This window comes from Cibotium barometz, chromosome 9 (assembly GCF_041138505.1).
Source record: "Cibotium barometz isolate CiBa-2024 chromosome 9, ASM4113850v1, whole genome shotgun sequence".
Classification (NCBI taxonomy): Eukaryota; Viridiplantae; Streptophyta; class Polypodiopsida; order Cyatheales; family Cibotiaceae; genus Cibotium; species Cibotium barometz.
In genome coordinates, this window is record NC_141054.1 from 22,032,524 (window position 1) to 22,157,274 (window position 124,751).

Here is a 124,751-nt window from a genome sequence, read left to right on the forward strand (position 1 = left end):
ATCATTGGCATGCAAAGGCTTTCTCTAAAATGATAATCATGATCATGGTCTGTATCCATAAATGGAATCCATATATAATCTATATCCAAGGATAGGTCAATCTCTCTAATCACTGGATCTAGGAAAATATCTCAATCAATGTCATAGGATATGCTAAAAATATGATTGATATGCATACTCCTACGATGTCTCACCTCCACAAACTTATCACTACTCATGCACTATCCCTGACTGCTCAATCACAACAACTCGATCCACACGAATGCTGCCAGGAATGCTATGAAAACTAGGAGTAGTGATCGTATTCGAAATCTCTCCACATGTGACAACTCTAGAGGAGTAATCCAACACATCTAATACTAGAACCTCACGTATATGCTCCTCATAGTCTATGATGTGCTCATCAACATGTGAAGTATCACCATCCTAAATCTCACACACTACAATGGATATAGTCTAATGCATCACTATGATCCACTACTAGAAGGTAGGTAGACATAGGCGTATCAACAATCACAATGCTCGGAATGCTTGCTGCCATCCCTCCCATCATCAAGATCATTCCCACATGATTTGACTCACACACATCACTCTCACTATCACTATCACATATATCATCATCATGTGCATATGTGTCAATGGCATCATATGCACGTGTATCACTATCATCATGTATATGTGTGTGCGATACATCAATATCATCATGTGTGTGTGCATGATACATCATCATAGGTATGTTGGTGTGATACATCAATGTCATCACATGTATGTGTATGACCATCACCATGTGTACATGTTTTAACATCAATATGATCATCAACATGATGATCATCATCACTATCCACATCATCATCCACTGAATGCATGTCATAATAATACCCATCCTCAGGTATATAGTCATCTCTGCTCACAAATGTAAGGCATCAATCAAGTCCCCACATACATCATCCCATGCAAGCAATGCCAAACCATCCATGTAAAGGTAACCACATAGATCCTCAACAAAATCACTAGCCACCACAGATGAAACACTTACTGAGATGCCATCTTACACTACGATTCCCACTAAAATGCCTCTGCTCTGTTGATGATGGCTTGATGAAGCACTTTAGATCATTGGTAGAGATGGCTGGGATGTTGGCTACACTGTAGAATGCGCTTTTGCTTGCTTGGATTGAACGCCGACTGGCTGTGTAAGATGTGAGCTCAGCCTCAAATGGTGATGAAGCTTCTTTTCGAGCCTTAAACTACACAGAGCCTCAATGCATGTTCAAAGGCTGTGGACTGGAGCAAGCTGTAGATAGTTGTTGGCCTCCATCAAGAGCTCACACATCGTGAGGATGTCCTGAACCACTTCTGTGTGCCTCTCAGAATGTTGTGATCTTGGCTGGGATGCGTCAAGGCGGTGTGGGTTGTTGCAATCTTTGCACTGTAAAGGCTCGTAACCCTACAAGACCTTGAGTAGGATGACTACAAGGACAGCCTTGGCTAGTGCAGCCATTCCAGCTTCCGTAAATCATGTAGCTTCTAAAGAAGGCAATTTGGAGATGGTATATTGCGCCACCTCAAACACAGCAGAGGATATTGTCTTTAGATCTCAGGATGACCTCACAGCTGTTTCAAACTGAGACAAGCTTGATACGTCTCCTGCTCGCTCGACTTCTTCAATGTGCTACAATCCCCTAGCAGTAAGTAAGTTTTCAGGGTACGTTGATTTGATCTCTTGTTTTTGATTGATGGTTGCCACCCTTGTTTATGAAAGATTTGTATGCATTAGCCTTCACATTTATGACTTGCATGTGATTGGTCCTCTCTTGTCTTGCTTGCTGAGTCCCCTCAAGGCTATGATGCTTTGCCCTTTTGCATTCCAATAGTGTTGCAAGCCTCTGTTTGAGATTTGTTGTAGCTTAATGAAAAAGGTTGTATGAACTTGAAACTTGAAATTTGAAATTATGGAAGAATGTTGCAATGAATGGCAACAATTGTTGCTCTTTAAGACAGCAAGCGAGCAAAGTAAGAGCAAACCTCCCATTGCTTCTTAGTTGTAAAGAGTTTAAGTAGGTTGAAATTTTTTTTGTATAATCATAATACTTCAACATATCTTGCTAATACTGGTTTTTGGAGTAATCTATGCACTCTTTCTTAAAGGTTTTCGCACTCAAGAAGCCTTGTATGTAAGTTAAGAAAACCCTATGGTGTATGGGGCACATTGGCTCACACTAATGGACTAGGTTCAATTCCTAGCAAGACTATACTTGCATAATCTTTGTTATCTTGATTAGTATGTCTTGTTTAGTATTAATCTTTGAAAGATTAACACCAAACTCTATCTTGATTAATACTTACGCTAAGATTTGACTAAGAAAATTGAAAGATGCGTAGTCTTGTATCAACTTTTTTCTTCGTTAAATAAGTGTTTGTTGTACTTCAACATTGTAAACTATGTAAATTGCATTGTAAATTGTGTTGTGAAGTGCAATGAATTGTAATAAATCCACTCTTATACAGCACTCTATACACTGTTTTGAATAATACACATTTTTGAAACTATGCACAACAATCTTTTATATTGTACAACAAACTTCTCTACATAAACTCTGTAATCTAAATACTATGCTCAGTAATATGAAAATTTTCAATATTGATCTACACAGTTTACACCAATCTTTAAAAACTACAATGAAATTTTTAAAAAATTCTTTTCAAAACCAAACTTCTTATAAATCAGTTCCAAGAACTCCAAGATTTGAAAAAATAAGACAAAGATAGAGGCTTAATGAATTAATAATTGAAAATATAAGCTCTCTATTTAAGATAATGCAAGAAAGTCACTAAAAACTAGTTGTTAAAATCTTTATAAATCTTAATCCAAAAATCAAGAAAGTTTTAAAATTCAAGAAAATCAAGAAGTTAAAGAGCTTCAAGAAAATCAAGAAAATCAATGGATAATGTGAACTAAGGATTTTGATAATGAAAATTAATATTGTTTTAAAAATTATTATCACTAACTTGAGTGTTAATCTTCTCATTTTAAGAAAATAGTAACTCTAAAAATTGTGTAAAATTCAATTTCAAAAATTATTAAGAGTTTAATTACTCCAAAACAAAGGATCCATCTAAAATATCTAAGAATATTTTTTCTATCAATTTAATTATTAACTCTAAGTTTTTAAGTGGAATTATGGTGATTTTTTTTCTTTATCACCAAAATTTAATTTAAGCTTTTCTCTAATTAAAATTTTATAAAAATATTTTATTTAATTAAATACAAATATCTATTTTTTGAATATGTTTAAAATTTTTCTTTTTGCATTTAAATGATTGAATTTCAAATGTCATGGAAATTTCTCTTTTATCATAAAATAAATTTATCTAATTTTTTTAATTAAATAAAAAATTCATTATTTCAAATATATCAAAAAATTTGTATTTGAATGATTGAATTCTAAATGTCATGGGAATTCTTCTTTTATCATTTAAATTTTTTTACTGCATAAAATAAATTTATCAAATTTTTTTAAATTAAATATTTATACATAAATACTAAAATTTTATTTTCCATGAATATGATGTAAGTCATTCTTTTTAGATAGGATGTTCAATCTTAGAATATGGTAGGAAGTCCTCTTTTAGCTTTATGTATAAAAATAAGATATGTGTTATTTTTTAAAATTTTATCATAGCTTTGGTGCTATTACTGATAATTTTTATTTTTGCTTAAAATAATCAAACATTGTAATAAAAATATGATAGAAGATCTATTTTTAAGCTTAAATCTAAACTATAGATTTAAATCATAATCATAAACTTAATTATGATTATCTTACTAGATTAAGTTAATTGATAAGATAATCTATTTCATTATTTCTCTTTTCTCAAAATTGATAAGATAATCTATTTCTCATTTAGAATCAATCAAAGTAGTTTTTAACTACTTATAAATAATCTAAAAGAATTAACCATTATTTTGTTAACATAAAATTATAAAAATATCATTCTCTAGCTTAACAAGCCTAAAGTTTGGTTTTAGAATAAGAAATTATCAAAGAGAAGCATTCTTTTGCTAAAAAATTAGTCATAGAAATGACTATTCTTTTTTAGAGAGAGATGTACATAAGAAAGCATTCTCAATAAGCATAAAGATTAACTTTTTCTTGATTACACATTAAGATTCTTAGGGAAAGCTTGATTTGAATTTAAAACAACTAATTAGAAAACTTCTCAATCTTGAGAGGGGTTGAGAAGAGAATTCATTAGAGAAAATTAACCAAAAAAAACATAAAATTCATTCTTATCTCAGGATTAGCTTGCCTCTTTTTCTAGAAGTGAAGCCCCCAACCAATCAATTGGTTTAGCAAGTGGAGAAGCAGGCTCTAAGAGTTGTTGAAGAGAGAGAGAAGCTCCAAGCTCCCCAAAAGTAGAGAAAAAATTAATGGATAATAAAAAATATGATTATTTTAATATAATACTGGTATGGTATAGCTCACATATGAGAATACAAAAGAATGAGGGTCTATTTATAGGTGAGAAGAGGCCACTAACTGAGTCCAACTGGGTTCTAGAATTTTTCAGTTTCAGTTTGACTCAATTTGGATAAGATTTAAGTTTGGGTTCCCTTTTGATCCAGGAGAGAGGAGAGATAAAAATATCACAATGTTTTTGAGTTCCACACATGTGAAGGAGGCGCCTACCTCAAAGGTCCCCCTCTCCTTACTAAGGTGTCAAAAGTTCATCATTTTTTTAAGTAATATCTCTTAATTTTTAACTAATAAACCTTGTACTCAATCAACTCTTCATCTTATGTGAGCATTTACTCATTTTGGGATATTTTCTTTTATTCTTTGGATTTATCTCATCCCAACACTTGGATTAATCCTAATGGCCCAATAGGAACCTTAATTGAACTTTTGTTTTAGGAAAATATATTTTAGATATTGGGAAAATTTTTATATCTAAAAATATCTCAATATTAAATTATCTCTCTCTAGAAAATATATTTTAGATATTGGGAAAATTTTTATATCTAAAAATATCTCAATATTAAATTATCTCTCTCTAGAATTTTTCTTCTCTCTAGGCAAAAACAAAGAAAAATAATATTTTCTTGCATTCTAAAATAGGGAATGCTTACAGGGGGATTGAGGTAAAAGCTTTTTCATTATTCAGGTTAAGGAGAAATCTTACAGATATCAATTGGAATGGAGTGATCATAAAGCTCAGATTAGAGATAAATCATTATGGATTAATACAAGATTAAGAATAATCTCATACAATGGCCATGATGCCTAAGTGAGTTAACCTCCCACCACACCAAGAGGATGGAAAAAGCCTTCCATAGGCCTAGGTTGAAAGCCATGAGGCTCCAAGAGTCATGAGATGACTAATGTCAAAAGGTATGATGACTAATGTCAAAAGGTATCAAAAGATGTAAAAAAAGGTATAAAGGGTACAATGATAGTCCAAGAGCCCCCTTTTATCCAAGAGCCCATAACCAAGGTCCTAGGCCTATACTAAAGGTGTTGCTTCATTACACCATCGGATTTTGTATTTTCTAGTATGCAATCCTGTAATGCTCCTTGCATCAATAACTTGAGGACTTGTAAGACTAGAACTTTGATTCTCCGCCCACCATATTCTAAATGGGCCCTAAACACGTGGTTATATAGGCCTAGGTGATCATAATCTTCCAACTTCAGTCCCTTGACCTTTCAATGCTAGGCATGGCCCTTTCACTATCCAATTCTTCCTTAACTCCCCCTAGAAGGGGGTGCCTACTTCTGTGGCCTTTGAACTTTCCTTATGCACCATATACATCTGTTTTACATTGACCTTAATGCCTATTAACCATTACTTAGCTATTTCTAATTTGAAATCTCCTGAAGCTTCTTTATATGCAAACCTTTTACATATAAATAATCTTTTCTAGTCTTACCTTATAATGTTTCATGTCACTCTCATAACAGATCCCAACTTGGATTCGTAGACCAATACAAGGTCTCCTTGCTTGAAAATTCTATGCTTGAGATTCTTGTCAATCTAATCTTTTCTTCTCCGTTGCACTATCTCCGCCTAAGTTGTCTTTCTTCTTCTCAGGCTAGGAGCTCATGTATTATGTGCTCCCGGGATTCTCCATTGGTAGCTTTTCTTGGATTGCCACTCTTAAACTAGGCACCACAACCATGGGCACTACTGCATCTAGCCCATAGACTAGTTTGAATGGTGTTTTCCCAGTTGAGACTTTGTAAGATGTGTAGAATGCCCATAGGGTTGCATCTAGCTTCTAGTCCCAATCATCCTTGTTGGCATTTATAATATTCTTTAGGATTTTGGTTATAGATTCCACCTGGCCATTGCACTGTGTGGGTAATAGGTTGAGGACTTCCCGTGATTGATTAGGTACTTTTCCATCAACCCTTTTATCACCTTGTTCACGAAATGGATGCCCTAGTCACTGACTATTTCCACCAGCAATCCATGCCTAGTAATAATGTCCTTGAAGAGGAACTTCGCAATCACAACTTTAGCTTTCGGCCATTTGGTAAAATAATCAGTTGCCCACAATGATGTATTCACACTTGCTGCCTTTTGTGGGTGGCTTGATTAGTCCAACAAGATCCAATCCCCCACTTCATGAATGGAAACAATGGCCGTATGGGTGAGATGGGAAATCTATCAAAATCACCGGGTTGACCCATCCGCCTGAGACATCACGATGCTTTGCTTCGCTGTTGGCATCCCTCATGACCGTTGGCCACCATAAGCCTGCTTGCAAAATTTTTCGGGCTGTGATTTCTCCGCCCATGTGTCCTCTAGTAATGCCACAGTTTGCTTCTCTTAATACTGCTTCTGCTCATAGTCTGGGACACACTTGCATAGGATCTGGTTTATGTCTCTTTTGTAGAGGGAAGTTCCTACTCCTTAAGGCAATCCTTTTCTTTCTGTCAGCACCTTCACAACATGAGTATTTTGAGAATTGTATTTAAAATATAGCCCAAGGAGCTAATAGTAGTTGTGAGTTCAAAATAGGGCTTGCTTTTCCACTTTTATAAAAATAACTCAAGCACTAAAGCTTGTTCACACACTAAACCAAAACTCCTCTAACGCTCGTACTAGTAAAATAGCAATGTCACGCACAAGCGCACATAAATAATATGTACAATCATTCGGCACATGGCCAACAAAATAACTCATATGAAATAATAATCTAAGATGATATAGACAAGATCCTCTATGTGTGACATGCACTGCTCGTCACCTATCTCATAAACGTAAACACATTAATTGTTCCAATTAATTGCTATCACAACAATAAAACCCGATATAAAACGTTGATAGTAGGCAGAAAGACAACATACACTCACCACTTGTTACACTTCGATGAGAGTATCATTATACACATCATCAAGTATGGTGTGTCTTACCACTTCTTACACTTTGATGAGCGTATACACATTATCTAGCATGGCATGTCATTTGCATAAACCACTTGTTACACTTCGATCATGTGCAGTTGTCTAGCGTAGTCCACTTGTTTCACTTTAACAACACACAGTCAAACATGGCACTACTTGTTACACTTCGACAACATACACTTGTCAACAAGCATGGTCTCAAGCTATACCAATAACACTAGGTACCTGGTATTTATTGAGGAGTCACCCATGATACCAATTCACTAGCATGGCACACTAGCGTCACGGGCATCCCCATTTAGGCAAAGGGTGGAAATAATGTAACATCCCTCCTTCCTGGGTAAACAACTGACCTCAGTTGCATGTTTTCTTATGCGAGCAAAGAAGATCAAGGTCTTAGAAAATACAAATTCTAGTATCTTCTCTAATTATGACAAATAAACATTATGTCAAGGAATTCTATGTGTAATAAATTCTAGTGTCCCATATCACCACAAATTATCCCACATAAATCTAGAGATAAGTATGCATCTAGATCCTTCACACAGGATTAATCTTTGTGTCCCATACCATAAGACTAATACGTAGTGAAAATTCATAAAGCAGAGTTCAAGATGGAAGGGCCAGTTCCTCCAAGAAGTTCTACTTGATTCATAAAAATTCTCCTTGAAATTTAGAAAAACTCTTGAATAAAATTTATTGTTAAAATTATCAAATGAAATGTGTATATTACGTTAGGAGTCAAAATATTAATTGTAGTAGGAGTATTCTTCTTTGTTATCATTGATCATATTTCTCGCAAGTGAAATATTCTTTGACTTCTATGGACAACTTGATGCAATATGTCCAATCTCGTTGCACCTAAAATACTTCTTTGAATCATCTTTATTAGTTATTGAGAATAATCAATCTTGCTATCAATACATGTGGTATTTCCATCAAGGGGTTTATCAAATGATTTTTGAAACATTTAGACTTCAAGAACTTTGATGTCGAGGTTTGAGGTGTCATTACTCCCTTTGGAATGCCATTTTTCTTTTCAAGGCTAAGGAGATAGTCGAGCTAAGAGAGTGTGGTCCAAACATTTTCACTTCTGATCAAATTGTGGGTTTCAAACCTGCTATAAACTTCCTTCTTTGATCCTTACTATGAACCTTTTCAATTACATGTATTTGTAACAATTTTTACCAAAATCTATCCACATAAGCAAATATATTCTCTTTCTCAAGTTGTCTAAATATGGATCATTGTTGTCTAATTCTAGCTTTGTACTAAGAGGGTCAGAAATCTTTCTTGATGAGCTTCTGAAATTTCTTCCAAGATTTAGGTTTATGCTTGCTATTCCACCATAATGCTATGCTATCCACCAAATGATTAGTAGCATGCTTGATTTTATCCTTCTCAGAGAATTTCTCACTGAAAAGTAATCAAAGAGTTGACTAAGCCAAGCAAGTATTGTACGAGCATCTTTCTTGCTATCAAAATTTTGAAAGGTAAAAGCTTTGCGGCTAATTTTCTTCTTCTTGCTAGACTCCTAAGCTCCAAGAGTAGCTTGCATGGTTCTTTGAATTTGGTCACCATCGGAGTTTGAAGATTCACTATTACTTGCATGTCTATGCCTCTTCTTGCGGGATAACCTATCCTCTAGATCCATTCTCAACTTCTTCTCAACTAGAATCTAGTTTTGGAATGAGTGAATTTTATCTTGAATGGATAGAGGATTCATGATGAAAGAGAGATGTAGATACATAAAAGTTACAGATTTTAAATATAGAAATGAAAATTGCTGAAATAATAATAATACTTAGCTTTCACCCGCAATTTGTGAGAAGTGGAAAGCTCATTTAACTCGTGCTATGCGAAAAAATATCCACAAGTGCCAAGAGACCGTCGAAGTAATATCAAAGCGGGCATGAACTTACCATAAGAGCTCAAATTTAATTTTTATGTAAAGCTTGAATTTGGTGCTGAGAAATCACTCCCAAATTTCGCCGATTGCTTGATTTGATATTTTGCCAAAAATCTAAGCTGAATTTAGGTAAGGAATTCTCCCTTGAATGTTGAAGAATGAATTGCATGACCCTTTTTAAAGCTTAAAACTTAGTAACATAAGCTTTAGAAGCTTTAAATCATAAGCTTTGAAGGGTTTAAGACTTTAAAGATTTAAAGTTTTTTTTCTTTACACTTTAAAAAATAAAACTTCTTCTCTTGAAATCGACGCATCGCAACAAAGTAATGGAGGATGAACTTTTGATGGCCTTGTTGATTAGGAGGTGGAGATGAAATTGAACTTGAGACACTGATGAAAGTGGTTTGCTAATCTCCAAGTTTAGAGCATTAAATTTGTGGTTTCTAATTTTCATGAGAAAGAGAGAAGAAGAAAGTGGTTTTGGCTTTTTGGGTGGTTTCTGGAAAACTAGAAATGATTTTGTGAAGGAGGAAAATGTGGTTTTCTTGCAAGGGTGGTGTGAAAAAGCATTATCCAATGGTAAAAATTGTCTTTGCTTGTCCCCAAAGGTCTTCCACAATATGTCCTTGTCTCTCTTGATTCTTGTGCTTCTTCTCTCCAAATTTGGACTCCATGATAGTGAGAATCATTGTTAAAGCCTTAAGAAAACCCTTCAAAAATTAAATTTTCAAGCTTCCTTTTGCTCCAAAAACTTCAACCAAAAATCAAAGTTTTTATTTGCGCCTTTTCTTTTCTTCAAGTACAAGTACCCATAGCTCTTATACCACTGTCACACAAAACACATTAGTACTTGTTACACTTCGAGTATCATTATACACATCATTTAGCATGGCATGTCTTACCACTTGCTACACTTTGATGAGCATATCACTATACAAATCATCTAGCATGTCATGTCATTTTGCATAAACCACTTGTTACACTTCGACCGTATGCAATTATCTAGCGTAGTCCCCTTGTGTTTCACTTTGATAGCACATATTCATCAAGCATGGCACTTCTTATTACACTTTAACATACACCCGTCAAGCATGGTCTCAAGCTATACCAATAACACTAGGTAAATAGTACTTAATGAGAGAGAGAGAGAGAGAGGATGTTAAAAAAGGAAAATGACACTTAAATGCATGCAATTTTTTCATTATCATGAGGGCTCTCTACAAGCAGTACCCTCCACACACTTACAAAGTTTGGAGATGGTCTCTCCCCATTTGAATATAGATTATACATTCTACTCTTCGATCTCTCACATTAGGAAATCAACTGTATCATCCGCCTTGACTCAAATCAGCTTTACATAGATTTGACAATATTGTCCCCGAGTATGCTCTCCAATTTTACACACAGGATTTTTTAAGGAGTCACTCAGGATGGCTTCGTTGTGAGAGAGCTGGTGGATATCTTTATCAACATATGTATGTTCCCATTGGTTAATCAAGGTAGCCTATCATCACCTTTCGATTATGTAGAGAGGGTAGACTATATTCCACCAAAGCAACATATTTGTTAATTATGTACATTTGGTGAGAGAGAGACACATGAACATTACCTACTCACATGTCCAATCTACTATACCAGCAAGGAGGTTTCCTTGGAAGCGTCACTAAGGCTTACACCCTTTTAGTTATAATTAAATATATTTGATTAAAGTGTATTCTCACACTCCCCCTCTTGTGAAAGAAAAGGATTTCATATGCCTTCTTTGGATATTTTAGTCGCCTTTCATGCCCTTAGTATGCATCTTTTGCAATCTCTTTTATCCAAATTTTGCACGCCTCTAGGAAAATACATTGGTCAACGTCAACCAAACAAGTGTTCAATCTAGGCACTAAGACCCTCCAAGTTTCCTTCTCTGTCTCGCCACAATACCTTCTACATGTCATTGCTATATACAAATCACCTAAAGTAAGAGCAACAACACTCATCGAGCTCTTAGATGACATAATATCCATAATAGATCTAAGAACCCATATTGTCGTCGTTGGTGACCTCAACATACACATTGATGAACTTAGAAAGCATTCTCTAGGGCAAAGGCTACAAACAATTGCTTAAAGGACCAACTAGAATATACAATTCAGCCCTAGACCACAAAACATGATGCATGGAACCAACTTTTGCTACTAGTCAGATCACTCCTCAACTCACATTCTCATTCTAAAGCAAGCAACATAATGATATTGTGACCTTCTCTTTCATTCCCACAGCAATCCGCCTTTGCTCCACCCACCAGCCACAATATCAAATACCTCGTTGGCTGAGGAGTTATTTCTGAACCTTCATCATGACTTAGGACTCTCTCCTTTTCCAAATTCTAGAGAATCTCTCTCTCTCTCTCTCTCTCTCTCTCTCTCTTCAAACTCCAAAGAATCACTCCCTCCCCCCTCTCTTTCCATGTGAGAATTTTTGTGGTATAGGCTTTATTTTTAAAAGTCTCATTTTATAAGGGCATTCTCGCTTTCTTTCATTTTATTTCTATAGGTTTTGTGTGGTATAGGCTTTTGTGTGGTAAAGACTTCAATTTTAAAGTTTTTAGTTTTTGGCACTCCCCACAGGGCAATGGTGCCAGTGCTATGTATATATATAAAGATATATATTCTATTACATATTAACCATGGACAACCAAGGTACAAGGAGAGGAGAGAAAAGAGAAATCTTGGGTTTCTAAAAAATAAGAGAAAAAAATCCCTTCCATTGACCCTTTGTATTCCAGCTTCCATTCCAGCTTTTAGCTCTTGGCCCATCCACATGAATTTATTAACACCAGACTCATCTATCAGCCCGAGAGAGCAGAGCTGAAATATCCTCCTGTAGCTAATTACACGGATACTGACGATTCAATTAGGTTTGGTCGAAGTGCAGTTGACGTTTCCGGCATTTCATTCGCACAATATATGCACCAATTTTCGTAGGGCATTGAGGGGAGATATTCTGCAAGGCGTGACTTCTCCTCCTGGTAGCTCTTCCATCACCACATCAGCGGGTAATTCTGTGGTTCATGATCCAACACCTTCCTCTCGCACAAAACATGGTATCACTTCATCAGAGGAGGATGATCATATTGCAAGCGTGCTTAGAGGATCCACCTTGCCTCCAAGGTCATCCACCTACACTCGATGAGTGATCCTGGTGTGCGGCAACCTGCTCCTTTTATGTATAAGACACCTTCTCCCCTTAGAGTACATGTCTTCTCCAAAGAGAATTCTTATGGCATCTAATTAGAGAGAGTTTGCATCTCATATGGGTGAGATAAGTAGTTCGAGATGAGCGCGCAAACACACTGATGGGTGCCCATGGGATAAGAGAGAGAGAGAGAAGAAGAAGAAGAAATAAAGAGAGGAGAAATTAGAGATGCCCATTGCCATGGAGATAATTAGATTAGTATAAAGCTTTTGATCATACATAAACTATGTTGCTAATAAATATATACGTATATACATACATATGTATATACTTATATACATATCTTAATATCTTTTACGTACCGCAACAACGCATGCGAGTTGAGTACTAGTATAGTATTTATTATATATAATCTAGTGCCCCATGTTGCTTATTTCCCCTTTATATATATGCCCTTTATAACACCACTCTTTTTCTTCTTCTTAGAGGCGAATTCTTTGTATCTACAAGCAAACATTCACTCCGCCCCTTGTGAATGTTATTTTGAAAGAAAGAAACAAACAATAAATATTTTCTCTAATTCTCTTAAACCTCTCGTGTGTGTGTGTGTGTGTGTGATGGGCGCAGGAAGGGCTGCGCCGGGGGTTGCTGCAGGCTCATCGCAGCAGCTCTCCACCTTCAATTTCTCCAAACAACCCTACATTGAAGATGTCGGACCCCGGAAAATGTCTGCTGTTTCTTGCTTTCTTCTTCCTCGTTTCTATTACTGAGTTTTCTTCTTCTTATTGTCTTTTCATTCAATCTAACCGTTTTTCGTGGCGATGCTGATGAACAGTAAAAGCATCCGTTTCAGCACCATGGCCGCCCATGAGATCGTCAAGGCTGCCGAGCTTCAGATCTTCGAGCGCTCTCTATATCAGCTGCCAGAACGTAACCCTGTCCCTTACGGTGTTCTGGACACTCGCATGGTAATCCATGGCTAAAAAACAATTAGTTTTTAATTATCTAAAAATCACAAATGGCAATGATACTTTCACTCTAATTTTAGGAAAGTGAAATTTAAATTATGTTTCTTAACAAGGATTCTTCTTACTTAGTCTGTTTTTCTATAGAAGAAAGCTTTGTTCTTACTAACCAGTAAAAAAACTCTCAAATGTCAGTGTTGTTTTTTCTCAAAACACACAGGAAAATGAAGGGAAAAATTACATTTTCTATAAGATATTCTTCTTAAGGAGACAAGAGTAATTGCATATCAAAATGTAGAAAGAGTGGATTTATCAATGCTAATGTTTTTTTTTTTGGATAACAAAACTTCTATTTAATATAAAAGATGGTGTTTGGCAGGGTACGACCAGAAAGAAACGGGATGCGCAGTGCTCTACGTGTTTCGGTACATTGACCACATGCCCTGGCCATTTTGGCTATGTGAAGCTCGAGCTGCCTGTATTCCACATAGGCTATTTCAAGAATATCTTAAAAATTCTTCAATGCATATGCAAGGTATGTACACAACTCATGCCAACTTATTAGTAGATACTAAACATGCATGAAACCTCCTGTGCCATACTTGAAACATTGACATGTAAGGGCAGATCTTATCTTTCCTGTGATATGCCTCACCTCTACAAATAGGAATTGGCTTGTTCACATTATCACACCCATGGCACAAGGCAGGGAGGCGGCAGTGTGAGCGATTGTCCTTGCAGCTGTGGTGCTACCCTCATCGTTGTCATTGCAGCGATGGCACGACCAGCACACCCAAGCAATTTTCTGCAGCACCAAGCCATCTCTCTAGGAATTGGATGTTAATTTTTAAGTTTTCTACATACAGCCAAGAGATGAGAGTTTGTTTGTTCTACCACTAGATTTTTTCATTTTTTTCCCAACTAGCCTCAGGCCCAAGATCCTCCCATAGTTATCGTTTTTCACCACCCTTAGGCAATGGCCGTAGCCCGGAGGCACTTTTTAATCCGTCCATTGGCAATGCCGTGAGGAAGCACCTTGTGGGGTTCTGAACCCAAGACCTCTTGGTCCTAGACAAACACCTTTACCACTTGAACTATCATCACATTGGCTACTGCTAGATTTTTCTTGCCCATCACTTACTCCATCATTCCACCCAACTATTGGAAAGTTTATCTCCATTTCTAATGTTGACTTGGGACCTACTTTGAGCTTTGATGATTTGTCTTTACTGCAAACTTAGCATTGTATCAAAAATGCTTTCATCCATTTCCTCAATGCATCTTTGTTTCCTCTCATATGCAGCTAGATGCCCATCTTACATGTTTGTTGGCATCGCAGATAATTCAAGGTTGGTGTCATGGCCAAAGTAACTGGTAATGCAGTGGCTTCTTTTAGCTTCTAGAAAGCCTCCCATTTTGTTTCCATAATCCCCTGAATCTTCTTCCTTCTAGTCTTCACACCCCAAAAAGGTTTGAGTGGGATTGCAAATGTGTCCTTGCATCATGAGCAAGCCTGATGAATTGTAGGATAGAAGAGCCTCCAACATGAAACAGGGACAAGAGCGAGGAGGGATACATACATGTAGTGGAGTGTCGTACAATGATTTCTCAACCAGCGATAACCTTGGATATTTTAAACACACATTAGATCTATGAACCTTGTTGAAAAGTTGCCTTAGTTAATTATTTAGGGGGGAGTGTTAGAAGTAGCAAATAATCATTCATCAACATTTGAGTGTGCAAAGGTTCAAACGTTAAATCACTAGTTACATTTACCCTGACTAGTGTTGAAAAGGTGAGGTGAAGAGGCTTGCACAGTCTTCTTATGTATGTCCCTTATACGTTCTTTCTAGTAAAATTCAAATAGGGTTATCTTTTTCCCTCAATTCAAGGAGAGAATTTGGGGGTGATTGGTGATTGTAGGCACTTTTAGGAACCATTTTGGTGCTCACTTCGATGTAATTTTGGTGCCTATATAAGGCTCATCAATGAATGAAGATAAATGCTCTTGCTTTATGCTAGTCACTTGTGTTCATCTCTTTTGCTCATTCTCTTATGTTAATCTCCTTCATTAGGATAATCTCTATGCTTAAACACCATGCTTAACCATCACTTCTTTCCACCCTAATCTCTCCAAGCCCTAATTTCAACAAAGAGCCCACACTCGAGGTGTATGGCTTGATCTTAGCTAAGGTGTGATCCAGTTTATGATTTTGCAAGAATCCATCCATGGCAAATCAATATCAGTGAGTCTACATCTATAGTCTAGACTGTAGGTGTGTCTTTCACACTTAGCCATAAACAAGTAAATCTTCAAACAAGTTTAGCTCTATCTAGGGCCACCCTTAGGACAACCATATTTTGATATTGATGTTAGGCAAGTCTTAAAGAAACAATTCAATTAACACAATTGAATTGAAGTTTGGATCACATAGTCTATGGAAAACTACATTATCATCAATGATTGACGGAGTCTTGGGTCCCAATGGCTAGGACTTGTTGTATCCTTTATTATTAATTGGCGATTAGGCTTAATTGTATGATTAAGTCCAAGGACATTATTAAGTGGTACATACAAAAAGTAGTTACTATTATGTAATACACTTATGAACTTCAATTGGGGAAATAGAAGATTTAGATTTAGATATTTTGTTGGAGGTGCAGATCTCGCATGGGTAGTGAGGATTGCAAGATGGGAAAAGGGAGGCCAAGTAATCTCACATGCAAAGGCAATGTGGAAGATGAAAGGGTATGTAAGTCCAAAGGGACCCCACCTATCTTCAACTCCCCCAATCTTGTCTTTTGTGGAAGACTGGAGGGGTGGTTAGGTAGGGTGGGGACTTGCCTTAGCATGCTAGAGCCTCTGCAAGCTCATGCGGATATGTGTGCCTCCAGGGGTGCTTGTCATGTGCATGAATATGCCATGGACATTCTCAAAGATTATCCCAGAAGAGGCAGCTAGAAAAAGACAGTGAGAACCAGAATTTAGGAGCATCAGGTGCATATGAAAGCAGTAGGTTGGACTTGGAGGACTTGAAGGGGGTACTGTCGGCTGCAAGAGAGTCTGTCGGCTGTACCAGAACAGTGTCGGCTGCAAGCGCATCATTAAAGAGCAAGATATCCAGAACGCGCAGCCCGACCAGGGATTTATTGGAATCCATGCCCAGTCGGCTGGTCCAACAGCAGTCGGCCAGCTCATCTATGGTTCAAGAAGACTATATAAGGCCTTGAGTGCTCATTGGTAGAATCATTCATTCCTCGAGGAAATGGGTCCAGCATTAGGATAGTTTTTGGGTGTTTCCCACCTTTTCTGAAGGCAGCCTAGGGCTGTAGATTAGGAGTACCTTTTTGTACTATGTGAATATAGTGAATTTCCAGCATCTCTCTCTCTCTCTTTTCTCTCTTCATGTCTGCGTTTTGCATCAGATTGTTTCCAGTGGTGTTTAGGGCTGAAAGAAGACCCCCAGAGCTTCCGCGTGTTACATTGGTATCAGAGCATTAGGCTCAGCAAAGCTAAACACTGATTCAATCCCATATGATGGTGTACAGGTCCAAGGTACAGGAAAGTACACGGATACGAAGCCCAAGGCAAAGAACACAGAATCGGGAAGAGCTCCCAGAGGTTTGTTGGTGGTGTTCCACAAAGCCCAGAGGGGATGGCAGTCCTGTGAGCCAGATAGGTTCTCGGGCAACTGTCTCAAGGGAGGATTATCCTCCAAGGGGTGATGTGAGAGTGCCAGACTCAATTATCAGGAATGAAGACCAAGACAGTGTTCAGAGTCAGGGCAAGAATGGATTGGGGACTAGATGGAACAGATGCATAGATCTTATTCAGAGGCAGAGTGGTTTTGGAGGTCGGGCCGGGTTTTCAGTGAAAAGGGTTGCGAGAGATGGATGGATGACAGAGGGACTCCGGAAATAGAGTGGGATGATGATAGTCATCCAAGAACAGGTTTGAATCCCGTCTTCAAGTTTAGTAGAGGGGGATCTCATGTGCATGAATATGCCATGGACATTCTCAGAGATTATCCAGAAGAGGTAGCCAGAAAAAGACAGTTAGAACCAGAATTTAGGAGCATCAGGTGCAGATGAAAGCAGTAGGTTGGACTTGGAGGACTTGGAGGACTTGAAGGGGGTACTGTCGGTTGCAAGAGAGTCTGTCGGCTGTACCAGAACAGTGTCGGCTGCAAGCGCATCATTACAGAGCAAGATATCCAAAAGGCGCAGCCTGACCAGGGATTTTTGGAATCCATGCCTATTTGGCTCGTCTGACAGCAGTCGGCCAGCTCATCTATGGTTCAAGAAGACTATTTAAGGCCTTGAGTGCTCATTGGTAGAATCATTCATTCCTCTAGGGAATGGGCCAGCATTAGGACAGTTTTTGGGTGTTTCCCACCTTTTCTGAAGGCAGCCTAGGGCTGTAGATTAGGAGTACCTTTTTGTACTATATGGATATACTGAATTTCCAGCATATCTCTCTCTCTCTACTCTCTCTTCATGTCTGCGTTTTGCATCAGATTGTTTCCAGTGGGGTTTAGGGCTGAAAGAAGACCCCCAGAGCTTCCGCGTGTTACATTGGTATCAGAGCATCAGGCTCAACAGAGCTAAACACTGATTCAATCCCATATGATGGTGTACAGGTCCAAGGTACAGGAAAGTACACAGATATGAAGCCCAAGGCAAAGAACACAGAATCGGGAAGAGCTCCGAGGAGGTTTGCTGGTGGTGTTCCACAAGCCCAGAGGGGATGGCAGTCCTGTGAGCCAAATAGGTTCTCAGGCAATTGTCTCAAGGGAGGATTATCCTCCAAGGGGTGATGTGAGAGTGCCAGACTCAATTCTCAGACTGAAGACCAAGACAGTGTTCAAAGTCAGGGCAAGAATGGATTGGGGACTAGATGGAACAGATGCATAGATCTTATTCAGAGGCAGAGTGGTTTTGGAGGCCGGGCTGGGTTTTCAGTGAAAAGGGTTGCGAGAGATGGATGGATGACAGAGGGACTCTGGGAATAGAGTGGGATGATGACAATCATCCAAGAATAGGTTGGAATCCCGTCATCAAGTTTAGCAGAGGGGGATGTCATGTGCATGAATATGCCATGGACATTCTCAGAGATTATCCAGAAGAGGCAGCCAGAAAAAGACAGTTAGAACCAGAATTTAGGAGCATCAGGTGCAGATGAAAGCAGTAGGTTGGACTTGGAGGACTTGGAGGACTTGAAGGGGGTACTGTCGGTTGCAAGAGAGTCTGTCGGCTGTACCAGAACAGTGTCGGCTGCAAGCGCATCATTACAGAGCAAGATATCGAGAAGGCGCAGCCTGACCAGGGATTTATTGGAATCCATGCCCAGTTGGCTGGTTTGACAGCAGTCGGCCAGCTCATCTATGGTTCAAGAAGACTATTTAAGGCCTTGAGTGCTCATTGGTAGAATCATTCATTCCTCTAGGAAATGGGCCAGCATTAGGACAGTTTTTGGGTGTTTCCCACCTTTTCTGAAGGCAGCCTAGGGCTGTAGATTAGGAGTACCTTTTTGTACTATATGAATATACTGAATTTCCAGCATATCTCTCTCTCTCTACTCTCTCTTCATGTCTGCGTTTTGCATCAGATTGTTTCCAGTGGTGTTTAGGGCTGAAAGAAGACCCCCAGAGCTTCCGCGTGTTACAGTGCCAGTGGCTCTAGAAAGCACACTGGGCAGCTCAAATGTTGGCCAACCACTGTAACCAAACTTGGTGTGTGAACCATGACACATCATGGGTGGTGTGGCAACTCTTGGTCTCCAAGATATTTGTCTTTTTGCTTCAACTCATGTAGTTCTTATGGATGGTTAAAGCAATATTTGTTGTTTTGAGTCCTTGTTTTTTAATTCAGTTGAACCAAATCCTTGTTTTGAGTCCTTGTTTTTTAATTCAGTTGAACCAAATCCTATGGGTGTGGTAATTGAACTCGTGACGAGCACGAAAGCTTTTGAATAAAGTACTTAGTGAGTTTTGCAATTGCAATGTATCTATAGATGATTTGCCTCATGGTTTGCAACCCACTTGGACAATAGATCATGTGATTGATTTAGAGCTAGGTGCAAAATTGATATTTTTTAGCCTTTTAAGTTTGTTTGAAAAGGAGAAAATTGCAAGATGTCATGTGCAAGATGTGCACATGCATACTTCAAAGCTAGTCTTGGTGGTGTTGCTGTCGGCCAGCATAAGAAAGACCCAAGGAACCTGTTAGTTTAGGTAATTTACTACCTTTTCAAGGTAGCCTATGGCTGTGGGATTTTACCTCCTTTTTGTACTATATGATATATTGAATTCTCAGCTATCTCTCTCTCTCTCTCTCTCTCTCTCTCTTCTCTCTCTTTTGCTTGCGTTTTTGCATTAGCATGTTCCAAGATGTGTTTAGGGCTGAAAGAAGACTCCCAAAGCTTCCGCATGTTACATTGGTATCAGAGCATCAGGCTCAGTAAGGCTAAACACTGATTCAGTCCCAGATGAAGGTGTAGAGGTCCAAGGTACAGGAAAGTGCACAAGTACCGAGGCCCAAGGCAAGGAACACAAGACAGGGAAGAACTCCCAGGAGGTTTGTTGGTGGGGTTCGACAAAGCCCAAGGGGATGGTAGTCCTGTGAGTCGGGTGCCACTTGGGGCATCCCTGAAAGACTTTCAGGCAACGGTTCTAAGGGAGGTTGATCCTCCAAGGGGTGGAGTGAGAGTGCCAGACTCATTTCTCAGGAATGAAGACCAAAGACAGTGTTCACGGATAGGGCAAGAACGGAATGGGGACCGGATGGAACAGATGCATAAATCTTTATCAGAGTTAGAGTGGATTTGGAGACCAGGCGGGGTGTTCAGTGAAAAGGTTGCCAAAGAAGGAAGGGTGACAGAGGGGACTCAGGGAATAGAATGGGATGATGACAATCATCCAAGAAACAGATTGGAATCCCGTCATCAAGTTTAGCAGAGGGGGATGCCATATCCAAGACATGCACATGCATACTTCAAAGCTAGTCCTGAAGAGGCAATAGGATAAAGACTGACTAGATGGAATCTGTTCTGGAGTCTTACGACCTCGCCGATTTCGTCGTTGTTGGTGTTCCACGGCCGGAAGTAGAGGAAGGGGAGTTACCGTCAACCCGAAAGGACCGGGAGGCCCAGACACAGATGTGGGATCGTGTCAACGCCAGGGTCCGTTCGTTTATTTTCCTCAACTGCACATCGCAGACAGGTAATCAATCATGTAAAGCATATGACACTGGCCAGAGGTATATGGCAGCATTTGGCTTCTCTTTACAACAGGGTATCGCCCATGAAGAGGATTTCCTTGGAAGTACAGATGCGGGTTATGAGCCCTGCAAAGTCGTCGACGATGCGGGAGCATATTAACAAGCTGCAGGCTCTTCAGCAGGAAGTTCTTCAGGCTGGGAAGGAGATATCGTCAGAGGACATGGCCATAACGTTGCTGTCACATTTGCCCTCTTCGTACTCAGCATTTTACTCCTCTTTGATTACCAGTGGCAGGCTCAGCACCATCACGTGGGAGGAGCTTGTGCCCATGGTCCTGGACCAAGAGGAACGATTCACGAACCCTCCTCAGGGTGGAGGTTCGGAGGCCTTTACTGGCCAACGGTCGAAATGCCGTAACTCGGGCAAAGGGAAGGCTTCATCGGAGAAGTCTTCTGAGAAGAAGCCCGACGCTGACCTCGAGAAACTGAAGGCAGAGAGGACCTGTAATTGTGGCGAGAAAGGCCATGCCACACGTCTTGATTGGACGTCTGGATGTTGTGGCTGCTTGCGGCTGTGCTTGGCTTGCCCTCCTTGCGTCCTCTTTGGGCGGCAGTGTCCCAAGCGGAAGACCGAGAAGGGTGAAGACTCCTCAGCAGCAATCATAAAGACTCTGGCTTTTGTGCACCTGGAGGTGATGGACACCGATGCTTCATTTTCTTCAGGCAGGGAGGAGATTGGAGGACTCTCCGCAACGGATACTCGGGAGTGGATTCTCGATAGTGGTGCTTCCAGGCACATGACTCCTTCCCGTTCCGGTTTACAGGATCTCTGCAGGCTTTCTGGTCATATTCTTACTGGGGATACGTCCACTATCCCAGTTCACAGTGAGGGCAGGATGGAGATAGTTCCCGATGGTGGCAGAGGGGGGAAGCATTTCTCCTAGGTGTTGTATGTTCCGGCACTTGGTTTTCACTATTGTCAGTGCATCACGTTTGCAAGACTGGCGTACGGGTGGAGTTTGATGAGCATTTTGTTGCTCTCCGGGACAAAGCAACAGGCCAAGTGGTTTGGGAAGACGGAGTGGAGAATGGAGTTTACAGGCTTTCAGCACTCTCTCTCCCAGGTCCTCAGGTTTGTGATGAGTGGCAGTCTGGTAATGGCCACTTAAGTGTGGATATGCTGCAGGTACGGGCTTTCCGGGACCAGATGGTGGATAGCTTACCAGTAGATGGCAGCAGTTGGCAGGAACTGTCCAGTACTGATGTTGGAAGTTCTTGTGTTCGTCAGTCAGAGGAAGCTGAACAGGTCACTTATGCTCTCGTAGTGTTCAGGACATAGAACCTCCAGTAGATGAGGATGTTCTTTCCACGGGGACCTTTCGGAAAGCCAGGCAGGTGGCAGGTGCTTACCTGCAGAAGGAGGTGGTTTCTCCAGGCTTTGTGGTCCCGGATTCAGAGGGGGTGGTTGACAGGTTTCATCAAGTTTCTAGGACTTGTTTGTGCACCGTAACAGGTGTTGATCCTTGTGAGCAGTGTGATGCCTTTTTGACTCAGAAGCTGTATGGTTCATGGATCTGGTTGATGGACACCAAATTGGACGGGAGCTTCCTGATGAGGCAGTTGAGCTCATGGATGCAGATGTCTCTTTGGGAGGCAGGATTGCGTTTCCTGTGGTTTCTGCTGTGAGAATACGCAGCGGAGATGATGACCAGATCTGGGAACACGAGCAAAAAAACGCAAGCAGAAAAACAGCACAAGAGAGAGAGAGAGAGATGTAGGCGTGTAACTCTGCTCTGATATACACAAGAAGATCTTGAATATGATACAAATATGGTATGGGGGTTGGGGGTCTATATATATGCCCCTGGGAGAGCAGTCGGCCAGCATAGGAAGTGCCCACGACTGCTGAAAAATGTCCACGACTGCATAAATGCAATCGGCCAGCAGAAAAGTGCCCACGACTGAGAAAGTGCAGTCGGCCAGCAGTCCAGTAGCCCACGACTCATGTGTATGCAGTCGGCCAGCACTAGAGTGCTCCTGGCATCCTCTGGCAACCCTCCCAACCACTGGAAAAATGGGAAAAAATAGGGGAAAAATACGGGGAGTGAGGAAAAATGATAAAACACCTCATAAGGGCGGGCACACCCACAACAAAGGCCCTGGTGTATAAATCTAGACAAGAGATGACTTCTAACACCCCCTTTCAGCTCCTGGCTGTGAAACCAACCACTGGGAGTTGGGGTGCCGCCTGAGCAAATCCTGAGAGAGCGACTTCGTGAAGAGGTCCACTGTACTGTCCTCCGTCGAACATAACTCTAGCAGGATGTCATCAGCAACGATCTGTTCACGAACAAAGTGCCTCTGGATGACCATGGGTTCCTCGAGTGGAAGCCCAAACCTGCAATGTAACCTCCTCCTGCTCCGTAAAACTGCTCCTGGGCCTGAAGTAGATCCCCTCGTGTCCGGATCTCCTCCCCAAACTGAGTCACTCCAACCGTGGAGTCGGACTCCATCCGACAATCCCCCTCCTTTGTACAAGAGTCCATGATCCTTCGCATGCCGCAGAAACCACAGGAAATGCAATCCTGCCTCCCAAAGAGACATCCGCAACCATGAGCTCAACCGCCTCATCAGGAAGCTCCCGTCCAATTTGGTGTCCATCAACCAGATCAATGAACCATACAGCTTCTGAGTCACAGAGACATCACATTGCTCACACAAGGATCAACACCTGTTACGGTGCACAAACAAGTCCTGGAAACTTGATGAAACCTTTCAACCACCCCCTCTGAATCCGGAACCACAAAGCCTGGAGAAACCACCTCCTTCTGCAAGTAAGCACCTGCCACCTGCCTGGCTTTCCGAAAGGTCCCCGTGGAAAGAACATCCTCAACTACTGGAGGTTCTTTGTCCCGAACACGACGAGACAACAGAGCATAAGTGACCTGTTCAGTTTCCTCTGACTCACGAACACAAGAACTACCAACATCAGTACTGGAAAGTTCTTGCCAACTGCTGCCATCTACTGGTAAGCTATCCACCATCTGGTCTCGGAAAGCCTGTACTTGCAGCGTATCCACACTTGAGTGGTCATTACCAGACTGCCACTCATCACAATCCTGAGGACCTGGGAGAGAGAGTGCTGAAAGCCTGTAAACTCCATTCTCCACTCCGCCTTCCCAAACCACTTGGCCTGTTGCTTTGTCCCGGAGAGCAACAAAATGCTCATCAAACTCCACCCGTACGCCAGTCTTGCAAACGTGATGCACTGACAACAGATGAAAACCAAGTGCCAGAACATACAACACTTGGGAGGAATGCTTCCCCCCTCTGCCATCGGGAACTATCTCCATCCTGCCCTCACTGTGAACTGGGATAGTGGATGTATCACCAGTAAGAATATGACCAGAAAGCCTGCAGAGATCCTGTAAACCGGAACGGGAAGGAGTCATGTGCCTGGAAGCACCACTATCGAGGTTGCGGAGAGTCCTCCAATCTCCTCCCTGCCTGAAGAAAATGAAACATTGGTGTCCATCACCTCCAGGTGCACAAAAGCCGGAGTCTTCATGATTGCTGTGCTGAGGAGTCTTCACCCTTCTCGGTCTTCCGCTTGGGACACTGCCTCCAATAGTGGCCTTTCTCGCCACAATCATTACAGGTCCTCTCTGCCTTTAGTTTCCGCGGTCAGCGTCGGACTTCTTCTCAGAAGACTTCTCCGATGAAGCCTTCCCTTTGCCCGAGTTACGGCCTTTCGACCGTTGGCCAGTAAAGGCCTCCGAACCTCCACCCTGAGGAGGGTTCGAGAATCGTTCCTCCTGGTCCAGGACCATGGGCACAAGCTCCTCCCACGTGATGGTGCTGAGCTTGCCACTGGTAATCAAAGAGGAGTAAAATGCTGAGTACGAAGAGGGCAAATGTGACAGCAACGTTATGGCTATGTCCTCTGACGATATCTCCTTCCCAGCCTGAAGAACTTCCTGCTGAAGAGCCTGCAGCTTGTTAATATGCTCCCGCATCGTCGACGACTTTGCAGGGCTCATAACCCGCATCCGTACTTCCAAGGAAATCCTCTTCATGGGCGATACCCTGTTGTAAAGTGAGGCCAAATGCTGCCATATACCTCTGGCCAGCGTCATATGCTTTACATGATTGATTACCTGTGGTGTGCAGTTGAGAAAGATAAACGAACGGACCCTGGCGTTGACACGATCCCACATCTGTGTCTGGGCCTCCCGGTCCTTTCGGGTTGACGGTAACTCCCCTTCCTCTACTTCTGGCCGTGGAACACCAACAACGACGAAATCGGCGAGGTCGTAAGACTCCAGAACAGATTCCATCATCACCTTCCATATGCCGTAGTTACTCCCGTCCAACTGACGGTCCACGAGTGTCGGGATCTTCACATGTCTCTCGGCCATCTCAAACAGATCTGCCATTGCGGGGATGTACTCTGAATAGGGTGGGTGGGTGGGAACAAAGAAGAACTAAAACCTGCAAGTGGCTGTCCAGCAAATCAGCCCGCCTTCCTCTTGCTTCTCCTGTTCCCGATCAGCCCAAAACAGTCCACCAATCAGCCACAAAACAGTCCCCCTCTTGCTCACACAAATCCCAAGATCTATCTAGAGCCTAGGGCTCTGATACCATGTTAGAATACGCAGCGGAGATGATGACCAGATCTGGGAACACGAGCAAAAAAACGCAGGCAGAAAAACAGCACAAGAGAGAGAGAGATGTAGGCGTGTAACTCTACTCTGATATACACAAGAAGATCCTGAATATGATACAAATATGGTATGGGGGCTGGGGGCCTCTATATATGCCCCTGGGAGAGCAATCGGCCAGCATAGGAAGTGCCCACGACTGCTGAAAAATGTCCACGTCGGCCAGCAGAAAAGTGCCCACGACTGAGAAACCGCAGTCGGCCAGCAGTCCAGTAGCCCACGACTCGTGTATGCAGTCGGCCAGCACTGGAGTGCTCCTGGCATCCTCTGGCAACCCTCCCAACCACTAGAAAAATGGGAAAAAATAGGGGAAAAATACGGGGAGTGAGGAAAAATGATAAAACACCTCATAAGGGCGGGCACACCCACAACAAAGGCCTTGGTGTATAAATCTAGACAGGAGATGACTTCTAACATCTGCGGCATGCGAAGGATCATGGACTCTTGTACACAGGAGGGGGATTGTTGGATGGAGTCCGACTCCACGGTTGGAGTGACTCGGTTTGGGGAGAAGATCCGGACACGAGGAGATCTACTTCAGGCCTAGGAGCAGTTTTACGGAGTAGTAGGAGACAGTCATCTTTTGCCTTGTCGAGAACAGAGGCAGAGTATCGGGCTGTTTGTGATGCTGCTTGTGAGGTGGTGCGGATGCAGAGGTTACATTGCAGGTTTGGGCTTCCACTGGAGGAACCCATGGTCATCCAGAGGCACTTTGTTCGTGAACGGATTGTTGCTGATGACATCTTGCTAGAGTTCTGTTCGACGGAGGACAGTACGGTGGACCTCTTCACGAAGTCGCTCTCTCAGGATTTGCTCAGGCGGCACATAGTATCACAAAAAGCAAAGAAAGTCTTGGGCAATTTAGCGAGGAGACGATTGACAAAGTCCTCGTCAAAGTAGCTTTGCTCCCCAAAGAGACCAACTGCTTCTGAATGGTTATGAACTCCGTAATAGAATCCATTAGTAGTATTGGCAATCTTTAGGTTGGAGAGCTGATTCTCCAAGGCTACCTTCTAAGTAGAGTTCTCACGGTGATACCTCCTTTGGATGGTATCCCACAATTCTTCTACAGTTTCCTCATCATTGTCATCAAATTGACGAGCAATAGAGGGTTTTATGTTGAAGAAGATAAAGGCACGAGCCCTTGTGTCTTTGTCAGCCCAGGCATCAATCACAGCTCAAGGAGAAGTTGCATCCGGAGAGGCATCAGCACTAGAAACAATACCCCATAGCCGATGATATCGAAGGAGACTCTTCATTTGTAGTGACCAATCAAAATAATTGGTTTCATCTAAGATGGATTCCTTGGGAAGTTGAGGAATGGTTCCATCAAAATAATTGGTCCCATCTAAGACTCTTCATCTGTAGTGCCCAATCAAAATAATTGGTTCCATCTAAGATGGATTCCTTGGGAAGTTGAGGAATGGATGAAGAGATGACAGTCGGTGTAGAAGCCATGGAATCCTCCTCTTGAATTTATAGCAGAAAGGCTGCAAGTAGGTACTTGGGGTTTGCCCACTCCTCCCTAGACGCTAGGTAAGGTGAAAGAAAGATGTAGAATTGTACTCCTTCTAGAGATCGAGGCACATGGGTGAAGATAGGAGCTGACCTGATGTGCGATGAAGTAAGCGAGGGAGAGGCTAATGGAGCAAGTGCATGGTGCTACCACTACTCCAGGGTGGGCACAAAATACAAAATTAGGGGGGGAGAGGGAGGGAGGAGGGCGGGGAAAAAAAAACGCAGCAAGGTATTGTTGTGAGAGAAAAACACAGCAAAGAAGTGCTGTCCAGGAGGCAAAAAACAGCCCTGAATCAGTGCTAGAAAAATGCTGATTTGTGCTTGAAGTAGATCTCCCCCCCATCCACCTCATGTAGGCCCCACTGCATCCACCTTCTTCATAGGAGACATGGTGGAGAAGGCTATACATAGGCTTCAGAACAGCCGATCACAGGATCACGAGGGGCTTATTATGGCTAAGCACCTCTCTTATGTAGGCGACACCATGGCACCCTCCTAGCCCATATGTTTAATAGGGCCCTCTCAAAGGGCTTTCCCCCCCACCCGGTCATTATACATTATTGTGCCTATCTGTTAGGCAGGAGACCCCATGGATCCTAATGACTAAAGAACCATCATGATCGGCCATATCTTGGCCACGTTGTATGGATTTATACTTGAGTTTGAGCTCAGCACATTGGCATAGAGAGAGGAATCACAAAGTTAATTGTTAATGATCCTTGTGAGCCAGTTGATGCCTCGCAGTATCGGAAGTTGCTTGGTTCATTGATCTGGTTACTGAACACGAGATTGGACTTGAGCTTCTCCGTGGGGCTGTTGAGCTCTTTTATGCAGATGCCATTGAAGTCTCATTGGGACGCAGGATTGCGGATCTTGCGGTATCTGCAGAGTACGAAGGATCTAGGACTCTTTTACACAGGAGGGGATGGAGTCAGACTCCAAGGTTGGAGTGACTCAGATTGGGGAGGCGATGGAGACACGAGGAGATCCACTTCAGGTTACAGTTTTACCCTCGGCTCAGGAGCAGTTTCTTGGAGCAGTACAAGGCAGCCAACTATTGCCCTATCTTCGACAGAGGCAGAGTACCGGGCTGCTTGTGGTGCTGCTTGCGAGGTTGTGTGGTTGTGGAGGTTGCTAGGCGAGATTGGGTTTCCACAGAAGGAGCCCACAGTCATCCAGTGTGATAACCAGAGTTGTATAGCTATTGCTCGGAACCCGGTCTTCCATGCCCGGACCAAGCACATAGAGATACAGTATCACTTTGTACGTGAGAAGATCTTGGCTGGTGACATCTTGCTACTTTATTGTTCGACGGAGGACAATGCGGCGGACCTCTTCACGAAGTCTCTACCTCAGGCTATGCTCAGGTGGCGGCACTCGAGCTCCCTAGGGTTGATTTCACAGCCAGGAGCTGAGAGGGGGTGTTAGAAGTCATCTCCTGTCTTTATTAGACACTAGGGCCTCTGTTGTGGGTGTGCCCGCCTTGTATAGGTGTTTTCTCATTTTTCCTCACTCCCCGTATTTTTTTCCATGGTGTGGGAGACTGCCTTGTGCTGGCAGGATGATCCAGGTGCTAGCCGACTGATGGCTACTGGCCGACTGGAGCAGGCCGACTTCACACATGTTTGCATGCTGGCCGACTGATGGCTACTGGCCGACTGGAGCAGGCCGACTTCACACATGTTTGCATGCTGGCCGACTGGAGTGAATCCTGGTCGGGTGACTTCAGCATGCAGTCGGCTGCTCTTCTACTAGCCGACTGCACTCATGGGGCCATATAAAATGGCCCCATGGCCCCCCACCTATCGTATCTTGTTTTCATTGCGGGATCTTGTGTATAGAGAAGAGTCACACGCCTATCTCTCTCCTTCTCTTGTGCTGTCTATTTTCTGCACTCTACTTGCTCTTGTGATCTCAGATTTTGTTATCATCTCCGCTGCGTATTTTGACAAAGATAAGTCGAACTTTGGATTTTATGTACCGACCTTTATTATAAGGGGTATAGAATGCAATCATTCACAAACGTTTGGTAGTGCAATTTTGCAGCCATGGTGCATTTATTTGAGATATGCCAAGATGCCAAGGATCACAAGATCTAGGCTATGATGGTTAAGAGCAAGTGGCTTAGGAAGCCGAGTTGTAGTTCAAAGGGCAAGCAACTAAGGAAATTCCTATTGAGTTATCCAAGAACTAGCAGTTCACGAGGGGAACTGTTGAAGCTAATGTGAGTTGGAGGCTCACATAGCATGTTGTATTAAATGGGTGAGGAGCAACTTTTCTTTGATTCATCATACCAGTAGTGGTGACATATATTTCTCAAGCTAAAGAGAGCCATGTGCATCTCTAAAGAGATGTGTTTGTCATGATAGTCTATGTGCTGGACAGGAATGTACACTATGTAAAGTCGGGAAGACTTTGGAGGTCAAGAAGACCTTGATATCTGAAATCGAGAAGACTAGAGGATAAGGAGACCTTTAAGTTGGGAAGACTTTAGGGTTACAGAAAGGACGTCGTATAGACTTGGTATGGTTAAGGGTTTGATCTTGATAATAATAAGATGGCTAGCCAAAGCGGTGCAAACTTCATTCCTACAGTGGAGAAGAGCTGCAAGTGAATTTTGGGAAACTCAAATGTTTCTAAGACTTGTATTGACAACTTCATTCCTATTAAGGAGAAGTATGTCTAAAGAGATTTGTCATGGTGTCAAGGACTCCAAGTAGCAATATGACATACACTTGGAAAAGTCTATTGAACACTTCTACAGGGTGAACATGAAATGTAATAGACTTGTGACAGTTTGGACCAAAATCACCGGGAAAGGTGGGCACACGTAGTATGGGATGCTTATGTTGCTTGTTCTAAATGCTTAAAGAAAACAAGGGACTTAGATGCTCAAAGAAAACACTGGAGACATAGAAGTGCTAAATGATTGATTGGCTTTGTAGCAGGTCAAATTAATCAGGGATTATGTTTGATTTTGGAACGAAGAGCAGGATGATTGTGATATTATACTCTACGGAATTACTAGTTGTTTGTGTGACATTGGTCCTTAAGAGTTCGTCATTGAGGAGGATGATTCCTAAAAGGCGGAAAGAATGTAAAGACCCTTACATGCACGTTGTTGGAAAAGCGTGGGATATGCTGACGAAGCGTGGGACACGCGGGTAGCACATGGGATCCAATTGCAGCATATGATTTCCGCCATTGGATTAAGTGTGAACAGATAACATTCATGGGTGTTGGCTGTAGACCAAAGACCCAATGGTGTGTAGCACGGGGTACTAGTGGGGACACGAGAGACAAGGTGGTGCCTGAGTATGGTGTGACCGTTAAGGTACACTGGATGCCTGGGGTCATTGGTATATATACTGGTTGGATGGTTAAACTAAGTATGCCATGCTAGGGTTCTTCATATCTTGGGATCTTCTCACACATTTTTGCATCACTTGGAAGTTGGGGCCAGGGTTACGGTTCCACCTTATGGGATCCTTACAAATCGGACCAGGCCGAGCAGCGAGAGCAGCTAGCAAATGAGGGCCTTTCAACTCAATGGGCAGGGGTGAAAAGGATGTCAGCTTGAATGCCAGGTGGATTGGCAATGGGCAGGGGAGACTAGAGATGGGTGGGGGAGATTCTTCCCCTTTTTTTGGGTATTTAGCAAAAAAACTGGGCTCAGCTTTGGCAGGCAATGTGTAAATGCCCTGAGTTGGAGCAGCCCACGACCAACATGAAGCTGCCGATTAGCACCCAACTTGCATAATCAAAAACGTCGTCAGTCTATAAGTTTCGTAGTCATTGCATAAACATTAATGAGCTGAGTTTTTTGTCTACATGTTATTAGCACACCTACATGTGTTATGTCTACTAGGGCATTGTATAGGTTAGATACCGGCCAATGTGGGCCCTCTTAAATGAACATGATTGACAGACGCACATCGATGTGGTGACTTGCAAGATGGCTACATGTGATCAAAGACCTCTCAGTTGTTACTTCTTAGATTGCAAACATTACATTACTTGTAAGAATAATTTTGCTGTTCATTGCTTTCAAAATTCACATTCCTGGGCCATGTTTTCTCACCATTTGATTATCACTATTTGATTATCAGAGAGGTTGTTAGTTCTTGAGCCCCCTATGGATTTTTACTTCTGCACTCGTTGGGAACTTTCCTTACCGAAATTTGATTGTGTATCCTAAGATGTTCTGGAAGGTAAAACGTTTGCCTATTGTGGCTGAGAATTTAATGCAGACATGTGGATGCGTGTTGCTATCTGAAAAGGACCGACAACAAAGCTTGCGCCGAATGCGGAATCCAAAAATTGAAGTCTTGCAGAGAAGAGCAGTCTTCAAAAAGGTTGTAGATTTATGCAAGCGTGTAAAATTTTGCCCAAGGTGTGGTGATGTCAATGGTGAGTATTTTGAGCGTTTCCAAAGTGTTCGCTTTTTCTAAGAAAGGATTCTAATTAAGGTGGTTAGAAACACTAGGTACATTATGTTTTGTACATGTCAGTACAAATACGACAAGTATGCATCCATACTTTTCTGGTCCTATAGGGAATGGAGGGTCGCACGTGTGTACAACATGCAACCTTGACTCTAATCTTGATTGCTCTTCCAGGCACTGTCAAAAAGATTGGCTACACCCTCAAGGTTGCTCATGAGAAATATTCGAAGGCATCTGCAAATTTTCGTGATGACTATCATAAACAGCTAGAGGAAGCAATCAAATACAATAAGGAGATCAAATCGCACTTAAACCGCCTTCAGGATGATCTCAATCCAATCAGGGTCTTGAGGCTGTTTGAGAAAATCTCAGAGGAGGCACTTGGAACAAACCCTTTTATCTTCTTTTGTTGAAAAAGCACCGACAGAATGTCCTACTTCCTCTTTATTAAGGGCACGATTTTCCTTTTTCATGCGCGTGTGCACACACCCCCTCCCACACACACACACACACACACACATACACACGTACGTGTGTGTATGTACGTATGTATACACACATACATACATACATACATCATACCTACATACACACCCCCTCCCACACACACATACATCATACATGCGCGTGTGCACACACCCCCTCCCCCACACACACATACACACATACACACTTGTACGTGTGTGTATGTACGTATGTATACACACATACATACATACATCATACCTACATACATACATGCATGGATGTGTATGTTTGTATGTATGCATGTTAAGGTTGGAATTCGAACGTTTGCATGTTGGGGTTCGAATTCATACCGCCTGTGGTGGGTAGCATGGTTTGATAGCCACTCAGGCAAGGGCCTGCCAACAAGAGCACCTTTCTGTGCTAAATCTGCCTATGACAGGTCTGAAATTGTATCAAAATGGCAGGATTGTGAAATTCTGGATATGTATGGTAGGCCCGAGAAGCTTCTGGTTACACATTTGCCTGTCCCACCTTGTGCCATCCGTCCATCGGTAGAGATGGATGCTGCCGCAGGAAGGTGCTCAATTGTTGTTCTTGTTTTCCTTTTCTCCTTTTTTCTAGCTTTCTTTTGGCAGAAATCAATTTTGAGATATGAATGCAAGCTAAGTACATGCACTCATGTGCAGCAATGAAGACGACATCACGGTGAAATTGCTGCACATTATTGAGAGCAATCTGTCTCTCAGAGCGAATCTGGAATGTGGAAACTCTTTGGTAAACTGCATGGTATGTATCTATGAGATAGCGTATAGTCTGTAAAGTACTCTAAGCACCCTTCAGTGCATTGATGTAGGGTTTTCACTTGCCCAGGAAACCTGGGATTTCCTTCAAGTACAAGTAGCCATGTACATAAACAGCGAGCTTCCAGGACTCCCTCCAAGCATGCAACCTCCTGGAAAGCCCTTGCGAGGATTTGTACAGCGTTTGAAGGGAAAACAGGGCCGTTTTCGAGGGAATTTGTCAGGGAAGCGTGTCGATTTTACTGGCCGAACGGTCATCTCACCAGATCCCAATCTTAAGATAACAGAGGTTAGCTGTTTCATGATACCCATATACGAAGGTGTAGGGAGGAACATGGGTTACCATAGAGCAGCTGTAGCTTCTCAGAGGGTTTGGAGACTCAGGGGCATTTGTGATTGCAGGTTGCCGTGCCCATCTTGATGGCTGTGAACCTCACATATCCAGAAAAGGTGTCACGTTATAACATTGAAAAGCTCAGGCAACGAATCATAAATGGGGAGAAGTACCCAGGGGCGAACTTTCTGGTCGACAGTTGCGGAAATAAAATGTATGAGGTGAAATTTGCTCATGTTTTTCTGTCGACTCACTCTGCAACCCCTTTTTTTCCTTCCAACAACAAAAGAAGGTGTGTTTGGGTAGGGTGGAACACTCAATGGCCATATGTTTTGGTTTGACAAGTGTGCACTAAGAACAACGGCATTTTGGTGCTCCAGCTTTATAAAGTATGCCCGGGACCGGAGGCGCTTGGCTGCAGAGCTCAAATTTGGGGATATTGTTGAGAGACACTTGGAAGATGGGGACATTGTCTTGTTTAACCGACAGCCTAGCCTCCACAAGATGTCCATTATGTGCCACAGGGTTAGTATTCTATCTGTTTTATTAATTTTCCTACATTTTTATGTGGGCAGTGTGGTACAATAGTCACTCAAGCAAAGGGCATGCTTAATGCATCAGGTAACTCTTATAATCTTGTGATGACAGGCAAAGGTCAAGCCTTGGAGGACCCTGCGGTTCAATGAATCTGTCTGCAATCCTTACAATGCAGATTTTGATGGAGACGAGATGAATCTTCATGTTCCCCAAACAGAGGAAGCACGAACAGAAGCTCTCATGCTGATGGGGGTCTAGTCCTCGACACAAGCTCTGTTCCCTTCCATTCTTTTTGATTTTTTTTTTGGCTGTTTTGTAAGCTTTTTTCTGTTGTATGGTGCTGCAGGTGCAAAACAATCTCTGTACACCAAAGAATGGTGAAATATTAGTTGCTTCTACGCAGGATTTCTTGACGTCTTCCTTTTTGATTACAAGAAAAGACACCTTCTATGACCGGGGAGCTTTTAGCATGATGTGCTCGTTTATGGGAGATGGGGCAGAGCAGATAGACTTGCCTACACCGGCCATTTTGAAGGTAACAGATTTTGCTGTTCAGCGTTAAGCGCACTGAGTGCCCTCCTACAAATATCCATAATAGCAGCACCCCCCCCCCCCCCCAACGCACGCACGCACGCACGCGCACACACACACACACACACGCACACACACATGCCTCCCCTCCCCCGCCCGCGAAAAAAACAAAGAAAGTGCATAAGAAATGTAGTTACTCATGCATAAGAGAAAGTGAAGAAGAGGTATAAGATGAACTATTAAATCAATGTCCCATCCTCAACTTCAGATCCCAACTTGCTCTACTTTTCTAGGAACATTTGCCAATAGTGTGGCACCTTGGGCCACACCTAAGAGAGGCATACAAGGGGCCTAGCAACCAGTCAGCAGCCCTACAGGTGTGGGGGTGGCTAGTCGGTAGGTGTAGATGCAGTTGGCCAACAGCTAGGCAACATACGCCACATGTGTGAAGGCAATAACCTGATTTGATAGCATTTAATGCTAAAAACAGCAAGTTGTGAGCATTATTAGCTGGCCGACATCAGCCTAATAGGATCGACAAGCAACATATTTCCATATATAAGCAGTCCTTCCTCCATGACATAAATCATCTCATCCTTTCTAGAATTGAGTCCAAAAAGGAGTGCCTAACCAAAGCACAGGAAGCATACACCAAGCAAGCCAACAAGTCTAGACGAGATGTCAACTACAAGGAGGGAGATTAGGTATTTCTTCGCATCATGAAGCAACAATTAAAGCAAGTGGGCAAGCGTTGTCCCAAGCTTTCTTTGGCCTGTTTTCTATTGTAAAGAAGCTTAGTGATGTCTCCATGAAGTTGAAGTTACCAGATAGTTGGACTATGCTTGATGACTTCCACGTCTCGTGGTTTAATCCGTATGTTGGACCATCCTTACAAGAGGTCCTGAATGAGCAGCATCCTGAAGTGGTTGATGAATGAGAAATCATCGTGGTTGAGCAGATTATTCTCCATAAGTGGAAGCATGGTTCCGGTTGAAGAATCAGACAGCTCTACACCAAGTTCAGAGATACTCGGCTATACCATGACTCGTGCCCATTTGCTGCTAGCTGCTGTTGGGATTGTAGGGCGAGCCTCAGGAGTCTCTAGGGGGGGCATGGCACTGATCCTGTGAATGTATGTGACTGTCTAGAAGAGTGCCTCTACTACCATAGGTGCTGCAGCAAACTCTGCCAGGATAATATCATGTGGGACTGATGGCATCATGACCTGAAGTCTCTCTATCCTTGGCCATTTGGCTGCGGTAAGATCAGGTGCCTAGAAGCAAGAGTGATGAAGAGGCGAGGAGCAAGTGCGGAAAGCAGGAAAAAACCAAAACTGGGGCGTTGGACAGAGGAGGAGAGGAGGTGGGTGGGAGGCGGGAAAGTTTTTTTTTTTTTTTTTTTGGGGGGGGGGGGGGGGGAACGGGCAGGTGAAAGGGATGGAGAGGGTGACGGCAGCAGGAGGGGGGAGAGGCGCAGCACGAAGATGGCAGGGCGCAGGTTTGGGGGGGCTCACAGCTCCGCGCTCGTCAAATCTTGAAACCTGAGTCATGGAAATGATGAAGGTTGTCTTGTTCGTAGTTAGCTGTCAAGGATCTCAGTGAGCCTGCTTCATGGATATTCTTGTTTGATCCTTGTGTTTGGTGATCTGGAGATCACCCACAAGCTTGTACTAAAAGCACTCCTTGGTAATAAAAATTCTAAGGGGGGAGGGGGATCTGCGACCCTTAGTGTGGTGGTGTTGTGTTGTTCTTGCCAATGAAGGTCATAACTTAAGTGGGAAGGGGGTTTGAACTAGTGAAGAGGTCGCTGGCTTGAACCATAGTTACCACGGAACGGGAACGTTCCGGGAACGTCGGATGCTAGAACGGGAGCGGGAACGGGAACGGGAGCGGATCGGGAACGTCGCGGAACGCCACGTCATATGACATGTCAGCATATGACACAAAAAAATGTAACTTTTTGTATACGGATAGCCAAATATGCTTCCTAATATTTGCTCCCCCAAGACATGAACATACATTTCTGCAAGCAAAACAAACGTTCCGCCAAAAAAATAAAAAAAAAAAATAAAAAAAAAAAAATTTTTGCGGAACGTTCCGGCGTTCCGGGAACGTGCCTTCGCCCGGAACGGCGTTCCGGCGTTCCAGGAAGACGGAACGACGTTCCGTGGTAACTATGGCTTGAACCCCCACGCACGTTGAAGTACCCCAGTTCGTGGTGGTTGTGAACTCCTGCTGCAGCTGTCTGTGGTTGTTGATCCTGTATATATGGTCATATGGGTTGCTGCACTTCATCAGTCGGAATGGCACTCACAGCAATAAAATGTTTTAAAATGGATTGCGGTCACTCTAGTAGTCGCAGCAATAGTGAAAAGAGTGCACGAAGGATGTAATAGTAATTATAAAAAAATTGTGGATAATTGTGTGTTTATTTAATCTAATAATTAAGTTCTCCAAGATATGCACTACCCCATCACCTTCTACCTCTCTCCCTTGCTGACACAGCGTTTTCAGTTTTCCCATTTCCATAACTATCTATGAGGCTTAAGTGGGTAAAAAAGCGGTGCACTCGTGGTTTTGTCAGGCACTTTATACTTATGGTTTATGTGATCAAGTGTCTTTTGTGTGTGATGCCAGCCACTTGAGCTATGGACAGGAAAGCAACTTTTTAGTGTCTTGATTCGGCCGAATGCCAAAACAAGGGTTTTTGTCAACTTGGTCGTGGTTGAGAAAAACTACAACAAAAATGGTGGTGAAACTATGTGTCCAAATGATGGCTACGTATACTTCCGAAACAGTGAGCTGATTTCGGGTCAGCTTGGCAAAGGAACCTTGGGTATAGTTTCATTGCTTTATTGCGCATGTTCATAGTATTACTGCTTTATTGTGCATATTCATAGTTTGTGGTATTGAAGGTGCACTCAAGTTTTTTTACAGTTAGAATGTCTTCTTCATTGGCAGGTAATGGAAACAAGAATGGTCTTTTCACTATTTTGCTAAGAGATTACAGCTCTCATGCTGCAGCATCATGCATGAATCGTTTAGCAAAGCTCAGGTATGATTAGTTGGAAAATATCATATGTGTAGGTTGCTTTAATGTTCTCATGCTCCAGGGGGCAGGGGTTGTATGGACCACATTTCCATGAACTGCAAGGTCTCAAGTGGTCCTTGTTGTTACCACCGTTTTAATTGCTCTCTAGGTTCCATCTCTGGGTGGGTTGTTGCACTATTAGCATATCAAACATCAAGTTTCCAAGTCTAGCTGGCCTAACTTGGCTCGTGGAACTGGATAGCTCCCCATACTGCTTGTGCGCACCTCCTCTCCCTGCTGCGCACCTGTGTGCCTCCTCCTTCCAGTCCTCCTGTCCGCTTGTCACCTCGCCCCCCTCCTCTCTGACTGCCCACCATCCAGCCCTTAACCCTTCACCGCCTCCTGTCTGCCACCTAACACCCTACTCCTGCATGTCATCTATCACCGCCGCCACCTTCTCTGCCCGTCTTCCAGCCCTTCCGCCCACATGTGCATCAGTGTGCCTCTACTCTCCAGCCCTCCTGCCCACCTTTCACCTCACTCCCTCCTCTCTGGCTGCCTGCCATCCAGCCTGCCCACCTTTCTCTCTGCTGCTCGCCATGAATCCTTAGATGACCCAAGGAACAGCCTCCAAAAATCTTTGAGGAAGCAAGAAGAGATGCTGTGGAATGCAGTGGTTTGCCGTTGATGGGGTGCCATCAATCTCATAAATCTGGATTATGTGACTCCTCCTTGCCGAGTAATGAAAAAAGGGTGTGGTCGAGCTCTCCGAGCTGAAGGGGTCCTGAAGCTTCCACTTGCCTGGTGAGTCAAAGGTCGGCTCTCCCAGAGCCATAGGCGCCAGGAACTGTCATAGGCCACCTTGCCCGGAGGAGGGTCTATGTGCCACTGATGATCACGAGAGCGAAGAATCTGCACTTGCTGAGAAGAAGAGAGCCACCACTATTGTCCTCTGGGGGAGAGTGTCAGACGACCCTGGGGACCAATTGATAAAATAATTGCTGCCCCCCCCATCAAAATCGAGGACTGCTAGAGGGAAATCATGGTGAGTGAAAGCACCAACTCACTTCGAAAGAAAAGGAATCTGCACTTGCTGAAGAGAGCCACTGCTATAGTCCTCTGTGGGGGTGAGGGTCAGCCGGCTGTGGGGGCCAATTGAGAAAATAATTGCTGGCCCCCCATCAAAATTGAGGACTGCTAGAGGGAAATCATGGCAAGTGAGGGAGAGCTATAAAGAAGCTTCTTTTGAATGCTTAGAGGAAGAGGAGCAAGATGTCAATCCCCACCTGACATCCCATATATCTGACCAGAGTGCCCTGGGGAATCCACGGAAAGGACTCAATTGGTCAAACCAGAAAGCACATGACTTGTGTGAGTTGATCTGAGATCCTGACGCCATGTAGAAGGCCTCGATGGCGTGCACAAATCTCTGAAGATTCCCCTCCTCTCCTGGGAGGTAGGTGGCGATATCATCAGCATACTCGGAGTCTAGAAGCTCCTCCTGAGAGCGGATGCAGAGATGAAGACGTGTAGCCCAGTCCCCTGGGCGGCCAAGAAACTGCTCAGGCGAGTGGACACCCCCGACGGACTGATCTGGTAATTGGGAACGTGACCCCTTTGGCCCCCTGCATGAGGACCTGAGAACAAAGCACTGAGACTCCCCGGATCCATCCGGTCCGGAATCCCATCCTACATCCCCTTGGTTTCCCTCTCGACCAAAAGCGGGTGACCAAAAAGTGTGGCATGGCTGGGCAAGATCTTCCTGCATCTCTGGTTACGTCCTGCTGACAAATGGTGCTGTTGCAGGAGCAAAAGATCCACTGAGCCCCCGCACAGGCTCTCTGAATCTCTTGGAGAAGAATCCGTCTATTGGCACAGAAGAGGGGTCCGTCCATCCCATGAATGTTCCAAGAGATTATCCGTCTATTGGGAGTGGGTTTGGAAGGAGAGTGGTCATAATCTGTGTATGGTGGAATGGGAGCCAGGTGATTGCAGATATTGCCCTCAATGAAGGCCCACTTTGCTCTAGCCCTGCTGTAGGCATACTCGGGGCTCCATCCCTCACAATGAAGATAGTGGTATGCTAGTGTCAGAGGGACTGTCGATGCCACATGTAAGAACACGAACAAGACCCCTCCAGGCTTGAAGAATCCAGAGCTTCGTCTTGCTTCTGGAGGCATGAGCTCCATACAGGCCAAAGGCCAGAAGCGTGTGACAATATCAACAAGCTGTCTGCCCCCGTCTCCTAAAAGCCAAGAGAGGGCTACTGCCGGAGAGTGGATGGTGGAGGATGCCATCTCATAGTCCTAGTTGCTGCCTGGGGCAACACTGAGCGAGAACAAAAAGATCACCATGCCACTATCTTGAGTGCCTCTTCAGGAATGACGGAAAATCATGTAGACTCGGAGGGGAGCCACCGTTTTTGAGAGCTCACTTGCTTCCACTGGGAAGCATCTGAAGAGGCTGTAATGCACCGGGGCCCGCCTCTGGTCGCCTAGCTGCTACCCCAGCCCTGCACGCTAGCTGCCCTCGCCCGTTCCCACCTTCCTCGCCCTTGCTCTCCTTCGCCACCCCTCCTCTCCTTCACACCCCTCGCCGCTTGTAGCACTCCTATCGACCCTAGTCCACCTGTAGAAACCCCACAAAGAGCTGCCAGAACCCCTCCCTCAGGTTGCTCATCCACTCGCCAGAGGACAACGCTCGAGTAGTGGAGGTGGAGGCGGTTGTTGTCCAAGTCGGGGCACGGACGGGTCTATGCCCCCACTTGAGCGTCCTTCCCCATCTAGCGCGAGAAGCACTCCATGCTTGTAATCATCACGGCGTTTTGACACAGCCCACACCCGTCGATGGGGAAAAATATTACACAATTGTCAATGGCAATGTGGTTTTGGATAATGTTGGGCGCAAGAGATGAAGAGCCGCATCCGCGAGCTTTGCCACATTGTCTTTTCAAATGACTTTATGACTTTATGGCCAAAGTTAGATAAAGAAAAGAAAGATAGAGTCATTAATCAAATCAAGGATGAGTACAAGCCGGCGGTAGTGAAGTCGTCCCCATAAGGTGGATAAAGGACCACATGGTGGACGTCATGAAACAATGGCGGGGGGAGATTTGACTAGGAAAGCCTTCTCCTTTGCCCTAGCTTTCTCTCTTGTCCGTCGTCCCGTCTTCTTTGCACTGGTATTGCGCCTTGTTCTCCTTTTGGCATGAGTCATTTTCTCTGGTCCTTACCATTTTAGGAGGACTCCATGGTAGCTTCTCCGTCATTCCCGACCAAGGCCGCCACCCCTTGCCATTTTTCCAAAGTGGACCTCCGGCTCTTAGTTGCCTCCCTCGAGGCCTCTTCCCTGGTTTGCAAGATTGTCGGGACCACCCTGCATGTGCGTTAGGTATTTGGAGCTTCACGTACGTGTATCCATCGTGTTTGTGTTCCCCTCTTTGTGTACCCACTTGTGTCTGTGTGTGAACAACCCCTAAAAGGGTTGTGTGTGTGAATACTGGCTTAGGTGTGAACACCCACTTTAATCTGGATAAGATAAGTTGCCGCATGTCATTAGGTTGTGTGTGTGTGTGTGTGTGACATGTGTCCTATCTGTGTGTCAAAAGATAAGGTTACTCTTTGGCCTACAAAAAAGCATTGTACTTTGTAAGTTCTAAACGTCAATCAAATTGTACATTGTACGTGCAATCATTCGCTCTCTCTCCTTGAGCTTTGTTACAACTCTCTCTTTTCTCTCATCCACTCACCAGCATGGACGTTTTCCATCCCCCATAGCTGTTAAGTCTCCTGGGATGACTTGACTACCTACAATGTGGACAGATTCGGGACTTGCTCCAGGCAACCTCATGCAAAATCACCGATATCCCTTTTCTTGGGCTTGGCTGCTCTCAGGTGGAGTTCGAGTCACCCGTAGCAGCAGATCGAGTGATGCAGCAGAGCCCGCGTTTTTCACTAGATGGCACCACAGCTTGGATCTGGCATTTGACCCCCTTGCAGGTGTTTCTGGCTTCCCAGTTATAGGCAGCTTTCCTGGCCTCAGGAAGGAGTATCGCCCTCTCATCTGCTTGATTGGACAGATGTTCGGGCAGGTTCTAGAGTCCCCTCTGAATGCTGCCTCGGTGGTACCCAGGGCACCAGGGATTCCTTCCACTAGAGTTTGCTTAGCCTCTCCGGAGGCTTTCCCACAGGTTATTGCACTTCCCAACCTACAAAAGAGGGTCTGTTGGTGTAGCTGGTTGAGTATTTAGGACTCCTTGCCTGGTGATTCGTGTGTAGGCAAATGAGGCACCTTGCTCGGGTCTGCCCACACCACCAGGCCTGCCGAGGACACCCCCTGGAGGTTATTGCACTTCCCAACTTACAAAAGAGGGTCTGTTGTAGCTGGTTTGAGTATTTAGGACTCCTCGCCTGGTGATTTGTGTGTAGGCAAATGGGGCACCCCCTGGATCCTCCCTCAGCCCCGTGTGAGGCTTCCTCAGAAAGAGCAGAGAACACAAGAGCTCAGCACCACCCCCCTTGCAGAGAGGGCGGCCAGTCAGCCGGACTTCGAGACGTAGGGGGAGGTAGTCAGCTGGACTTCGAGACGTAGGGGGAGGTTGCTGGCCAGTGGCAGCCAGCACATCGACCCTGTAGACGCCACTGCTAGCCCCAGCAGGAGCGCCACCAGCCAGAGCATCAGGCAGGCGGGGCCCCCTAGGTACTGGTGCCTACTGGTAAACCATTGTGAGCATTTACCTCCGGATCAGGAGGTGGGCGGCCCCCAGGAGGTGCCAGGTGTAGGTTCTTAGTCTTCCTGAATTTCTGGTGCAGGCGGTCCCCCTTCTCCTCCACGTATACGCCGTAGGTTGATGTGGCAGGTCATCACAAACATCAACCGGCAGCTTTTGCGGATATCAGCGGGTTGCTGCTCCGCAATATTGGGACGATGCAGGTCTGTTGTGAGGCTATGTAGGAGGCCCACAACACTCTCCGGGCTCAGTGTAAGTGCATGCTAGCTTCAGTACCAGGGGGGTTAACTCTCAAGTCTCATGGGAGGGCTACTCCGTTGCTGGCAGTGCTGTTCAAAGACACGCGGCCTGGCCAGCACACCCATGTGTGCCTAGATCTGATGTACCTCATAAAAGTCCACTTGTGCCTAAATCTGATGTACCCCATAAAAGTCCACGATTACGGGATGGTTGTGCACGTTTTTGTTGAGTTGTGAGATGCACAAAAAAACTGCTAAGGTGGGTGCATAAAGCTTTCCTCTCCCCACCCCAAAGAGAAAACATGCCTTGGAAAACCTATTGTTGCCTTGTCTCTGATACCAAATCTCAAACCCTCCTTGATGAGCCAACCCTAATGCCATAATACAACATGCAAAAACTAGACCCATAATAGCAAAAAGAAACTAGAATGGCATGTGTTGAATTAACCACCCAACCTTTTTATACCAATTAATCTCGTGGGCATCCTAGTCGTGAAAAAATGATTCCACACACTTATCTCTTGCCCGTGAATTGGTCCCCCGCACGTACGCATCAAAGGCCCTCTCTAGCCAGCGTGGCTCGACCTATGAACCTGGCCTTCTTTCAACTGCTTGCCTCAGATTGGCGTTCATGCTTGCTTCTTGTAAACGTTGATAAGCACTCCCATGCTGTGATTGTATTGGCTCTCCTTTAGACAGGTTGTCCTCAAACTCTTTGCTTTATTTCTCGGCCTTGATCCACTGATTTTTGCCCAAAGCATTACTTTATTGGCCTTTATTCACTTGACCCTTGCCAGAATGTCGGTCAACTGATTAGGGTCGTGATGGCACATCATGTCACCAGCCTGGACATTTCCCAGTCTGAAAGGGGTCTGGTGGACTCCAGGATGTTTAAATATTTGGAAAGTACAAGCTTTGGGAATGGGGGATTATCCTAGAATACAAAGGACCACACTCCTAAAATTAAGGAGAGTTGCTATTTTTGGCCTGACTCCGATGGAAATTCTGTTCGCGTCATTACATCTGGAATTGAGCAGATACCAAGAGTTGGCAAAGTGCCTATGACAGAATGTCTACCAGTTGGGATATTTTTAGAGGTAAAGATTATGGAAGGACCCATCTCTTAGATTGGGACATGTGGCAAGAAAGTGGATCAAAGTGAGACAAGTGGCCTGACACTTGTTAGAAAATGGATCAAAATGAGACAAGTGGCCTCACACTTGTCACTTCAGCTATTGTGTGGCTCTCCACTTGTCATTGTAGCCTTCTCTTGCCATTTTAGCTCATGGGAGGCCCAAATCTATAAATTGGAGCCCTCTCTCTTCATTAATAGAGGCTCTCTTGCTGCACACTAGCCTCTACCACCGTTGAAGGTTTCTCTAATGATGGCTACTCTCTTTCTCTCTCTCTTGAAGGCTGCCCATGAAGAATACCGACTGTTGGGGACTGTTTTGGAGGCTTCCATCGCGAAGAAATACTGAAGGCAAGGGTATTCAATCATTTATTATGATTTCTAGCCATTGTATGTGTTGTACCAGCACTTGTACTTGCTGCACCTGCTGTACCAGCCACCGTACCGGCTGTACCAGCCACCATACTTGCTGTACCAGCCACCGTACCGGCTGTACCAGCCACTATACTTGCTGTACCAGCCACTATACCTGCTGTACTAGCATTTGTACTTGCTGTACCTGCTGTACCAGCCACTGTACCGACTGTACCAGCCATTGTACTTGCTGTACCGGCTGAATGGAGAGTTGTACTTGCTGTACCAGCTCTATTGCATGAAGAACCGTGGTTTTTGGGGAAGAATCAGTACCCACACGGAGGTATATGGATTATATTGTTGGCTCGGCATTTCTACAGCCTATGTTCCGGCTCAGTTGCCTTGTGTTGGGCTGTGTTATGGCATTTGTATATGGATAATCCGGCATCTCCCGTGGGGAGAGTAAGGCCCTCAAAGCTTGTACATGATATTATTCTCCTTGGGTAATAAAATACTCCAAGGGGGGGGTCGGCCCATTCCGGCCTCTATGTGGTGTCACATGTGCAAGATCCATTTTCAGCATTTGTGGATGTTTTGTCCAGCTTTATATTTTATGCACAGTGATGATGGATATGTGTTAAGGCTGTGGCCATGTTTAAATGTTTTAATATGCATTGATGGTATCAACAAGTGTGTCAAAGGCCCTAGTCTCCCGGGCACCGCCGCTGCGAGTGCGAGTTACATTGGTATCAGAGCATAGGCTTTCTTGGAAGCGGAGGCTTCCTTCTATCAATAAGGAAGAGAAAAGATCTCAAGTGGGGACCACACTTACCATCATTGCTGTTAAGCATGGCCAGCCGCTTCATAGCTTATGAAGCAAGAGCATGAGCAGTAGACAGCTTGTTGATCTAAGGATTTATGAATTCACAGAATTTTATCGTGGAAGTGTGAAGTTGGCTTTATGTGCACACGTTTAGCACTCTTTCCATATGGATATTGTGGATTATATTATCAAGCTTACAGGCAAGCTATATGGAGATATATCTCAGGATATCTTAAGGATATGGTGACGAGATATTTCTTTTGGCTTCATGACCAACCTGGCAAAGAAAAGCTAAGTATACTTTCAGTTTGCAAAGTTAGTGCTTTTGCTATGAAGTGTTTTTGATGTTCACTAACCCTTGTATAGCTATGCAAGGAGAAAGGTGTTGTTGTTTGCCTTGAGATGGTTTCAGGGAAACATTGTTTATGGCTCTCTTTAATGGGATGAATTATTTTCATGGCTCCCTTTATTGGGATGGAATATATCTATGGAGATTTCTTTCTTGGACGAGATTTATATAGATATTGGGCTTAACAGGCAATTTCTATGGACGAATCTGTTCGAGTTTATAGAGAAGAAATCTTTGGTTATCTCATGGATATGATGCTTTTATGGATTAAGTTCACCTCTACTCCAAGGTGTGTGGTTAGCACGGAGTATGTGGTTTATGGATTATGTTTATGGCTCTCTTTTACTGGGATGGATTATTCTTTTTGGCTCCCTTTATTTGGGATGCATTGGACTTATGGAACTCATGACTCACATACCCTGTGTAGTGTTCTTTTGTCCTATGTGCTCTCTTGAAGATTGTTTCTACCATGTGAGGGTGGAACAATAGAGAGTAGATGGAAGGGAACATGGGCACTTCAAAGGGTAGTGACAAGCACAACATACCCTGTGTAGTGTTCTCTTGTCGTACGTGCTCTCTTGAAGATTGTTTCTACCATGTGTGGGTGGAACAATAGAGAGCAGATGGAAGGGAACATGGGCACTTGAGAGGGTAGTGTGAGTTGGTGGCCGAAATGCCTATAAACTATGTGTAGCAGAAAGGCGTATGGAACACCAGGTTATCTATGCCTGCGAGTGATTGTTTTCAGGACTCCTTGTTTAGCCGCCCTGTGTAGTATTTCTCTTGTCCTAAGTGCTCTTCAAGATGTTGCTACCTTTCTTGGTAGAACATAGAGCCAATGGTAGAGAATATGGGCACTGAAGTCGGGCCGGGCGTCAAGGCAGCTCCTTGGTGATCTACATCGACATACCATTGTTTTCTAAATGCTGAATTTCATATGCATTGGCATGGAGGATTTGGCAATGGATGCCCGTGAAGCTATGTATTCAATTTCTCCAATAGTAATACAATTTACTCAAGGGAGGGGTCGGCCGTTTTGGCTCATTGTGTCTCTCTTGTAAGCCCACCTCTCATCCAAGGTGTGTGGTCAGAGTACCAACACGGAGTGCAAGTGGTAAAGTGGACATGACGGGACTTATGTCTATGCCAAGGGTCATGTGGACCGATGTCTTGTTGGCAGGAGACTTATTTTGTCTCGCCCATTTACTTGGGACATGGATTATGATATCTGGACTTATGGGACTGATTTGTCTCGCCCATTTACTTGGGACATGGATTATGCTATCTGGACTTATGGGACTGTTTTGTCTCACCCATTTATCTTGGGACATGATTTTGATATTGGTATTATGGAGACTTATTTAGTCTCGCCCATTTCTTTGGGACATGGATTCTTCAGTTATATTGGATTTTTTGAGACTGTCTCGTCTCGCCCAATCGATGGGACATGATTATATCTTGAATATATGGCTTGAAGCTTAAAGTTGCGGACAACTTTTAAGAAGTTGGGGAGGATGTCACCAGCCTGGACATTTCCCAGTCTGAAAGGGGTCTGGTGGACTCCAGGATGTTTAAATATTTGGAAAGTACAAGCTTTGGGAATGGGGGATTATCCTAGAATACAAAGGACCACACTCCTAAAATTAAGGAGAGTTGCTATTTTTGGCCTGACTCCGATGGAAATTCTGTTCACGTCATTACATCTGGAATTGAGCAGATACCAAGAGTTGGCAAAGTGCCTATGACAGAATGTCTACCAGTTGGGATATTTTTAGAGGTAAAGATTATGGAAGGACCCATCTCTTAGATTGGGACATGTGGCAAGAAAGTGGATCAAAGTGAGACAAGTGGCCTGACACTTGTTAGAAAATGGATCAAAATGAGACAAGTGGCCTCACACTTGTCACTTCAGCTATTGTGTGGCTCTCCACTTGTCATTGTAGCCTTCTCTTGCCATTTTAGCTCATGGGAGGCCCAAATCTATAAATTGGAGCCCTCTCTCTTCATTAATAGAGGCTCTCTTGCTGCACACTAGCCTCTACCACCGTTGAAGGTTTCTCTAATGATGGCTACTCTCTTTCTCTCTCTCTTGAAGGCTGCCCATGAAGAATACCGGCTGTTGGGGACTGTTTTGGAGGCTTCCATCGCGAAGAAATACTGAAGGCAAGGGTATTCAATCATTTATTATGATTTCTAGCCATTGTATGTGTTGTACCAGCACCTGTACTTGCTGTACCTGCTGTACCAGCCACCGTACCGGCTGTACCAGCCACCGTACTTGTTGTACCTGTTGTACCAGCCACCGTACCGGCTGTACCAGCCACTATACTTGCTGTACCAGCCACTATACCTGCTGTACTAGCATTTGTACTTGCTGTACCTGTTGTACCAGCCACTGTACCGACTGTACCAGCCATTGTACTTGCTGTACCGGCTGAATGGAGAGTTGTACTTGCTGTACCAGCTCTATTGCATGAAGAACCGTGGTTTTTGGGGAAGAATCAGTACCCACACGGAGGTATATGGATTATATTGTTGGCTCGGCATTTCTACAGCCTATGTTCCGGCTCAATTGCCTTGTGTTGGGCTGTGTTATGGCATTTGTATATGGATAATCCGGCATCTCCCGTGGGGAGAGTAAGGCCCTCAAAGCTTGTACATGATATTATTCTCCTTGGGTAATAAAATACTCCAAGGGGGGGGTCGGCCCATTCCGGCCTCTATGTGGTGTCACATGTGCAAGATCCATTTTCAGCATTTGTGGATGTTTTGTCCAGCTTTATATTTTATGCAAAGTGATGATGGATATGTGTTAAGGCTGTGGCCATGTTTAAATGTTTTAATATGCATTGATGGTATCAACAAGTGTGTCAAAGGCCCTAGTCCCCCGGGCACCGCCGCTGCGAGTGCGAGTTACACATCACCAGCAAGTGGGCAGTAGTGGATGCTAGGCACCCACAACCATCCTCGGCCTACTGAGCCTATCCCTTGCATCAGTGGTTCTACTGTGCCTAGGGTATGTATGATATTTTCAGTCTAGTGGTTATAATTTGTGGTGTTTGTTTTGCAGTGCTAGGTGGATTGGCAATCATGGGTTTTCAATTGGCATCGATGATGTGCAACCTGGGACAATCCTTAATGCAAAGAAGGAGGAACGTATAAAAGAAGGTTATAACAGGTGTGATAAACATATAGATTTATTCAACAAGGGTAAGCTCTCCCTTCAACCAGGGTGTGATTTAGTTCAAACCTTGGAGGCTGAGATCACTGGTGAATTAAATAAGATCCGAGAGGTGGCTGGCAAGGTAAGGTTTTATTTTCCTTCAAAAAAAACACCTAAAAAATAAATGGCTTGCCACAAAGGAAGGGTTAAGGATCTTTAGAAAATCCTCAAAAGGGTATTAGAAAGTTTTGTTGTCTGTACTTTGCATGTGATATGCATGATCAATTTGATGCAGGTTTGTTTGGAAGAGCTGCATTGGCGCAACAGCCCACTTATCATGTCACAGTGTGGCTCGAAAGGATCCCCTATCAATATAAGCCAGATGATTGCATGTGTGGGACAACAGTCTGTGGGAGGAAAGCGGGCCCCGAATGGGTTTATTGAACGTAGTTTGCCACATTTTCCAAGACATGACAAAACTCCTCAGGTTGTCGTGCTAAACACAACACACATGTCTTTTGTTTCTGAAGACTATGCCACTTTATGTTATGCTTGACTGAAATGTTTTTAATTTGTACAGGCCAAAGGCTTCGTTGCCAACTCCTTTTACAGTGGCTTGTCTGCAACAGAATTTTTCTTTCACACCATGGGTGGACGAGAAGGGCTTGTGGATACTGCGGTAGGAGGGGAATGCATGCATCACATGTCTTTACTAAACATTCAAAGCTTCTGTTTTTGAATTTGGACTGTTTCATTTGCATTTTTTTTTTCTAGGTCAAAACGGCAGAAACTGGCTACATGTCGCGAAGATTGATGAAGTCCTTGGAGGATTTGTACACGCACTATGATGGGACAGTACGGAATGCTAGCGGGGGTATTGTGCAACTTCTATATGGTGATGATGGTATGGACCCTGTGAATATGGAGGGGAAGGATGGTGCTCCATTGAACTTTGAACGAATTCTGATGAAGACAAAGGTATTGTGGCTAAGGCTTCTTTTATTACTTAAGGTGGGAAGGCTTGCTTCCTCATGGTGCATGTGATTTATCTGTACTTGAAAATTCTTAGCTAAATATGTTGCTGCTTTTTCCTTTCAGGCTATTTGTCCCATATTTGAATCGCCTGCACTCTCTCCATCTGATACTCGTCAAAGAGTGTCAGACCGTATGTCGAAGCATGACATGAGCCAAGAAGGTGGCTGCTCCATGGATTTCAAGAAAAAGTTGGACTTGTTTTTGGACAAAAACATATCCGCGGCTGAAAAGACTAGATCTATTTTGGGTCTTGCTACAGAAAACAACACGTTTGATGGAAGCCTAGTCAAGGAGAAGATCGCTGCAAGCATCTCGGGGTTTACAACCCGGCAGCTTGAGGTTATTACCGGAATCCTTTAATTCCCCATGCAATGTGGAGTTGTGTTTTGGTGACTAGATGTCCTTACCTGCGTTGAATAACAGGTTTTTCTAGAGACCTGCATTGGTCGATACCACATGAAACGTATGGAACCTGGGTCTGCAGTCGGAGCAGTGGGTGCGCAGAGCATAGGAGAGCCTGGGACTCAGATGACTTTGAAGACCTTCCATTTTGCAGGTGTTGCAAGCATGAGTATCCTTGACAGTGCTAATTTGTGACTGTAAGTAGACCTAGTAGTAAATACCATCTCCTGTGCACTTAGGTGATATACATTCTTTTCAGTGACGCCCCTGTATTGGGGTGAACTTCTAGTGTCATGGTTTGCAATCTTTGGATGTATGAGAGATGTAGTGCCTTGAGATAAACATATTAAGTAGGATTTGGTGGCCAGACACCCATCACCTTTCTTTCTTTAACAGTGCTCCAATAGATGTAACTCTTGGTGTCCCTCGAATTAAGGAGATCATAAATGCAGCAAAGAACATAAGCACACCAATCATTACGGCGAAACTTGTGTCTGATAAAGATTTGAAAGCAGCACGGATTGTAAAGGCACGCATTGAGAAAACAGTCCTTGGTGAGGTATGCGTGTTCTCAACTATGAATGCCTAGGTGTAATTTAACTGCAATTGTCGTTATACTAACTATAGTTAATTTCCATACTGGCAACATCACATTTATCTGTAAGGCTACTGACACCCTGGACTACGAAATGCAGGTTGCAAAGAGCATCAAAACTGTATTGAGACCAGGACAAGCATTAATATCTATTAAACTAGATGTTAGAAGAATAGAAGCTTTGCAGCTGGACATCTCGTCCTACACAGTTGTAGATTCCATCTTGAGAACCTCAAAATTGAAGCTGAAACAACAGGTTGCAGTCAAAATTTTATCTGAGTTTATCCTTGTGAAGTTTCTAGATAGAAAGATGGATTTATGTGATGTATTTGGTGGGGGTTTTGTGGTGGTGCATTTTTTAGGAACTGCTTATATTTTTGCCACTCCTTTTTTCCCAAACAGCACCTCAGAATATTGGATCATGCAAAGCTGGTCATATTTCCGACTGAACCTGATCGCAAGAAGCTTCATTTCGCTTTGTTCAACTTAAGAAACATGCTGCCAAAAGTGATTGTCAAGGTTTGTATCCCCTCAAATACTTGCATAACTGAAGAGCATAATGCACCAAACAGTAAGAAAATAGTGGAGGGGTTTGAGAAAGGCTCTAGGAGGTCAACTTTCATTTGTGTGATTTGTGTGAATGTGTTGTAATCATACAGGGCATCCCGACTGTAGAGCGAGCTGTCATCAATCAAGATAAAGGCACATATAATCTTTTGGTGGAGGGGTCAGTTTTGCCATCTATTTTCCACTTTCTTGTATGATTATGTGCTGATCTTCACAATTTTTTGCATCTACTAATACGCCATATAACTATTTGGAGCAAAAAGTCCAATCATTGAAAAAATTCTTTTGTTTATGCTTGTTTTTTTTTTGAGACACTCTAAACTGTTTGAGATGATGACATGATTCTGCAGAACAAATCTTGCAGCGGTTATGGGTACGGAGGGCATTGATGGTTTACATACTAGAAGCAATCATGTGTTTGAGGCGGAACACACCCTCGGGATTGAAGCAGCTCGAAAGTGCATAATTGATGAGATTCAATACACCATGGCAAGCCATGGGATGAGTATAGATATCAGACATATGATGCTCCTTGCAGATGTCATGACATACAAGGCACTCTCTCTCTCTCTCCCCCCACACACACACACCCAAAAAAAAACACCAGTAACCATTCACACATACCTCACAAATCACTCTTTCCGTACTAGTTATTTTGTTGTTGATGGTTGTGATCGATGGCGATAGGATTTAGATACTTTACTGTTTTGAATCTAACAGGATGTGGGAATCCACCAGAATAATTCCATGATGTAAAGTTACATGCTCATTGGATGTGTATGAGGTGCCTGCATCTTGTATGGCCTATGTTTGGCTACTCTTAAATGTGTTGCTGCTTTATCAGCACCATTTTACGTGCTACTAGCTACCATGGATAAGGTTGATCCATATAGCAGTGGCTGGAGGGGCCAAGATGCAATCACCTTACTACAAGTGCCTCTCCAGATGTGCCATGTGGTGGTAAGGCTGTGGATTTTCCTCTAACCAGTCTCAATTTGGTGGAGGGACCCCAAAGGGACTGAGATGTCGTGAGTTCCACTGGCATTCATGCTAATGAAGATAGAAAGTATGCAAATGCACCTTCCAAGTTCCACGTCGTACTGCTTTTGTAGCTTGCATACCTTGTATAGGTAAGGTTCAAATCTTCACTTTTGTTGACAGTTTAGATGCTAACGGTTTTGTGTGCATGTGCACAGGGTGAAGTCCTTGGGATCACACGCTTCGGTATAGCAAAGATGAAGGACAGTGTGTTAATGCTGGCATCATTTGAGAAAACAACGGATCATCTTTTTGATGCAGCTGTTCATGGACGGCTGGATCAAATTGAGGGTGTTAGTGAGTGTATTATAATGGGTATACCCATGCCCATTGGCACCGGTCTTCTAAAGATACGGCAGAAGTAAGCATTCTTTCTTTTGGGAAAAATTAATCTGATCTCCTCCATGTGTGTGTGAGAGAGAGAGAGAAGAAGAAATATTAACGTCTTGCAAAAGACCCAACAGGTCTATGAGACAAAAGGTGTACAATGTGTCCATGGAATCTCATTATGGAAAAAAAGACAACATAACAAAAAAAAATAACACTAATCCCTAAGTAAATGTAGATATGTATGGATCATTATCGTCATCCTCATCATGGAGGATCACCATCCTCATCATTGTGGATACAAAGTGGGTGTAGAGGATACCGGGGTGTGAGTGTGGAGAGGGAGCTATCCATTGATGTCTGGTAGGGGTCCATATAGGATGTCCAACATCGGCGAGGGGATGAGGAGGGCCCTTCGTAAGGGCTGTGGCACGCAAAAAGCACTTGAGAAAAGTTAAAACTCACTTATAGTCCAAAAAGCATCTTTTTAATAATAAAAGCTTCTCTTTTTAGTATTTAAAAAGCTTTTAATCTTTTGCTTTCCAAAAGCTAGTCGCATCATTTCAACCCTGTAAGGTGACCTTGTGCTACTATCTTGCCATGTGTGAGTGCCACATCATCAATGCCACATCATTTTTTTTTCAAAAACTTTATTTTCTTTTTTTTTTGGGGGGGTTTTTTTTGCTTATTGCATCTTTTTTTTTTCTAGAAAGAGACTTCTATTAAGTATGCAAAAGACATACAACAATCACAGCTATAAGCCGGAAAAGAATAGAATCACCCCAATATGTAAGGTGATTTCAACCACTGAGGAGCATCATGATGCCATGAAAGACGTGGGACTTGAGGAAAAGAAAATGCCATGGTCCCACTCCCGCATAAATATAACGCGCTTTGCCTGCGCAGAACGAGAGGACCCCTGAATACGAGCCTAAGTAGCCATAAGAGTATGGATGATATCACCCCATATAGTACTAATGCACTGAGACCCAAAAATCTGGACACCCTCAATAGCCTCCGTGCATCTAGGTCTCCAGATTTGCCATGCTGTAATACTGGCAACAATCTCTCAACTGGTGTCAATCTTGTGTTTGGGGGTTGTATAATTAGAGCGAGGGACATCTTGCAATAAACCATGCTGGGCAATACTTCTACGAATGAAAATAGCAGTTTGTACCCCTGCCCTCATAAAAAAGCTGTGGACCGGACGGACTGGGAGAGCCAAGCAACTCCCCCCCAAGTCACATGCATGGCTCGGCCACTCAATGTGCCCATAAGTTGGGCTACAAAACCCCAAATTTGTTGTGGAGTGCTGCATCCCCATAAACAATGTTGTACAGTCTCAGAATCTGCCGCACACCTAGGGCAGGAAGGTGCTACACCAAAAACCGATCTCCACTGATTGGTGGGGAGACCACCATGTAAGAATAACCAAAAGAAATGAGAGATTTGGCTCCTTTTGTATGAGTGCCAAAGTCTATCCCAATATCTGCGGTGTATCACGGGAGAAATATCATAGCTCTCCCAATGAGGCATGAGAGTAGGGATCCTATGCATTTGTCGAGTGAGGAGAAGCCTAGCATCCCGGACGGTGAAACTGAAAAAAGGAAATCTTTTCAAAGGATCGAAAGCATCAATCCACTCCCACTCTCCTGGATCCCACTAAAGATATCTGATAGGACTGCCACCATATAGCCAGAAACACCAAGAGCCATGAGTCACTATTTGAGGAGAACGGTCAATGAACCAATGCTTCCCCAAACGACCAACAATCCTCACTAGACCAAGCCTAGTATTTGGGATGATCTCCTCCATGCTACATCTCCTCAATCTCCCTCCAGGCATGATAGAGTAAATGATGCAATTTGTAGCCTCCTGGCGTGGGACATCAATGACCTGCAAAGGTATGCCTATCCTCGAAAAGACTCCCAGCCAACTTGGATGATAGTCTCCATGAAAGGTCCCAGAGAGCCACTCATGCGGAATAGCTACATCAATCTGATCAATACGAATGCGAGAGCTCCTAAGATGCTGAATGGATGCATCTCTCCAATCCTTCGGAAGACACTTAAAGGTCTTCCAAGCAAGAACTGTGTATGCACATCTCTCCCATCCTGACGACTGCATATAACGAGATGCACGAAGTGGCCGACCGACCTCATCCCTAATGAGCTCGTTCCACATAATAGGTTGTTGGTTAGCCTCATCCAAAGACCTAGGAAGCCTTTGTTGCAAAAAAGGTCTCATGCTTCTCCATGCTCTGACAATGGCTGCAATGAGAGGGGAAGATGGTGCCCTGATATTAGCCTCTATGAACAAAAACCGTGTGCTGGGCATCGAGTCACTCGCGACCCGAGGTGTACATCCGGAAATCTTAGATAAGAAAAATTCCTTCCAAGGCTCAGTGCCTAGTAGGAAACCTTTGACCACAAGTTTGCAGAGCAACGCCCTGCATTGAACATCCGGATCGATAATATTCAAGCCCCCCTCTTGTCTGGGCTGAATAACTACCCTACATGAGTGTCTGAGGTGCCATCCAAACCCGACCAGAGAAAATTGCGGATCAATCTCTGCAATTGATTAATACACGCACGAGAGAAGCACCAATAAGAGGCAATAAACCAAGCCGAGGCAAGCAATACCTGATTAGCCACCAAAGCTCTGGAAGCTAAATCTAATCTCTTGGAGCTCCAATGAAGGAGCTTCTTCCATATACTCATAAGTACCGGAGCAAATTGCTGTGCAGGAGAAACATCAATCCCAACCTGGCATCCCAAATATCTAGTAGTGCATCCTCTATACTAATCTAAGTAAAACCAAGCTCTGCACCCCAAGCAACTCTCGGTGAATCACTAACCCAAAAACCAACAGATTTGTGCCAATTAGTGAGTGTCCTTGCTGCCAAACAAAACTCCTCTAGTGCTACCCGGAAGGAACATAAGAATATATGTGAAGCCTCCAAGAACGTGGCTGTGTCATGAACTAACTCAGAGTCAACCAATTTCTCTTGACTATGAAGAGGCAACCTCAATCCAAAAATACCAGCAGTGGAGCGGAGAAAGATGCTCATGGCCTCTGCAACTGTGATATATAGTAATGGGGCTAAAGGGCAACCTTGCGTACTAAGCGAGAAATCTGAAACCGCTCTCTTCTATCACCACAAGCGAACAGACTACTATGGGCATCACGATACATGCATGAAACTCCCTTGATCCATCTTTGAGAGAAGCCCATATGGCTAAGAGTACCCTCAAGGAAGTCCCAATCCACTCTATCATAGGCCTTCTCAAAATCCAAGAGCAGAATGGCTAAGGGCTGATTGCTCGCTTTAGCCCATTCGACGGCTTCCCAAAACAAGAAAATGTTATCAAAGATGCTCCTTTCGTGTAAGAATCCATTCTGAGTATCATGAATGACATCCTGCAAAATTGGCTGCAATTTGATGCTCACTGCCTTAGCAAGAATCTTATATGCAGTACCAAGTAAGGTGATAGGTCTCCATTGGCCAATCAATGTCTTATCCCCACTCTTAGGAATAAGATAAATAAGCCCCTCAGTGAGAGAAGAAGGCATAGAACCTATCCCACATCTCCTGGAGAACCGATGTGATCTTAGTCCCAATCTCATCCCAAAATGTAATGAAAAAAATAGGGAAGAGGCCATCCTCCCCTGGACACCGTGAGGTTTGACTGAACTCCTGCATAGAAAAAGGGGCATCCAAAGCGGCACACATCTCCTCAGTGATCAAATGTGGAAATGCATTCCAAACCTTGCTTTGTGCCCTGTGTCTCAAATCAGAGTGCGGCGCAGCACTAAGCTGGTGATAGAAATCAATGGCAATCTGTCTAACCATAAGAGGATCTGAGTGAAGAGTGCCATGTGAATCCTGCAACTGCTTGACACTATCTCTGGCATGAGATGGGCCGTGAGTAGCAAAGAAATGTTTGTTGCATCTGCCACCCATTTGTGTCCAAAAGGATTCCTGGGCATGGTAACGGTACTCCGCACGTTGCTCAAGAGAGTGATGAAGTTCTGCCCTAACAATACATAAAGACAACCCATTGAGCATGAGGATGTTTCTCGTGCTCTTTCTGTAAGGCAACCAGTCTACATCTAATACATAGTTACCACGGAACGTCGTTCCGCCTTCCTGGAACGCCGGAACGCCGTTCCGGGCGAAGGCACGTTCCCGGAACGCCGGAACGTTCCGCATATATATATATATATATATATATTTTTTTTTTTGCGGAACGTTTGTTTTGCTTGCAGAAATGTATGTTCATGTCTTGGGGGAGCAAATATTAGGAAGCATATTTGGCTATTCGTATACAAAAAGTTACATTTTTTTGTGTCATATGCTGACATGTCATATGACGTGGCGTTCCGCGACGTTCCCGATCCGCTCCCGTTCCCGTTCCCGCTCCCGTTCTAGCATCCGACGTTCCCGGAACGTTCCCGTTCCGTGGTAACTATGATCTAATAGCCCTTTCTAAATCCAAGGTCTCTTGCCTCTTAGGCAGGGCACATGTATGATAAAAGTCACTAATATCACAGAGAGCAGAGGCCAGGCTTTGAGAGGCCTGTGAGAAATCATGAGATCTCCAAATATCAAGCATACAACGTGATAGCTCTGCACCTGAAAACAAATGATTAGGGATGCGTACATGGGGTGCTGATCCATGGCAATTTGGATCTCTAATACATAAAACCACTGGGCAATGATACGATTTAGAGATGCCTGTAACAATAAAAGTATGCCCCCCTCTGTCAAGCACCCAATCGTCCACATAAAATCTGTGTAACCGTGCATAAATACATCCTACATCCCTTCTCCTGTTAGACCATGAATAAAGAAGAGTGGATGGTCTCCTCGAAATGTCATCCTCATGCCAACAATCTCTGCCATGAATGGAGAGTATAAACCTCTCCCAAGACACTCTTTCAAGAGGATGCACCAAGCCCTCCTGTCCACCACTTTTATCTGTTGGCATCTCAACCATGTTAAAATCGCCACCAATAATCCAATGGTCGGCAAGAGGCATCAATGTAGTGAGAGATTTCCAGATGACAATCCTCTCACCCTCTATGGTTAGGAGCATAGAGGTTGAGAATACCAATGCATGTAGTACCTTGCATAAGAAGGATCCACTGCGCTCTCGCAGGCAAAATGACACCATGTCCAATGATGCAAGGCAAGATCAAAGCTGAAACAGAGATACAGACACCACCCTCGGTACCAATAGCTGGTGACCAAAAGGTGTGTCCCTAGAGACTCCCACACTAGCTAGCATCCAGTTTATGCTCTTGCAAGAGCAATACATCCATAGGTTGTTCTTAGTCAAAAACAGACCACCAAGCCCTTAAGTGGCTTCAAACCAAGCGCACGATTGCTGTACGACTTCGCCTGCGAGCTCCACCTCTCCCCCCCCCGCTGCTTCTCGCCGTCGCGCCCCCCTCTCCCCCCCCCCGCCAGTCCCCTGCATTCTCCTCCGTCCTCTCCCCCGCCTCCTTCATTGCGCCCTTCCTCGCCTTTTCTCCCCCGCCTTCTGCCTCGCATGCTCCCCCGCCATCGCTCCCCCGCCTCCTTCCTCGTTACCTCCCCCGCCTTCTTTCCCCCCCGCCTTATCCGCCTCCGCCTCCTTCCACGCTGCCTCTCCCGCCATCCCCCCCCCCCCCCCCCCCCGCTTGCTTCCTTCCCCCGACTTCTCTTCCCCCGCCTCTCTACCCCCCTCGCCTTTGTCTCCTCCGCCTCTCTTCTCTCCCCCGCCACCTCTCCCCCCTCCGCCTCCTCCTCCGCTGCGCGTTTTTTTGTTTTTTTGTTTTTTTTTGTTTTTTTTTTGTTTTGTTTTTTTTTTCCTCCGCCTTCTCCCTCTCCTCCCCTTCCGTCTCGCCCCTCCCCCCACCGCCAGCTCCCCCCTGCCTCAGCTCCCCCCCCCCCCCCCCCCCCCCCGCCCCGCCCCCGCTATCTTGTAGCCCTCCGCCTCTCCTCTTCCTCGCAGGGCTGTGTCCCTCCCGTTGGTGACCCCGCTTTCTGGCCTTTTCCCTCTGGAGGACTCCATGGAAGCCGCTCCGACTACCCCTGCCGATTCTGGTCTCCGTCTGGAGTTCACAGCTGAAGATCTTCAGTTGTTTGTTTCCACAGTATCCGCTCTTGAGGCCTCCTCCTTGGTCTGCAAGATAGTGGGTAGCCGTCCGATGCGGAGAGAGCTTCGCGACCTTTTGCATGGCAGCCTTGTTGGCGTGCCCGCCAAGATCGTCAGCGTAGATTTTTTGGGACGTGGCTACTACCAGGTGGATTTCGAGCCCCCCCCAGGCAGCTCAGATGGTGCTGGCTCGGAGCCCCATTGCCCTCCGCTCATCCCGGGCGTTCCTGGTGCGATGGACTCATGGTTTCGACCCCGCTTCTGACCCCCTAGCAGGCGCGACAGGTTTCCCCGTCACTATCTGCTTTCCTGGACTCCGTAGGGAGTACTTGCCCCTCTTGTCATCCATTGGCAAGGCGTTCGGGCAGGTGGTGGAGACGCCTCAGACAGCGGCTTCAGTGATTGCTCGGGCAGCAGGACTCCCGGCCATTCGTGTTGTGGTTCCGTCACCGGAGTCCCTCCCGAAGACGATCCTCCTCCCTTGTCTTTCTGGAGGACATCGCGTGGAGTATTCGGGCCTCCCCGGCCAGTGTTACACATGTCGGGAGATGGGCCATCTCGCACGCGCCTTTCCCCGCAAGGGGGTTCATCCTTCACGCTATGCCGCCTCTGGACCCCCTGCAGGAGACCCGAGTGGTGGCCATCCACCTCAGAGACCGGACATCCCTGGCTCGCCACCACAGAAGGCGCCATCATCTGACGAGCAGGCCCCGGCGGAGGATGCCGCGCAGACCCAGGAGGCTGGCGGATGGCAGGAGGTTCGCCGGTGGAAACGCCCGGCTTGCAGGGACCGTCGCAGACGCCAGCAGGTAGCACAGGCTGGCGGACAGGCACCTACCTGCACTTATGCTCCAGTCAAGGATAGGCGGCCAGCAGGTCCCACCCCGATGGACGAGGATTCAGACTCAGTGCTCGTTGAGGCCGCTGGTGGAGCCTCCCACGTGGAGACCCCGCTCCCGCCTCCCCCCGCGGGGGGCCCCGCCCCCTCCTTGGAGCAGATTCCTGAGGATCCCGGGCCGCACTCTGCGACCCCCGGCTCCCCTTCCCCACCCGGAGAGCACTCCTTCCACCCCCCCCTCTCCCCCCCTAGCCCCCCCCTCCCGCCTCCCCCGGCGGCCCCCCCTGACACCTATCCTCTGGCAGATGCCTCTCCATCCTCTCCTCGCTCTCCCCCCTCCTCGCCGCGAACCCCCATCCCTCCCTCGGCCTCTCCAGGATACTTCGCCAGACCACCCACTGCCCCGGGGCAGCGCAGCTGGGTAGGCCAGAGTTCAGTCCAGCGGCTGTTCCACCGCCACTCCGGGCCGGTGGAGATGGCGATCCTAGCTTCGCCTGCCACAGAGTTCTCTCCAGCCTCCCCTGGGGGGCCCCCACGAGTGATAGGGCTACCAGTGGATTACGGTTTTTTCAGGTGCCTCCAGCTGGATGCTGGCCCGTTCGAGACACTGGTCGCGCCCTTGCGAGTTTGCGTGGTGTGCCATCCCTCTCGTTCTCCTTCAGTGGTGAGCAGCATGGTGGCCTTCTCCTTTCCTCTCAGTGTTGCCCTAGACACAGCATGGGATTGCAACTCTGTAGAGGAAGTTTTGCGTGATCAGATACTGGAGTTTTCTCACCACTTCAGCGACTTGGGGCTCACGGACCTATTGCAGACCCGATTAGACTCAGCCCGCATGAGCTTGTTTGGTATAGGAGATTGGCGGGCGGATCCGGTCCACACCTCAGTTGAGGCGGTGCTGCTGATTCTCCTCCATGCCGCCCCGAGGGTGCAGCCGACCTTTAGATACATATATGCAGAGGATTGGTCTCACGCCTATGCCCTGGACAGGGCGAAGGCGGAGTGGGGCTGGACACAGAGACAGGTCACCCTCTTTTTGGAGAGACTCCGCACCCGGACAGACAGTGACTATTCTCCCTCCAAGCCGGCACCCAAGACTCACAGAGTGGAGGGCAGATCATCCGGGCCGGCTGAGAGGGGTGAGCCAGTGGCGGCTGCTTCACTTGCCATAGCTCATCCATGAGGATCCTCTCATGGAACATCCAGGGTCTCGGTGGACATCGCTGCTACATTGGTCGGGGCAGACTTCGCCAGGAGATCCAGAGGGCTCTCGTTGGAGGACCCATAGATATCCTTTTCATCCAGGAGCACCACCTTTCTGCCGGGCGTACCCGCACCTGCGGGAAGATCTTGCCAGGCAGGAGTCACACTTTTTGGTCACCGGCATATGGCTCCCAGGGGAACCAGGGTGGAGTATGCATCTCAGTCAGCGAGCAGCTTCTATCCGAGGTTGTGGACTCTGGCACTCTGGTCCAGGGTCGAGCGCAGTGGATCATCCTTCGGGTTGGGGAAGACCGCATTGGCTTCCTCAACTTCTATGCCCCTAATGGGGCGACCGGGAGAGCCGAGTTCTGGAGCACCATTAGGCAGTCCCTCCCCTTGGGTGGCAGACCACTGGTGCCTAGGAGGGGATCGCAACATGCTGGAGGATGCAGAGGACAGGATGGGGGGCAGCCAGGAGACCATTCATGGGCCGGAGCTCGCTGCCTGGGAGGAACTAGTGCTGCAGGTGAGAGGCCAGGATCCGTGGACTCTCCCGGAGTTTGGCAGGTTGCAGGGGAGTCTATCTTTTTCGCGCTCGGATAGACGAGCCACAGGAGTTAACCTTTCCCGCATCGACAGGTTCTACATTGATGAGTGGGCTTGTGATAGAGGTGGCACTGTGGGCATACTTGCAGGCTCCTCGTTTTCAGACCACTTTCCAGTGCTTCTCCAGATCGAGGGCCCTACGAGAGGAGAGCGGGGCCAGAGCGTCCGGATTCCAGATTGTCTCATAGAGGAGCCCGAGATTGCGATCAGAGTTGAGCAGGTCTGGCAGGAGCTGCAGTTCAGGAGAGGAACGGCAGCCAGCGATCTTGCCAGTGGCTTGCAGGAGATCAGTTGGATGCTCAGACAGGCTGCCTTGGACCGTCTGGAGGCCTTCAGAGAGCAGGAGAGGAGCCTACGGAGGAGTCTAGCGTCCCTCCAGAGACTCCAGGAGAGGGATCCTACGAGCCCTTGGATCTCAGAGCAGATGGAGTCAGCTCGCACTGAGATCAGATCCATCGAGGAGAGGAGGGTGGAGTTCCGATTCCATGCTCGGGCTTCTTTTTGGACACAGGCTGGAGACAGAGTGACTCGAGATTTCTTTGAGGCGACAGGGCCTCGCTTCAGACGAGAGGGTCTCAGGTGTCTTCGGCAGGCTGATGGCCAGGTTGTGGTGGATCCCCCCAGGGTTCGGGCGATAGCCACAGATTTTTACAGGGATCTTCTCTCTGCTGAGCCAGCAGATGACAGGGTGAGAGAGGCTCGGGAGGCAGTCTGGAGCTTCACGAGACCGGTTGTGCCGGCCCATTTGCAGCACTCCCTTCTCTCCCCCTTCTTGGATACGGAACTGGAGGAGGCTCTTCAGGCATTACCTCGGGGCAAATGCCCAGGAGAGGACGGTCTCTCAGTGGCTTTCTTCCAGAGGTATTGGGGCCTATTACATAGGGGCTTCAGATTGGCATTCCAGGAGATTATGGAGTCGGGAGTCATGCCGGACAGCATGGCAGAGGGGTTGATTCACTTGATCCCCAAAGAGGGAGGAGACAGACTGGAGATTAGACAGTGGAGACCGATCACCTTGCTAGGCACGGCCTACAAGGTCCTAGCTAAGGCGATCAGCAGGCGGCTTCAGCCTCACCTTCCGGACATCATCCACTCCACGCAGACAGGCTTCATCCAGGATAGGAGCATTCTGGATAACATTTTCTCTTTCTGGGAGGCTACGGCTTTGGCTAGATTTCGGCAGGAGGATCTGGCAGTGCTCCTTCTCGACTTCGAGAAGGCATATGATCGGGTGGACTGGGCCTTCTTGGAAGGCACTATGGAGAGGATGGGCTTCCCCCCTCAGTGGATTTGTGGGGTCTCTGCACTCTACACATCGGCTCATAGCCAGGTGCTGATACAGGGCGTGCGCGGAGAGAGGTTCCAGCTCTCGCGCTCGGTGCGGCAGGGGTGCCCCTTGGCGCCCTTTCTTTTTCTTTTTGTGGCGGAGGCCATGAGCACTTTTTTGACGGCACAGGATACAGGTTTGCGGGGCCTCCAGCTTCCCATCCGCACCTCGGAGGAGCTCCTAGACTCGGAGTTTGCGGATGACACTGCTGTCTATCTTCAGGGAGGTGAGGAGAACCTCCACCGCTTCGCCTCAGAGCCCCATGGACAGGTTTTGCAGAGCTTCGGGTGCTTTGATCAACTGGCACAAGTCGTGTGGGTTGTGGGTCAGTTCTATGCCCCCCCCCCCGACTTGGAGGCCAGTTGATGGTTTTCAGTGGCTGCCCCCCGGCACTACAGTGCGTTATTTGGGATGCTACGTGGGCATTGACATATCTCCGGAGCAGTAGATAGCCCCCCTTCTTCTGAGCATTCGGAAGAAGCTTTTGTATTGGAGTACCGCTCGTTTATCTCTGGCTGGCCGAGTAGTTGTGGCCAACCAAGTTCTGCTTGCTACCATGTGGTACATCACTTCTTGCTGGGCCTTCTCGCGGGCGTGCATTGGCCAGGTGCAGAGGCTCATCAGGAACTTTCTTTGGTCCGGTGGCGACGGGCGGCCCGCCAGGGCCAAGGTGGCATGGGCTGTGATCACTCAGCCGAGGGAGAGAGGCGGGCTGGGCATTGTTGATCCTATTTGCCGAAGCCGAGCTTTGCTTGGCAAGTTGGTAGTTCGTGGCCTCCTGCCAGGCGCTGAGCCGTGGAAGGAGTTTCTTGTTTCCAGGATGCTCAGCCGCACTCCTTCTCTTAGCGGCCCCTGGACCCCTAGCATCAGGTGGATCTTTACAGAGCAGCGATCCAGAGGAGTAGGCCTTGGCTCTGAGGAGCGTTTTGCAGCTAGCCTTCTGAGGGCCTGGGCGCATCTGAGGCCGTCACTCTTCCAGACTCCCCCGGGCACCGATGAGGAGCGCCTGAGGCAGCCATTGATCTGGAACCCCTTGATTCGACTTCCCAGCGGCCATATGGTTGGATCGCGGCCTCACGTGTCGTGGGGCCCGTTGAGCTCCGGCCCAGCCCAGTCCCTAGACGACTGGATATGTTTTCAGCAGCTGCCTCTAGAGGCTCAGGAGAGGAGACTCAGTGGGATGAGGGGCAGAGAGTTGATGAGACAGGACATTGAGGCGGCCATCCCCCGGGAGTGGCGGACCCCAGTACAGGACCCTCCACCTCCACAGTGGATGGGTGTCTTTACTCGGCATGAGATCCTTCTAGTGGTCTGCGACACAGCGGAGAGAAATGTTTGTTGCATCTGCCACCCATTTGTGTCCAAAAGGATTCCTGGGCATGGTAACGGTACTCCGCACGTTGCTCAAGAGAGTGATGAAGTTCTGCCCTAACAATACATAAAGACAACCCATTGAGCATGAGGATATTTCCTGTGCTCTTTCTGGAAGGCAATCAGTCTACGTCTAATAGCCCTTTCTAAATCCAAGGTCTCTTGCCTCTTAGGCAGGGCCCATGTATGATAAAAGTCACTAATATCACAGAGAGCAGAGGCCAGGCTTTGAGAGGCCTGTGAGAAATCATGAGATCTCCAAATATCAAGCATACAACGTGATAGCTCTGCACTTGAAAACAAATGATTAGGGATGCGTACATGGGGTGCTGATCCATGGCAATTTGGATCTCTAATACATAAAACCACTGGGCAATGATACGATTTAGAGATGCCTGTAACAATAAAAGTATGCCCCCCTCTGTCAAGCACCCAATCGTCCACATAAAATCTGTCTAACCGTGCATAAATACATCCTACATCCCTTCTCCTGTTAGACCATGAATAAAGAAGAGTGGATGGTCTCCTCGAAATGTCATCCTCATGCCAACAATCTCTGCCATGAATGGAGAGTATAAACCTCTCCCAAGACACTCTTTCAAGAGGATGCACCAAGCCCTCCTGTCCACCACTTTTATCCGTTGGCATCTCAACCATGTTAAAATCGCCACCAATAATCCAATGGTCGGCAAGAGGCATCAATGTAGTGAGAGATTTCCAGATGACAATCCTCTCACCCTCTATGGTTAGGAGGATAGAGGTTGAGAATACCAATGCATGTAGTACCTTGCATAAGAAGGATCCACTGCGCTCTCACAGGCAAAATGACACCACGTCCAATGATGCAAGGCAAGATCAAAGCTGAAACAGAGATACAGACACCACCCTCGGTACCAATAGCTGGTGACCAAAAGGTGTGTCCCTAGAGACTCCCACACTGGCTAGCATCCAGTTTATGCTCTTGCAAGAGCAATACATCCATAGGTCCACCTGTAATTGCAAGATGCGGAAAAAAACCCCCTTGATCCTGAATGTTCCAAGAGACAATCCTCATAAGGACTCAGAGTAGGAACGACCAGATATTGTGGTCGACGAAGGACCCCCTTTAGGGACAGAAGTACGCCTCGCATAGGTAAGGGAGGGAAAATCTGACGATGTAAACCTTATCTCTCTCCTAGTCCGAGGAAAAGCTAGGGCTAGTCCTCAAAACTGGAGAGGTACCATGACAATGTAAACCTTACCTCTCTCTCCTAGTCTGGGGAAAAGCTAGGGCTAGTCCTCAAAACTGGAGAGGTACCATGACAATACGAATGTGCAACATCATCCTCAATGGTACAATCATCCTGTAACTGTAATGCAGCATCCTCTTGTGAAGGATCCAGATCATGTGCCTGCAAAGCCTCATCCTCCAAAGAAGGATCAACATCCTGTGAGGCAAGAGCTGCATAAGGGTTAGGGTGCTCCACAAGGGGTGTGGGCGAAGGGGCAGGTACGGGGGTCTGAGGGTGCCTGCCATCCCTAACCACAACCCAACGTTGTGTGGTCTACTGTGGCAAAGGAGCAACTGGAGTCTGGGCAACTGCAGAAGGCATCTGATGGGTAGGACCACGCCGCCTCCTAGCCTGGCCCCTCGATCTGGGACAATCTCTAGCAATGTGGCCTTGTCGACGACAAATCCGACACTGGTCAGGTCTGCCTGCCATCTCCATCCTCTGGCAAAAATGAGATCCATCAGGTCTCTGAAGCATAATATGGTTGTCAGTAATCGATGGATTAGGAACAAGCACAAGGACCCGGGCCCGGTACACCATCAAGAGTGGCGGTAACACCCGCAGAAGCTGAGGCAGGAGAGCTCGGAAGGACTGGTATCTCTAGAACCTGGCCAAAGGATGCCCCTATGGAAGCTAAAAGCTTCCAATAGGACCGAGGAAGAGCAGGGAACCGCAGTGAGACCAGTGTAAGGCGTTGATCCTCCGGCACTGGATCAAAGCCCACCTGGTTATTGAAAGAAGAAAATCTTCCTAGGGTCAACAGGGAAGGAGCTGCGAGCCAAAACCTGAGAAGTAGCTTCTGGAGAATGAAAGTCCACCTGGAAGAAGCCTCGACTAAGCAAACGAGTATCTTGGAAGTGCACAATCAGCTCCGAAGGGCTGCTAGAAGCCATTCATGGGCCTGCAAACGAGAGGGGTGGGAACCATAAACTCTCGCAACAAGGGTGATCTAGACCTCAATGTCAATGTCGTGCTGAAGAGAGGTGAGCTCGTCTTGAGAAAAATTGGTGATTCTCCCGGACAGTGGGGGTGACGAAAGATTGGCTGCGGCAGAAGAAGCCATAAAGCGAATCGAGAATGTGTGGGCAGCCAACTTGAATCCACATAAAATGCTGCTGAAAGAAAAAGGGGAATGGGGGAGGACAAGGCGGGTGCAGCAAGCGGGAAGAAGAATGCGGGAGCAACAGAGGCGGGAGCAGATGAAGGGGGGCAAAGGCGGGTGCAAATGAAGGGGGCAGAGGCGGTAGCAGATGGGGGGTGGCAAGGCGGGAGCAGAAGGGCAGGTGGGGGCAGCAATGGGGCAGGCGGGAGCAGCAAAGGTAAGGCAGGAGAAGCTGGGGCAGAGGCAGAAAGGGTAGGCGGGAGCAGAATGGACAGAGGCGGGGCAGAGAGCAGGCGGCTGGGGCAGAGGTGGAAGGGGCAGGCGGGAAAAGAAGGGACAGGCGCGGGGGCAGGAATCAGCAGCGCGAGCTCACCCTTCGAAGCCAGGAACCAAATTTTTGCATGTGGGCTTGTGTCACGCATTGCATTTTTGCATATTAGCAACCTGTATTTTGATGCTTCGGTGACAGTCCCTATGGAGGAGAAGTTGGGACGAGGTAGCAGCTACAGATTATTCCTGTTCACAGAGAATTATTCATTCTTTGGCTATGATGGATGAGGATTACCGTCGGGAACATCATTGGATTTGACGGAGCACAGACGGTCATGCCAAAGGCCTCAGCAGGTAGGCATTGCTGGTATACCAGTGCTGACTATGGTTCGTGGGATTGGAGCTTGGAGCCTGGCCTCTGGCTGGGGGAGGTTTGCGGACGCGAACCAACAGTTGGGTGGTGAACTAGCCTGCACCCCTCTTATGGGGTTTGTACTAATCACTGGTGTTTTGCATTTAGGAGATCTATGGGGTTGTAACAAATATGACCCAGATTCCCCCTACACCAAGCTCACACATGTGGATAAGAACCGACTAATTCGATATGACTTGCTACAATTGCACATTTGAGATGCACGGATTACCCCAACGGAGCCCCTACCACCCAAGATGCAATACTATAGTGACCATTTTCTGAGGTTTAAAGAGGATGGATTCATACAGAGGCCAGGGTACCTGGATGTTTTAATTTCATGTGCCATGATGATAGCACTTGGTCAGCTCAAGGTCTCATCCCATAGGCTCGAGATTGAGGTTGGCAGAGCAGCAGGGATCCCTAGAGAGAGCAAACTATGTAGATTGTGCCATGGAGGAGTAGAGTCTGAGGAGCATTATACCTATTAGTACCTGGTGTATTATGAGATCAGGTGGAGGTTCCACTGCCTATTCAAAGAGGGGTTTGGGCCATTACCTCGAGTTATGGAGTATCTAGATCAACGATGTCTTGGACTCTTCATGTTGGAGACCTGATGACATAGAGAGTTACTATTGCGAGATCCGACGACCCCGGCACCCATTTCAGTCTACCATAACCAGTGTTTTCCCGTCCACACAGGAGGACACTCAGACGGATGAGGCCACCACAGTAGCGACGAGGGAGCACCATCTCACCCCTCAACTGGAATTGCCCTGTCTCGTGCCACCGCACTTCGAAGAGCCAATCGGCCTAACCCTCCTGGACCTCGAGCACCTCAGGCTCACCAGCCCCAGATTGATGAGATCCTCGCCTGCCACCGAGCACCCAAGTCTCACTTATATAGTGGCTACTACTACTATAAACAACTGTCCGGTCATAAATAGCCAGTATACTTGGTATTATTAACCATGAGCCTTATCTGCGTGTATCAACTTTATTCCTCCAATCCTATGGCTCCCCTAACCTTGTTGGATTAGACCACTAATCCTAAATATTAGTATTAGGTACGTAACAATATTGAAATGGGGATAGTTGGCTCATTTGTAGCCCATGTGTTGGATTAGACCGCTAATCCTAAAGATTAGTACTAGGTACGTAACAATACTGAAATGGGGATAGTCGGCTCATCTGTAGTCCGTGTGTGGTAGTAGTCGACGAAGGTATTGACGTTAGTGAGGGCGTGCGAACCATGTGAGGACGGAAGCATACTAGGATGGATGCACCTCTCTCTCCGGTATCGCCCAAGAAGACTGTAGTGCCAGGTATGGTAACCGTGACGAATCCATCGCCAGTATCCTCTGTATGTACGTGACAGTCTGGAATAAGGCCTCTACCACCATAGGTGTTGTAGCAAACTCTGTTCGAATGATATGGTGAGGGACAGATGGTTCGCTGCGTATCAATCTGGATAGCATCAAAATCTGTAGATGCTCTATGCGCTGCCAATCTGCCACTGATAGCCTGGTGCCCAGAATGGGGATGCATACATCATCGCCGGAGTCACTAGTGTGTCGAAAAGCCAGCCGTTCATCTTGGGCTCCAGGAAGTGTGTTTGATGGCACTATCTCTATAGGAGGGCAAGTGCAACATCCCTAGTCAGTCTGTCCTGTGATGCCTGTCTTTTGGAGAAGCGTCTGCCTGAGCGTGTGAAAGTGACCCCAAGTAGACATACGAGTCTGCTCCTCTTCGGGCTATACATTGACGAGCTCTCAGACTTTATTGACACAGTGGGAGGTGGAAGGACATCCCTAGCAAGCATACTTGTGTCTATTCTCTTATATGCTGATGATATAGTGCTTATTGCAGACACACAATAGCGACTGCAGAAGAACATGGATGCCGGGCAGCCCTGTTTCACCCCGCTAGTACTTCATATTTTGTCTGAGTCCTCCAGGGCATCTCACCCTCCCAACCACCAACTCATATAAAGCAATAATGCCTCATAATTATGTCTGATGGAACCCCAAGGATCTGTAGGCGCTGTAGTAGGCGATCACGTGGCACCGCATCAAATGCTTCGCGGGAATCCACAAAGAAACAGTAGCCCTGTTTTCACCCCAATAGTACTTGATATTTTGTCTAAGAGTCCTCCAGGCCATCTCACCCTTCCAACCACCGACTCATATAAAAGCAATAATGCCTCATAATTACGTCTGATGGAACCCCAAGGATCTGTAGGCGCTGTAGTAGGCGATGACGTGGCACTGTATCAAAGGCTTCGCGGGAATCCACAAAGAAACAGTAGAGGCACTGGCCACCAGCCTTCGCCTGCTCAATGAGGCGCCTGAGTGTGAAGATGTGATCCAGGGTGGAGAATGTCCGCCTGAACCCTGCCTAGCCTCGTGCTCTATGCCCCTCTCTCTCTGCCAATGAGCTGAGCTGTGTCTCTAACACGGATCCATATAGCTTGGCCAAGGTATGTTTGATCATGATGGTCCTGTAGTTATTGGGCTGCTCCATAGTGTCCCCAGCTTTGTGTATGGGTGAGATGATGTGTGATGACCAAGTGTGGGGAAAGCCTTCCGCTAGTGCCCGGTTAAACATGTAAGCCAAGAGGGGTGCAAGAGTGGAGGCTGATTGGGAATATGATAAAGTTAGTGTGCCATAAGTGTGCCAGATGTGATGATCTGTGATGGGTGTGGGTGAGCGTCGTTCCCTGAACCTATGCCACTCAAGAAGAGTTGGTATATCTCCTAGTATTACTTTACCACATATGCTCGTTTCTTGCGGCGAGTGAGAGAGCGGTTAATCCTTTGAGCATCATGCTCGAGGATTCGACCAGTTGCTACCTCTCGCTTGAGAAGAGCACGTGTGGTGCAGCTCTCGTCATCGTACCAACCATTCTGTGGCATGGTACCCATGAGAAAGAAAGAAAGAAGAAAGAAATCTGTATTAACGTCTACTAGAGGCCGAACTCGACCTATGAGACAAATCAATGTACAACTGTCAATGTCTTCATCCTCAAGAGCGCTCGCTGAAGCTTCCGCTCCCCCCCCTCTCGCGCTGCAGCCTGCACGCTCACCCCCTTCCTCGCCTCCTATCTGCCCTCGCATCTCCCCCGCCTGAGTTCTTTAGCGCCCCCCCCGCCTCTGTTCATTGCCGCTTGTGCTCATTCGTGCCCCCCCCCCCCCCCCGCCTGTGCTCATTCGCGCCAGCCCCCCCGCCCCTCCCCTGCTCCGTCTCTCTTCCGCCGTCCCTCCCTTCGCCACCTTTGGTTGTAATCCCCGCCCCTCTTTTTTTTTTCCGTTCCCCTTTGTTCTCCCCCTCCTCCGCCGTCTTCGGCCCCTTCCCCCCTCCGCCCCTCCCCGCTCCGCCGTTTGTGCAGCTCGGTTCCTGCAGGGCTTTCCGTTTACGCCTCGCCTTCGACAAAGCTTCAGACACTGATGGAGGCTCCTCCCGCCCCACCTCAGAGGGACTCTTCCGCAGCCCCCTCGCCCGCCCTTGAGGATACCCCCATCAGGCTTTCTCTTTCGCCAGAAGAGGAAGCGAGCCTCGCCGCAGAGGTGGAACGCCTCCAGGCACATTCCACCATCTGCCGTATAGTCGGCACTCGCCCCAGCAGAGGCGAGATTCGGGATCTTCTCCAGGCCCGCTTTCTCGCAGATGTGGGCAAGATCCTGGACGTTCAGCTATTGGGCCGCGGACACTACCAGATCGAGTTCGAGACAGCCCAGAGCGTGGCCCAGGTCCTAGCCATGAGTCCCCTAGACATTAGGGGTGCTCGGGCCTTCTTCAGACCTTGGCAGCAGGCTTCGACCCAGCAGCGGCCGAGCAGGGAGAGCGCCTTTTTCATGTCACAGTTTGCTTCCATGGACTCCGCCGCGAGTACCTTCCGCTCCTTTCTAGGATAGGAGCATTGGTGGGCTCGGTGCTAGAGACTGGCCCCACAGCAGCTTCAGTGGTGGCTAGAGCAGCTGGCCTGCCTTCAGTCAGGGTTTTGGTTCCTGACATCTCCTCCATTCCGAAGGTCATTTAGCTACCTAGGATTGGGGGGGGGGGAATGGATTGTTCAGAGAGTGTTGTTCTCGGGGCTCCCGAACCAGTGTTTTATATGCAGGCAGGTCGGCCACCTGGCCAAGGCCTGCTGCCCTCGCAGGAGACCCCGACCTTCACCACAGCAGGAGGCCCGCGATGGCCCGCCCACAGATGCGGCTCGGCAGGCAGCCTCCGGGACACCTGCTCAGCCCACGGAGACCTCGGATTGACAGCCTGGACAGGGGCGCCGTAGAGGGAGACAGCCACAGCAGCAAGTCCAGAGGCCGATGCAGCAGCAGTCACAGTCTCAGTATCACTGGGTTCCAGTGAGGAACAGCTTTGCTCCCCTCCAGGAGGAGACCCCAGCGCAGACTAAGGATCTGGAGATGCCAGCACCCCACCCCCCCCCCCTCCCCCTCCCCCTCCCCCGTCCCCCCCTCCCGCCTCGCTTCCACCTTCGCCTCCTCCCGTTCCCGCTCCTGTTTTGTCAGCGGCTCCTTCCCTGCCCCCTTCTCCCCCCCCTCCCCCTCCGCTCAGGTCATCCATGAGGATCATCTCATGGAATGTACAGGGCCTTGGCGACGCACACTATGTACGCTATCGTGGATGCTTGAGGCAGGAGCTTCAGAGATGCCTGGTTGGGGGCAGTATTGATATTATGATGATGCAGGAGCACCATTTGAGTGAGAGCAGGATTCGGAGATATGGTTCCATGATGCCTGGCAAATGGGACACATTTTGGTCTGCAGGGTTTGGCCCCTTGGGTGGGCAGGGAGGAGTATGTATGGTCATTGCAGATGCATGGCGGCAGGCCATTGTGGATCGCGGGGTCATTGTGCCGGGTAGAGCAGAGTATGTTATTCTGAGGATGCATGATGAGCTCTTTGGCGTGCTCAATGTCTATGCGCCTAACCATGCTAGTGCCAGAGCAGAGTTCTGGACCCTTGTTACAGATGCATTGCCCGAGGCCGCACATTGGTGTGTCGGAGGAGACTTCAACATGCTTGAGGACCCAGCCGATAGGGTGGGAGGCAGTCATGTTATCGTGCACGGCACGGAGCTTGCAGCTTGGGAGCGATTTTGCATGGCACTGCGGATTACTGATGCATGGCAGCATGAGGCTTTCTCCCGCTCTCAGGACAGTCTTAGTTTTTCTCGGTCGGATCGCCGGCAGGGAGGGACTAATCTATCACGGATTGATCGCTTCTATGTGGGCGACAGGTTCGGGGAGCGTGGGGGCTCCGTTGGCATTCTCGTTGGCACTTCTTTTTCAGACCATGCGCCAGTTATTTTGACACTTGAGGAGGGGACTCGGGAGACCAGCTTGCAGTTGAGGATCCCAGAGAGGATACTTATAGATTCCAGTCTTTTTGAGGACATCGAGAGGATATGGCATGATAGCCAGAGCTATGACTTGCATGCGGCAGGCCAGTGTGCCCAGGGATTCATTGAGCTCAGCTCTTTTTTGCACGCTATAGCCTTGACACGGTTGGGAGAGACACGAGAGCGGGAGCGCCGCTTGAGGCGTAGCCTTGCTTCGCTCCAGCGCCTTCAGGAGCAGCAGCCTACATGTGAGTGGGTGGCGTCCCAGCTGAGCCAGGCACGCCAGGAGGTTAGAGAGGCAGAGGAGCAGAGACATGAGTTCTACTATCATCGCCAGGCCTCACAGTGGACGCAGCTTGGTGATAGAGTGACTGGGGAGTTCTTTGAGATTATCGGACCCCGCCATGCTCGAGCAGGTGTACGCCAGCTCAAGAGACAGGACGGCTCGTTAGCCACTAAGCCCGGGGAGATTAGAGCCATTGCCACTGAGTTCTATAGAGACCTGCTCTCAGCGGAGCCAGCCACGGAGGCACGTGATGCTTGCAGACAGACTGTGTGGGCCCATGTACAGAGGAGGGTCACAGATCGTATGCGCACAGTTCTAGGTGAGCCTCTTTCAGAGGATGAGCTGGTTAAGGCTTTGAGGGTCCTTCCGCGCCATAGTTGTCCTGGGGAGGACGGATTGACACCTGCCTTTTCTATGCGCTATTGGGACATTTTGGGGCCAGGCCTCCGCAGGGGCTTTCAGTATGTTTTGGACACTGGGGTGATGCCACAGAGCTTTTCAGAGGGCTTGATCTTTCTTATCCCCAAGGGGGAGGGAGTGTCTGATGATATTCGGTAGTGGAGACCTATTACGATCCTCAATATTGTCTACAAGGTCCTGGCCAAGGCCTTGAGTTTGAGGATCCAGCCCTTCCTTGGGGAGTTGATTCATGCTACCCAAACAGGATTCGTGAAGGAGCGCAGTATCCTTGACAACATTTTCACCTTCTGGGAGGCGACGGCCCGAGCTAGATTTCTCGGTGAGGACCTGGTCGTTATGCTTCTCGACTTTGAGAAGGCATACGATCGAGTCGATTGGGGTTTCCTAGAGGGCACTATGCTTCGCCTGGGTTTTGAGCCAGTCTGGATTCGAGGGGTGGCGGCTCTATATTCCACAGCTCGTAGCCAGGTGTTGATGGCAGGAGGACGGGGGCCGAGTTTTGAGTTGACCAGATCAGTCCGTCAGGGGTGCCCTCTCGCCCCGTTTCTTTTTCTCTTCTTTGCTGAGGCTATGAGCATGTATCTGACAGCAGAGGAGGTTGGTTTGAGAGGACTCCAGCTCCCAGTCCGGTGAGAGGACCTTCTCGATTCTGAGTTTGCTGATGACACGGGATTATTTTTGCATGGCCAGGAGGCCAATCTTCAGAGGGCAGAGCAGTCGCTACAGGTTTTTGGTGCAGCTTTGGGAGCATTGATCAATTGGTGCAAGACAGTGGCCTTTTGGATCAGTAGCGCTCCCACTCCGGCATGGAGCCCAGACCCGGGTTTTAGATGGATTCCTCCTGGCACAGCAGTGCGGTATTTGGGATGCCAGATTGAACTTGATTTGTCACCTGAGCAGCAGATCGCCTCGCTTCTTTTGAGTATTCGGAAGAAGCTTTTGTATTGGAGTATAGCTCGGCTATCCTTGGCTGGGAGGGTGGTGGTGACAAATCAGGTGCTTTTAGCGACCATGTGGTACATCACGTCTTGCTGGATCTTCTCAAGCTCTTGCATCAGCCAGGTACAGAGGCTGATCAGGAACTTTCTTTGGTCTGGGCGGGACGGTCAGCCAGCCCGGGCTAAGGTTGCTTGGGCAGTTATTACTCTTCCGCTGGCCCAGGGGGGCTTGGGCATTATAGGTCCAGTTGATCAGAGTAGAGCCTTATTGGGGAAGCTTATTGTTCGGGGGCTGCTTCCAGGCGCTGAGCCTTGGAAGGAGCTTCTTTTTCAGCGACTGCAAGCTAGGGCTCCTCCAGCAGGGGGCACTTGGGCACCAGAGATACGATGGATCTTCATAGAGATGAGAAGGACAGGCCTCAGTAGAGGATGGGATGACAGATTTGCCTTGAGCATCCTGCGAGCTTGGGAGCTGCTGAGACCGGGGCTTTCTCAGAGACCTCCTACTTGTGATGAGGAGCGGGCCAGACAGCCGCTCATATGGAGCCCCGCGGTACGCACTGAGTAGGGTCATATGTTGGGTTCTCGGCCTCGTCTAGCCTGGGGACCATTGGCGGCAGGCCCAGCACGCAGTTTTGGAGACTGGCAGGCCTTCTGCAGTCTCCCAGGGGAGGTCCAGGTGGAGAGGCTGAGTCACTTCAGAGGGGGGCTGATTATGCGGGATGACATGCAGGAGGCACTCACTGAGGAGTGGTTCACGCCTTTCGAGCCAGCCCACGGTGGATGGGAGCCTTTACACAGTTGGAGGTCCTGACTGCTGTCAGAGCTTGCACTGAGGATGGTAGATGCCTCTACTATGAGATCCAGGATGAGGGCAGACTTCAGAGAGTGGAGGCGGAGTCGCCTTTGGTTGCAGAGTGCATCTTTCAGAGGATACGGGTAGTGGCCGCCGCTTCCCGAAAGTGGCATATTGATCCAGACCCTGCAGATGTGGACTCTGATTGGCGCATTTGGGCATATGATGCGCGCCCCTTGGCCCGGCTCCAGTGGGACCCTGGTGAGTACGAGTGGCATGATCCTTATGTGTCCCCCGAGGCCACAGAGATTACCTTTTTCCAATACACTGTTCGGTTGGGGAGGCATATTCTGACTGCGAGGAGGATGGTCTCTCCAGCCGGCGGAGCATTGGCGGCTACAGGGACTTTCACAGGAGTTCCTAGAGGATTTTTGGGCCAGGCTCTGGGCTAGTCGACAGGCACGCAGGATCTCGACTTTTCAGTGGGTGGTTGCCCACAGGGGTTCTGCAGTTGGCACCTGGCTTGTCTACAGTGGTCTTCCGGCGACCTGTATCCGATGCGGCCACCCTTTGGAGACACAAAGACACTGCCTATGGGACTATCCACAGGCGCAGCAGATTTGGCTGAGGATGCTGCGTATTTTGGCCCCCCTCTCTCCAGAGGGCATGTATACGTGGGGTGCCGCTGCTTGGTCGACATCGTCACGGCCTGCTCTGGGATACGAGATGGATCAAGACAGCCAGGCCATCAGATTCATTAGGGGCCAGCCTCGCCTTGTTCCTTCACCGGACTTCTCGTCCGCCGTCTAGACACAGGAGAGGGATTTACGATGGGAGCTCCTCAGCAGCCTCACCATCTGGTTCACCTGGAGAGCCCGGTGTTTCAGGGCCTTTGAGGGGAGACTGGAGCCACCAGCAGAGACTGTTCGGGGGATTTGGCAGGAGCTGATCCACACCCTGCGCGGACAGTATGACCGCATCCGGGGCGACGGATGCGCGATCTTGCGGTGCCAGGCCTTCCACACCACTTGGCGCAGCGGCCCCTTCTATACACTACACATGGGAACCCCCCGCTGGCATTACAGGCCACCTGTTTGGCTTTTCCTCCCTCCTGTTGTATGATATAGCTCTCAGTTATTTGTACTGATCTTTGTACCTTTTTGCACCTAGGGAGAGTCTCCCTAGCTGCCTTGATTGGATCTCTGCTCTGCCTTCTTATGAGCAGGAGAGGTTTTTTGTAGCTCAGTGGGCGGGTTTTTTTTTCAACTAATGAAAGGATCTTTTCTCGAAAAAAAAAAACTGTCAATGTCTTCTGGATGTCCAGAAAAAAAAAGGACAAAATAATATGAAAGAAACTATGAAAGTACTGAACTAGTGGGGGGGTGTGCTGGATGGAGCACTATTGCTAGAGGCTTAGTATGCAACCTATATGCGTAGGGTATACAAGAATGCAATGCAGATCTGTCTAGCTCCAACCAGTACCATAATGGGGGTGTAATATGTGATACATAGGCGATGGCGAGGCAAAAATACCTCGGAGCATGATCTCCGGGTGTGAGTGTAAGTGAGCTAGCCGCTCTTGGATATGGTGCTGATGTCGAGCCCGTATCTTTGTGACCTCCCTCTGATGTAGTCTGGGACTCTGGTAGCCTGGTGCTCTCGGTCTCCGTCTGGCTCGGAGGTCCGTAGCGCGCTGAAGTGTAACCCCCTCTTGTGTCAGGGTAGGCACTAGGATAGATCTCTGGAAGAAATCAGTGAGCTGGAGCTGTCGCCCACCTCTCCCTGTGGTATGAGTCCGTAGAAGTGTCTCTCTGTGGTGTTGTCTCTCTAGCAAGAATTGGCCAAATCTGCGCTGGTCTGCGGACTCCATGATCTGGCGGAGTGAGGGATGTCCACTGAAGATGGTGGTGTATCTCTCTCTAATGACACTATATGCTCTGCATCTGCATACATAATGTTCCTCACTCTCAACCATAGTTGTCAGGTACGAAAAGTTCGATTCGGTACGGTATGTTCAAATACGGTCTCGGAACGCACCGCTAAATTTTGAAAATAAAAATACGGTGGAGGTACGGTCCATTTAAAAAATACTTAAAAATAAAAAAAATACGGTGGAGGAAGAGGGAGATGATTGAGAGAGTCTAGAGGGGAGAGAGGCAGCCTTGAAGGAGAGTCCAAGGGAGAGGATAGACTTAGCACTTGTGAGTGAAAAAAACATCAAAAAACAGCCCCAAAAAATGGTGAGAAAAAAGAAGGGAAAAAAACAGTCGAATCCTAGTCGACCGTACCGTACCGAACCGTACCTCCTGGGTGGTGTGCGAACCGGGTGCCACTATGCTCTCAACCTCCTCCTGGCATAGTCTGCATATCCTCTCTGCTCTGGGGATCCGTGCTGCCCTACTTTCCTCAATCTCAAGCTGGTGTGACGACACTCTGAGCTGGCCAATCGCCACTCGGGCACTGTGAGGCATGTACACATCCATGTATCTAGGTCTCTGTATGAATCCATCCTCTGAGATACGCATAAACTGATCTCTATAGTATAGCATCTTCGGCGGTAGAGGCTGACTGGGTGTAATCCAAGTCTCTTGAGTGTATCGCTGCCATAAATCCTGCCGAAGGACTCTGGTCCTCTCATTGTGAGAGAGCTAGATGTGTGGTGCATGTATATCATATTGGAAAGGTGGCAGGTGATCTATGTCGAGACCATGCTGAGTGAGCCACTGTATCATCTGTGAATACCATGATCTCCTATCTCCACTCTCTGCGAGCTGCCTGGACGCCTCAAAAGCTCTCTGTGAGAGTCGATCTGATGGCATATCTCTGATCCTCTGTATGAAGCAGATCGTCTGGAAGAGGGCCTCTACTAGCATAGGAGGTGCAGCAAACTCCGTCCAGACAATGTCATGTGGGACGGAGGGTTTGCTGCGGATCATCCGTGTGAGCATGAGAATCTGCGGCCTCTCTATCTGAGACCATGTGGAGGTGGCTAGCCGAGGTGCCCATACTGCTGAAGCATACATCAAAGCAGGGGCGACTAGTGTGTCAAACAACCACCCCTTCGTGTGGGGCTCCTGGAAGTGTGCTTGGTGACACTGTCTCTCTAGCATGGCCAGAGCTGCATACCCTTGTGTGAGTCTATCCCTGGCTGCTTGTGCCATAGTAAATCTTCCTGGCGGAGTCGTAAATGTAATCCCCAGGTACACATACGAGTCTACCACCTCTACCTATCATCCTGCTAGTGTGAAGATGGCCTGTCGTTGAACCGGCCCTGAGGTGTGGAAAATCATGGCCTTGGTTTTCCCAAGGTTCACTGTAAGCCCCCTCTGTGTGCAGAAGTCGTCGAGTGCATGGAGATGGTTATGTAGTCCCATCTGCGACTCAGAGACAAGAATAATATCATCTGCATATAGCATAGTGTGGATTGTGGTACCTGAGATGTCTACCCCGTCCCCACCACCGCGACCAATGAAGTCAGCCACCTCATCAATGTATAGCCCAAATAGTGTAGGAGAGAGTGGGCATCCTTGCTTCACACCTATGGTGCTAGCAATAACATCAGATAGCCCCCCGGGGCATCGTATGCTCCCGAGGACTTGCTCATATAAAGCATAGATGCCCCAAGCCATCTCTGATGGGATCCCCAATGACTGTAGGTGCTAGAAGACTCTCTCTCGTGGCACCGTGTCAAATGCTTTGCGGAAATCCACAAAGCAGCAGTATAATCTCTTCTCCCGCGCCCTAGCCTGGTCAATTAGACATCTCAGAGTGAATATATGGTCAATAGTGGAGAAAGCTCGTCGGAATCCAGCCTGCCCTGGTGCTCGCAGTCCCTCCTTCTCTGCATATGAGCTCAACTCTGCCTTGAGCAGTGCGCCATAAAGTTTGGCCAATGTATGACCAATCATGATAGTCCTGTAGTTGCTGGGGTCTGCTTTGTGGAGAGGCACGATGGTGTGCATAGTCCACTCAGCTCGTAGGCCCTCCACTAGTGCCCTATTAAAGAGGTGAGCAACAAAGGGTCTCAGTGTGTCAGCTGCATAAATAAGATGCTCACTCTATATACCTGTGTGGTCAGTCGATCTCCCATGCTGTAACCGGCGGATAGCTCTCTCTACCATTGAGGCGGTAAAGAAAGTGTAGGGTGGGACTCCTGTGGCTGTGGTATGGGCAGCTGCTGAGGGATATGGTAGAGGCTCTTTGCATATGTGTGCCATGTGTGTGGATCCTCAATCAGGGTATGAGGGCGAGGCTCTCTCATCCTGCGCCGTGCATGGCTGCATCTCGGCTCATGAGTAGGTGGTATATATCCCAGTACTGTGCCTCCTCATATGCACGCCTCTTACGGCGTGTGAGGGTCCTCATCTGTCGCCGTGCCTATCTCTATGTAATGGTCCCAGTGCTCTCTGGGCACGGAGGTGTCTATATAGCTCTTTGCACTCATCATCATACCACCGATTCTAGGGCATGCTCCCAGATCTATCTGTGTGTGCAATGTGTGTGTGATGGGGGAAGCTGCGGGTGGCGGCCGTATGTAGTAGAGATGACAGCTGGGTAGTGTGTCTAGAGGTGACATGGGATCCATCTGGAGTAGCCCGTCATATACATGATGCTCATGTATGTCTGCCAAGTCATGGGTGAAGTAGAAAGTTGTATGCGATGCCTGTGTGGGCTGTGTGGGTGCTGGTGTGGAGCTCGCAAGTGACAATAAGAGGTACGTGTGATCCGCACCAATAGAAGAGGGGGGGATGGTGAAAGATGTCAGTGCCTGTGTGGTCTCCATGGACCCCATGATGTAGTCCAATGTGCTCCCCCCCCCCCGCCCCCCCGATCGTGGAAAGCATGTCGGTGCTCCTGAATCCTGCCACCATTGTCTCATCCCGTTATAAATAACGAGATGGTGTCGCGCTCCTAGCTCAAGTAAGTGATGACCATATCTAGTGTTATCCAGCCCCATGTCCTCTGACACCCTGCAAGCTCCCCTGTCCTCCACCTCTAGTGTGTGCATCACCTCGGGGTGCTCGAAATCATAAATGTCGCACTATCGGCTCTATGTCCGTGCATTGAAGTCCCCCATAAGGAGGACTTCCCCCAGGTTGGAGTAGTGTATGATCTCATCTGAAAGGGCTGCATATGGTGACTCTCCCAATGGCCCTGTGTGCTCCTCCTCCCCTCTACTCTCCTCCTCTGCTGTCATGGCATATCTCGATCCTCTAGGAGAGAAGTAGCATAGAGCAATGTATAACACCCTGTCTGCCGAGAGCTGCAGTCTGATCCACATGTATCTAGCCTCCTGGTCACGTGCTACCACCTGTAGGCGCTCCTGTAGCTCTCGCTTGAAGAGTACCGCTATACCTCCAGATCCTCTCGATGTGCTCTGCCGACAGAAAGAAAGAAATATTAAGCGTCTACTAAAGACCCAATGGGCCTATGAGACCAAAGTGATATAATGGCATATCTCATCATGGAATGGAAAATAAAACAGAAAGAAAACATAAACATAGCTATCTCACTTGGGTGATACAAAACTGTCCATGGAAACTCATCATGGAAATACTAAGAACATAGAAACATGAGAGCAGCATCAGCTCCGAGTAGATGGTATACCGCTCTCCAAAATATCAAGCATGGGGCTAATGAGTATGGGCGAGAGGTCTCCCTCAGCTATGTCACGTGGAGAGAGAGAGAGAGAGAGAGAGAGAGAGAGAGAGAGAGAGAGAGAGAGAGAGATCTAAACGTCTTCAAAAGACCCAAAGGGTGTATGAGGCCAAAAAATGTGTTACAATAAATCATGAACATGACTGAGTCATGGAAAATGAAAAAAGAAACCAAAAGAAAACTAGCTACCTATGTAATGGTGAACATATGAAAATACAAGATAGTTATGTGAGTACAAGCCTCAAGGTGAGCTCATGAAAGTACAAGGTAGCCTGTAGTCAAGGAGACAATAAGAGAGAGAGACCCTCGTCATCAATACAAAACAGGTGAAGCCTCATATAAGCTCTCTATATCAACTACCTGTAAGGGGCACCCGTCTCTATAGAATCTCATGGGTCTGGAGCTGCCTCACGGAGGATTACCTCAGGCCTGAAGGCTCTGGGTACGCTGCAGCTGATGTGCCCTATCCAGGGTGACTCTTGAGAGTCGTGGTGGCACAGGTCACAGGTGCGGTCTGTATATGGTGTCTGATCGGCCTGGGAGGATCCTCTAAGTCCTGCAGTCCTGACTCCTTGTGGTTGTCATTTGTGCTGTCCTCCTGTGTCACATGAAAAAAGCTTGTGATGGGTGGCTGTGAAGTATCCTGATTCCTGAACTTGGGCTTTGCTCTCTTGGAGAAGAAGATCTCTATGGTAGCTCCATCAAATAAAGCCCCAAGCTTGCTGGTTTGGGAAGTCAATAATCCTAGAGAATTTGCCAAATCCCTCCATGAAGAGGCAGTGGAATCTCCCGCGAATCTCATTATACACCAGACATCTACAAATATAATGCTCTTCCGTCTCAACGTCCAGGGAGCATAGCTGATAGTCCTGTGCTTCTTGTTCCCATGATGAGGCGGTGACATGAGACAAATCTACCCATACCAGATCGCAATCTGCATGGCATGTGACATGTGTATGCAGATATCCAGGTCTCTGAACAAAACCATCCTCTGAAACCTGCTGGAAATGATCCCTATAAACTGCATATTTGTCGAAGATGCGAACCATGTAATGTGAGTGTAGGCTGAGATCAGAATGGATGAGCTGGTTAGCATCCTGTGAGAGATCAAGGGTGGGTGCATCTAAGCTGTACTGGGAAGGGTCCATGTGAAGCTCCTGTGAGAAACACCATTGAATGGCCCTGGCATAACATACCCTATCATGTCCCTGCTCAGCAGTCCTCGGGAGTCTGGCTGTCATTGGTGTAGATGCGGAATATGTATGCCAATGTCTGGAAATGTGCATTCACTACTACCAAATTGCTGCTTCAAACTCTGTGAGGATGATAGGATGCTGCACGCATGTCTCGTTCCAAATCATGCGAGAGAGAGAGAGAGAGAGAGAGAGAGAGAGAGAGAGAGAGAGAGTCCAGCGTGTTCGTGGTCTATTAATTTGGTAAGTTTCTTCTTTGATTGATGCACATGTTATCACCAGGGTGCAAGCTGACCCCTGGTTACATTCTATTCGTACGGTGGGCATGCCTCATGTGGCCTTTTAGTGTGTGTGGTCTGATGGCCTCTATGTACATGTTTGTATAGCTGGTCATGCGACCTTTGCTTTGTATTACATTTTCGTAATCTAATCAACCAACCAATACGAAAAAAAAGAGAGTTTTATTATAGTCTTCAAAAGACCCAATGGGTCTATGGGACGAAAAGTGATACAAGAATTTCATGTTGTACTAAGCAGTTATGTTGTTTTATGCAGGTTGGACACGTTACCCAAGCTGGACTATGGTTCTCCTACCCTGTTATCATAGATTTTTTTAAAGAATGTCAATGACTCAATGGTAGAGATCACACAGGTTGTCCTTGCTGCCATGCTATGAAGTATCGGCGTTTATAAATTTGGAAGATGGTCATTCATGCTCATGAATGTGGTTGGTTGTGATGAACCAACCATCATGCACACAGCCCTGACGTTCCAAGCCCAGATGCAATCTGGACCATTTATCAGTGGGAAGTCCCAGCCAGCTTAGAAAAAGAAGTGTAATTTGTCCCGCCAAAAGGAAAGTGGAAATCTTCTGATTGACGACGAGCCAATTAGGTGCATGTTTTACAGCTGTTCCCCCTGAGCCAATCAAGGCACATGGAAATTGTCAGCAGAAGCTTTTCAGTTCTTCCAGCTCTCAAATCGACCTCAGCTTCCTGCCTCGGCCATTTTGGAATGAACACGCATTGCCATAATTTGTAGAGGATGCATAAAATGATAGTGGCGGCATTGGAAAGGAATGTGAACTATCAATGCTATTGCAGTATATGGATTTACATGAGCAAACATACCTATACTTAGGTAGTTTACACCTTTTGATCAATCCCACCAAGAGTTATGGGATTGGATGCACAAAATTTGAGGCTTTAACAACACCCTTGGTACATTACTTTGTGTAGGAAATATACTTTGTATATGGAGGAGCTTTCTTAAGAGTGTTCCCAGTTCGTTTTGTGGGTTATTAGAGGGAGACATCTCTGCTCTCTAGATGAGAAAGTGTACAGTAGGTGCACATCGAATGATTGAAGGATCACCTACATGCATAATGTATTATAGTGTTACTCCTTGTATTCCATGCTTCCAAGCCCCAGCCTGGTCTATTGTACACAAGTTTATTTTGATGCTTCAGCCCTCATCGTTTCTGACATTAAAACTACAAGGGTATTGAGCCAAGCACTTGCCAGTGCTAGCACAGGGATTTGCAAATTCTCCATGATCCCATTATAAAGTTTTTTTTTATTTTTTTTATTTTTTTTTGGGGGGGGGGGGGGAGTGATGGGGGATGGCATGTGTGGGTGTGGGTGTGGGTGATTAATTTGTGTTTTTAATCCACCTAATTTTGTTTCCAGTGCTCGAGTATCTACTACTCTGTAAAAGAAGTTGCTTAGAGCATCCCTCAAATGCTGTTGTAATAAATAAACGAGAAATTAAATGCTCTCTAACCTGGCAGATGCTATTCTTTGTCAAGGTTGCAAGCTCACTCTGCAAAAAACGATTATGTGAAGAATCCCATCCTTGGGTTTAGATTGTGAACCTTCCATACGTCCATGGAGCAAGTCCACAATCCTTAATGCGCCTAGGTTGGGTGCAATATTGTTGTTGGTCTCCCATTGACTCTTTGTTATCTCCTCTGGGTGAATCCTAGATGTGCGAGATCCCATCCTTGGGTTTAGATTGTGAACCCTCCATACATCCATGGAGCAAGTCCACAATCCTTAATGCGCCTTGGTTGGGTGCAATATTGTTGTTTGTCTCCATTGACTCTTTGTTATCTCCTCTGGGTGAATCCTAGATGTGCGAGATGCTGCAAGTCTTTGATATGTCTTGAGGTGAAATCGAATCTGGCATTCATGCGAGCTTGTGTTGATTGGCTCCCTAAATCTATGTTGATTAATCCTTGAAAATAAAGAAACAAAAACTGTTTTGTGGCAACTTTGCTTTTTCGAATTTTGCTCTCTATGCCTATCAGACAAAGATCTCTTGTCCTCTGACTTGGTTAGGCTCGAGGGCCCTACAATTGTGGGAGGGGTTCAGTCCTCCACAAAGAGCAGTATGCTCACAACAATGCAGGAAAGCGTTTGCTAAACAATGGCTTTGTCTCCACCTTTGTACTACATGCTTTGCATACTTGGATCTCCCTACACTTCCTTGTAAGATGACTGCTTGGTGATGAAACACGAACCTCTCTTCAAAATCCGCAATGCATGTGAGGTGAATCCCTAATTGTATTGGTATCTGGATTAACCCTTGCTATGTAAAATGTGAGGAAGTGGTATCTATATTCAATCATTTTGGATGGGGAGTTTGTTCTATATTCAATCATTCTGGATGGGGAGCTTGATAAGGCCATTTCTTATCATGTAAAGTTGTCACTAGTCTACTCTAATGACTATATTTCACTCTTGTTTTGGTCAATATGGTTGCTTGTGGCCAATGGGTGTGTAGCCTAGCACTGTGGGTTTGTGACCACTTCCAGGTTACAAGCCACCCCCATCAACCACTAGAACAAGCCCCAATGTTAAAGCTTTGCTATTTTCATCTTTTATGTTCAAAATTACACTAAATACCTCTTGTGGCTCTCTTTGATCACCTGTTGCTCGATCGGGCTTGCTTCTCTCTTGCTCTCCATGAGCATGGCTGCCTTGGTGCTTCACATAGGAACCTGTCAGCACTCTGCAGAACACTCCACCTATGAGCTATGTACCCACCCCGCATAAGTGTAGATGCATTCCGAGCTCTCTCTAACCCCCATCATGCACTACAAGAGGAAGCCTTTGGGAGCAAAAGATCATGAAAACCTTTTCATGGATTATTTCAGATGGCTATACCATCTTGATCCTCCATGCTAGCTAAAGTTTTCAGTAGGTCGAGATTTCTGATCTCTTGGACCACTAATACCAGTGTCTCAATATACTAGGGAGGAGACCCCTTGGATCCAAATAACTATAGAACCATCATAATTGGTAACACTTTGGCCAAAATTTAGGGGAACGTGTTGGAGGCTAAGATTAGCTCCTTGGCATAGTGACATAGATAGAGGGTTCTATGTCAAGTAGGCTTTAGGAGGAGCTACCTTACATTGAATCACATACACATTGAGAGCATAGAGGAAGTGGGTATATATTATTTCTTGTGGATTTTCATAACGCATTTGATTCACTCCCTAGATCTTGACTACTAGCCCATCTACAAGAGCTCTATTTTCATCTAAGATGATTCACAACACTATTAGCCTTAAAACAAGGTTCCAGTTTTGTTGGACAGTTTGGCAAGCTCCGGATCGCCATTACCCTAGGTAGTTGTGCCCCTCTTCCTTCATGTAGATCACATGGTTCTTATTTCTAATTCGCTAGAGGGGTTGCAAAAACACTCGGATGCTCTGTAAACTCTTGTGATGAGAGGGATCTCACGGTGAATCTTGGTAAAACCAAGAGTATGATCTTTAACATATGCATCCACACATTATTTTGCATATAAAGGTGGTTTAGTCAAGATAGTTATCATCCTATGTATACCTTAGAGTGACTTTCATAGTCCTATCTTCAACATGCAATTGGATGCCCAGGCCCGCTTGGTGAGGGGATATGTTGCATAGGCCTTGTTGAAGACGTAATGCTTGTAGAGGAACCCAATACCAAGTGTTCTATCATTGGATGAGGATTGAAGAAACTAGTGAGAGATTTTTGCATGGTGTCATTTTGGGTCGTGTGATCGATTAGTGACCCAGACCAAGTTGATGTCTTCCCACAAGCAAAAAAACTGCCATGAATATCGAGAACGGAATGGGAAGCCTTGGGAACAACAAAATCAAGTCAAGTCTATGGAAGCTTAATCCATTTGTTCTTCATAAACAATTGGATACAAAGTCAGTACTAGCCCATAAAGTCAATACTAACCCATAAGGCTTTGTTTCAGATTTGAAATTAGGGTTCAACAATGAGATTTGACTTCAAGTCATGCCTTCGGTTCATATTTTCTACTCAAAGGATAATATCACTCATCATACTGGAATGGATCCCTTGAAAAGTTAATCCGTTGTTAGCATCAAAAGTTGTAAACACCTTAAAGTTTATAAAGGAGGAGGTATAAAATATTGAAATGAAATTCTACGTAGAAAACAAGGAGAAAAGAAATAGGTCACGTCATATATTCCAAGAACCAAATGGCCTACATAAAGCCTTTAGATTAGGTTTGAAATTTGATGAAAATCAACAAGTCATGCTCCTTTCAGATCTACCCTCAACACCATCATGGTGTCCGTTTACCACCACCACTCAAAGTAGTCTTCGTAACCTCAGCTTACGTACCCTAATAGGAAACATCCTTCAAGAGTGCAAAATGACCAGCCTAGTCCAAGTACAATTACACCAATGGCCATGTATACTGGATCATCTAGATCATCTAGGTCACCTTTGTTCAAGAAAGAGGTTCAATGAGAGAGAAAGCCCACAACACATCACATAGATTCTATAGTTCATCATCATCTTGTAATCCATGATCAACACCTCCTTAAGCACATGATATACATTGTACCTATTGCCATAAGATAGGTCATTTCACTTTCTGATTGCTGGAAACAAGCCTTTGATTAACAAAAATCAAGGAGGAATAATCACATGCACTTGCACTTCTTGCACGTAGAAGGAGAAAATACAGATGATAATAATAATGATACACATGATGATAAGAATCGTAATATACTTCACTTATTCTAAAACAGTTTTCATGCCTTACGTAAGGGTTGCCATCGTTAACCCCTATGATCTATGTATTGTGTGGGTGTTTGCTGGTTGGATTGGCAATTGCGTTTGTGTAATTGTGTGTTGAGCATGTTAGTATCTTTTCGGACATCTCTCACATGCAATTCTTTGCCCTACAATTGCCCCTTTCATATAGAAGAAAGGACTTTAGCGATTGTTATCTTGATAGTTTTGAAGAAAAGGTTCTCATGTTGTGGGAAAACCTTATATCCTCGTTCCATTAGCTCCCATGTTGTGGGAAAAGGTTCTCATGTTGTGGGAAAACCTTATATCCTCGTTCCATTAGCTCCCACTTTGCCACTTTATGGTAGTTATGCTTTGCTAATTTATGGTACTTTCTTTTCTCACCAAAAAAAACAGAGTTGGAAACAATAGCTCTTCACAAAATTCATAAATCAAACACCCTCAGAGGGCTGAAACCCTCACATGGAGCAACACTTGTGATCATGTTATTATGTTGTATGAGTTGCTATGCGGAGTAAATGCCATGGATGAGAGTGTCCATCAATGTCCCCGTCATAGTGTTCATGGCCATCATGGCCAACAACGCAATCAAGAGCAACATTAAAAGTGCTTGCCCACTATGTATTGGTAGGACACACCGTGTTCTATATGCAGGGGTGTTCTTATCAACTCATTAAGAGCTTGCAACACAAGCATTGAGCGGACTACACCACTTGTACTCCGTTTTATGTCTAATTTGGACGAGAATCGATGCATTTTCGTCTTAAAAAATTGGGTAAGTACCTTTGAATTCAGGTAAGGTCTGCCATATCACATTAACAACACTCCCTCACAAAAACCGAATTGAGCTTCATAGTTTAGCTCCACAAAAGGGATGCACAAGTCGTGACTGAAGCACATTCAAGCTTGAAACAGAAACGATCGCGTTGTCAAAAGAAAGGTTTTTCTACCACACACAGAGAGTTGGTGGGGTAGCATTGTTTAGAGAGAATTCACCATTGGCTCCGCCGATGGATCCTTTTCAAAGCACAAAGGGTGTCCACACCAACAGCAGTCAATGACCGTAATTGTTTTCGAAAGAGAAAAACATGGCAAGATTAGCATACAAATCTCGGACCTACTTTTTGTGTGGAGAAGACTTGCATGGTCCTTACCATGTAAGTCTTACCTTTACAATCTCATCATTACCTTGTAAGATTCCATCAAAAACACTACCCAAAACATGCTCTTTCAATGCATGATTAGAGAGGCCAACTTCGAATATCGACAACAATGCAACCAAAACATCAAAGTTATTAGGACAAGCTTGAAAAAAAAGATTGATTTATTTGTAAAGAGAAACTAGCTCGTTTATTATCATCTACACATGTTGCATATTCATGGTTCTTGCTTGCTATTTTCAAGCGCATGCATGCTTTGCACCCGGTAGAATTAGCTTGTTTGTAGATGAAGACAAAATTGCAATCTCAAATGTATTCACTTGAGGCTTGCTAACACCAATCGACACTCCTCCTGAACATAATTAACATAAGTTAACAAAACATTCAACCTCCTTTTGTTTTGCAAAAAACAAAATATTAACAATGCTTACCACAGTTGGAATGAACAAAATTTGGTGCTTTTTGAATTGGAATTTTCCTACATGGACTTTTTTTTCCAGTTGATTGCATTTAGACTGAGACTCTTTTCACTTTAGTAGGCATCAATAGGTTGCTTTCGTTGTGTTGGTGCTTTCTTTCTCTACGACAGGTAGAGTAAAGAATAAGATTCACAAAGCAAGATTAAGATTCACAAGATGTAAGAACTTTCAATATCGCTTTACAAAATACTAACCATGTTCCACATCCATATCCATGTTTATGCAACTAAAATATGTTTTCTAAAAGCAAAAATATGAAGCAATACTTCAATCACCCACTTCATACAGGAAAGAGAGTATCAAGACAAAAACAAACAAGGAGAGCAATTAAAGAGAGACCTAAGGAGTTTAATATATTATTTACTCAAGCTATTTCTAAGTGATTGTGGGAGCAAGAGAGTGCAAAATATTGTATACTTGAGCTAGTTCTACCTCACAAGAGAGAAACAAAATATCTACTCTACTCAGGCCCATACAAGAAACGAGTTTATGTGATATTTCACTTGTCTTTATACTATGTAAAATATTATCGAAACTTATAATTTATGATTAAGAATTTGCAACTCTCTTCTTTTCTTGAACATTAAGTTTTAAAAACATAATCATCAATAAATCCAAATTAAAAAATTAACATATTTTTTGTTTAATAACTTTTCACCAATATATATATGTTGGCAGTTATATTTACATGCAATGTTTTAAATATATATTGTATTAAAGCAAGTCCTTAAAAACATTTAAGTAAATTTGTATGTTTTGTGCAATAGATATATAATTTTCTCAAGCAAATATATGTGTTTTATGTTTTAATAAAATCAACACATTTTTTTGTTTAATAACTTTCTATCTATATATATATATATATATATATATATATATATATATATATATATATATATTGAATGCAAATATATCTACTCAAGGAAGTCTTTTAAGACATTTAAGTAGGGCTTAAAACATATTGCAATTAATATATCTATAAGTGATACACATCAAACATATATATTTCCCTTTTGATATCATTCTCTTTTCTCACAAAACACATATATATATTTTCATTCAATATCCATGTACATGTGTGTATGTATTTATATATATATATATATATATATATATATATATATATATATATTTAAATGCAATATGTATATTCTCTTTCCACACATGTCAAAGTTAAAAAAATTTACTAAGTAAGTAAATCTTTTTGTTGAAAAAATTCTAGCATATATAATTAAGATATAACGGATCCAAAAATATTAAGCATTAGAACACTCACCACATAAGAATAATGACGTGTGTGTGTGTGTGTGTGTGTAATACACATATATTATCAAATGCAAAATCTTATCTTTTAAATCTTCTCAAAGTACATAATAGAGCCGAAGTACTATATATACATACATACATATATATATATGTATATATGTATGTATACATACATGTATGTATATATATATATACATAAATATATACATACATACATACATATACATATATACACATACATATATATAAACAAATATACATACATATACATACATACATACATATGTATGTATGTATGTATGTATGTATACATACATACACCACACACACACACACACACATATAAATACACTATCACATGCAAAATCTTTTTGAGATACTCTTTTCCAAATATAAATTTTTATAAATATTTATATACCTCAATGACAAGAAAATGTTGTAAACATGTATGCATTTAAGTAGGTCTTAAAAGACATCCAAGAAAATATATGTATTTTATATGTGGTAGATATATATTTTGCTCAAGAAAATATTATGTTTTATGTTTTGACTAAATCACCATTATTATTTTTCAATATCTTTCTACCAACATATTTATATTTCATGAAAATATGTACATTACCACATTGTCGCACATGCAAATTCTATTTATAGATACTCTTTTCAACATATTGTTATAGCTCACCCTAACCCTCCTTGAAACACATCCACAAAGTGATTACCTAGTGAACCGTAACTGTTGTGATGATCTTTCCAATGGCCGAGCTCGTAACCCTTAAGGTCTCCAAGCTCTATAACTCCTTGAGAAGCAATTCCACTACGCCTCCTGCGCAAGCGTTGTCACACCGCCGCGTTGCACTACAAGTACTCGTCCCCCTCTCTTTATAGCATTGAAACAAAAAATATTAGTGCTCTTTCTCTAAGAATAGCGATGGTAATAGCCTACTTGCACATGTTTTCTCCCAAAAAAAGAGTAATAAGAAAAAGCCTAGGAAAAAGCTTACCTTTTCCTAGGCCGATGTTACCTCATAAGTGCCAAAACTGGATTGAGAAATTCTCTCTCTCTCTCTCTCTCTCTCTCTCTCTCTCTCTCTCTCTCTCTCTCTCACACACACACACACACACACACACAAGCAATTGGGTAAGAGGAAATCAACACGATCGCCTCTCTCTTCTAAGCTGTGCAGCAAACAACTGTTGGCGTGAGTAGTATTTTTTTACTAAGGTGGCTTTTCGCATAGCCTACTCACTAGATGAAGTTTCTGCATGCATATCACTAGAAAGCACACAATCCATCATCTTCCCCCACTACTGTATATAAAACTTATGCAGAAATAATCACATAACCAGAACGATCCATCTCATGGTAGATGATCCTTGAAGGCTATATACATTATGATTGGAAAGTGGGCACGGGAATTGGTCAAGTCAAATGGCATGGCATGATAAGCGTCAGTTCCCCACACTGTGTAGAAAATGCTACCTTATATTGATTAGCTGATTCGATTGCTGTCGCTTGATTATAACTTGAGAGGACATCCAACCAACTATAAGCTTCTACTTTGACAGTAAAGGCCGAACTATTTTTAAGTTTGATCGGCCTAATGTGAAAACTAGTTACTTATATATAAGTCATTTTTAACAATAAGAAAGACACGATCATCTCCTTACAATAGAGTACATATGAGCTCTTCTCTTCTCAATCTTCCTGACCTCAATTTATCCCAACCTGACTATGACCATAGTAGCAACTCTCAATAATTGCAGTTGTGCAAACATATCTCCCTTGTTGTACCATTGGGACAAGCTCAAAACACATCATAGAGTAAGCACAAATAGTGCAAGAAAGAGTCCTACTTTCCATAGAGCTCGTTAAAGAAGCCTCTTCAGCACAAAACCAAGTGCTAGTTTTTTTTCATTCAAATGAGAAACATGGAATGGGGGGAAGGGTAAAGAGACAATGTCCAAGACTACTCAATATAAGAATATAGCACAATGGAAATATAGATAGCAAAATAAAGTGTAATAGACCATGCAATAGATAGAGAATGGAGAGAATTTTAAAATTCTGAGATAGGTATAATGTGATGGTATTGCCCACCTATGTGCTCTCAAGTAGAGCTTAGATGGCGATCTAGACAACAGACTCTGGATGGAGGATGTACTAAGTGTAGAGGGTGTGGATACTCACAAGCATTGGATACCTTAACTTGTGATAATGCTAATATATAATGATGCTAATATATATCAATGTGAGGTACATGCTAAGAGGTGGGCATTGACTGTATAGTAACACTTAAACCAAGAGACCCACAAGGACATTTACATAATGTGTGGTGAGTCTATAGTCTCAAAGCCAAGCTAGCAAGTGCCAGTGATTTGTGAGGCAATAGACTTAGTACACAATTTGTAAGACAAGGATGTAGAAGTTATCCACTCAAACTAAGAGATAGAACATACGTCATCCAAAGCCTCACGTGCGGCAAAGGGTGCCCAACCAACACTAGCTAGAGTCCTAATCAAGGGACATAAGCATGGATGAGTTAAAAAATCTACTCAACCATTTAGACCCCATCAATGGCCATTCTCAGAAGCAGCCCCAAGGACAACCTAGCCAATTCCTCAAGGGGGACATCCATGTTTATCTCCATGGAGAGATATGGTCTAGTGTTTGCCGAAACCATACAAGCACCAAGAGTCGATGTTAAGCCCTAGACAAAAAACAATATACCAAGGAACATTGCACCATAACATATACAGACCCCTATACTGAGAGGTATGTATTATAGACAAACCAGGCCCGGTAAACAAAGATGGCATCAAGTAGGAGAATATATCACCTGCCACACATCCTTATATAAACATTAAGGATGTGTCATAAGTACTTTTGATGAACATAGTTTTACAAAATTATTGTAGTGTTTGGTAGCATTCCAGTAATACTTTTAGCAATGAAATGCTAGAGAAAAAACATAGATATAAGGAAGGGGGTGACATAGTCATTTTTAAAGGTATCCTTATAAGCTTAGATAGGGGGTGTTTTAATCTTATGAGCATCATATATAGGGGGTTTTCTTGAGGTTCATGCACATAGGTGACATCCTCCTTTGTTGTGAGTGAATCCCGGACATTATCTCTATTTCATGTTGTCCCCAAAGTCCTTCTTGGTGTTGTATAAATAAAAAACGTGCTCGAATGGTGCCAGCAGGGGTAATGACAGCAAAGACATCATCCATTATCAATAAATATGTAAGTTGGTCACATGCAATTTTGCAAACATGGCACCAACATCATGTGTCATAGGTATAACATGCATCGACGAATGCTTTGGTGTAATCACCTGCTCATTCCAAGGAATTTCCCATACAAACATGAAATGCTTCCCCTAGCCCATCCATGCATGCTTCATAGAAGCATGAAAATTATTGTATGAAGATCGTGGGGTCGTAGAGAGCAAGAGATGTTTCAAAGCCCAAAGTGCTTAGAACTATCCAGTAGTCGAATGCCACCGAGCGATCCATAATGCTGCCATCCACACACCAAAAAAATCTCATGATTATTCTCACATCATGTGAGGGGTAAGAAGAGGTCGCACTACTACTCAGGTGCCACGTACACAACTCCAGCACCTACTCTGCATCTTTAGACCTCTCTGCGTCATACCAAAGCTGGTGACATTGTAAAGCATGCTTCATGCAAGAACCAATACTGTCAAGCTTCCCCCTTCTCACCAGTCTCAAAAAAGCTCCAAATGACCTATCTCCAAGTGCCACTTATATAGCCTATAGAACTCCCTCAAAGACTTGAACTAACCACTACATCCATCATACCAAATCTAGCATTGACCTAGCATTTTCAAGCTTCCCCCTTCTCATGGCCCTCCAAATGACGTGTCTCCAAGTGCCACTTGTATAGCCAATAGAACTGCCTCAAAGACTTGAACTGACCACTACATCCATCATACCAAATCTAGCGTTGATGCCATGTCATTCCAAGATCCCTCATAAATGCATCATGAAGAGAGAAATAATGATGTATAAAATATGCTTTATTTATATGTGGGCGATCGATTTGTAATCAAAGTTTGCAAAGTACTAATATTGTTTACCCTCCACTTCTTTCTATAACTAAGTGCTTTGTATTGTGAATTTATTACCTCTGCTATTGTGTTTTCTTACATAATATCAGATCTTAGGCTCTAAGCAAATCTTGTTTTAACAATTTTCTATTTGAAGGTAGAATTGGAGAGATGGCCCACATATAAATAAGGCAGTCCACTGCTCGTGCATGTCCTCCACCTTTTGGTGATGAAAAGTTGCATGGGATAACTACATTCTTTATAAGTTCAAGATTAGGTCCATTCTTCACTCATATGAATTGTAAATCACAATAGGGGTTAATACAAAGTCATATCTTGCTCTGGATCCAGTAGGATTATTACACACCAACCATCCGATCATCGTGCTCGTGCTTTGGTGTGAAGGAGGCAAAGCAATACAAATACATCATATGCCATTATCCTTAGCATCATTGATTCAATGATTAGCATGATTCCATATACTACCACAAGTTTTAAACCATGACAAGTTCTTCAGAAACAGAGGAATTGGGCAAAAGCATTCAAAACATTGAGAATTAGCTTATAGCAATAGAAGAAAATCATTCTAAAGGAGACGTAGGAGAGCAATTCATATCATGCATAAAGAATCTATAAGATCAAACGGTAATGCTGGGGACCACCAACAACAGTGAAGAACTCGTACGATGGTGCATTAAAGTGTTACCCTAAAGTATAATAATTTGATGACCTCACTCAATGCACAGGTGTGTAAGTCGCCTCTCATGATTTTGAGAAGTTTAACATAATGTTGGTGGGGATAAGGAGATGTGTTTTAAACCTAGAGATGCTAGTGATGATGCATTCTCAAGAAAGGAAAAGGAAACAAAATAATAAGAAGAAATCAATAGCAAAGTGTTTCTATTATAATAATCTTGGTTGTGTGATCAAATCGTGTAGACTGAATGAAGTATATGAGAAGAATGGAAGTTTGAATCCTTTGAAGAAGGATTTTGAGTATAAAGCTAAAGCACCATTGGAGATTTTTTCTTTTGGGCATTGGACAATGAAAAGGATATGTGCAAAGGCAAAACTTTTCTCAACACCCAATGGTTCATTGTTGATAGTGGAGCATCTTGACATATAACCAGTAAAAAAGGCTTGTATAGCTCCCTCAAAAGGGATGGTTCGTGGATCATCAATTAGTGGAGCATCCTGACATATGACTAGTTAAAAATGGTTGGTAGTATAGCTCCCTCAAGCTTGTGGAGGATTCCATCTTGGTAGCGGTTATGAACGATACAAAATGCCCAGCCACCAAGGGATCAACAACAAGTACTGTTTCTTTTGTTTTTAGCAATGGTGATACTACTAAAAGAATTTGTCTGATGTCCTTTATGTGAAAAACATTAAGAGAAATCCATTGTTAATTAGCAATACTTGACCATAACTTGAAGTTTCTCTATGATAAGGCTAGTATAATCTTCATAGATACTAGTGGCAATGTCATAAGGAGAGAAATTTGACGTAGCAACTTGTATGAGCTGTTAACTTTTACAACCTGAGTCGATGTTAGGAAAAGCAACCTATGGCATGAAAGATTTGAGCAGCTAAGTTTTGTAGTCTTAAAAGAGATGCAAAAGACTCACATTGTAGCACATCTAAGCATTTTTTGATATGTATGTTGCATGTGACGCTTGTATGTTGTGAAAAACATCATTAACATGAATTTTCACAAGAAACCAAGAATCATGCAAATGCTCCTCTAGAGCTTGTCCATGTAGATCTTTTGGTAAATTTCCAACCACTACATTGGGTGTTTCTTCCTATTTTATGTTATTGATCCATGACTTTAGTAGGAAGATGTGGGTGTATTTTCTTTGAGATAAGGCTGCAGATGTGGGTTTATTTTCTTTGAGATAGGTCTAAAGCATTTGGAAAATTCTAAATATGAAAGAGACTGAAGAAGTTTTAAATAGATTAAGGAGGAGAATTCACATCAAGTGAATTCAATGCCTACTACAAGGAACATGTGCTCAAGAGAGATTTGATAATTACTCATACTCAACAATAAAATGGTATTGTAGATTGCAAGAATCAGAGTGCAAGAATTGCACAATAGTGGAGATGGCACAGAGTATAAAGAATACTAAACTCTTTTTGGACCAAGGTATTTAAAATTACAATGTATATTCTTAACTCTGTAGGTTAACAAACCTTACCTTATGTTTAATGTCAAATAACGAAAGTCTAAGGACTGTTGTACATAGTTGCTTAAGACTAATAACAAATGCTGGACCACTTTTAAGTTGCTTGCTTAGGTCTTCATGTATATACTTGCATAAGACTAGTAATAAAGGCCGAACCATTTTTAAGTTTGACTTGCCTAATGTGAAAATTAGTCACTTGTATATAAGTCATTTTTAACAATAAGAAAAACACAATCATTTCCTTATAATAGAGTACTTATGAGCTCTTCTCTTCTCGATCCTGAGCTCAATTTATCCCAACCTGACTATGACCATAGTAGCAACTCTCAATAATTGCAGTTATGCAAACATATCTCCCTTGTTGTACTATTGGGACAAGCTCAAAACACATCGCAGAGTAAGCACAAATAGTGCAAGAAAGAGTCCGACTTTCCATAGAGCTCATTAAAGAAGCCTCTTCAGCACAAAACCAAGTGCTAGTTTTTTTTCATTCAAATGAGAAACATGGAATGTGGGGAAGGGTAAAGAGATAATGTCCAAGACTACTCAATATAAGAATATAGCACAATGGAAATATAGATAGCAAAATAAAGTGTAATAGACCATGCAATAGATAGAGAATGGAGAGAATTTTAAAATTCTGCCCACCTATGTGCTCTCAAGTAGAGCTTAGATGGCAATCTAGATAGACTCTGGATGGAGGATGTACTAAGTGTAGAGGGTGAGGATACTCACAAACATTGGATAACTTAGCTTGTGATAATGCTAATATATAATGTTGCAAGTGTGGTGTGGTAGGTGCATTTACAATGTGGTTGGTTACGCAATAGACATGATCATTGTCCTTAAAACACGGGCCAATCGACCACTACCCCTACTAATAATAAACCCATACTACTGGGCCGGGGGATCCCACCAAAGACACATGCTTCTCCTCACTCATAATGGAAGCCTTTAGAAATGCACACCAAACATCAATGTGAGGTACATGCTAAGAGGTGGGCATTCAGTGTATAGTAACACTTACAAGGACATTTACATAATGTGTGGTGAGCCTATAGTCTCAAAGCCAAGCTGGCAAGTGCCAATGATCTATGAAGCAATAGACTTAGTATACAATTTGTAAGATAAGGACGTAGAAGTTATCCACTCAAACCAAGAGATAGAAGATACGTCATCCAAAGCCTCAAGCGAGGGGGGGCATCCATGTTTATTTCCATGGAGAGATATGGTCTAGTGTTTGCCAAAACCATACAAGCACTGAAAGTTGATGTTAAGGCCTAGACAATAAACAATATACCAAGGAACATGGCACCATAACCCTATATAGAACCCTATACTGAGAGGTATGTATTATAGACAAACCAAGCCTAGTAAACAAAGACGGCATCAAGTAGGAGGATATCACACCTGCCCCCAGGACCTGTGCACCCCTTCTCATGCCCTTACCATGCTGACAAATCTCTAAAAGATGGATAGGCACAACCACTGCAACCTATCCCTTCTCACCCACCTCAAGTAGGGTCAGCCCATGAACCCCAACCACTTTCACCATGGGCTCTACAGTATCTGCAAGTTTGAGGCCGCTATGATCCTCACCAAACTCCTCTTTTATGCTATGGGCTAGGAGGAGCTCCCTGAACCTTCCAATTACCGAAATCCTGTGCATACTACAGGTTGGGGGAGGATCTCCCTGAACCTTACAATTACCAAAGTGCCACCACCCCAATCATGCCCCCTCTGCACCCCACCCCAATCGCTTCTTCCCTAGTAGCCAACTCTCCAAACCATAAGAAGTAGAAGCTGGACCATGAGGCCAATGTGAGTGATAATTTTGTAGATTTTTTAGAGACCAACCTCATGCAGATAGCCCCTCCACACGTGGCAGCACTCGCAGGCCCAAGTACCAGTCATGCCCATACTAAGCTAATCCCATTCAAGTGGCCCATCCCACAACATGCCTGAAAGTGCCCAGAGAGTAGTCCACTTTGAAAGCATGCCCTTTCACATCTCATGAGGCATAGAACATCACGGAGGCACACCGCTAGATCTAGGAATGCAACCTATCCTCTTGATTGGGAAAGCTTTTCACATGCCCTTTTGCACTCACAAGGCCACTTTCAAGATTTCCCACTTTCCTTCTCCTCACTTCTCAAGAACCTAGTGGGGAACATGATAGCCTATATAGTTTGGTAGAAGGAGCAAACAGATGCAGGGTAGCAAACCTTCCTCCTAGTGCAGCCTCGCCTAGCTGGAGACCTAGACGAATGAGTCCATTGCCCTCAACAATAGATTATAGGTCAATGCCCTAGAGGCTGAATCTAGGATAGCCCGCCTACAAAGCGAGCTAGAAGTCCTTCACACGGAGGTAGAAGGGGCCTGAGCTATGAGAGCCCAAACCTAGGAAGATCCCACCCATGCCATCGTCGCACTTCAAAGAGCTGAAACCATAGCCTGCAACTTGCCAATAGCTCGTGGTGGTGGAAAAAGTCCACAACCAGATGTCCGAGCATCGCAAGGACTTTTGAAGGGCACTAGACACCAAGGATGCCACCATTGCTCAGCCCAAGCAACTTTTATTAGAGCTTAAGGTTGGAATCTAACCCCCCAAGCAAATCATGGTAACCACCAAGAAGAATGTGGACTTCTTGATGGATGTGGCCCCACTAACCTCTCAAACCTCACCATCCCTTGCTAACCACCCTCAGGTCTCCTCAAGCTGCAACACTACACCCTTAAACTCAACTTCCTTCAACATAACATTTTTCTCGATGAGGAGATCTCCACCATAAATTTCTCCAACATCCTGTCTAAGGTCCTTTATGCCTCCCACACCACCCTCTAACACAACATTTTCCTCGACGGTCCCCACCACAACCTTCTTCGCCATCCTCTCCAAGGTCCCTTATGCCTACCACACCACCCTCACCATACTCTTCTTCCAAAAGTCCATCCCCCTCACCAAGCCCTTTACCATCGTTTGCTTCCCTCACCATGTTCTTTGCCTAAACTTCCAATACTAGTGCCACATCGTTTGACTGCCTGGATAAGGGGGATTTCATCAAACTCTTTGTCCCACAAGAGTTATGCCCATACCCAAACTCCACTAACATCATACAGTTGAGCAACCCAATGGATACACACACAGAGCTGGCATGTTGTTGATGAAGTCTATCACCATCTCACCACCAAGGCTAGCACTTTTTATCCCATTGGAATCCTTATTGTATACCATCACATCTGGAAGCATCTATAGCTAATGCACACCACCAAACACCACCTCTTCGACACGATCTATGTGGCTTACCCCCAAGAAATCTCTGATGAGGAACCCCAAGAGGCCCTAGAATTTTATCAGTCCATGAAGCGCGCACTTAACGTTAAAGATGAGGAAGAGGACACCATGGACACTACTAGGGACAACGATGATGATGATGCATTTGGTAGTAAAGACCTATCCAAAGAAGGCCCCCCAATAGGAGAAGCAAGTGGTCCTAGTGTACCTTCCTAGGGCCCTTCACAATCAACAGAGCATAAGCAACAGGTGGTCCCTCTTCAGCTACACCTACTTCAGGCACTATTGCCAAAAGGCCAAGAGAAGAAACAAGCCTTGGTGCCTTTCCCTCTTAACCTGCCTTCACTTCACCACCTGCCACTCCTCCTTGGTTATTCCCAAATGCATCTTCAACTCTACCATCACCCCCTTTTGAAGACTCGATATTGGAAAGAGTACAACTATGCCCCACGATTTCTCAGGATCAGCCCACTTTACTTTCAAACAGAATGCAGATGATGGGCCTGGGAGCTTTTTGAGCAGGAGTTGGAAAAGAATCCCAAGCTATAGTTTAGCTTCCCATGGATCCCTCTGCCTCAACCATCCCTTGTTCTCTATGAATAATGGATACTTTGCACTACGCACAAGTTTATCCAAGATTATAATGCTGTGATGGACCCAAACATGGTGGCGACCATCTACTTTTTTAGGCTCATCATTGTACTTTCGGTGGAATTCCCAAATTGGCATACATTTGATGAAGGTCAATAGGGCATGGCTTTCAATATCAATGAGTGTCCCACACTTCACCAAATACTCAGCTACTACAAGTAAGTACAGTGGATGCAAGGCTAACGTATGCTCACTTTTGAGAATATGTTCAAAACCGCCTTGTGGACATCCTACAAAGCCTTCCATCAAACCACCCAATACACAAAGTCTCACTTTGACTTCTACTAGAACTTTAGTGGCTTCTACCACTAACCTCCCATGGAGATTCACTACCAATTTTGAGGACAAAATCGTGATTAGGGAGGGGGTATGTTAACCACATTGGCTAACATCACTCCACATGCAGCAACTCCTTCAAGACATATTTTTGTACAATGCAATGTTCTTCATGTAAGATGATTATGGGAAATCTACAAGCTTACAACTTGTGTATGCTAGAAGATAGTCAAACACCAAGCTTACAACTTGTGTAATGCTAATGATGTACATTTAGTCTAGGAAATTAGCCTTAACTAGCGTATTGGGCCCCTAGACATTAGCGAGGCAACTGGGCATTGTACAAATGAGTATTATATATAAGACATTTTGACTAATGTGAGAAAACACATAATCCCATTCTCATAATTGAGTTTGAGTCTTCTTTCTCTTGTGGTTATGTTACTTATATGCTCTTCTCTTCTTCTTTATTGCATGTATGCTTAGGGATTATGTAGGATAATTATGGTGTTTATGTATGCTCTCTTCTCCCTCTCTCCTTCTCTTGTCTCACTCATGTTTTCACTCAACCATGGCATAGAAATAGAGGTTGAGCTTTTCATAGCTCTCTCTCTCTCTCTCTCTCTCTCTCTCTCTCTCTCTCTCTCTCTCTCTCTCTCTCTCTCTCTCTTTACTCCCCACCCATTTACAAAGCTCCTTTGTGGTGAGACAATCAAAGGAGGCAAGGTTGAGGACCCTAGCTCTCCCACAAAAGGGAGTTACTCTACCAAGAGTTGCTTGAGCTGTAGACTGATATGACCCTTACATTCTCCTCTCCTTCCCTCTATCTTACAATGCTCAAGTATTCTCTCTCATGAACTCATGAGCATCACTTTTAATGCTATTATTGAGAAATCGCTATAAATGTCGTTATCTAATTCCATTATATCATCTATGTTTCTTTGAAGTAATACCTAGGTCTAAAAAGTTAATCCTCTACTCTATAAACAATATAGCAAGCTTAATAAGATAAATTATAAACAAGCTCATAAGAAGTCACTGTTAAGTGATGTTAAAGACTTCTATGGCACCATGGTCGGCAACCACATATTTTTCACATTCATTGGCCTAGGCACTAGAGAATTCATATTTCTCTTGTAATGGATTATTTTACATGTGCGATCGATGCTTGTATATGAAAGGCGCACCATAGGATAATAAGGTTAGAGTTACTAGCTAGGACAAGGTGTTTGCACTAGTGTAGGCAGTCCTGGATGCACTAGGACCTCATTTTTAACATTGGCCGACCAAGTGTGAATGCTATGAGCCAAGTATAAAGGTCAAATCGTAACTCTAAATCCTCATTCTTGTATGCACTCTTGTCAGGGCCGAGAGAAATCCATCTCCAAAATCAGGCCAAGGGATTGTTTCCTAAGGACAGAGGACAGGGAGAGAAAGCACAAGAACAACAAAAACAAAAACAAAAGAAAAAAGAAAACACCAACGTCATCTTTGTTGCAGCATAACCAAAGAAAAAAAAACACAAAAGCCAGAAAACATCGTTTTCCCCCACTCTCTTTCAAGAGTAATTAAAAAAACAACCACATACTCAACCCACCTAGACCCAAATCCCCCTATTGACCCCTTCTCTCTCTCTCTCTCTTCTGTAGCTCAGTTCCCCTCATGCCAAGGGTGCTTATTGACACACTTAGGGGATGACAAATCGCTGAGAACACCTTCATGACACTTCCAATTGGATCAAGCTAGTTGGCCATGGACTCTATATTCCTAGAGGGGATGGTTACGAGCATACAAGAAAACCTTAGGCTAGCACTAGGTGACACCACATCTTTGTGTGGTTCCTTAGATGAAGCCCAAGACCTAAGTCAACCAGGCATTGCTACTAGCACACTAGCAAGTAGTAATGCTAGCCCGAACACCACCCCCAACCAAAAACTTATGCATGATGGCTGAACTAAAGAGGAAGTTGAAAGAGTAGCAGCCATGTGGTGAGCCATTAATGCAATGAAAGAAGAAATTGAGATTCGTAGCTTTAGCCTTATCTCAAAAGAAAATACACCCACATCTTCCTACTAAAGTCATGGATCAATAGCATAAAATAGGAAGAAACACCCAATGCAGTGTGGTTGGAAATTTACCACAAAGATCTACATTGACAAGCTCTAGAGAAGCCTTCACACGATTCTTGCTTTCTTGCAAAAATGCATGTTAATGATGCTTGCTCACATCATACAAGCTTCACATGCATTAGACATATTAGAAAATGCTTAGATATGCTACATTGTGAATCTTTTACATCTCTTTTAAGACTAGAAAACTTAGCTGCTCAAATATTTCATGCCATAGATTGCTTTTCCTGACATCCACTCAGGTTGTAAAATTTCTGACATCCATTCAGGTTGTAAAAGATGATAGCTCATACAAGTTGCTACATCAAATTTCTCTCCCTATGACATTGCCACTAGTATCAATGAAGATTACACTAGCCTTATCATAGAGAAACTTCAAGTTATGGTCAGGTATAGTTAACTAACAATGGATTTCTCTTAATATTTGGCACATAAAGGACATCGGAAAAATTCTTAGTATCACCATTACTAAAAACAAAAGAAACGGTACTTGTTGATCCCATGACTGGGCATTTTGTATCATTCATAGCCGCTACCAGGATGGAATCCTCCACAAGCTTGAGGGAGGTATACTACCAACCCTTTTGACTAGTCCTATGTCAGGATGCTCCACTGATTGATGATCCATGAACCATCCCTTTTGAGGGAGCTATATAATCCTTTTTTACTGCTATATGTCAAGATGCTCCACTATCAATGATCCATGAACCATTGGGTGTCAATCAAAGTTTTACCTTTGCACATATCCTTTTCATTGCCCAATGCCCATTAAAAAAAATCTCCAATGGTGCTTTAGCTTTGTACTCAAAGTCCTTCAAAGGATTCAAACTGCCATTCTTCTCATCTACTTCATTCAGTCTACATGATTTGATCACACAATCAAGCTTATTATAATAGAAACACTTTGCCGTTGATTTCTTCTTTTTATTTTGTTTCCTTTGCCTTTCTTGAGAATGCATCATCACTAGCATCTTTGGGTTTAAAACACATCTCCTTATCCCCACCAACATTATGTCAAACTTCTCAAAAGTATGTGCGAGGTGCTTACACACCTATGCATTAAGTGAAGTCAGCAAATTATTATACTTCAGTGTAACACTCTGATGCACCATGGTATGAGTTCTTCACTGTTGTTGGTGATCCCCACCATTACCATTTGATCTTATAGATTCTTTATACATGATATGAATTCCTCTCCTACTTCTCCTTTAAAATGATTTTCCTCTATTTTGCTGCAAGCTAATTCTCAAGGTTTTGAATGCTTTTGCTTGATTCCTCTAGTTCTTAAGAACTTCCCATGCTTTAAAACCTATGTGGTAGTACATTGAATTAGGCTAATCATTGAATCAGTGATGCTAATGATAATGGCATATAATGTATTTGTATTCCTTTGCCTCCTCCACACCAAAGCACGAGTACGATCGGATGGTTGGTGTGTAATAATCCTACTGGATGCAGAGCAGGATATGACTTTGTATCAACCCCTATTGTGATTTAAAATTCATATGAGTGAAGAATGGACCTAATCTTAAACTTCTAGAGAATGTAGTTATCCCATGCAACTTCTCATCACCAAATGGTGAGGACATGCACGAGGAGTGGTGGGCTGCGTTATTTATAGGTGGGCCATCTCTCTGATTCTACCTTCATATAGCAAATTGTTCAAACAAGATTTGCTTAGAGCCTAAGCTCTGATACCATGTAAGAAAACACAATAGAGGAGGCAATAAATTCACAATACAAAGCACTTAGTTATAGAAAGAAGTGGAGAGTAAACAATATTACTACTTGCAAACTTTGATTTCAAATTGATCGCCCACACTGTGTGTTTCGGCGGGTGGGGAGCTTTGTTACCAATCTAAATAGACTTTGGATGGAGGAGGATGTATTACTTAAAGGAGTTCTTGAACACAATGACAAAAGTTTATAGGTCTATACATAGTGCCCTAGGTCGGCATGGACATCTATCATGGATGTAGGTCGGCCACATCAGCCAACCCACCATGATTTGGTCCAAAATAAACAACTAGCCATATTATCTACTTGGAAATATGAGTATGTAGTGACAACATGAAATACAGAGAATGTTAGAGACAAACTGAGAGAAAGTATGCATATTCCCCAGGGGATTCACTCACAACAAAGGAGGATGTCACCTACGTGCATGAACCTCAAGAAAACCACCTATATATGATGCTCATAAGATGATAACACCCCCCTATTTAAGCTCATAAGGATACCTTTAAAAATGACTATGTCACCCCCCTTCCTTATATCTATGTGTTTTCTCTAACATTTCATTGCTAAAAGTATTGCTCGAATGCTACCAAAACATTGCAATAATTTTGTACAACTACGTTCATAAAAAGTACTTATCACACGTCTTTATGGCTTTTCTCACACCGTGGGGAAGCTTTTCTCTAACATCATTCCCCATTCCCCCTACGCTGAGGTCCCCTCACTATAGCTTAAATTGAAGATTTAGTATTCACTTGAATACGTAGCCTTACCCCTACCTTATACGCTTATGCCTCATTCCAAAAAACCCCCCCTCTTGTACAGTCATGTGATATCGTAAGTTTTCTAAGAGTGAATCCCGCGGGGAGTATTCACATCCTTAAAAGGAGACAAACTGCTGACTAAGAGAAAGTTGTTTATATTCATGACTTTGTAATAGCGAAATACCATGTTTAACCATAATAGATAGATTAAAAGAAGAAAGGTAGACTAAGAGAAAGTTATTATTTATGTTCATAACTCTGTGATAGCAAAAGGCCATGTTCAACCATAACAGATAGATGAAAGGAAAATAATAAACAAGGAAACCCCCTACCTTGATGATGTGGGCCTCGTCTCACTCATGACATAAATTGATGCATGAGACGTAAGTAAACGTGTAAGAGTTGAAGTGATTGCAAAGGGCAAAGCAACTAGGAAAATGATTTGAAAGCAAAGAAGAGATCAAAAGCAAAGGGCAAGAGTAAAGAAAGGACGAAATAACAAAAAAAAAACTTAATTGAGTAGGTGACATGTGTCAACACATAGTTGATTGGTCATCCAGATAATCACACGTGAATTAGATATTCACGTCAAAAAAATCTTGATGACTTATGATCGTGACCAAATGTTGGCTGTTCTCACACCCTGGGGAAGCTTGTGGTCATCTCTATTGATATATTTGACACACTTTTTGGGTGTGAAAAACTTTAAACACTCATGATCGTGAATTCATACTAGTTTTTCACGCCAACTAAACTTTTGAATCTCATATTTTTGAGCTAATTTTGTGAAGGATAGGATCATTGTAAAGACCTTGGCATAATTTATACTACTTTTGAAACAATTGTTTTGGATGTGAAAAACTCCACATAATCACTGTTGCCATGGGATTCCACTAGTTTTTTGCTATGAGAATATGTGAATATGAAGTAGAAGCAAATAGAGATCAAGCAAGAGAAAGTAGACGGCCAAGAACTAAAATGTATTGAATGAATTATAAATGAACAATTTCCATGCTTATATACATATATGTAGAGCCATTTGAACTATAGGGCTAGAGGACAAATGTCTTCAACTGATAAAAATTCCTAAAATAGCTGAAAAAATATATGGCATAACATAAAATAAAATGGGCTGGAGATGACAGGTTAAACGCCTCTCCTGTCAGCTCCAGCACGGGGTCCACCGACTCCCATATAGGTAAGGAGCTAATCAATAGTATCTCAATGAGGAAGAGGTTTGGTGAAGAGATCAACAAGGTTATCCTGAGAAGAATAAAACTATAGTGTAATGATGCTGTCGAGGACCACAACTCACAAACAAAGTGAAAGTGGACCTCTATATGTTTGGTCCTGCCATGGAAGGATGAAGTTTAAGGCAATGCCAAGGCACTCTAGTTGTCTGTAAGAATACGGATCGGAGAATCCAAGAGTACATCAAGATTTCTCAACATCTAGAACAACCATAACAACTCACATCAGGTATCGAGATAAGCACAATACTACTTAGCCTTAGTACTTAGCCTCAGTAGAAGAAAATGAAACTGTAATCTACCTCTTGAATCTCTATGAAATAAGATCAGAACCAAGAGTAAAGAAATAACCAGAAGTGGATCATCAAGTATCTTGATAACCTACCTAATCAACATCAAAGTATCCAACAAGCTCAGTGCCTCCTTTGAAAGAGAGACCATAGTCCAAGGTACCAGATAAGTAACAAAGCACCCTCAGAGTAGCCTATTAATGAGAGCATTGACACTATAAGAAAATTGATTGAGAGCATTGACATTGTAAGAAATGTTAGGCCTGGTGTAAGTCAAAAAAATAAGAGAACCAACAAGCCTCTGGTACTATGTACTGTCCTTGAAGAGGGGAGATTGATAATCATAGGAGAGCTTGGAGTCAGGATCCATTGGACAAGAAATTGAATGGCATTGGTCATCCCAAATGTCTCTAGGAGCTATTACAAATATCTATACTGGCTTAAAAAAACTCCATCAGAAGACTGATATACCTCCATCCCAAGAAAGTAGTGGAGAAGTCCTAAATTAGTCATCTCAAAGGTGAGAGCTAAATCTGATCGGAGCTATTCAAACTTGGTAAGATGTGAGCCAATGATCAATAAATCATCAACATATAAGATAATCAAACAAAGAAGAGTATCCTGAGTAAAGACATAGAGAATTTATGTCTAAAAAGTATCTCTAGAATCGAAGGGAAAGAAAGAATGCATCAATCTTATCATACCACACCTTGGGTGCCTGTTTAAAACCATAAAGGTCTTTGTGCAATGTGTACATCTTATCCTCATGTCCTTGAACTTGGAAACCTTGAAGTTGTTCATGACATATTGAGCAAGTGTATATACAAGGAGATAATTTCTCATTTTATCTTCCATCTAGTACAAAACAATGTTGGCATGCCCTTGATTGAACATATTTTCCTTATACTCTCAATTTCACGTTGTTAAGGGAAGATTCATCTTTCAAGACTATGACCAGATCCATTTCTTTATAATGGTGGGTGATGTAAATTTGTGTTGTTGTTGAGAGAAGATTCATCTTTCAAGACTATGATCCCATTCCCATTCAGATTGATTTCGTTTGATTAAGAAGACCAATTAATTGTTTTTGCCCAAGATCCTCATGCATAGCATCACTATGAAGCTATCCACAAATGCTTATAATCTATTGTCACACCATCACATTAAAATAACCAAGTGGGCTCAGCTAGCCTTTATCACCCAACTGTAGGCTCCAAACTAAACACAATAAAAAGCCACTCCCAAGCTCAAAACAACATAATCTTGTCCTAGTCTCAAGGCATGCGTGTTCCATAATCTCACCAATTTTGGAACACTTAAGCCTTGCATGATACATAGAAGAAGATGAAGAATGCAAGGGTCTTACCGGCTTGTACCTCTAGCCACTCTTAGTAGAGCAATCCTCTCTTGTGGAGAGTGAGGGTCCTCAACCTTGCCTATTACACTACCACTCACCTACATAATCTTCAAGCAAGCATACAACAAAGAAAAGAAATCATCAACCACAAGAGCAAGAGGGGCCCTGATTGATGCCAAAGGCAAGGCCCTAGGGACCTTCATCAAAACAACGCCAATCTCAAAATTCCACTAGAAGGATGATGATGAGGCAGAAGAAGTGGATGGTGATGACAATGTCTAGATCGAGCACTTCGTCTCATAATCTTAGATGAACTTTTGCATGGTGCGAAGAAGCATCCAGGCCTCGTCAAGAAGGATGGATGGTCGACGTGGAGGTATCCATGGGAAGTTTAAGTATAGCTTTGGGTTTTTCTCCAACTCTTTGCTTAAGTGGTCCTTGGTCCACCGTCGTTCATTCGATGGGAAAATAGATGGGGCTAACACAGAGGTACCTACTATGAGCATAATAGTACTCTTTCCAAAACTTGGGCTAGATAAGGTAAGGCCATCACCAAACAGGTTATTCCCCCATGAGGTCATGCATGATGGGAGTAGCTCTAGCTTGTGGCCTTTGTATCCACCATGGTCCCTTTTGTGATTTTTTCTCCACCATTGGTGGAATTTTTCCTCTAAATAAAATTTGATGGGGTAGATATCCAAGCAATATATAATGTTGTTAAGATTGGTGTGGGGTTCTACCTCTACTCCAAGATCCAAATAGCTTTGTTCATGTTGCCTCTATCTAGTGGGTCCCAGTAGTTGAAAGGGTGATCAGGGGGGAACATATATTCATGCTCCCTAACTAGAGGTGTTGGAATTTCTCCTTCTTCCAATACTCCCAAAGATGAGGGTGTTGCATGTGGGGTAAAAGGGTGGCATTCTTCTTATGAAGTGGAGGCTTTCGGTAGTCCATTAAGGAGTTCCCCTAAAGAGGTAAGGGGCATGGGTGGTGTGGGAGACAAAGTGGGGGATGGATCCAATCCTTTAGGTCCTTCCATAGACTTGAACTTCTTGTAGGAAGGAGCCAACAAAAAATTGGACTTGAGAGGAGAGAAAGGTGGTGAGTCCTGCTATGTCTCTCGGGGTATTTCCATTATCACTTACATAGCTAATGGAATATGGAATGTTTATAGGCCCTTTTGAGTGTGGAACTCTTCTATCATCTCCCAAGATTTTGGAGGGCTCCAAAAGATTTTGGAGGGCTCCAAAGATTTTGGAGGGCTCCAAAGATTTTGTCCTCTTTGCCTAATCCATGTTCTTAGTCTCCTTGTGTTACGGAATGGACTAGTTCTTTTCTTAGTCTTCTCTTGAGCAAAGTGAAGCTAGCATCTACGTTGCATTCCACTATGAGTGAGAACTACTAGAGGCTCACTGTCCAATTACGCTTGATCTTACCAATACTTGAGCTACTTCTAGCGTGCTTTCTCCTCAATTGGATTGGATATTCTACCAACTTTTTACGCAGGTTGCTTGGGTCTATGACCAGTTCTTCCGTAGTCAATGGCAGCAGAGCAGCAGGCAAGGGATTTGATTCCTTCTCGAAAGAAGATGAAGAGATGTTGGAAGCTATATCCTTGTCTGAAACCTCTTGAACTATCATGCGGTCTTCCCCTTATCTTATCTTCTTAGACCTTCATCTTCTAGTTCTAATGGTGACTCTGGCATGTTTCGAGACTTCATCGGTTGGTAGGACCCAAGCTAGTATGTTGATTGTTATAGCAATGGGAAATAACGTGGTTTCCTACACTCATGTAGTATGTGCACTAGATTCCTCCTTGTCCAGATCTTGGGTGGGGGCATTCTGTGCTTGTGTGGTTTAGCATGCCATATTGAACACCAGAACAACTCACATTTAGGGTATGTATACGGTTGTCCTATGTTGTCTTTTCCTGACCCAACTTTCCATTTCTCCATCATTTGCTACATGAGTGGTTTCCTACCTCATGCAGTATGTGCACCAGATTCCTCCTTCTCTGGGTCTTAGGTGGGGGCATTCCATGCTTGTGTGGTTAGCACGGTATATTGAACACCAGACTAACTCATGTCTAGGGTATTGATAAGGTTGTCCTATGTTGTCTTTTCTTAACCCAACTTTCCATTCCATCATTTTCTACATGATTGCGGCTGTTAAGTCTTCTACTATGGTTATTTCCCTTTGTTGCCACCTCTGAAGGCAATGTGCCAAATGATGCTTCATATGGGGTCCCTTGAAGATTCCTTGAAGTAGTTCCCATGAAGTTATCGTCAAAATCTATGACACTTCTACAACATGGCTCAATGCCTTCAAAAAATTCCTTAAAGTAGTTCCCATGAAGTCATCATCAAAATCTATGACACTTCTATAACATGGTTTAAAGTTCTTATGTTTTTCAGAGTATAAGGCATTATGGGGACCTTCTAGTTAGATGTCCACATCAAATAATTTCTCAATGCTCTCGCAATGTGCTCAACAGTCATCTTCCTGCTTGTTGGTGCACATGCAACTTGCAAGGTCACCTTGTCCTTCTATCTCTAATTGCCGTTGCAAGTCTCCTTCTCCTCTTCTCGTTCCTCTTTTCTTCTCCTTTCTTTTTCTCCTCCTCCTCTTCTCCTTCCTCTTTTCTTCTCCTTTCTTATTCTTCTCCTTCTCTTCCCCTTCATCCACTTCCTCCCCTTTTCCTCCCTTCGTCTCCCTTCTTCCCTTGTTCCACTTCCTCCTCTTTCCCCTTTTTCTTCTCATTTCTCTTTTCTTCCATTTCCTCTCCTTTTTCCCTTTCATCCCAGTGATTCTAACCTCAAATTCCACAATGCCTCGCCCACAATAGAAATGACCAAAATAAAATGTGTGGGATGACAATGTATTCATCCACTAGTATGGGACCTCTAGCACCAAATGTGTAATGTGTTGCAGATAATACATAAAATCAATGTGCAATATACATACACATTACAATGTGCATTTACATTACTTGTGGGCCATGGCCCAATGGCTTATGACTCATGAGTCTTTGACACTTGTTTCTATTATGCACTCTACAAGTGGCGACACTTGATCAATGTCTTGGTCTCTTGTGTCGGCATAAAATTAGTGCATGTTGTTGATGTCACTTTGCGGCTTCTGGTAATAGGGGTGAGTGGATATATGGGCACATTGGTCAAGCTATTGAGGAGCTTAGCTAACAACATGTGGTTCAAGTCATCACCGACAATAGATCAAATTGTGCAAAGATGGGAGAGATTGTAGAATGTGATTATCCCACCATTGTATGGAATCCTTGTGCCTCCCACTCTCATGATTTGATAATGGAGGATGCTGCAAAGCTTCCATGGGTGGAGCCAATGTTAGAGAAGGCCTTTGCGCATCATCAGGTTTATCACCCGCAAGCCTCAAGCTTTGGCACTCTTCAAAGACATATGCCACTATGATCTCATGAAGCCAACAAAGACTCGCTTTGGTCATCTTTTTCTTGATGTTCAAAGACTCGCTTTGGTTATCGTTTTCTTGTTATTCAAAGGTATCACATCGTTTGGAACTTCCAAGCATCATATCTTCTCTTAATGGCTTAAACTCTAAAGATTTAAACTTTAAAGATTGTTTTCAACCTTTCTCTACTAAAAGTACTCTCAATGCTTGAAGCTCATTTAATGCATTTTAGGATAGTGCAAAGTAAAGACTCTCTTCGTTGTCTAGTTTGTAAAGAGAAGAGTGGATTATGTGGGATGGAAGCCATAAGCCCAAAGCCCAAATGATCACTACTCATATTTTAAGTAATTACTTTTGGGAGTAGGTGGATGGCATCAAGCAAATCGTTGCACCACTTTATTTCATCTTGTGACTCTTTGACCATGAGGGATACACCATCAGCTTGCTATACCACTACATGCAATGGCTTGGGCAATGCATGACCACATGTAGAGTTCTATCACTTGAGATTCTATCACTTGAGAGGTGTGTAATCGTGACTCTTAAAAGTTGTAAGTCTCGTATATGTAATGGCCATTTAGGTCTCATGAGTATTTACTATTAAGTAATGGCCATTTAGGTCTCATGAGTATTTACTATTAAGTAGTTAGTGAGTTGTGACCATGAGTATACCTTGCATGTGCAGGGTTTCCAACCTCTCTCAAATTTGGAATGAAAGTTCATAAAACAATCCACATCCTACATGCTTCATCCTTTATACAACGATGCAAGCCGTTGGCACAATCACAAGTTAGTTTATGGCTAGACTTCCTACTTGGATAGAGTATTTGATCTCGAGAAATAAGCCACACAATAAATCTTCACCCTTATATTGATAACATTTATTCAAAGTTCAAAATTCAACTTCAAACTCTACACTTTTTGCAGCTTGCTATTAACACATGGTCCATGGATAATGGACCATGGTTTTAAGTATGCTATTAACTTATGTATTTAATGTTTACACTCTTGATAGCATTGAGGAAGAGTCCATACTATTTGCTCAAGATTGTGTCCAGTTTGCCATGAGAGATTGCAATGAGATAGGAGCAAAGACAGCAACCATCTCATGGTGGTGGGAAATCAATGGGTGGTTGACTCCCACTTTTGCAGACCTTGGTTGTTCTCACACTCTCTCCCTAGGAATGTGCCAAGCGACCGTATGCACGACATTCACACAAAGAAGAAAAGTAGGTATACATATTATGTTCAATGCTTTAAAGTTGGACTAAGAAGCTAGATTCTAGATTCTAGAATTTAGATGATTAACTTCTAACTAGTAAGACTCATAAGTTAGGACTAAAGACTCAAGAGTCGTAGACTATAGTTCACCTTCTAATCTTCCTTTGTGTGCTTAATGTTGCAGGTTGAGTATAGGCCAACTAGATAAGTTGGTCTATGTGATTGCATATTTTCAGCTACTTGAGAAGCTCAAATAATGTGATGGGAGCATTGAGAGAGCAAAGGTTCTCAAGTGGAAGGTGAAAGAGATTGACAACACGATGATTACGAAGCTAGAGCGAGACATGGAACACGGATAGCAGATCAACCTTATCTTCATTTAAAGGCGCAACGACGAGGATCTTGCATATGATTCCCTTCGTGAGAATGAGGAGCGCTTCATACATGTCACACGAGTGTATTCTCAAGCTCTTCTTACTTATTTTGAGCCAGAGGATGTTGATCCTTACTTACCTTCTCCTCCGGATGTGCTCACAGTCGTCGAGACGTGGAGGAGGCACCAACCACATGGGAGAGGTCATGGTAAAGGGCATGGTAGAGATCGCTCTCTTGTTATGCAAGAGATGATGCCATTGGACGAGGAGGAGCTAGGGAGTTCTCAGACACTCATGGTTTGGGGCAGGAAGATGATTGTGGCTTGCCACTAGAGCCATGAGCACTAGCTCCTAGTTTTTGAGCTTTGACATGTCACACATATGATGTCACATGATGATACATTATACTCATCTTTTTTTTTTGCTATTATCTATTATCTATCTGATTCTAGTATTAAGATTCATATACGTTATGGCTCATACAATCTTTGATGATTGGTCTTGGGCCTTCTTGGCATTTTGGTCCTAAGTACTGACTCTTTGGAAATTAGGCTGAGTTGTGGACTATGGAGTTTAAACTTTTAATGATTCAATGATGAATCCATTTTGGTGTTTGAATTTTGGAGTCTCAACTTTGGATGCTTTGTGAGTCGTAACTCCATGACTCATTAGTATAGACTTGTCACTCTATATAGTATATACTATTGAAAGATAATGTTTTCTGAAATATTATGCACTTTTCACAATGCACTTTATGATTTAAGTTTCAACTTTCAACTTTCTAGTGGTTTTTCAAAGATATATATATATATCATAATTATAAAATAGAAATTTTTTAAAACCTACGGTTTTTTAGTGACAGATAAAACCTTTAAAAAATAAAACCTTGGAAACCTCAAAACTTTTAGACCCTCGAAACATTTCTTGTGAGACTGTGTGGTGGAAACCTTTGAAATTTTGGATTCTGTTGGATTTTATTAAGTATTTTAGTCTCTGTGTGACTTGTGTGAATGTGCGTATCCAAATGAGATGGGAACATGCATGGTCAAATCCTTGTTTGATTTACAAACATACGTTCACAAGTCAAGAAACATGCATGGGGATCTGTGAATATGCATGGATGGATGGAAACGTACATAGCCATGTGTCTATTTGGCTTGCAAACATGTGTTTCCACTTGGATACGTGCGTACATCAGTCTGATAGCTCTGCCAACTACAGTGGTGTAATTTGAGCCACATGATGGTTTAATTTTAAGCCATTTTTATCATTATGGTAATTTATGGAGGGAATAGTTTTTTAATCTTTTCTTAATGAGGATATTCTCCAGATTTTCTATATCCTACTTGTGAACATGCGTTTGTAGGCTCTGTCGAGCACGTATGCAGATAATCCAGAGAGCAATTTTTACAATTTATCCAAGTTTGCCCCTCTAAAGAGTAGATCAACCCTCTCTTGTGGAGAGCTAGGGTTCTTAACCTTGCCTTTCCTGTTTTCACTACAAGGAAGGATGGGGAGCAAAGAGGGAGAGAGCTATGGAAAGCTCAATCTAACTACATCAATGCTTTGGGGTGGATTTGTACAAATGGCCAAAAGATCAATGTAGTGGTGGATCCAAGTTTGTGCACATTATAATTGGAGAGAAAATCCAAGTTGCAAAGAGATTAATCCAATTGTTGAGATCTAATATGGTATAAATCAATGGTGCACCCTCCTTACATGATGGATTCCAAACTATGATGAGAGAATCCTTGTTTGAACACCCAATAGTTTCATAAAAGTATTCAAATTGGAGACTTATTTCAATTCTAAAAATGTATTCTTACTTTGACTCTATTTTGTAGCCAAAAATGCTTTACAATGATTTGGAACATAGGGTTCAATAAAATCTACATGCACTTTCTCTAGATGCATTACTCAACCGCAACCCATCATATACATTTTTTCCCTTCAGTGCCACCTTTTTTAGTAGCAACTTGAGTGCCCACTCAAAGGTGATTGGTCTCCCACACCCAGAGGTAACAATTAGCCTAGATGCTGTCTCTCGATATACGAAGAGCCTTTAGAGATTTGAACTCAATACCTCCCTTTGCCTACCTGGTTCGATCCCCAGCTGGACACCTAATGGTTACCTTGCCCTCCTTTTGTAGAGGATATGAGGGGTCCTCACGGATTACTTTTCCCCCTTCTAGTAGTCGCCAAAATTTAAAAAGAAAAAAAATAGCAAGTAGTTAAATCGTCATGTATTACGGCTCCATAAAGTAGCAAATGCTTTAAAGCTGTCATCATCGATAGCATTGATTGCAAGGATTAGTAATGGTGATGATTAGATTGGCAGGTATTGGTGAATGTCAAGTTTAAGTTTCTTTAAAAGCAAATAGAGTGATCTAGCCACTACGTGTTCACACCCTATAAATTGCTCACACACTACCATTGTGCACAGATTTAAGACTTTGGTGGTGTGTCGGCCTAAGTTATATTGATTTGAGAGTTCATACAAGTGGTGGGACATAATCTTCACAAGTAAGAGGATTTGTGATGAATATGGATGGCCTCTTTTGATCAATAAGCCACTAGACATCTGAACTATCTGCACTCAAGAAGAACCTCCTCTGTCATGCACTTAGCTAGAAATGCACATTCCTTTCAGACGAGTGGGATGATGAAAAAAGATGACTGAATCTCTCCAATTCACATATAGAGATCCATTTATATTCCATTTTAGGAGATGATGCCATGTGGCTTTGCACTCATCATTCTACCTTTAAACACCATGAAATTTTAAGGTTGTGAATGCTTAGCAAAGTGGTTCAATGGAGTGAATGGGGTATAGAAAAAGATAGTGTGGGCAGACTCCTTAAGAATAGTGATGTGTTCGTGAGGTGAGATCTAAAAGAGGTAGCGAAAGATCCATGTCGGCCATGATAAGAATTGTCACCATAGAGTGAATCTAGGTCATTATGAAAGTGAATGCAAGCGAAAGTGGTGATAAGTGGAGTTGGGTTAGCTCTGCGGCGGCGGATAGAATACAAGAGATAGTAAAGGGAACGAAAGTTTGATCGGCTCATGGAGTGGAGGGGTATTGAACTCTCAGATCTAGCGGATTAGAGCAAGAGACCCCATCAAATTATCCATAATACTTGACCTGCCTGCGTGAGAGAAAGATATATTAACATTTTCAAAAGACCGAGATTCTCGATGACTCCATAGATTAACATGGTTTTACCTTCTCGGCCTATCATAAAAGGCACTTTGCCATCTTAACTCACTTAAACTTTTGTAAGACGGTGCTGGAACATATAAAGCGGCCTTACGTTACATACTTGCTTAAGACTATTAGTAGAGGTTGGACCATTTTTAGCCACAACCTAGTGTGAAAACTAGTCACTTGTATGTAAGTCAATTTCGATAATAAGAAATACACAATCATTCCCTTACAATAGAATACTTATGAGATTTCCCTTCTTTTCTACTCTTTCTTGCTTATGCTCTATTGAATCTTGAATGTTGGGATTATTTGTACATTTTTTGCTTACATTAGCTTCCTTTTCTTCCCCCACCTTTTGTAAGAGAGAACCAAGGACCATCTCTATTTGCCTCTATCTAGGTAAAGAGAGCTCTCTCTTCACCCCATCAGGTGGGAAGGAGCATTTTAACAGAGTGAAGGTGCGAACGAACATTGGGAAGTTACAATTACAACTCTAAGTCACAAGCCCAATAACACATGCTTTAGTAAGGCTAAGGCTAAGGCTAGCTCTTAACTAGAACATATTTTACAATTACAACTCTAAGTCAAGCCCAATAACACATGCTTTAGTAAGGCTAAGGCTAGCTGGGACTAGCAAGGACTTAGCTCCATTTATCCATCTATTCCAAACGATTAACATCACCCAGTATTGCTGCGCCCAATGCTGATAAAGAGGGCACACTCCAAAAAATGTACGATTTTAGTGTCTTCGATATATTTAGTTTATTGTTTTTTATTTTATTTTGAAGCTTGTTGCATTAGGGCATTCTCTTAGAAAGAAAAAACCTTGGTTTCTTCATGATTTGTATGATTTTAAAGCCCATAAGACTTTGATCTTGATACATTGAGCCAAGGAATAGCTTAACAATTGTGATTAGGAGTGGAATCCACTCGAAAAACATAAGCATTAAGCTCTATTATAGGTGTGGATTAGAGCGGAATATATAATTTTTGTTTAATTTTTCATATTTTTTTATGTATTATTAGAATTGATAGCTTAGAATCAACAAAAAACAATCAAAATTAGGATTAGGATCCTTAATCATCTCTTATCAAGTATAAAAACCCTCAAAATTTCCTAAAATTGGGCAAAACGAGCGCTCGAATTAAGAGACCTGAGCTTGTGAGTTGTGAACCCATTAGGCTTAGGCATTGACAAATTTACTTCCAACCAGTAGAGTGATTGTCTTGTTCGTCGGATTGACCACCAACACTTTGGTGATCCTACTGCAATCACTCCCACCATTTCTCTCACGAAGGCAACATTTTGGCACAACACTCCAAAAGGGGAGGGGAACTTCTTTACAGAATCAATAGTAGCAAGGCAACTTAATTTTGGTGATCCTACTGCAATCACTCTCACCATTTCTCTCATGAGGGAAACATTTTGGCGCAGCACTCCAAAAGGGGAGGGGAACTTCTTACAAAAGCAATAGTAGCAAGGAACCTTATTGCCCAATTAGTGCAAAATCAACTAGGATAGCAGCATGCCCCACTAGGCTTGGCAAACGCTACCCATCTCCCCACCATTAATTAGCATCAAATGGCTCACCAAGGAAAAAACAACAAATATCCCACTTGCAAGGTTAACACTGAGTGACATGCTGAACACAAGATGATGTAGAAAACTAATCCGACCACTCAAAACATTCTCACAGCATTAGAAAACATAGCAAACTGTGTCATGGACAAGCTAGAGAATGAAGAGATACTGGCCAAGGTAGATCAAGTGGAAGGGCAAATTCACCAGCTATGAACTCAAGTCCAACAACATAATAAACAAGTTGCTGCTCAGGACTTGTTACAACAGCACAGCAACAAGACACCATTGAAAAACTATAGGAGGAAGCAACAAGACTGCGGAGAGGGGATGATTCTTTCATTCGTTAAATTACCAAGCTATACATGTTGATGCAGATAGAGTTTTTGATACACTTCAGCTCCGTGATAATAGGGGAGGCTTAGGATGTGATCCCCAGGAAGCAGACAGGCATTGTCGAAAGAATAAAGGGTGGTTCTAGTCCGACCACACTAGGCCACCCCCACCCATCCATCAATCATTCCAATCAACCTCTGGTAGCTGTTGTTGCTACTAGCATAGAGCCATTGAGTGTGCTAGGTGTTGGTCGTCCGAAAGAAACTGCGGGCTGGTGGGACCTAAAGAACTCGCCGGAGAACTTAGGCTGCCTCGACAGTAAAATAGTAGTGCACAGACAGCGACGCACATGGGCACTTATTGTAATCATATGTATACTATTGTAAAAGTCTAATAGCAGAATGTTCTTGTAATAGAAAGGGCAACGACGAGATAAGAAAAGAAGAGGGTCCTTCCAAGATAGTAACATAGGGAGTAGTTAAGAGATAGAGATATAGAGGGAGAGAGAGAATAGTTGACACAGAGTTAGTTTTGAGCAGAGTAGCATTGTACAAGTTTAAGGAGCACAATAATAGAGGGTGCCTAAACATTATTCATTTTGTACTATTTGAGTGAGCGAGTGAGAGAGTGAGCTTCTATGTTTTCAGTGTGCATTCTTTGATCGTTCTATGAGCTTATGAGTTCTAAACCCATTGGACTTAGGCATTGACAGATTTACTTCCAACTATTATAGTGAGTGTCTTGTTCGTCGGATGGACCACTGACATTCAAAACACATAGCAACAAGCACAAGCAAGAGTAGTCCCATAGTAACAAGCAAATACAGTACAAGAAGGAGTCCCACTTTTCATAGGATCTCATAATATAGAAGCGTTCAGACAAGAAACATGGAACACTTGGAAGGGTAAAGAACCAATGTCTAGGACTACCTCAAACCAAAGGGATCCACAAGGGCATTCATATACCGTGTCCTTAGTCACAAACGACCTTGTTGTCTCAAAAAACCAAGCCAGCATAGGACAAGTGCCATTGGAAACCACACAGCCTAAACTCATGGGGGCAAGATATTCCATATGCTGAAGAGGGTTTTCTGTAGCCACTCCCTTATATTTCACCACCATGTGAATATATAAAAGACGTGTTTATGATGGTGTTTTAAATGGAAAGGAATGTTGCCACAAACATAGCATCTAGAGACTTAGAGTTAGGTAAAACAAATCCCATCAACATCTCAAGGATGATGACCAAATTTGATGGAGCTGGAGATCCCATTCAATATCTAGAGAAATTCAATCAAATTTGTAAGGCCATGGGAAGGATTGATGATCCCACCAAGCTCTATTCATTCGAACTTTGCCATTGGTTTGGGTCTCTAAACCCACATGAAGAGGCTACGAGGTCTTGAGACAGACATTCATAGAGAAGGACTCTAGATGAAGCCCCATCCCACAAATCTATAACCTCAAGCAAGAGGAAGGTGAAACAATGTGGGACAACATTGCTAGAACCAAGTATTTCCACATGAGATGCAGCTCTCATGAAAGACTAGATGACTAATAGCTCATTGATCAGTTTATGATCCAGTCTCAAGAGCAAGAGGCTTCATGACCATCTCTACACATCTAGACAATTGATGAGTATTACCAATAGACATAGTATATAATCTACAAGATAAGGATATAGAAGTCATCCATCCCAACCAAGAGATAGGAAATGCATCATCTAAATCCTCCATAACTAAGGGTGTATCCTTGACTCTAGGCAAGGATATGAGCATAGACGATTTGGCAAAAATTTACCTAGCCGTTTAGACCAACAGAGCACTGATAGGGCCAACCCCAACAAGTTCCTCACCCATATTTATTTCCATGGAGATATATGGTTTAAAGTGCAATTTATTGCTAAAATCATACAAGCACCGAGTGTTCAATGCTGAGACCTAGATATAGTAACAATATTGTGCTCATTAATAGCGCCATAGAAATCTCGGAGTCTCTTAAAGAGGCTCAACAAGATCCAAATTGAGTGAAATCCATGTTGAAATTTATTCCATTCAAAAAAATGGTACTTGGGATTTGGTGAATCTACCACTTGGCAGGAAAGCTATTAGGACTAAGTTGGTTTTCAAAGTCAAGAGAAAGGTAGATGGATCAGTTAAAAGATTCAAGGCTAAACTTGTTGCAAAACGTTATGCCCAGCATGATGAAACTTTTGCTCCTACTTCTCGTATGACCAGTATCCGATTTTTTATTTGGCAGCCCACATGGATAGAAAGTTCACCAATTGGACATCAAAACTAAGTTCTTGAATGGTGACTTGCAGGAAGAAGTTTATGTGAGTCAACCAACTGGATTTGCCTAAACTGATGAAGAACAAAAGGTTTATAAAGCTTTATATGGTTTGAAAAAAGCTCCCAAAGCTTGATACTAGAAGATTCATGCCTATTTATTTGGACAAGCTACGAAAAGCACTTTATATGTGAAAAAGGATAAGCAAGATTTTAACATGTTAGTGACATGCACCAATGAAGATTTTATTATAGCCTTCAGGCTGACCTTACCTCAAATTTTCAGATGTCAGATCTTGGTCTTTTTCAATACCATTTGGGCATGCAGTTTATAAAACAAGATAATGGTATAGTCATTAAGCAGTCAACAAACATCAAGGCGCTACTCAAGTGGTTCAACATGGAAAGTTGCAAACCAATTTCTACACCAATGAAACTTGATGTAAAACTTAGTCTGTAGGATGCCGGTGAACCATTCGACATAACCACTTATTATCATGCTCGTGGATGCTTGATCTATTTGTGCAACTCATGGCCAAACATCCAGTATGGTGTGCCACAAATTTAAATTCATGCATTGCCCAAGCGCTAAACTTCGCACATGAAGTTAAATGTATCTTCAGATACTTGCAAAGAACTCAAGATCTTGGATTATTCTATGCCAAATGGGGTGATTTAGAACTGCAAGTCTTCAGTGATTTAGAACTGCAAGTCTTCAGTGATTCCAATTGGGTAGAAAATTGTGATACACGATACTCCGTATCTTGGCTAAGCAAGAAACAACCAACTGTGGCAAAATCTCATTTTGTGAAGGTGAATACATAGCAGCATTCACTGCTGTGACAATTGAATGTGTATGGTTGAGAAGATTGATGGAGGATCTTTGTATCCCTTCAGACTCCCTACTCCTATTTCTCACTCATAGTCAAAGCGCAATGGTAATTTCTAAGAATCATATCTTTCATTCCATGACTAACTACATTGAAATGTATTACCACTATGTTAGAGAGAGACTCCATGCAGAAGAGAGATACATCCGCAATACACATGGTAATGTGGCAGATCTTTTCACTAAAGCCTTATAACGTGAAAAGTTTGAGGCCTTCCGTAAATCTTTGGGCCTCTTCCCTTTCAAAGACTAATCTGTAATCTATGTAAACCTCACGTTTATACTATAGGGGGGTTTGTTAGATATCTAGTAGTACTTCACTGTGAGGTCATATACTTATGCCATAGGTACTTTTGTCTCACTAGGTGTTTCCCTATAGCCATCCATGTGTGAATGGGCACTTTAGGGTTAGCTAGTATATAAGTAACCTGACTCACACTTTAGGATTGCTAACTCATTTGTACTTTGTCTTTGTACTTGTAGTAGAGAGCTTTCATCTCTCTCGTTTGAGCTTGTCGTTTTGTCTCACACTCTTCACTCTTGTGTACTTCTCGTTGAGCATTATGTGTGTGTGAGTCCAACTCTCCATTCTGCAAGATCCAATGGACCAGATCAGTTACCATGGAAACATCCAAGGCAGTTAAAAAGCAGAAAGCTTGGGATTCAACCTCAAAGCTAGACGCCAGCTAAACTAGCCACCAATACTTGAGCACGTGGTTGAGTACAAACCATTGAGCCCACCTGAGAGTACCCATGACCCCATTCAAGAGTCAATCATAGAACCAGTAATAGAACCTTTAAGCATGCCAAAGGTCTTTCCCGAACCCATGATCATTATTAACAAGTCGTAAAACTAGTTCTAGAGCCTCTGCCTCTAGAACCAATCCAACCAAATACCACATCGCTAGGTGCAATGAAGAAGGAGAGGTCAAAATTGGCCTTCTATATGGGTCATCATTAGTAGTCATCACAACATTTTATTTGATGTGATAGGTTGACGACTTCATTTCGACCCCATTAGAGGCATCGCCTCCTAGGGAAGGATCAATTCCCTAGACGTTGTCAAGTCTAAGCCCATGAGTACAAGCCTGGTGAGCACAAATATTGCATGGGAGACATAGCATGCCTCACAGATTTTTATCATCGAAAGCCAAGTCCCAATAAGTTCTCTTTTACAAGAAAATTCTCACCTTTAAAGAGACTAATATGACTAGATAACTAGGAACTTAAGAGCCCACACACTCCTAAACCTAAAGATGAGGAGGATGAGCCCTTCCACATTAAGAGCACATTGAGAGCTTTTCTTCCATACCCAAGACAAAAGGACAACCAAAAGTGTCGATGAACAAGGTGGGATACTACTTCAAAAAGAGATGAAATGAACATTGTGTTACATGTCGTTTATCAAGGCACGATAATCTCTGTAATCTTAGATGGTGGTGGTGGTGTTGGCATAATTACCAAGGATTGTTGGGAGGCCTGGGGAATCCCAAGCCTCGTGGTTAAGTTTATCAACAACGAGAACATAACTAAATCTTTGAGCTTCCTTTAGGATGCAAAGATTAAGACCTTCGAGCTAAGCTTCCACCACACATCCATGGTGATGGATTTTCAAAGAAGAGGGTCATACGACATGATACTTGGAAGGCCTTGCACAAGAGATGCAAGGTTGGTTCATGATTGGAAAACAAATCACATTTACATATGCCAAGGTAACCAATCCTTGAAAATAGGGAAGACTTATGGATCGAGACATTCTCACCAATGAGTCTGACACAACCGCTCGGACCACATCAATTGATATTTACAGAGCGTATAACAAGATGTGGGATGGTGAAGATGAGAACCAAGAATATGAGCCTCTCTCGGAGCATACCGACTCTAAGGATTGCAGTCATGTTTTGGCAACCGTGAGACCATAAACTCCTTGCATCTGTAGCAACCATTATCATGGTATACAATTCCCAATCCATGATAGTCCATTGTTTTGAAGCTGATGAATTTTATATTGGACCTAAACCTGTGTCTTACAAGTTTTACGTGCCACCCGTAAGTATAATGAAAGAGAGTAGCATCATCCTTAAGAGGGGATGGATTACAACCACTCAACCATTGATTGTGTACTCAATTTGGTGGAAAAGAACCACAACATGCAAGCTTCCCCATGGAATTTTTACCGTACGCTTAATGAATGAGAGCATCTCACACCTATCAGCATCCCATTAGGGGAAGGTTGAGGTCTATAGGGGCCCAAGATGCCATGTGATTAAAAGGTTATTAACAAAAAGGACAAATCATGTGATGGGTGATTAAAGGTGGTCAAAAGATTCTTCAGAAGATGCCTTTTTGTACTTTTTATTCCCAAAAAGTGGGGGGAAAGTTTTTGAAATTTCGGACATCCATAACTTCTACATATGAGCTCAAAATTTGTCGGAGATTAGAGATCCAGAATCTACTCGCTGAGCTCTTTCCATATATATGTCACATGATATGGTTTTGCCTACTCAATTTTAAATTCAATTTTGGCGGGAAACTTTGAAATTCAAACTTCTAGCCATTTGAAGAATAATAAGGTATCTAAAGTCAAAGAAACTTAACATTTTAACAAAAAGTCATTAAAATCATAATATGGCAGCTTAAAGGGCCCCTACAGACCACCTCAACCTTTCCCTAATGCCAAGTCTCGTCCTCCACTTTCAAGCACACTCTCAACACTCCTCAAATCTCACCGTGTCGACCACCCCCTCAAACAATTATGGAGATCCAAAACCTCGTCGATGAAGACGAAGACCACCTCCCAAACATCAACCTCAATAATCCTTCATGAAGGTGACTAAGGAGCGGGTATACCCAAGAGTACACTTGGCTAGACAGGGAAAGTATGCTATCCAAGCAAAGATGTGGCAACTAACCATTTTGAGAAGCCTACCCAAGAGCGAAGATTTACCAAGCGGGAGGCCCATTCAACAGAGTTTTATCCAATTCCAGAGACTTGTTAGATCCCCATCAAGTTATTGGAAGTTCAAGGCTTCTACAACAAAAACCCTTTTGTTTGGGTACCAATAACCTTACGAACCGCATCCCAATCTCCAAAGCCATAGAGAGTCAAGCAACGGCCTCAAACGCCAATTCGAGCCCAACAATCAACTTTCTATTGGGCCCTAACCAAGCTACTAAAAGTCCAAGGCTTCTACGACAAGAACCCCTATATTTGGATTCCAAAGTCACGAAAACACCAGACCAAAGATGGAGTGGAGAGACCAAAATACATGCCTCCGACGCCAACCCCAAAGCTTCAGCAAGAATGGAGAGCAGTGGATTCTGCCTTGACTCTTGTGGCAACACCACCTCTTTAGAGAAGTCGAAAGAGCCCATGGACGCCAAGCAATAAGAGATGATACTTTGCCCATGTGCGATGACCTTACCCATCCATGTTCCCATCAAAGAAGAGTCACCCATGGTGCCAAACCCCAAAGAGAGTTGTGCACACACTTCCGTGGCACCATCGAGCGACCCCAAGGCTTAAAAAGATCACCACAACCCCACAACACTTGTTATGCTATGCCAACATCAACTCTTGAGCTAGACTTGGAAATAAAAATCTCAATCAAGCATGCCAGCAAAGCAAACAGCCCAGTGACGTCAAGACTTTCACCCTAGATGTACAAGCGACTATTTGTCTTTGCTTAATGAGGCCACACGGAAGCCGAAACCTTAAAACCTCATTGTGTATATGTAACGTAGCACTCCTTATTAATTATACATACACATATACACGAAACCCAAAACAAAACTAGATTGACCAAAAATAACACTTACGTGTGCGTAGCATGCACACGGACACATATCCTACCTCCCTCTAAAAACCAACCCCTCCTCCCCTCTCCAAAATTGCACACGTAGATCCTTCCTCTAGGTTTTTGAGACACCCCTTCCCTTGGAAAAGCTTTCATACACCCACAACCCTCTCTCTCTCTCTCTCTCTCTCTCTCTCCCCCAAAAAAACTTTCATAGTCCCATGTTGCCTATGGCACCCATTCTCTAGGCGTTACGCTATGAGCTCCAGATATAGTATCATGTGGTCATGCCAAAAGAGATCCGGACCGGTTGATATGTTCTAGCGTCATCTTGCAAACGAAAAGTATCCTTTGGAGCGGGTAAGATGGCAAAGCACCTTACGGTAGGTCTAGCGAGTCAAACCATGTTCACGTATGGATGGTTAACCTACCCCCTTTCCTATGGTGATTGCGTCTTTGCGTCACCCAAGTGTGGATAGTCTAGGATAAGCCATAAAGTTAGCGTGCGAGGTTAAGTGATGTGGTTTGGGACGTATCCATAGCCAAATGCGGGACATGAAAGAAATCGACGAGATAGAAGTTTTTCATACGAGGCCGCCTCCTATTGTGGAAATGG

At 44.3% G+C, this 124,751-nt stretch overlaps 1 protein-coding gene across 2 annotated transcripts; it reads left to right on the forward strand.

Annotated features, from left to right (window-relative positions):
* The first annotated feature begins 13,037 nt into the window (after positions 1-13,037).
* Positions 13,038-82,606, forward strand: NRPC1 (nuclear RNA polymerase C1). Of its 2 annotated transcripts, XM_086802569.1 has the most exons (27): positions 13,038-13,231; positions 13,340-13,472; positions 13,849-14,004; positions 31,177-31,336; positions 31,546-31,748; positions 32,304-32,416; positions 32,526-32,625; positions 32,710-32,928; positions 33,042-33,187; positions 33,354-33,498; positions 33,622-33,762; positions 33,857-34,045; positions 36,678-36,876; positions 37,002-37,095; positions 47,768-48,002; positions 48,156-48,347; positions 48,441-48,539; positions 48,635-48,838; positions 48,959-49,234; positions 49,319-49,466; positions 49,705-49,856; positions 49,993-50,148; positions 50,295-50,411; positions 50,552-50,619; positions 50,810-51,014; positions 51,656-51,858; positions 81,572-82,606. In XM_086802569.1, the coding sequence occupies exons 1-27, from the start codon at positions 13,122-13,124 to the stop codon at positions 81,621-81,623; spliced, it is 4,215 nt and encodes a 1,404-aa protein (XP_086658695.1). In that variant the 5' UTR covers positions 13,038-13,121; the 3' UTR covers positions 81,624-82,606. The 2 variants fall into 2 exon arrangements, with proteins under 2 accessions (XP_086658695.1, XP_086658696.1); XM_086802570.1 differs by lacking the exon at positions 81,572-82,606 and having other exon boundaries at positions 13,040-13,231; positions 51,656-51,862.
* The last annotated feature ends 42,145 nt before the right edge of the window (positions 82,607-124,751 follow it).

Coding starts and splice junctions, on each gene's coding strand:
- NRPC1 (XM_086802569.1), top strand. CDS start 13,122: ATGGGCGCAGGAAGGGCTGCGCCGGGGGTTGCTGCAGGCTCATCGCAG. Junction 32,626..32,709: donor ACTCTTTGGTAAACTGCATG/GTATGTATCTAT, acceptor TCACTTGCCCAG/GAAACCTGGGATTTCCTTCA. Junction 50,620..50,809: donor TATAATCTTTTGGTGGAGGG/GTCAGTTTTGCC, acceptor ATGATTCTGCAG/AACAAATCTTGCAGCGGTTA.